Source organism: Labeo rohita, chromosome 17 (genome assembly GCF_022985175.1).
Source record: "Labeo rohita strain BAU-BD-2019 chromosome 17, IGBB_LRoh.1.0, whole genome shotgun sequence".
Lineage (NCBI taxonomy): Eukaryota > Metazoa > Chordata > Actinopteri > Cypriniformes > Cyprinidae > Labeo > Labeo rohita.
This window is the reverse complement of record NC_066885.1, coordinates 6,237,237-6,377,386: the sequence shown is the minus strand read 5'-3', so window position 1 is coordinate 6,377,386 and position 140,150 is coordinate 6,237,237. Positions and strand designations below refer to the sequence as shown.

The window sequence follows — 140,150 nt, the reverse complement described above, 5'->3', positions numbered from 1 at the left end:
TTACTAAACCATTTACTAAAATATTTACAAGATGCATTGCAGTTCTACAAAATGACACCTGGGAATATACACCATCCATCTAGATCCAGACTATGTGATCATTTATCTGCCAGATTATTTATAGACTCAGGGTTTCCAAAATAAGACGTTTCGGGTTGATAAAACCATATCATTACACTAAAAAAGTACTGTGGCGGTGATGTTAATTCTGTTATTTACCATGGAACTAAATGATTTATTTAGTCATGCATTGTGGTATTTTCATTAGTTTTCCAAATTGATGGTAATACCATGGTACTTTTCTGTTAGTGAGATGTTGTGTGATATGAAAGGCCTATTTGAAACTGGAGAAGTGGAAAGCATGGTGTCATTTTGATCTTGTCAAATAACATTCTCATAAAATACTCTGGTATTATGTGACATTATTGATGTGCATCTATTTCCAGTGATGAAAGAAGCGATTCACTGCTTCAGCAGTAAATAATGATTTGGCCGCATAGAGGAATGTATGACACCAGAATGACCCCTGAACTAAGGCCACATTTTTAATGACGTTTTTCACCGCAGGACTCTAAAAGAAACAGCCAGTGGCAACACAGAGAAAAACACTGAATCCTTTGAATGCAGAGCCGCATCTTTTGTAGTTAATGGTCAGCCAGATTGAAGTATCTGTACAGTAAATTAGAAGTCTTGGCTTCTATCCATAGCTGGGTTTTCTTTGAATATGCAAGGGCATACTGTATCAAATGACAAAACAGTCTCTTAAATGAAATGTCTTTGGAGCTGAAAGTTTCTGAGTGTATTCATGAGCATTTCCTTGGTTGACCCACAATAATGAAGGTGACATCCTTGCACAAGGTCTTGAAGCTGTGCGTAAAGCTCTGAAACTCTCTTTGAAAACGGTGAATGCATCGCCATGTTCTCCCTCCATGTCCAATTGAGTGCTTTCCTTCAGCTGATGCATTCAAAACATTCATTGCGTAATTTTTTTGTGCCATCAGGTCGGGCCTCCAATTGCGTCCAATTAAAAAGTGTGCAACTTGGCTTGACACTTTTCTGAAAGGTGTCATAACACTTTTTGTGCTATCTTTGATTTTTGAATTGTGTTAGATCAACTGCGATGGAAAAGTGTGATTGCTCCTAGTCTGAGCGAACAAAAACAAGAGGTTCTTTATGGATTTTGGCTTCTTATTAGGTGTCAGTTTACAGGTCTTTCACTTTCAAACATACTAAGTTGAATTTACTCAAAAACATCTGAGGAAACGTGATCCTCTAAACTCACCAGATTCATCTAATGTGATCATCTTAAAACATTTAAGTTATATTTTGAATTTTTTATTATTAAGTTATTAAATTTTTTATTATTAAGTTATTAAAATACTGTTGTCACTTAATCATTTCAATTGATTTAAACTTAAAATTATAGGAAGTTATAGTAATTATTTTGCCCAGTGCTTCAGTGATGCAAAACATCACTGTACAATACTAATTACAACAAAACCAATTGAACAATAGTTTTAAGAAATTAAAATCTATATAAACCTATAATAAAACCTATTTATTATACCACAATCTATTTATTACACTGAAAAAAAAAAAAATAGTACGGAAACAATTTTCACTCAGAAATTGCTAGTAAATTTCACGAACAATTACAAGGAAATGGCAAGTAACATTATATGACGTATTTTAAGATATAAAAACTAAATTATAAAACAGAATAATGTTTTTATTAATATCTTTACACTTTATTTGCTCAGTTTTATTTTGTGAAACCTTACTACGTATACGGAATAACCATTTTATAAAAGCAATAAGCCCCGTAAAGCTGCGGTTTACAGTGAATTTATAACAGCTTAGTGTTGTGCCTCACAAAGCCTCTTAGCTGTAATAAATTCATGGTAAACCATGGTTTCTTGGGGCTACTTGCTTTAGCACAGTATTTTCTTGTAAAATGTACTTCAGTAAGCTTTGTTTTATTTACAAAGTTATAAAATAATTTTTATAGTGTATAAAATCACTTAATGCTTGTTAAAACTCCCTGTTTTAACAAGCATATTTATTTATTTATTTATTTTTGTGCAAGAGCTTATTATTTACAACCTTAATTTTATAATTTCATATTTTAAATATTACAATAATTATTTATGGAATTTTAAGAAATTTAGGGGAACAGATATATTTAGGTAATTGGACTCCAAAATGTATCAAGTAATATTTTACAGCCTCAATTTTATACTTGAAGTTGTTAAATATTAATTACTTGAAAATAATTATTTATGAAATTTTAAGAAATTTAAGGAACATAGATATTGAAGTAATTTAACTGCAAAATGTATCACATAATGTTTTATTATGATCTCTTAACAGGGTTGGGAAGGATACAGATTACAAAATACATGCTTTAAAAAGTATTTTGTAACATATTTTGTTAGATTACTTAATTTTAGTAACTTCGGAATACTTAAGGTAAGGGGAATATTAACTTTGACGTTTTGTTTTTATGTTAACCACCTCTAAATAAAAAAGGGTGGCATGAATGCATTTAAAACAATTATTAATGCATAAGTAATGCTATGAGGTTAATGTTTTAAATATAACATTTTGAACATAGAAGTATAAAATAATGTGAGGGAAATATGTTTTTAAATATGAAACTAAAACTGCCAGTACTGGTGGTAAATCACTGTCTTAATAAAAATCGTTTAAAAGGATTGATTCATGCAGGAATGAAGCAAGTGATTTTATGTGTGTAAGTGAATCATTCTCTCTGCTGATTCGTTCAAAACGTGCCTTCATTCAAGAACCAAATGTTGCTCACAGACACGCAAATCTTCTGATATGAAGGCAGTTGTTATTTGGACTAAGTGCAAATAGCCATAAATATTTACACTATGTAGACAACAATAAGTGATAGTAATTAGATGCTATTAATACATAGTGCAAACAGTGGAAGATATGTGATGGGAAAAGGGAGTTGAATTTATTAATGACAACATTAGGGTTCACAGTGTTCTTTGCTTTGCTTTGAGCAAAATTTAAAATTCCATGTTCCATGGAGAACCGTTAACATCCATAGAACCTTTCCATTTTACAAAAGGTTCTTCAAAGTGGAAAAAAATTCTTTAGATTATTAAAATGTTCCTCAAACTAAGAACAAAATGTTCACTTTGATTCTTCTGGGAACCAAAAACAGTTATATGGCATGGCTGTGAATATGAGTGTAAAGTTTAAAAACTAAAGCTTTCCTCTCTAAACTTATTGTAAAAGGCAGATGAGATGTTGCAGTGTTTTCCGTCTCTCTTGTCTGTGCTGACGGTGTCAGTAAGTTAAATCAGGAGTTTACGCTGCCATGTTTGCGGAGGCTTTGTGTTTGCTTGAGATATGGGAGCTGTCTTTGTGACTGCTCAATGCTCCATTTCTGCTGATTAGAATGTTAAACACAGCCATTGTTTCGTGCAGTCGCTGCACATAACTCAGAGTATCAAAGGTGCCTTCTAACAGGCATTGCCATAGAGACGGCTGAAGCTCGTGGTAAAAGTGGAAAGGGTCTCTGTTTTGCATGTGTTTTGGTTGATGGAAGAATGGGTTTACTATGGCAACAGACGCAGAAAAGGTGGAGGTGATGTATTAGACCATGATAACAGCACACACTCGAACGATGTTGTGATCCGCCTGCGGCGTGCTCTTAAAGTACACCGCATGCATTCATCTTTTATTTCTTTCTTTTAATTTGGACTAAGAAAGGTTTTGTCAGGTAAGCTGAAAATGTGATGTGTGTGGTAACATCTAAATTAAACAGGCTTTATTCGTCAAAAATACTATTTAATAGTAATATTTTCAAATCGTGAAATAAATTTACACTGTTTTTGTTAATTTTTGTCAAGCTAATATTTTATTAGACTTATTTTCATTGTAAATTTAGTTACATTTTAAGTCATTTTATTATGTGTTTGTCATTTTTGTTTATTTATTTTTATTTACATTAGTAGGGCTGGATAAAAAATACTAATTTCATGATTTTAACCGATTCTCATTTTTACGAAACAATATTCATTCCTAAATCTCAAGAATCAATTAGTCTTGCCTGTTTTTAGTTAATGAATGAAACATTGTAGCATGCTTCCCATCCAATAAATCGCAATAAGCTTTGTGCTTCCTGCTATTTTGAAATATTGAAATATTTTTACTATTTAAAATAACTGTTATTTATTTGAATATATTTAAAAATGTATCTGATTTCAAAACATTCTATTTGAGATAAATGCTGATCTTTGGATCTTTCTATTCATCAAATAACCCTAAAAAAAAACAAAACTTTTAAATATTGATAATAATAATAATAATAATAATAAATGTTTCTTGAACAGTAAACCAGCATATATTGATTTCTGAAATATCATGAGACACTGATGACTGTAGTAATGATGCTGAAAATTTAGTTTTGATCACAGGAATACATTTTAAAATATTTGAATTACATTTTAAAATATATTCAAATAGAACAGTTATTTTAAATAGTACAAATATTTCACAATTTTACTGTTTTTGCTGTACTTTGGATCAAATGCTTGGTGAGCAGAAGAGATTTCTATAAAAAACATTACAACAACTTAATGTTAAAAAACTTTAAGGCAGGTAGTGCACAAATCTGTTAATTTTATCCTTCAATATTATGTAGTACCAGCTAATTCTCGTGTATATTTTATAGCATTAGTTGAGAGATTTTTGATCTGTCTATACAAAATTTAGCATGTATTACACTGTAAAAAAACATCCGTAAAATTTACGGTAAAAACAGCAGCTGTTGTTGCCAGAATTTTACTGTAAAAATACGGTAGCTACGTTTTACAGTTTTCACTTAAATTTACAGATAAATACTGTAATTTCATTAACTGATATAATGTTAATGTACTAACCTATTGAAGTACTGAAATCTGTTTTGTACCTTTATGATCCAAAAGCAGGTGTTGAGGAGAAAGTCACATGATGAACCAAAGCTCATCACAAATAGCTTTTAAATATTAACATATATATAGAAGGTGCACAGTGTCATTCACACAAACACTAAACACCATCATGGTAACACACATGAAACTGAAATAATGCAATAAACATTAATTCAACAACATTAGATGTAACAAACAACCCTAATGTACAAAACTGATAAGAAAAAACTAAGAAGAAAGAGTTATTTAAATTTACGGTTATTCACTGTAAATTGTACGATCTTTTACCATGTATGATTTAACAGGATTTTACTGTAGCATTTTTACAGTTTTTTATCATTAAATTCATGGTCATTTTTTACAGTGTATACCTGATATATATCCAAAATAATCAATATTGAATCGATTAGGGAATCAAATTGAATCGCAAGCTTGTGACTCCAAATTAAATAGTGAAATTTGTGTAAAAACTTGGCCCTATTAAATAGCATTTCATATTTCACAAAAAAAAATTACAGTATAGTTTAGAGATGTCATTTCAGGTTTCAGTGATAAAATTTAAGTATTTAAATATTTTTTTATCACACAATTCAGAAGACATGGAATATAGTCATACGACTACTTTTATCGTGTGTTTTTGGCAGATGACACCGTTTCACTAACATGAATGGTAACTTGTGTAGAAAAGATATGATTTAAAAATGATCTTTTAAATTTAAATTTATCTTTTAAAAGAATATTAGTGGTTACATCATTCAAATTCATGTATCATATATATATAATGTTTCATTGTGACATGAGTCACAACTCATTGTTTTTTTCATTATCAGTGATATGATCCCTATTATATAAGTTGGCAGCTGTCAAAATTCCTGTTGCTCATTTCCAACTTGGATGCGCTTAGATATTGTTCCACGCTCCCTAGAGTGCAATAGAAAGAAATAATTGCTCTTACAGAGCCAGGTTGGGGGTAAATATTCATGCCTTAAGTACAGAATGCATTGCCCTTTGGGTTTCCATGGATCAAACTTTAATTTCAACTAGCTGGATCAACAACAGCAATGGAGAAACCACCTGGGACGCCACAAAACAAATTAACTTCAACCTTTAGTGTAAACTTCATGTCATGCTCTATTCATTTCGCCTGCTTTAAGGGCAATGTCATGAATAATGTATTAGCTCTCAGCGCACAGACTCCGTAGAGCCTTTCTGCTGCCTGTTGGGAAGGATTATGGACAGATCAAACGCTGAGAATTCCAGCACTATGTGTCATTGAGTCCCAAGTGATTGATGTTCCTGCTGCAAAATGTTCCAAAATTAAAGGAAGTGACACCATTGTCCTGCCCATCTCTTATAGCAGAGACAGGAGCGAGTCTGTCATATTTGCCCAAGGAAACTTCATATTCGCCCAATCTGATTGGCACGTTATGTAAAATTCCTCTCGCAGCTCTTACAGCAAGCTGCTGCTGCCAGTTTGAAGAAGGACACATTTCTTTCTCTGGCTTGCTTCCAAGAGGAAAGAGTAAAACCTCATCGCGAGTAGCGACTGTAACACCGAGCGCTGGGAGTGCAGATTAACGCAGCGTTGATTAATTTGTGGTTTGCGGAAAGACTTCAGAGCTGTGCGAGCTTCATAGTTTCCCTCATGCTCGGGCACTACAAAAACACACCTTTCAACAGCAACATAAAAACTTCCTCTTTTATTTAACAGAGTGCAGACTGGGGCTGTTTGCTTTCACATTTTTATTTTAATCTAATGATTGTAGAGGTTATTTTTGAGAGTCAGTTTTGTACCTTGAAGCTGGACTATAAAAGAGCTGTTTTCCCCATAATAAAGACCGGTAATGTGCACTGTTATAAACTGTTCAGTTATAGTTTGACTATAGAGGCGTTTTTGTCATATTATATGGGGTAAGTTGTCAAAACATGAACAGTTTTTGAACAGGTTCTGCTCACCAAGCCTGCATTTATCTGATCCAAAGTACAGCAAAAGCAGTAATGTTGTGAAATATTTTTACTATTTAAAATAACTGCTTTCTATTTGAATATATTTTAAAATGTAATTTATTCCTGTGATCAAAGCTTAATTTTCAGCATCCTTACTCCAGTCTTCAGCATTTATTATTCAACATTTATTATTATTATTATTATTATTATTATTATAAAAGCTTACCATATACACTATACCATTCAAAAACTTGGAGAAATTATAGAAATTAATACTTTTATTTAGAAAGGACACTTTAAACTGATCAAAAGTGATAATGAAGACATTTGTAATGTTACAAAAGATTTCTATTTCAGATAAATGCAGTTCTTCTGAACTTTCTCTTCATCAAAGAAACCAGAAAAATTTCTACTCAGCTTTTTTCAACATGATAATAACAACAATACTATTACTACTACTACTACTAATAATAATAATAATTAATGTTTTTTGAGCAGCAAATCAGAGTATTAGAATGATGCTAAAAATTCAGCTTTGAAATCACAGGAATATATTACATTTGAAATATATTCAAATAGAAAACAGTTATTTTATATAGTAAAAATTTTCAAATGTTTTGCTGTACTTTTGGATCAAATAAATGCAGGCTTGGTGAGCGGAAAAGGCTCACTGTTCTAAAACTTCTGACTGGTAGTGTAATAAAAATGACAAAAACAACATAAACACACATTAACTAAAACTTTAGTAAAAAATAAAAATAAAGCTAAGGCCAAATATTAATAAACGCTAAAACAGTATACTGAAATTGCATTGGAATACAAGAAGTACTAACTCAGCAAGGTAAATTTTCAGATTTTATGTGATGTCATTTAATTTTTCAAATTAATTTATTACAATTTATGTTGGTCAAAATGTTGGTTAATGGCATTTTAAAAATGAATAAATAAATATGTAATAGCATATATTGTATTTTTAACGTAATAAACATTTAATTTGAGTTTAAGTTTTAGTCTTTTTAGTACTTCAACTAACACTTATGTCATTTATGTTAAGCTTTATTTCAGTTAATAAAAGTGATATTTAATAGTTTTAGTTCTACACTAAAAAATGCTTGGTTAAAAACAACCCAGTGCTGGGCGAAAGATGGATAAACCCAGTGATTGGGTTGTTTTGACCCAGCGGTTGGGTTTAAAATGTTTGATTATCGCTGATGCCTCTAGTAATTATGTGTCTGATTTTTAATTTCCAACCTGTTTTGGGTTTATTTTTAGCCAGCCATATAGTAATTTTTAAACAATAGTTGAGTTAAATAAAACTACCTAGAAGGTTTGGTTCAACATTCAACCAAAACAACCGAGTAGCTGGGTTTGTCCATATTTCACCCAACGCTGGGTTGTGTTTGACCCAGCATTTTTTTAGAGTGTAGTTGACAAAAACAGCACTGTTGTATTGCCATATTTAACAACTTTTCACATAAACTGCTCATATTATATTCGTATTATTCTGATAATCATATTATATGCCCTTGTGATATATTAAGATTTAAAAAAGTACTGCTCATTGGAAATCTAGAGAGACTACGTATGTGATTTTAGACTGTGCAGAGATAGTTTTAAAGTGTGTTATCTACTAGTGGATATGATAGAATGGAATGCGTAATTTAATACAAAATAATAAACATCTTGTCATTTAAAAAAATCCATTTATGATTACAGTGTCGCATTGTCCCAGGTAGTTGGAGCTAAAAATGGAAGTGAGCTAAAATGACTAGCAATCATCAACATGAAGAGGAGACATCAGTCATTTAGCTTCAGCAGAGCCGAACACATCACGCCATCATTACCCAACAGAAACCATTAAGATATTACTCCAAAAAGACCACTAATTCACCGCTATTCCACCAGCCGAGTGTAAACGCATATGCACATTATAGAAAAGTAAAGCCAAGCTCTATTTTTAGCATATGGTGTGTGTTTAAGTCAAAAAACACACAACTGTTCAGAGCTGTGCTGGGTGTTGGAGCGCACTGGCAGACTGTGAATCTATATAAAGCTGTCTAAGCGTATTCCTGTGTGGGGTGTGAAATGTGAGGCTGTTAGTCGAGCACCACATCTTGTGATTAAAATGACCTACTACTGTTAAAGGATGGTGAGAGAGCAGTGCCGCTGGACTACAGGGCACAATCACTGACAGTTCACACATCATTAACTCGACCTAATGTCAGAAAAACCTCCCGAGAGGCCTTCACATGTGCTGTCATTTAAAAACAGCCAGTGTAGGCACTTAGTATAAAGCTAACACTGCTTTTAAATGACTTTTTATATATATATAGTTCAATTTTATTATTATTTTTGTGCGTTTTTTTTTAGGAATGTTCTGGGTTCCAAACAAAGCTTGTGGAATGTCGAATACAAAACAAGATGATTCTGACTTGCATTTAACTTTGTTAAAGGGGTCATTGGATGCCCCTTTTCCACAAGTTGATACGATTCTTTAGGGTCTTAATGAAAAGTCTATAATATAATTTGGTTAAAAATTGCACTGGAAAAACATTGCACTGGAAAAACATTGCACTGGAAAAGACTGTAAAATGCACACAGTTTAAAACGTATAGTAGCTTTTTTTTTCATGCTAAAATGAGACTAATGTGATAAAATCACTTACTAACCTTCTATATCTAAAGATATATCCAGTTTTTTTAACAACAGGCATGCAGCTGAAGTTTGTCTACCTAGAACAGTAGTTCCACCAATAAAAGAATGATTTTGACTTCAAAGCTCAAATAACACATTTTTGTACAAATGAATTCATATAAGTGCTTTTACAAAAATACATGCAGTGCATTTCTGCTTTTAGACTCCGAGATGTCCTGCCCCACATACTTTAAATGTGTTCTTATATCACAACTTTTCTGTTTTGTTTTGTTTCTATTACAAATTGAAGTTTTCGTGTGGTTATCATTAGCATGCCGTTTAGTCTCTCAAATAGTTATATAGAGTCATTTATATTTCTAGGTACACTACTCTTCAGTTTGGGGTTGGCAAGACTTTTAATTATTTTGGAAGCAGTCTTTTATATGGAAGACCATTTCTCACGGTTCTGAGAAGTAAACTTGCAATTCTAAGAAATAAAGTCGCAATTCTAAGAAACAAATTACTTTTCTCAGAATTGCGAGCTCATATCTCGCAGTTGACTTTTATCTCAGAATTGCAAGTTTATATCTTGCAGTTGTGACTTTTCTCAGAATTGCATGATATAAACTCGCAATTGCTAATTATTAAGTCAGAGTTGTGAGATACAAACTTGCAATTTTGAGAACTTGCAATTCTAAGAAATAAAGTTGCAATTCTGAGAAATAAATTACTTTTTTCTCAGAATTGCCAGTTTATATCTTGCAATTCTGACTTTTTTTCTCAGAATTGTGTGATACAAACTCACGATTCTGAAATTTAAAATTGTGAGACAAACTTGCAGTTCTGAGAAATAAATTTGCAATTCTGAGAAATAAACAAATTACTTTTTTCTTAGAATTGCAAATTTGTTTCTCGCAGTTTTGTTTTTTCTCAGAATTACAAGTTTATATCTTGCAATTGCGACTGCATGATGTAAACTTGAAATTGTGAATTAAGTCAGAATTGTGAGATTTAAACTTGCAATTGTGAGTTATAAATTCAAAATTGCGAGACAAACTTGCAATTTTGAGAACTTGCAATTCTAAGAAATAAAGTCACAATTCTGAGAAATAAACAAATGACTTTTTTCTGACTTTTTTTCTCAGAATTGCATGATATAAACAAGAAATTGTGAGTTACTAAATCAGAGTTGTGAGATATAAACTCGCAATTCTGAGAACATATCAGTCTTTTTTCCCCTCAAAACTAGACTTTATATCTCATTACATCTCACAATTCTGAGAAACAGTCACATTTATATTATATATTTCACATATAAACTCACATTTGCAAGAAAAAAAAAGAATAATTGCAAGTTTTTATCTTTTATCAAAATGACATTTTTTTTTATTCAGTGGTGGAAATGGGCTTCCATACTTTTATGCTCACCAAGGCTGCATTTATTTGATCAAAAATATATTAAAAACAGTAATATTTAGGAAAATTACTACAATTTCAAATAACTGTTTTGTATTTTAATATATTTTAAAATATAATTTATTTCTTGGATGCAAAGCTGAATTTTCAGCATCATTACTTCAGTCTTTAGTGTCACATGATCCTTCAGAAATCATTCTAATATGTTCAAAAGATCAGCATTTATTTAAAATAGAAATTTTGTGTGAGATTATAAATGTCTTTACTGTCACTTCTGATCAATTTAATGTGTATAAAGTTGTTATATATTTAAAAAAAAAAAAAAAAAACCACAGACCTGACTCTAGATCAGTTTGAGTAGTAGTAGTATGTGTTGATTGGCTGTTGATCTCCAGTTCCTCTTTGACACACCCCTTTTCCTGCCTCATTCAGACTAATGTGATCATTATTAGCAGCTGTGCTGGTGGAATATAAAGCCTGTGTGATGAGTTGTGCAGAAAGAGTGAATGTTTGTGTTGTTATTTGCTGTCAGGCTGTTTGCAATACAGTTAACTCTAATTTCTCCTAATTTACTATCTTCTCCTCTCTGCAGTAATACAATTTTACCACTTTATGTATGTCTACTTCTGATTTGTTTTTATTCAGTCTCTTTCACTACTCAGTTGGTGTCATGATTCATAACATCTGAGAATTTTTTGTTTTCCTTAATCTTCTTTTGTTGTGTCCCATCTGGGTCGTAACAATCCGATTTCTACATCTCAATGAAAAAGAACTCATTAAAAAGGCATTTGATTTTTGACAGCCCAATATGCACTCAAAAAGCAAGCAATGTGGAAGATTAACTTCTTTTTTCCAATGACAAATCTTCTCTGATCGTCATACTGAAGCGCAGGCTGCCGCTGACCTTTAAAAATGTGACGGTTTCTTTATGCATTTAAAAAGCTCTCAGTGTGGAAAAGCAATTCTGACTAATCACCTGCTTTAGTGACAGCGCTTGATAGAGACTGACAGGCACATCCAGAATAAGTTGTGTGTGCATGGCATGTTTGGAAACTCTTCTATACGCTTCCTGCAGTATGCTGTGCACCGAATGGAAATGTTTTTATAGCCCCAAAACTATGCAACCTAGTTGCCTCGATCTTTGCTTTATGGGCTCTCCACATGCTTCACAGTTCAATGCCATGTGATCGATTGCTCTATATAAGAACATCTCTGAAGAGGTGAGGAAAACACAAGTGTATTTCATGTTTCGAGGCAAGACACTACTTTTGGGCTTTCTGCTTCCACAACATGTCTCTTCTTCAGTCTTGTGGAAAGAAACCACACTTTTGTGCACTCTATATTTGTATCTGTAAATTTCTCAAAATGAGTTTTTATTCTTCTGCACTGAGTTAGATCTCCACTTCAATAGCACTTACAGTAGCACTCTATCCTGAAGGTTTTACTCAGGAGTTTTTTCATATTACTAGCCTATACATTTAGTCTTAAAAACATGGTGCATTTTTTCCTGGCTGTTGACAGTATTTTCTGATTTATTGAAATCCAAAATCCAAAACTAATATTTTAGCAAAACTAAACAAGAATTTTGACCCGGACTTTATTGAATGTTCAGACTTTTGTTCCAGAAAAGCATGCAAATTTAATTAGATAATGCCTTATTTTCGTATTTAAACTCGTATTTAAACTGGGGATGTATAGTGATTTTTTTTTTTTTCTTTTTTCTCTATTCACCTTTCCTTAAAGCGCTCTCCAAAAATAACTGCAATCATCTTATATAAATACAAGGCTTGAATGACAGTGCAGAGAATAAGCCAAAAGCAGTAACAACATTCACATACTCCTGCTGAAAGATAGTAGGCAGTATATAATGTGCAGCAGGCAAACTGCTAGTATTGCATTCTGAATACAGTCCAAGGGTTTTGTTTGAAAGGGTCTTGATGAAATAGCACCTTCACATACTTGTAAATCATGGAAGGCAGCATCTTTATTGAATGTAGTTCCGTATTGTTGCAGCCCTTAAATCAATCCCCCGTAGGCGTCGTCTTTATATCAGGAGATTATTTGCTGTTCAGTCAAAGTAATCACCACCGCAGGTACAGATATAGATAAACAAGATGAAAAACACTTTTCGCTTGCAGCGCTCCATATGGCAACATAAATAATTAACAGCACACACGCGCACACACATATACTCTTGAAAAAAGCACAGCATTAGATCTGTGTTATTATTGCAGGCTGTGTGAGTGTTGATGTAGATATGACAAATTAGTCCCTGGTGGCTAATCAAAAAATATTGAACTAAATTTAGCTACATTTCAAGCTGCCATGAAAGAAAAATCAGCGCAACTCAAATAAGATGAGTTCCTAGATGAAAAACGGTTGGATTCTCTTTCATAGGTCTGCCAACAGGTATAACAGGTATTTTATGTTTTAATTATTGAAAAAGTGATTTTTATTACTTAAAAATGAACATTTTAATATTAAAATAGTTTTAATTTATCTACTGAAGTAGACAAATGAGGCAATTTGTTGACTTACAGTAACACCATAGAGCTGTATGTGGAATGTATTTCACAGTTTGAGACATTGTTGAGATCTCTTCTAAAGCTTTAAGAAGGACAAATGAAAGACGACTGGGGTCTTTTTCTCAGGAACAGAGTCCTAAGCAAAAGTATCTTTACATTGAATCCAGTTGCTACAAACAGCTGAGATATTGTGATCTCATTCATGATTTTTCTTTTTCTACAGGTTTACGAAGACAAGGGCTGCATTCGAAATCACATATTACCTTCCATTAGACCATAGGAGGATTTGTTAATAGCAGTGAAGCAACAAAGCTGACATTGGTAGGTCACATGGCAATGACTACATGATGAATCCAGATTTAATTTATACTATACAGAACCTACTTTTTTTTTTTTTACATTTGTGAAGTAATAACTTATTGAAACACTTATTAGACACAGCCAAACTTAATTCTCTTAACTGTATTTCACAGATACTTATGTATGGAAACTTGTTTCCATGGCAAATTATAAATGCAATTGCAACAATTCAGTTTTTTTCCGTGCCATTCTAAGTTTATATTTAACAGTTCTGACTTCTTTTCTCTTTTAATTAGAATAGCAAAATGTATGAACTCAGAATTGCAAGATATAAACTCTAAAAAGAAAAGTCTGAATTGTGAAATGATATTTTGCAAATGCGAGAAGAAAGACTTGGAATTGTGAGACAAAAAGCCGCAATTACCTTTTTTATTTTTCGTTCCTTGGCAGAAAATCTAAATTCTGAGAAAAAAGTCAGAATTGCGAGATGTAAACTTGGAATTTTGAAAATCGGAATTCTGAGAAAAAATCTGAAAGGTGAGATGTAAACTCAGAATTCTGAGAAAAATATCAAAATTGCGAGATGTAAACTTGGAATTCTGAGAATCTGAGTCCTGAGAAAAAAAGTTAGAATTGTGAGATGTAAACTCAAAATTCTGAGAAAAATAAAATTGTGAGATGTAAACATGGAATTCTGAGGTAAAAAAAAAAAGTCAGAATTCTAAAATGTAAACTTGTAATGCTGAGAAAAAAGTCAGAATTGTGAGATGTAAACTCAGAATTCTGAGAAAAATATCAGAATGGGGAGATGTAAACTTGGAATTCTGAGAATCGGAATCCTGAGAAAAAAAGTTAGAATTGTGAGATGTAAAATCAAAATTCTGAGAAAAATAGAATTGTGAGATGTAAACTCAGAATTCTGAGAAAAATATCAGAATTGGGAGATGTAAACTTGGAATTCTAAGAATCGGAATCCTGAGAAAAAAGTTAGAATTGTGAGATGTAAACTTGGAATTCTGAGGTAAAAAAAAAAGTCAGATTTTTGAAATGTAAACTTGCTGAGAAAAATGCTGAGGAAAAATGTAAACTATGTATGTCAGATGTAAACTATGAATTCGGAAAAAAATTAAAAGAAAAAGAAATAGAATTGTGAGATGTAAACTTATAATTGTGAGGTAAAGCAAAAAGTCAGAATTCTGGGAAAAATATTAGAATTGTGAAATGTAAACTTCACAATGCAAACTTCTGAGAATCGGAATTCTGACAGTCATAATTATGAGAAATAAGTTGCAATTATCTTTTTTTGTGCCATAAACAAGCTTCCATAGTCTGACTGAAATAGAACTGTCAATGGCACAGAAGAGTGGTCCATCAGTAACGTCCCAGCATGAGAGTTCACTGAGACCGCAGTGCTGTGTATCAGAGAAATCATGCTCATTTATTGGAACACTTGTCTCTGGACATCTGGGACTTGCCCTGAATGAGCAGATCGTCCTCTGAGATTGTGTGCTGAGATTTATGAGAATTACGGATGTGCAGTAGACTAAAGCAAATGCGGTGTACTCAAATTAATGGCCATTTAGTTACTTGGCAACACAGGACAAAGAAACAGACAGCAAATATGAAATTACATATGTGTCAGCTATTAAAGGGCAACTATAACTGTACAGCAATGGCATCTCTACATAATAATACAAATATATTTAACCCTTCATAATTCATCTTATTTAACACAGTTGCCAGCAGGAAACAGAATTAAACTTGACTAAAGATTCTCATCACAGTATTGTTCCTCATAGTTCAGTGGAGGACAACTTAATTTAGTTTATTTCTCTTACCAAAATGACCATAGTAAAAAAAAATCATGGTAACTTTAAAAAATGTGGCAAAAGCTATGAAAAGAAATGGCAAATATTTATATAACTGTGACTTTACAGCCTCATATTGCATACATTGTGATAATGTCATTTCCATAATGCTTTTTTTGCATTAATGCTTTTCTGTGAAGGTTTTATTATAATACCCTTATCATAAAGCTGTGACTGTCATGTAATTATGTGAATTCGTGGTCACGTAAAGCTGAAACTTAGCGTCAGCCCATTTTCACAGGCGAATAGGTGACTATACCAGCAATTGCTCAGCTTAATTGTGTTGAACTCTCTCTGAGAACAAACAGTATTTGAATATAAATTTAGCTTGCCGTCTCTGCTGTCCTCGAAGTGACAGTATGAAAGTAAAGTCTTGGCTGTCAATGACGGATTAAATTCTCTCGGATAATTATATGGCGAAAAAATAACCTGGGATGCAGGGTTTCCATGGTAACATTAGCCGTAATTCATTGCCATACATTCGTTGCCGAATATGGACTGCTTTTATCACATTAAATACCTGTAATTAAAAACGTTTGGATGACACATTCCAGCCCTCAAAGTTAAAATGCAGGGATGTTTTCTTCGAAAGCACACTTGGCAGATTTAAACTGTTAAAAGACTACATAAGTGTTGATAAAGGTAACCTCTGAGATGTTTGTGGTAAATTTGTAAATTTGGTTGTGCCTACTAGCATACTTACTGTAGGTTTACCCCAAGGGGGCTATTAAACTTGTCATGTTAGAATTTCAGGAGCACCTTCTAATCAAAAAACTACAAATCTGATCAAAAATTTAGCCTTCCCATTATTAGGTGATATTTGACTCTTTAAAGTGATTTACAGGGGAATTTTGTTTTTACCTTTGAAATGGCATTTTTCTAACTTTATTAAAAGTATGTAATCTTTTGTCAAATTTTAAAAATTAAAATTTCTAATTAAAACAACAGAATAAGAACAAGTAGAATAAGTTACCAATCAAGTGAAATCAGTATTAACAAAATTAATTTGTACTACAGAGGTGGCACAGAAGAACATTAAAAGTGGCTTGTAGGTGTATTTTCATGTTTAATGAGGCTCAGAGGTGGCATGAGTGCAATCAAATTCATAAATTCATGTTGAGATTAATGTTTTAAAGAAATGTTAAATGATTTAAATAACTGAAAAATACTTAAAGAGAGAACTAAAACTGCCAGTAGGTGGCAGCAAGTCACTGATTTAATTACTGAATCATTCTAATATTTGATTTGCTCGAACGGCTGGTTCACTCATTAATAAAGCAAGTGACTGTCTTTATGCATGGAAAATTGAATCATTAACTTAATAGATTTGTTTAAAAATGCACGTTCATTCATAAACAAAGCAACGCTGTATTTGAATGGAGATGCGCAGGGGCTCAGTTGTGACTTGTTTCAAAGTATTTTTGATGACGAAATAGAGCAAAATCAGGCAATAGTGTTATAATTAGACAATGTAAGTCACTTATTAACTTCTTCTTTATTTAACTGTTGTATTAAATCAGTATCTCATTTACAAACTCCCTTAAAAATTATTAAAATCTATCACTCATCTTAGTCCATCACAATCTCACAAAGTTCCATTATAATCAACAAAGCTCTCTACACTGCACAATGAATCTCTTATTTACACCCTCTCTACACTTTATGAAAGGATTCATGAGATATGTCTGTGATACATTACTCAATGTTGCAAACACACGTAACCTTTGAAGATGCCCTCAGCGCAGACACAAATATGCTGATCAGGTTAGTCGCACCGGTGCTCCTGAATATTTTTTCATAGTCGCACGCAGTCACAAATGCAGTCAAGTTTTTTTTTGTTTTTTTTTATCAAATGTAAATTCATGTCCCAGTCACATTTTCTTGGTTGAATAAACATTACGTACACTATCAGAAAAAGGAAAAAAAAAAAAAAAAAAAAAAATTAAGCAAGTTTGTGTTTTTAAGCATTTTACATATATTCCAAAATAATAACTCAAGGCAGTAACAATTTTAACAATATATTTTATTTGCAAACTTATGTTCAGCTATACTTTTAACAGTTAACTTTTAACTGTTTTTTAATTTTTTGGATCATTAGGCATCAAAGCTTGGTAAACACAGACACAAAGATTTACTTTAAATTTTACCAAGTTTATTACTCAAAACAGATCACGTTTTCATGCCATTTTTAGTCTTATTTTAATGTAACAAAGTGGTTATATCTAAGTCTGTGAGTTGTTTACTTACTTTTTTTCAATTAGTCTTCCAATTAACGCCATTTGTTTATTCAGACTGATTCGTGAATGCGGAACACTCACGAAAACAAGAGGTGAGATTTATCGCATAAACCAATCACAGCCGATCATAACCAGTCATATCCAATCATATTGCGATGGAGGCTTTGCCTCCTCTCATGTGACTCCCCTATTCATTCTCAATTACCCCCCACCAAACTCATGGCACACTTTAGGGGATCTGTTAAAACTCAGTGGGCTCAGGGGAGGCAAGAGAGATGTGGACTCCTGCTGTAACTTTACCTGCTGGTGTCGCTGTTGGACAAAAGCGAAACAGATTTTAGTAATAAAAATAAATAATTTCACTAATTCACTTGGCATATTGCAGTGATGCTCTAAATATTCAAATAATCCATCTGAAAGCATTTTATCCTTGGCAGTGTGTGGTTTGAGTGGTTCAGAATGTCCTCTGAATTCATTTGTGATGCACGGGTACTTTCTGTTACTCTCTTTTGTGACATTACTGTACTGATGGCGTCACAGATATACTATTTTCCCCTCCTCTTGTATACAGCCTATTCAATACAGACTCTACGGCAACCTGCTTAAAAGACAAACAGTTGTCGTGATTGCAAGGACAGAATAGATGCCTCTTTAAAAACTGTTTGAAAGAACTGATTGTATAAAGACAAAAAATCTGAGATGATTCACATAGGCAGGTATTTCAATCCACTGCTCGTGATAGATGTGACGTAAATGCGACTAAACAAGGCTGCGGTGAGACTGTTAATTCAGCAAACCCACTCCATCTAGGGAGAAATATTTTGAGGATTTCAATCAGCAAGGCCATACCTTCATTTGCTGTAATGAGTGAATTTCCACCCATCTGTGAGAGGCCAGCACTGTGTGGGTTAATTAGCCGGATCCATCACAGCTAATGAATTGGAAAAGTGAAACACATTGACCCAAAATCTGTAGCATTGAATTTCTTCCAATGAGCCATGCAGAAGCTTATCAAATGTAATGCATAATTAAAGTGCATATTTTGCACCAAAATGCAGATTTCACTTAATAATTAATGGAGACTTTCTGGCAAGCGATAATTCTCAACCTCTCTCGAGGATGTTACTGATGTGGTTTTGATATAGACATGTGTCTTAATTTGTCTTAACAAGCTTGAGATTTAATATGTTTCTGCCCCTTGGCAACGATCTAAGTAAAAGATTGTTTTCTAATATTAAATTATTGAAATTGATCAGAATGTTATGGAACCACAATAATACAGTTTGGGAATATTGTCTTTGACTGTGCTTTGTTGCTTGCAATCTGCAGTGCATGTAAAATGAATCATGACACTCGTGCCAACTACATTTGGGTTCTTGTTTATACAAAATAACTATTCTTCACTGGAAGTATAAGATACACTTCACAGCTCTCACATTGAGTGCCTTGCGAAAGTATTCATACCCCTTCCTTTTTTCATGTTTTATGTTGCTGCCTTATTTTAAACTGATTTAAATTACTTTTTTTCACATCAATTTACACTCTGTACGCCATAATGACAAAGCAAAAACAGAATTGTCACAACTTAGTAAATGTATTCAAAATAAAAAAACTGAAATAAGTACATTGCATAAGTATTCATACCCTCAACTCAGTACTTAGCTGTAGCAACTTTACAGTCTCAGATCTTTTTGGTATGATGCAACAAGCTTTGCACATCAGCATTTGGCAATTATCTGCCATTCTTCTCCTCACCTCTTCACCTCTCAAGCTCTGTCAGCTTTGATGGTGTCTCGCAGACATTTTCAGAGTTGTCTATAAACCACTCTTGCTGTGTGCTTAGGGTCACTGTCCTGTTGGAAGGTGAACCTTCTGCCCAGTCTGAGGTTCTGAATACTGGACTAGGTTTGTATTAAGGCTCAATATTTTGATCCTTCTACTCTGGCGAGTCCATCAGTCCCAGCTGCTGAAAAACAGCCCAACAGCATGAGGCTGCTACCAGCACACTTTACTTTTAGGTTGGTGGTCTGCAGATGAGCAGTGCCTGGTTTCCTCCAAACATGATGCTTGGAATTGAGGTTCATCAGAACACAGAATCTTGTTTCTGAGGTGCTTTTTTGCAAATTCCAAGTGGGTTTTCACATGTCTTCACTGAGGAGAGGATGGAGTCTTGCCACACTGTCCTAAAGCTCAGGTTGGTATAGTGTTGCAGTGATATTTGTTCTTCTGTAGGTTTCTCCACGTATGATCATGGAGCTCAACTAGAGTGACCATCAGGTTCTTAGTCACCAGTCTAACCAAGGCCCTTCTCCGTCAATTGCTCAGTTGGCCAGGAGGCCAGCTCTAGGAAGAGTCCTGTTTCTTCCATTAAGGGTAACGGAGACCACATGCTTCTGTGAACCTTCAATGCAGCAGATTTTTTCTGAACTCTTACCCAGATGTGTGGCTTGATGCAATCTTGTTTCTGAGTTCTACAGGCAGTTTTTTTTTTTTTTTTTACCTCAGATCTTTGACATGCACACCTTTCCAAATCATACCCATTCAAGTGAATCTGCCACAGGTTAACGTCACTCAAAGTGTAGTAACATCTACAAGCAATATGAATACTCCTGAGCTAAATTTCAGCTGCTGCAGATAAGGGTATGCAGTTAAGTTTTACTACGTTTATTATTTGTAATAAATTTGCAACGTTGTTAAAAACCTGTTTTTTGCTTTGCCATTATGGTGTATGGATTGTAGCTTGATATAGAAAATATATTATTTAAAGCAGTTTAAAATAAAGTGTGAAAAAAATGAAGGGGTATGAAAACTTTCGCAAGGCACTGTATATATTGATTTGTATGTTGCAACTGCAATAAGAGACCACTAAATCATGCTAACCAAGTACTCATCTCCAAATAAACATGTAATGCATGTTCAGTTCTTCAATTTGTAATGTGACTGAAGCAAATTTAAGAAAATAATGGATGGGATATATGAAGAAAAAAAAAAAAAAATCAATGGCTACAGGAGGAATTTACAGGTGCAGTCAGGGTTTCACAGCCTTTGAGCTGAAATCAGTGTGATATAACCAGTATGCATCATAGAAATCACAATACAGATGATAGATGGCATTGTCCTAAGGGGTGTGAACGTAATATCCTTTTCATATAGACCTAATGAAGTGTTGAATTTTTTAATTTAATAAGCATACCTATGCCTATTTGACAGGATGATCTATAAAAGTATAGATAGGGAGACAGATGAGAAATTAATCTACGAATAACATGGTACGTTCTGAAATAATGAACACTGCAGGCATGAATCTGTAATTGTCTTTCTATAAAACTTGGATGTGAAATATCTCAGTTGACTGCTGTGAGAGTTTAATCATTTACATACAGCAATGTTTGACTTTTTCAATAATCACAGTTGAACCAGTGCTCTTTTAGTTAATTGCTGCTCCCGTGTGGCCATCAGTGAAAACAACCACAGAAAAGGTGCAAAAAATTCCTGAACCTTTGTGTTGGGCTGTGCTATCATATTTCATGCAATGAATTATTTTACAAAGCAGCCCAAACTCTCACTTGCGGAACATGCAATAGTTGCGCTCTGTGAAGGAATATTTCGACCCTTGTGTCGTTCAAAGCCTGTATGGAAAAGAACATTTCAAAGATGATACAAAACCTCTGTGTCTCACAGAAGAAAGTAAGTCACTCAGTTTGGAATGACATGAGGGTGAGAAAATGATGACAGTGTTTTCAAACACAGTCAGTTTCTGTGTCCTTTGAGACTCACAGGATGCTGACTTGAAAGGCAACAGTGACAGAAAGAACGGTTTTCAGTTTCCAGAATCTGAAAACCGCAGGCCAGCTGGGATCACGAAGCCAGTTTTATTAGAAACAAAACATACAATACTGCTAGAAACGGCTCATAAATATCAGAGCTACAGACAGAAAGGCAGCTTACAAATTCCGCAAGTCTGTGTTTAGAATGGGGCATTCAAACCCGCTCTCTAACACAAGCCATCAACCGCAACGAGACGAGAAACGCACACAGGGTCTAAAAATAAGCCATTGTTCTGCGCCGTTAGCTAGAGGCGGCGTTCCAGCTCTCATGCTTAATTGGCTACATTGGCACTGCTTTCACCTTCCTCGACTAGGCAAACAAAAGTATCTGCTGCAGGTGTGCTAAAACCAGCTAGTTTCTTTTCTCCGTTCAACATGAGGTCTCATCACAGAGCATTATATGCGTAAACATCAGTTTCGAAGCAACAGTTTAGCCAAAAAATGAATGTTCAATCAGTTACTCGCCCTCATGTTGTTCCAAACCCATATGCTGGCAGTAACAGCTTTTGAAGAATTGTTGTGGTTTCTGCCACAGGAAAAAAGCACAATAAAAGAAATCGATATGACTACATTTTAGGTTTTCTGAAGCAGTACAGTAGCTTTGCACAGGGACATTTAAAATAATTAATATCTAGTGCATTCAAAAATGGTGTGTTAAAGCAATCAACAGGAAACAGTAATGGCATGTCATGGCTTATTGCTTTAAGATACAGTTCAGTAAATATTAATGAACTTTACTTTAATAGTACTTTTAATATAAACTCTCCTATAATCAAATAGACATCTTAGACTAAATCAAAAATAGTGTGTGAACGCAATGGACAAAATATGGTGTTGGTTTTGGCTAGTATAGTAAACCAATGCAACATGCATTTTTTATTTTGGAAGCTAATGTAGGCTAGACAGTGGATAATGACTAGAAAGCTAATATATGGCTTCAGAAAAACATATCGAAATAATAATTCATAAAATTATTCAAGTTTGTGTCCAGATATCCCAAAAAAAATAGTAAATCAGCATATGGGCTTGGAATAACATGAGGGCGAGTACATAATGAATGAATTGACATTTTTGTGTAAATTAAATGTTGCTACTTCACTCACAAAGCTAAATATGTTCATTCTGTTCAAAACAGTAACAAATATCTTTTCCCGATGTGTACTCAACATGTAGTGTTTACCATTTTTGTCATAATTAATCAGTGAAGAATGACCTTTTTCTTCACGAATGACTCGAAGATGTAGGCTCAATATATTCATGATATAAATGGGGGAAACTGAGGGCAGTGCCAATGTGACTCTGCTGGCTGTGTGTTGCTGAGGAAAAAGATTGACAAGCAGCAGCTCTTAGGCAGCGCTGGAGACTGCCAGCTTTTTCAGATGATCCATAAACACCTGAAGACTCACGTCGTCTGTCAGAATGGGTGCGCCAGACTCCTACACAAACACAGGAAGTGTGATTCAATCAGTGGTGGTGTGGGTAAAACAATATTAGAACAAGCCGAGACGTGTTTATGTAGTTGTATAACAATGACTCGTCACAGTAGACTAATCAATATTCCTCACACAGTGCTTGCGTTTGTGAGATATTCGGGCACTTACCTGACCCCATGCATACATGTTGTTGTGAGTCTGAGAAGGATTCACTTTGGAGAGGAGGAAACGAGCCTGGAGGGCGAGAGAAAATAAATCTCAGACCCTAAAAACAGTTCACATGGTGTATTAATATGCAGAACTGCAGCCAAGTCTCGATGACCCATTACAGTCATTTATTCACAAGCGCCGTTTAAAAATCTCCGAGGGCGAGTTGTTCAAGCGTAGAAATTGACTGAAGAGCTGTCGGAACAACTGTTTTCAAAGTAGCACCTTGCATTTAAGCCATCATTAATCAAGGCTTGAGAAAATAGAGGTGTCTTTGTGAAAGCAATTTATAAATATTTGCACTGACTAATGCAAAATGATTGATTCAAACAACTGCCGTTTGCCATTTAACAGTAGTTGTTCTTCTTTTAAACTGACCTTTTTTTTTTTTAATAAATTGGATAGGTCTGGCTATAAAAAGCTACATGGTTGTAAAACCTGTAGGCCTATATTTTAGGGCTGGATGGAACAAAAAATGTGATTGTGTATGTCAGAATATATCTGTGCATTAAATGTTGGAGCGCAACTGCAACTAATGGATCTGCCACTTGAGTGGCATTTGCTCTCAAATACTTGAAAAATGCAATTTTTCAGATATAACTTTTTTTACTACATCGGTCAGCCCTACTACTACACACACACACACACACATCTGTGACCGCACTTCAGTTGACATTCATATTCAAGAGGCAAGTGCACTTAAATGTTGGCTGCAACACACAGAATGATCTTTGATTTGTTATGCTGCTTGGCAACCACAGACCTCAGGCAGGCTAAAAAACTAATTACTTGGCAGAAGAATTGCTTTTGATTTTTATTATTGTAATTAATCAACTGAACTATTTGTTGAAAATTGGCTTCTTTTATATATTAGAAGAACTGTTGTTGCCACTCACTGTAAAAAAACAGAAATAATCGACCATGGTACTGTGATTTTTACCAGAATTAAAGGGATAGTTCACCCAAAAATAAAAATTAGCCCATTATTTACTCACCCTCCAAGCATCCTAGGTGTATATGACTCCCTTCTTTCAAATTAATCCAATCGGAAGTTATATAAAAAAAATTACCCTGGCACTTCCAAGCTTTAGAATGGCAATAGGCGGATGTTTCTCTTCATCAGTCCAAAACAAGTCCAATAAAGTGCATCCATCCATAATAAAAAAAGTGCCTCACACGGCTCCAGGGGGTGAATAAAGGCCTCCTTTAGCGAATTGATGCATTTTTGTAAGAAAAATATTCATATCTAAAACAGGAGCAAAGGAAGCAAAGTTTCCTGACTTTAGCAGAGGAAAACCAGTCTCCTCTTGTTTTATATCGAATTTTAATTTATGACTGTTGAATGGATGCCATACATCATCCGTCCGAAGCTGCTTCCATGTGCAACCAGTTAGCGCTAGATTAGATTACGTTAGATTAAAGTGATTATTACGTTTTAGATATGGATATTATTCTTACCAGAACGCATTACCAGATTCACTACAGGAGGCCTTTATTCACCCCCCGGAGCCATATGAGGCACGTTTTTATTATGGATGGTTGCACTTTATTGGACTTTTTTTTGGACTGATGAAGAGAAACACCCACCTATTGCCATTCTATAGCTTGGAAGTGCCAGGATAATTTTTAACATCATTTTGAATGGATTTGTCTGAAAGAAGGAAGTCATATACACCTTGGATGCCTGGACGGTGAGTAAATAATGGGCTAATTTTCCTTTTAATAATCCTGTAAGTAATAATCCTGTAAGATTTTAGTTTGCACAAAGAGTCCAAACAATTCCAGTGAGATTTGTCTGTCTGACAACAGCCAGTGCTCCACACAGAGATCTGATCTTATCATCATCCAGTCTGTCTGGAATGACATGGAGAAACAGAACAAACTGAGACAGACTAAATCCAGATACTTAAAGAGACCTACCTGCAAAGCTACCTGAAAAATTATGTGCAAGTGCACCTAGGGCAAAAGCTTCTTTAAACGCAAAGGACGGTCACACTAAATGGTGACATTTTAAATAGTCCTCATTTTACAGCATTTTTACACAAGGGCCTAAAACTTTTAACATTGCTGTAGCTTTGCAGGTAGGTTTCTTGAAGCATCTTGGAGATATTGCCACAGTTCTTCTGGATTTAGTCTGTCTCAGTTTGCTCCGTTTCTTCATGTCATTCCAGACAGACTGGATGATGATGAGATCAGATCTCTGTGTGGAGCACTGGCTGTTGTCAGACAGACAAATCTTACTGGAATTGTTACAATTAATGGGAAAATGAATGTTTGGAAACGTAAATTAATATTTCCTACTGACAAATTACAGCAAAACATAGAAATTACCAGTGATGGGAATAACAACGTTATTCTTTTTTTTTCAGTAACGTTACAATGCCGTTACTGTTACTGACAATAAAATGCGGCATTACTACAATTTATTATAATATTATTATTTTATTTTTCAGTTCATCTGAATGGATGCGCAGCGTACCTGTATTTGACAAATCGTAAACTCTAGTGTGAAGGCACACGACTAGCCATCGCATTGTCTCACACACACACAAAGAAAGATACAGAGCAGGAGAGTCTTATATACCATGCAGAATAGACACACTACATGTTAACGATATTCTTTGCCGTATTTTCCTGTCAAAATAATGGAGTTCCTTAAATTCTTCAGCTTTTAAGAATCGCCGGATTCTCCGGTAGTAGGCAGAACTAATGCGCAAACTGCAGTCTCATTTGTAAATTATCATAATGTCGTATGATAATGCTTGACTGACTGATGCTAAGTGTACATTCAGATATTTAAAAACCTGTGCCATTAAGCTTTATATATCTGGTGAGTAAACTAAAAATTTCATTAATTTAATTTAAATTTCATTAATTTAACATATTTTATTTTGGGGACATCCAAGGTATTTGGCATTATTTGAACATTTAAAAAAAATTAACAATAGTTACTTTCCCTGGAAATTAGTTACTTTTATAATGATGTAACTCATTTACTAACTCAGTTACTATTTGTGAGAAGTAACTAGTAACTATAACTAATTACTTTTTTAAAGTAACGTGCCCAACTCTGGAAATAACTGACATCAAACCATTATTTAGCTGGTGAAAATACTAGTGTTCTAATAATTCTGGCCACCTCTGTATAACTAAATACCTAAGTATTGACTAAAACCAAATTCCATGTAATCAAACTATCCTTCTTTTATCTAATTTACTAAAGGCTGTGCTTATAAGACTATCTCTCAGCTGGTTTTTCAGATTTTACTGGAGTCAAGTCAAGGGATTGTAGTTGATCATTTGCATGCATTTCTAAGTTTTACCCATTTAAACAAGCATTTTAAACCATTCAAGAGCACAAAGGAAAACTCGATTGAGTACTCGCACACTGTTATTTGTGCAAATGCAGAATTAATTACTCTTTCATGTCTCCTTGCGCTTGAACGAACACACACAATATTATCTCAAAATACCCGTCTTAGCAAGTATTCTCTTAAACAATCGGTTATGTCTTAAAAGTAGTAAACGTAAATGGATATAAACCGGATGTGTGTCATTATGCATTAGGTCTTAAAGGGACAGCAGCCTATAAAAACCTGCTGCTGCCTGTGTCATTAATGTAAATCAAACAACAAAACAGTAACTAAGATATCTTTTTATTCAGATTAATTAAATTAATTTTGGGCTAAATTTTGTGAGCCCTGCAATGCCAACAAAGAATCTTTATTTTTAAGAGTGTATGTGAAGGGTTTTGGGACAGAGCTTGTATTGCACAACATCTCATGGCTTATTGCTGTATTTCACTAAGATTATACAAGTCAGTGAGTATTAATGACCTTTACTCATGAATAATGAATATTGACAACCTTTAATATTACTTAAAATCTAAACTTAGAAAGTAAGTGTAACCTGTTTAGTTTAGTTTACCTGACTGCCGCCGTGCTCTGTGTCAATGTAGCGTGGCATGGGAAAACGAGTGTGCAGAAGCTCTTGGGCATCATCCACGGGGGCCTGAAGCAGGTGTCGAAAGTTTTCATACTCAGGCATGTCCTGGTACCCGGCTTTACGCCACTGAGACACCGTCTACATGAGGGAAAGCACAGTGCATCTGTCAGAAATCATCCAACAAGGTGCTAAATCTGAAAATTCATCTTGTTTGCTAGTGCTAGTAAAAGGGAACATCTCACTCCACTCGTTTGAAATTTCACTTCATTAGCATGTACTTTAGCGAGACACCTACAAGTGTTTCATCAGAAAATATCTGTCCTCTGAAACGCAGCCAAGTTTAAACTTGTTTCAGTGCAAAACCGGCTCTGATTTCATTTGCGCAGATTATCAAACAGTTCAGACTGAGACCAAGTAAGCAGAGTGCATTTTTAATTATTGAAGAGATGAAAAAGACTTTAAACCAACGTCTACCCAATCACATGGGAAAACAAACCCCAGCGCAATCGGAAGGCAGAACATGCACCGTGATTTTTACATCTTACCTCACCGTGGTAAATCACAATCTGGAAGAAGGTGTCCATGAGGAGGATGCGGTCAGGCAAGATACTGCTGCTGTCCAGCAACACGGGCTACAACAACAGGAAACAAAGCCCGTTATTAGACCGTCACTGTCAATTAGATGCTTTGATAAACACTTTCCTAGAACTTCCCCCTTCTGGTCCCAGTGTCAGGGGAAAAAAGTAAGCGACATAAAGCCCTCCATTAAAAGCAGATTAGAAATACACACGCATCGGTTTGAGTTGCGCTTTGTATCATCACCCTGATGTTGTTTAACTCAGTACTACTGAAGAACAGGCAGTACAGAGCATCAAACCATTACATAGAGTTCATACATGTGCCTGCTTGCGTTCTACCTCTCTCTCAAAAGAGTTGTGTGATAATATGTGCAACCTTCATGCTCTTGAGTACAAATAGTACAATGCCTTTGCAAAAAGGTTTCAAGACAACAATAATATGAGCTTGAACAAAAATAAGAACAAACACACTAATTAAACAGAACACTGTTTAATCTGTTGAGTCAGGGGACGTCAAGTGCACGTCATCATGACACTGCACTATTTTTTGTACGAAGTAAATACAGTTATTCTGCAAGGATGCATTTAAATGGTCAGAGTAATATATACATAAAAGGGGTGGGTGATATAACGATAGACATGATTAACTGGTTAAAAAAAAAAAAAAAAAAAAAAAGGTCAACTGCTAGAGATGTTGGAGGATCATGTGACAAGTGATTTTAAGCCACTGAAATAAAATCAGCAGCGAAAGAATTCATTTCGCTATATGTGGGCGTGATGACTAGTGATGACTTGAATGTAGTTATTTCTGGCACTTTATAGGCCTTGAAAGGTTAAATACACACTCTTGTATGTGTCAAAATGCCTGTCTTTGCACATTCTTGTAAACAGTAATTTAGGTGTTAAGTGAAAGCAAACAGCAGAGAAAGAAAAAACGTGTAAAAGTATACTGAATTCAGGCAGCTCTTAAAGTGACAGCAGTCTAATATTTCTGCTGTCATTCATGTTAATCAAACAACAGAAGAGAGACAATCTATCATTGCTTTTGACTAAATCACTTTTGTAACTTTAAGAAGAAATGTGTATTTAATTTACACAGGGAAGAATATGCAGTGTTTTATACATTTGATTATTTTATACAATATAAGCAGTGTTTCTCATTTATTTGTACTACTGCAGTTTATTTGTCCTATTGCTTTTAATTAGTTTCGCATTCTTATTTAATCACTCACTGTTTACTTGTCTTCAGTGATTGTTTTGTTAAATTAGGCAAATATAAGTTTTTGGTGATATTGACACAGGTGACAAGAATTATAATTTCTATAGTATCAAATATTTTGATATCATAACTATAACTAGCAGAAAAACTGTAATATTATTAAATGTTATTGGAATTTAAAATGAGTTTCTACTTTCATATACTTCAATATATAGTTTATTTCTGTGATGCAAAGCTGAATTTTCAGCATTATTACTCCAGTCTTCATTGTCACGATTCTTCAGAAATCATTTCAATTTGCTAATTTATTACCAATGTTGGAAACAGTTTTGATACATTTTATGTTTTTGGAATCTGTGATACTTTTTTCGGAATTCTTTGATGAATATAAAGTCAAAAATCAGCATTTATTAAAAAATAAAATGTGTGTGTGTGTGTGTGTGTGAGAGACCCTGGGCCACAAAACTAGTCAAAAGGATACATTTTTGGAAATTGAGATTTATGCAAATCTGAAATATCTGAAAGTTGTATAAATAAGCTTTCCACTGATGTCTGGTGTGTTTGAATACAACTATTCATAATAGAGATACAACTATTTGAAAATCTAGAATCTGAGGGTGCAAAAAAAAAAAAAAAAAAAAATCAACATATTGAGGAAAATTGCCTTTAAAGTTGTCCAAATAAAGTTCCTAGCAATGCATATTATTAATCAAAAATGAAGCTTTGATATATTTACGGTAGGAAATTTACAAAATATCTTAATGGAACAATATCATAAAAAATAAAATTCTTAAAAGAAAAATCGCTAATTTTAACCCATACAATATATATATGTGTGTGTGTGTGTGTGTGTGTATGTGTGTATGTATGTATATATGTATATATATATATATATATATATATATATATATACACACACATATATACACACACACACACACACACACACACATATATATATATATATATATATATATATATATATATATATATACATACACTGTTCTATTGAACCTTTTTATTGAGGTTTGTCATCACAGGAATAAGTTACATTTTTAAATATGTTAAATATAGACAGCTAAAATGGACTGATTCTAACTTTTTAGGCAGAATTAAGTCCCTCACTGGTCAAAGCTAGTCAAAGCTAGTCCCTCACTAGTCAAACCCATCAAACATTAAATGTGCAATGTGGGAAGGTTTGCATGTTTACCTCTGGCGGCCCGTTGAACGAGTACGCATACAGGATGGGCTGTACCATTATCAGAGACTGTGTCAGGTCCTGTCTCATGAACTGGTGTCTGTAATAGGTGCTTTCATCAGGACTGTTGTTGAACACTTGCAGGAACGGAGACCTCCTCAGATGAAACATGAACTGCCAAAGACAATATCAAGATCTCATTTCTACCTAGCTGTAAAGTGAGATTAAGTGTCATCTTAGACCATGAAACAAAAGGTACCTGAGGATACAATGAGAACGTCTCAGAGAAGCGGAATGAGTTGGGATCGTCTTTGTGATAATCTCCAAATTTCTGGCACTGCAGATTAAAGAAAACAAAGAAATTATTGTGCATCTGTAATACTAAGTAAGTCCCAGCTTAAAGAAGGAGACTCACCAAGCGGATGAGCTGTCGGTCCAGCCAGCGCAGGACATCCGGGCCCTCCTCCGTCTCGGCCCTATAGACGGCCAGGCGGGCCATGAGGATGGCAGCGGCCTCCTGGTCAAAAGATGCAGCTATGCTCTGGATCTGCGTCTGCGCATCAGCCCAGCTGAAGAGGAGGACGTGAAGAACGTTAAAGCACATTGACCTTCGAACACAAGCTTTAGCATCATCGGTCTGACTCACATTGATTCATCTTCACTGTCTGAATGTAGAAATCTACAAGGTATATTTAAAGCAACAGAACAGAGGCAAAGAACTGTTTTTTCAGGCACTTAAAACACTTTAAGTATGTTTGAAAGCTACAAGCAGCCCATTAGGCTTTGTCCAAGACTAAATTTACGCTCTCGAATGCGCATCGATTTTGACAAACAAATGTAATGTTCTAAAAGTGGAATCTTTTGATGTCTTCTTTCGAGTTGTCATGGAAACTGTACGTGATTGTTGAGAGTAACAAATGGATGATGTACAAAAATGATGTCCAAACTTGAATGCATTTATGACAGGAAGATGCTCACTCTGAGAACAATTTACAATCACGATGATGTGTCCAAGGTTTATCTTCCCCCTAGTTCCTCTTGCTAAGTGTACCATTACTCAGTGGTTCGTGAACAATGTGGACACTGGGGACTTCATGGGGTTTTGTGTCTGACTAAAGAAAACTTGTTATATTTAGCAAGTTCTGATGCACGATCACTTTGCACTACCATTCAAAAATTTGGGGTTAGCAAGATATTTTAATGTTTTTGTACTCTCTGGCAGCATTTATTGGATCAAAAGTACAATTCAAAATAACAAAGTAATAAAATAAGTTTTAATATATTTAAAAATGTAATTTATTCCTGTGACGTAAACCTAAGTTTTCAGCATTATTACAACAGTCCTCAATGTCACATGATCCTTCAAAAATCATTCTAATAAGCTCAAGAAATCTTTCTTTTTATTATCAATGTTGAAAACACTTGGACAGAGGACTTACTTTCTTGCAATTGTGGTCACTCTGATGCGCCTCTGCCCACTAGAATGCTGGTACTGCGTTACGTACTGTATGGCTCCGCGTCCACCCTGTGGGATAGGTGCGTTGTGCTAAGAAAAAAGAAAAGACAGAAAGCACTGCTCAATATTTTGTTCAACAATATTAAAAAAAAAACACATCAAATGTTATTGCAAAGATAAAGGGTTGTTTTCACAAAGGGTTTCCAAAACCATCCCACTACTATGGCACCAATCTGCTATAACTAATGCTCCACTAAACTACTTAGTATAGATAGTCTTACCCAAAGTTACACCATTACTTGAGCAAGAATTTGACAAATGGACATGTGTTTGAAACATTAGCCATAGTGTCCCACTCCTCAAGAAGTCGTCCAATGAATTTCTTACATATACACTATCATGAAATATTATTACAATTTAAAACAACAGTTTTACATTATAATATAGTTTAAAATATAATGTATTCCTTAGAATTGGATTTTATAACTCGCAACTGCAAGTTACATCTTACAATTCTTATTTTTTTTCTCAGAATTGCAAGATATGAACTCATAAATGTAAAATATCTGACTTTTTCCATCACCCTTACCCTCACTTTATATCAACTTCAAGTCAGAGAAGTCAGAATGGCAAGGAAATTTTTTTTTTTTAATCAATTGTGAGATAAACTCGCAATTGCGAGAAAAAAGTCAGAAGTGCAAGTTTACATCACACAATTCTGAGAAACAAAAGTCAGAAATGCAATTAGCAGAAATTGCAATTGCGAGAGAAAAAAAAAAGTCAACTGAAAGAAGTGTGGGATAAAAAGTTAAAATTAAAAAAATGGGCTTTTATAGATTTTGTTTAAAAACAAAATGGGTCCCACTTTATATTAAGTGGCCTTAACTACTATGTACTTAGACTGAAATTAATCATTTGATACAATGCACTTATTGTGTACATACATGTATTTACATTGAATTTAGATTTTAAAAAATACCCGCATGTAATTACATCTTTAATTTCTGTAATTACATTTATAATTACACTGTTAACCCATCCATTACACCTTAAACCTACCCATACCAACAAACCTCTCCCTAACCTTACCCATTTCCCACCTCAATAGCAGCAAAAGTGTTTTGCAATACAATATGACCACATTAAGTACATTGTACTTATTTTTTGATGTACATAGTAGTTAAGGCCACTTAATATAAAGTGGGACCACAAAATGTCTTTCTTTTTTCACTTGAAATGAAATTAAGGAAAGCATTCCAGGATTTTTCTCAATATAGTGGATTTAAATGGTGATCAACAGGCTGTCCAAATTGCAGTTTCAAAGGGCTCTACATGATCTCAGCCAAGAAATAAAAGTCTTATCTAGTGAAATGATTACGTAATGCATGAAGTCGTAAAAGCGTATCGCAGAGGCAGTGCAAGATGAGCATTTGTTGTTATAAAGTATATAAAAATTGTATTATTTTAACAAGAAGACTTATCGTTTCACTAGATAAGACCATTGTTCCTTGGGCTGGGACCATGTAGAGCCTTCTGATTTCTTTTTGACTGAAGAAAGAAAGACATGAACATCTTGGATGACATCGGGGGTGAATAAATTATCAGGAAATTTTAATTCAGGAGGTAACTAATACTGGAATAGAAAATTTCTCTACTCATAAAAATCTCCAATTGAACGCTAAAGTAAATTTAAGGCCCATAAATGCTTAACAAGTCAATAAACTGACCGCAACCGTGAAGTTATTAGTAAGTTTTAATATGTATATTTGACTAAACAATTAAGTCCAGGTGAGGTGATGCAAACATGGCTTATGCAATACAACCAAAAAACCTGTAATCCAAAAACTGTTTAATGCCCGTATGAAACGACACATGTAACAGGATATAACTGATATAACTGGAAGGAAGGCTTAAGCTCTGGGTAAAGGCACTGAAGCCTTAATTAATGATTACGGCTTAAACCGCATTAGGGTCATGCTTCTTGCCAATTATACTAAAAAAAAACACTTGAGCACGAAGCAGCTCATAAAGTCGGCAGCTACCCGCAACAGAGAGGATATTGAATCTCAAGCGTCGTGTTTGCAGAGCAGTGCAGCTTCAGTCTCCCAGTGCGCCCTGTGTCCACAGAAACGTGCTCTTTAAATGTTAGATGCTTTATTTACCTCGCTACATGTGATTGTAGCTGTTCACATAGTTTTGCCTCTCAAGGCAGCGTGTTTGCCATTTTCCAACCGGCTGAGGCAGGTGCTGATAGTAAAGGTGGAGGGGGGTTTGACTAACGCTCCCCAGAGAGATCAGTGCGTTGTGAAGTGTGGTTGATCCACTTCTCCTAAAGATCAGCATGAGGTACACTCCTCCCATACAGCAACACCTTCCCTGGTGGTTTGGGACAGATAACGTGACCTCCTCTTTCCACAGAATCCAGTGTGATAACTGTCGTTGAATGCACGCTTGTCTTCTTGTCTGTAAATGTTTGAACCCACATGTAAACATGCAGTGGGCGGCGGCGGTTTATGCGGCGTTGATGATCGGTTCCAGTATCTTCTCCGTGTTGGGGAACTTGGTATTGCTGTTGGTGGTGTCACTCAATCGGAGCTTGCAAACGGACACCTGGGTTCTCACTTTAAGCTTCTGCCTATGCGATCTGGCGTTGGGCATCTCCACCATTCCTTTCGGTATCCATAACAGCGTTTTTCAAGTCAAGAGCTACCCTAGTAAGAGCGCCACCTGCAACGGAAGCGCTTTTTTGTTTTTGTTGCTCCAGGTTGCCTCAATCCATTCGCTCACCTGGGCAACTGTTGACAAATTCATCGAGATCTGCTTCGCCCTCAGCTATCCGGTGATCTTTACTGCATACAGGGCCAAAATCATCCTTGCAGGGGTGTGGGTCTACAGCATCCTCAACGCAGCTCTGCCACTCTTTGGTTTTGGTAGCTATGTCTACAGCGAGACAAAGTTCCTCTGCGTTCCCAGCTTCAAACCGTCCAGCATTGCCTTCAACATGCTCTTCATGGTGGTGGGAATCATTATTCCCATTGTACTGATGTGCTCCATGTACGCATATATAGTGTACATAGCCAGAAACCAGGTGCGACGAGGGACGTTTGTTTGCAACGAAGACCACTGTTTCTACGTGCCAGCTAGTAATTACTTCAAAAGCTCCATAGTAATGGTGACTACCATAGGTAAGCATAATTAAACCAGGGAGCATAAAGCAGCTTTATTGTGTTTGATTTGCCAGTGTTTTGGATTTTCAATAAGTGATTATCTTTCTGACATCACTTGATTAGGTGCAATCATTTTTCCTTGACATATGGAGACTTGCTTCTTGCTCAATACAAATAAACATATGATATCATCGTTTGGGGTTGGTAAGATTTCTTAATGTTTTTAAAAGTCTCTAATGCTCAACAAGGCTGGATTTCTTTGATCAAATATACAGTAATACAGCAATATTGTCAAATATTATTGCAGCTTGTAACAATTGTTTTCTATTTCAATATATTTTAAGATATAATTTATTCCTGTGATGCAAAGCTGAATTTTCAGTCTTCAGTGTCACATGATCCTTCAGAAATCATTCTAATTATGCTGATGGAAACCAGTTTTAAGGTTTCTTTGATTAACAGAAATGTCAAAAGAACAGCATTCATTTGAAATATAACATTTTGTAACATGACATTTAGTCACTTTTGGTCAATCTAATGCGCCCTTGTTGAGTAAAAGTAGTGATTTCTTAAAACAAATCGTACTAACCCCAAACTTTTAAATAGTAGTTTACAGTAATACTGTAAAATGATTATGAACTGCAGAGCCTAGATAATTTGGTCTCATTTGATGAACAACTTTGAGGTCATATATGACATTTCAAACATAGACGTGCCTTCTGAAACTACAGGAAAGATTACTATAGTCTTTTTTATTACAGGGACCTCATTTGTCTTGGAAGTGTAGTGATGTACACTACCAGTCAAAAGTTTTTGAACAGTAGGTTTTTAATGTTTTTTAAAGAAGTCTCTTCTGCTCACCAAGCCTGCATTTATTTGATCCAAAATGCAGCAAAGGCAGTAATATTGTGGCATATTTTTACTATTTAAAATAACTGTTTTCTATTTGAATATATGTTTAAAATGTAATTTATTCCTGTGATCAAAGCTGAATTTTCAGCATCATTACTCCAGTCTTTAGTGTAACATGATTCTTCAGAAATCATTCTAACATGCTGATTTTGCTGTTCAAGAAACATTTTTATTATTATCAATATTTAAAACAGTTAGGTACATTTTTTTTCAGGATTCTTTGATGAATAGAAAGATCCAAAGATCAGCTTCTGTAACATTATACGCAATAGCATTCAAAAGCTTGGAGTCGGTATAAGTTTTTGGGGGGAAATTATAGAAATTAATCATTTTATTTAGCAAGGATGCTGTAAATTGGTCAAAAGTGATGATAAAGACATTTATAATGTTACAAAAGATTTCTATTTCAGATAAAGGCTGTTCTTCTGAACTTTCCATTCATCATCTTTCGAACCTGAAAAAAATCTACTCTGCAGTTTATCATAATTTATCATAATAATAATAATAGTAATTAATGTTTTTGAGCAACAAATCAGAATATTAGAATGATTTTTGAAGGATCATGTGACGAGTAATGATGCTAAAAATTCAGCTTTGAAATCACAGGAATAAATTAAAAAAAAATTTTTTTGGCTTTTTTTAATGACTTCATTTGGATAGGACAGTGTAGATGGACAGGATGCAAAGTGGGAGGGAAAGAAGGGGGTGGGAGCAGGAAAGGTCCACGAGCCGGGATTCAAACTCGGGTCGCCCACAGCGCAATGACGCTGTATGTTGACGCGCTGACCACAAGGCTATTGGCGCCAACATAAATTACATTTAAAAATATATTCAAATAGAAAACAGTTACTTTAAATAGTACAAATATTTCAAAATTTTACTGTTTTTGCTGTACTTTGGATCAATTAAATGCAGGCTTGGTGTGCAGAAAAAAAAATTAAACTTTTTTGACTGGTAGTGTAAAAAGCGCCAATGATCCCAAAGAAAATACACTACAAGTCAATAGTTTAGATACACTTTGTTACTATATGTAACTCAATTTACGTTTCTCATGATCTTAAAAACTTTTAAAAAGGCTTCAGCTTAAATGCTTCCAATTAGTTTTGTAGACAAACATAATCTATCTGTGTATGAATTAAATTTAAAACTAAAAGTTTAATTTATTTAATGGAAGAGTTGGACTGGAGATGAAGGAAAAGCAGCCAACAAGTATTCAGCGCACTACTTCAGTGCTGTTTACAAGCAACCCACATTGCACCTCTGGAAGTTGGTGTGCAGAGCTGCAATCTACAAAATGAAAAAGCTCAAAAATAAAAACATAACATAATTCCCATATTTTAAATACGCCATTTTAAAGTTTCAGCTTTTTCAACATTATAGAAATAATAAGGAATGAGTAGTTGGGTCCAAACTTTTGACTGGTTATGCAAATCTAAGAATGTATAAAATTTGAGTTATTGAGATTATAGTGTGCAAAGACAAAGACATCAATCTGTGTGCATGTGTAGACCCACAACTAGCCAACAACAATAAATTTGACTGCAAAATGAATTGATTTAACTCAATGTAATTAATTCAATTTAAAATTTGAATCAATTGACAACCTAATTATTTTAAATGTATGATGTTTACTCCATCTTCGGTGTGAGAAAAACAACAGCAAGGGTCTTGGTAGATTATGGAGAAACTAATTAGCAAAATACATCACATACGCAACACAACCTCCAGACAGTGTGAGTCGATACTCCTTTTGAGCTAATGAAATAAGCTTGTCCAAAAAATCTTTAACCACGTCATGTGATTTGTGCGTGTTGTTGACAGTGTGCCTGCTCGTTTGCTGGCTGCCATACATCGTTATCTGCTTCTATGAGACACTGACGGGAAAAGACAGCCCGCAGCCTGCCTCGGCTGTTGCCACGTGGCTTGTACTCTTCACTTCAGCTCTTAACCCATGGATCAACTCCATGACTCAAACGTAAGCAACTAAGTGCATCATTTTGATTCTTATAAATTATGTGTAATTAGGTTAAAAAGGCAGGCATGTTTCTTGCAACACAAGGCTGGGCTGTATGATGCTATATATTCAGTGTGACAACAGAAACATGTGTCAACCAGTAGAAAATCTCCTATACCATTTATATACCTATACCATTTTATACACACTACCAATCAAAAGATTTGAACAGTAAGATTTTTTTTTTAGATGTTTTTTTTAAATAAGTCTCTTCTGCTCACCAAGCCTGCATTATTGGATGCAAAGTACAGTAAAAACAGTAACATTTTGAAATATTTCTTTGGCTTTAGTTTTCTATTTGAATACATTTCAAAATGTAATTTATTCCTGTAATTACAAAGCTGAATTTTTTTAAAATCTTACCGTTTAAAACCTTTTGACTGGTATTGTATACTATACTGCTATATCATCACACTCTGGTGGTAAAGCAACGTTGGAAAACAGAAAGAATTAATACAGATTTAAAATAATTTGGAATAATCTTTAAATCTATATTTCACAGGGACTAGTTAAATAAAGTTCACAATTACTCAAACGTGTGGGGTCAAAAATGTATTAAAAATTGACTTCTATTCAAGTTGCATTAATTGTTCAAAAGAGAGTATATAAAAAAAACACATTAAAATAATTTATGATAAGAAATATTTCAAATTTTAATATAAATTTAAATAGAAAACAACTTTTTAAAATTGTAAGAATATTTAACAATATTACTCTTTTCTGTCTTTTTGATCAAGTAAATGCAGTTTCTTCATAAGAACATAAGACATCTCTTACTCGCTTTCAAAAACATTTATAAAAATCTTACAGACTTCACTATGGATTTATATATTAATTAGGGCTGTCAGTTGATTAAAATTTTTAATCTAATTAATTACATGATGTGTCGATTAATCGATTTATTCGCAAAATAAATTTGACTGTGAAAATACCCACAAAAGATTATTTAAATCTATTTTTGTGTTTAATGAAAAAGTACCAAGTAGACATTAAAAATTGTAGCTTTAGAAAGAAATATTTTATTTGATTCAAAATAAAATTGATTACACAAACATTTAGGCTGCAACGGGGGTGAACTTTTTTTTTTTTTAATGAAATGATACTCTAAGTAAGAAACTAAATCTGCCAGCAGGTGGCGGTAAATGTCTCTGAATCATTCACTCATTCGATTCGTTCAAATGGAATGAAGTAAATGGCTCTCTTTATGAATGGGCCTTTGAATCATTGATTCACACAATTCGTTCAAAGTGCAGATTCATTCAGAAACTAAACACCAGTGTGTTGGTTGGAGACACGCAACAATTCTTCTATGGCTTCAAAGGTAATATGTTCTCAGCAAAATTGAGCAAAAACACACAATGTAGTGTTGTGTTCTTATTTAATACTTAATACTTCTTATTTACTGAACTGTTGCATAAAAATCACATTTAAACTTGTGATAGATCAGGACAAAATCACACCCGTGTCATTTTGCTCTTGCTGCCCGTGTTACATCGTGTGAGAAATAATATATATATAAATATGAGACAAAACACATACAGGGGGATTTTTTGCACCAATATCTTGAATTCTAGGGCGTAACTGCATTTATGTTGTTGCCCTGCATCATATTTGTCAACAGTCAACTGTTTGAAATATAAGATGCGTTAAAATTTTTGAATCACGTTAATTTTTCATACCTAATTAATTAAGCTAACGCGTTAAAGTGACAGCCCTAATATTATGAAACTAGATTGTGGTATGTATATATATATATATATATATATATATATTTATATGGTGTTGGTCATACAGCCCATTCCTAATGTCATGATAAATAGAAGACAGACAGGAGGATCTATAACACATTCTCCCAGAAAAGCAGCACTCTATTTTGGGAAATGTAATCATGGATAGACATTACCTTTTTTATTGTTGATTAAGACTTTACTGGCCTTTTAACTATTAGATGTGGCAGCCCATATTAATACCCGTCACATCCACTGATGTTTCGTAAATAAAATTTGGCAGGAATTGAATGTGGAGCAGGATTGGAAAAGGAAGGTGGAGGTAAAAACTCAATGGCCAATTCGGGCCACATCTAGAACGAGAACATGTAGTGGCAGTAAATCGCAGTATTGATGTGTGGTTGTTGTTTAGATTCTTAGAGCTTGCAAGTATGTGGGAGGTTTACCATGACCTTGTTTGTATCTCTCAGGAGGTACAGAGCAGCACTGCGCAAAAGCCTGAATAAAATCCGGCAGATGTTTGAGTATCCTCGTAAAGACTCCCTCTCCCAGTGCACGACCATACAGCTACGCCGTGAGAGCAACAGCTTCTCCTTGCCAGCTCCCACTGTACCTCCGGCACTACAAACAAACAACGAAGCCCAACAGGACCTCACGCTGGTTTGAACGTGACCCTCACTGACCTTTGGTGATTTGAATAGCGTAGAAGTAATCACGACTTAAGGAAGCATCTGCGGCATCACTTCACCCCAGCACAAAGAGGACACTGGGTTGGCGGAGCTAACCAGAAGCAATTTCACTGCTTATGATGTAGAAAGACATCATGCAGAAAGAAGAGACTTTGTGTGATATTCTACAATAAACAAATTTTGAAAAGAAGAAGAAAAAGGGGACTTGTGTGTCAGAAGAGATGTTTTGTTTTCTTTTGTGGCTTGAACACAACCAATGATTCAGTTTTTTTTTCTAAATGAATGCTCAAAGGACAATGCAATGTGATTGTGAAATAAAACCTGTCTCTAAAATGTTCAGCATCTGAAACTGCCAATCACAGTTCAATTGCTTTGAGGAACTGCATCCATGACTGACTTAAAATTGCAATTTGTATTATTTTGATGGCGCGATCTGAACTGACGCATTTCACTGGCTACGTAAATATGGTTGTCATAAAGGCTCACACCAACCTCATATTTGAATATTTACTGTACAGTAGCTGTGACATTTAAACCGGCAAGCATTATAGGAATATTTCACCCCAAAAAATTATATTTTGCAAGAATGTTAATCACTCTCAGGCTGTTCAATAAGAAGAGGAGTTTGTTCCTCCATCAGAACAGATTTGGAGAAATTAAGCATTGCATCTGTTGCTCACCAATGGATCCTCTGCAGTAAATGGGTGCCGTCAGACAGAGTTTAAACAGCTGATAAAAACATCATAATCCACAAGTCAACTTTTTCCCTGGAGGAAGCATTATTATGGCCTACTGACTTATATTTCAGCAAGAAACAATGATTTAAAGTTAAAACGTCTTAATGATATGTGTATTTCTTACAAACATGCAGCTTTTCAATTCACCAGATGTTCATTGATGGAGTAGAGTCATGGAGACTATCTCCAAAATATTCTCTGTAAATATTTCATGTCATGTTTCTCAATATATTGTGCAGTATTTATAATACATTTATTTACAATTTGATCTTTTGAGATATATATAAGATATAAAAGGTTAGAAACTACTGCAGTGAAGTAATGTTTTAAATTGAAATGCAGTTTAAAAAAAAGCCTATGTATGAAGAAAGTTTGCCCTCTAGTGGACCACCTGTATTTAAGATGGAAATCTACATGCAATCTAACACCAGATTCAACAGAAACAATTTTTGTAATACTGTGAAGGCAATTTCTGCTTCACAGTATTACACAAAAATGTTTAAAATGTAATGTTTTTGCAAAATGAGGCACGTGTCAAAATTATTTTCCCTCCAATGCTAGCTTGTAAACATCTGTGTCAAGGCTTATTGTAAGAAAAATCCCAACAAACTGTACTCTTATGTACCTGATTGACGACCTCAAAGTAAAACGCAAGAGTGGTGTTTGGATCCAGCCCACAGATTTTCCACTGACTTGTTCCACCAGTTCCTATTTCCTACAAGCAGAAGTCAAAATCAATGTCAGTATGTTTTCTGCTTTGCCTGGGAAAACCCTGAACCTACCGGAATTAAAACAGATGAGCCACTTACATTTTCTGACACACAGGGACCTTTGGCGTTCAGGGAGACACATGGGCCGATTGCTCCAGAAATCTTTATCTCTCTTGAAGTCTGAAATAACAATTTAATAAGATTATATAAGGTAACCCACATACAGCACAATTAAATAATAAAGTAGAATTAAAACAGTCAAGACAACAGGACGATTATATAAAAAGAAATGCAAGCCACCTTAATCTCCAGAGTCCCTGCTAATGCCATCTTAAAAGAGCCCTGCACGTCCTTAGTGAAAACTCTCTGGAAAGTTTGCTTGAACAGGGATGTGTTGAAAGAGTCCGCCATGACCATATAACCCCTGCCATTTACACAAAAGCAGAAAGATATACTGTTGAAGACAATCTAAATACATTGCAAGATTGCAACTCTGAGCATGTTTTAAGATGCATCAAAGCCACTGCAAATCTCTAAGCATATGCCATCAGCTGAAACACAATTTTAGAAAGTAAACTGAAAACCTTTTTTTTGTATCACTTACCCTGTATGGTTGGTGCAGCACTTCATTTCCAGTAATCCTGTCTGATCCAGAGCGCATGCATAAATATCAATGATGTGTCCATTGGCAGCAGAACGGTTGGCCAAGGCTTCATAGTGCTACAAGGGAATGAAGTACTATTTTAAATGTGTACAGAAACAACAACAACTTCAAACAGAATAAGAATCCCTTCAAGCAGCACAGACAGTACAGCATGGCATCATCAATGCCAAGGTCTTCGGATTTGATTCCCAGGAAAAAGCAAGAACTCAAATGTCTACTACATAAGTGTTGCCAAATGCATAAATGTAGATGTAATCTCAAATGTGGTAAGAATTAGAATAAGCAGCTTTTGCCTACACACATAATGCTGTATGAATAAAAAATATGCAATTGTTTTCCCAGGAAATAACACTCAAATATTACTGTGTTCTGCTCTGAAATTTCAAACGCATGAAAATGCAGAGGTCAGTTCAATTGTGAACTTTCCAATGCACCACCAGTTTAGCCACTTCAAGATACTCCACCTTTATGAAATCATTGGTATCACCAGTATGTGGTACTTCTATCATACAGAGTCAATCATACAGACAACAAATACCGGAAGTCTTACTTTAGTGGCTTTCTTCATGAACTTAGCGTTGTCTTTTTCGATGTCATGCCAGGATCTAATAGGCGTTTTCAGTTCATCTCCTACCACCATGCCCGGACCCTGAGTGGCGGGCCCACCGATGAAAGCCATGATGCGAGCGCCAGTGTTAGGGAAGGTGCACTACAAAAGAGAGGGAAATGTAGGGAAACATTTAGCAGGCACAAAGCTTTAGACACACTTTAATAAATTCATGCATCTTTAAAACATTTTGAGCTAAGGGCTTCAGCTTAAACGCTTGAAATTAATATGCCTGCATATGAGGGTCATTCCATGATCAGTGCCTTTTCCACTTGGAAAAAATTAAAAAAATAATTTGAAGCAATATGTTTTTTTAAATATCCATGAAATGAATACACCATAAAATGACAAGAAATTGTATTATGCAATCTCAGGCAATATAATTTATTATTTTATGACTATTTTCCTATCTCATGTTTTGGTATTTCTGTCAACCCTGATACCAACACAAGCATTTGAATTTTACACAGACAATCTTTTACAGGACATGAAACAGGACATGAAAATCCTGGGATGAACATGAAATCATGGGGACACCAATTAAATGATTCAAATTTTATAGAAATAAAGGCCAAATTTATGGCAAAAACATTTCTTAATTATGAAACTATATGTGAGCCTGGACCACAAAACCAGTCTTAAGTAGCACAGGTATATTTGTAACAATAGCCAAAATTATTGATTTTTCTTTTATGCCAAAAATCAATAGGATATTAAGTACAGATCATGTTCCATAAAGATATTTTGTAAATTTCCTTGCTTAAATAGATCTAAACTTTATTTTTGATTAGTAATATGCATTGCTAATCAGATTATTTATTATTATTTACCCTCAGCATATTTATTCAATTTTCAGAGTGTATAAATCTCATTATTTATACATTATAAATATTGACCCTTATGACTGGTTTTGTGGTCCAGAGTCACATATTTAGAATAATATGCAAATGTAATGTTTATATCATTTGTGATTATTTCTTAAGCACGCAAAAGGCAACAATTTCATGGAATGACCCACAAACATTTTTAGAAAACTACATTTGATTTTTCATTACAAAATATGAAAATGAACGAAAAATGAAAACACTTCATGATGTTGAGTTTTTGAGCACATCTAGAGTGTGCAAAACTACTTTAATTAATTCCCATACTTCTATTCATGTTACTTCGTAGATTTATTGACTTTATGATTAGTCCAAGTGTGGATAGTAGTAATAATAAAGAACGAGAAGGCATGTCCAAACTGGTAGTCCAACTTATAATTTAGTAATGGCAGCTGGTAGTAAAGCTGCCATCACAGCAGACCATTAAACATAATAACACAAATCATGACAGTCACCTCTAACAGACCAACAGCAATGGAAAGAGCCACTCCGAGTGATCTCAGTGGTCGTTTTCCTTGAGTGACGGGCCAGGGGTCTCTCTGCAGCTCTCCCAGCAAATCTGTCAGATTCATATCTATCTTCTGTACTGGCTGGAGAAACCTGAGAACAAATATGATCAGTGACCATCATATTCCAACACAACTAATCACACCGTCTTTGTTCATATAGGTTTGTTCAACTGGTTCCCTGACTAAGGCTGTTTTTTCCAAGGTTTTTTTCTCCACTACTGTCATAGTTGGGGTTTAAAAAGACTTAAAGACTTAATGTTCAGTAATATAGTCAATTTGACTGCACTGACACAAAGGAGAACAAAACTTGTACTGACTTGAGCTAAATGATGTCACTATTGTCTTCTGTGGAAATGCTTTATAGCAAATTTTAATTGCTTTCATAATGAATAGATTTTGCAACTTTGGGACTGTTATTAGACCGAATTGAATCAACATTGAACTTGAACGTTGAACTGAATAACGACACTATTGTCTTCTTCAGAGCTGATACTCTGAATTGTACATAGTTATTAAACTGAACTGAAACATGCTGAACTGACTAGAGCTAGGGCCCTATGAAATCCGTTTTAATTTTTCCTAAATTTTGTGCTATTTTTTCCAAATTCTGTTTTTCAATTTTAAATTCTCCTGGATTCCGTTAAAATTTTTCTGGACACCTTTTTAATGGTTAAATTAAATTTTATCAATCAAAAGGCATGTCTAATTAATTAAAATCCTGAAACTTTAACAATTTAACATCAGTTTATTAAAAGTTTAACGAAAATGACATATTTAGGGTCCTTTGAAATGTTTTATTTTTGCCCACCTTCTGTGTTCTCTAGTTTCATTTATTCTTACAATAGCCTGTGAAATTTTCTCAAAAATTCAGTTTTCAAAATGATGGTTATCAAATGAAGGCATAAAGCATTCAATTCATTTATCTTTTATTTAATGAAAATTAAATTAATTAAATGTTTTGGCAAATAAAGGGGATCTACTATTAAAATGAAAGTAGCAGTTGTAGTAGTATGTATGTACATTTTGCTGAACTACTTCAGCCGCAATGTCTTCACGTTAAACCAAACTTTTATTTTGACGGATTGCCGTGAATACCTTTAAATTTCTGTGTGTATATGATATGATGATAGTTTTACTCAAATGAAACAGTAAGTGCTCAAGAAGTGATTCTCAGAGCAGTTCTGGAGATGTTGTTTGTGTATTTATGTCCTCATTTAGTGAGACGGCAGACGCTGATATCACCACAAGTGTCACACGCGCTTCAGTACGAGTAAGTTAGTAAACAGAAATGCGAGTCTGTGCCATTCATTAGCACAGAGATATGCAGAATTCATATTTAAACAGTCATTTTGCAGCTTAATGTTTACAAATATTAGTCCATATCGCGATTTGATTAATTCATCCAAGCGTCATTCCGCGTTAAACTATAAATTAAGTTTTTATGACTGGATTCCGTCTGTGTTTTCCGCATCGTCCCTACTAGAGCTGAATAATGACACTAGAGAATTTGAATTTTGCATCATCAAGTTTGCATCACTGATTCTGTAACCATTGTTTATCACTCTGAAGCTGCTTTGATACAATCTATAATCTGCCTTGACTAGACATCTCCAGAGAAGCTGAACAGCTGTCAAGACTCTTAAAAGCATCAATTTGATTATGCAAATTACTTGAAGATTTAAATTTGCAAAGTAGCTAAAAAAACATATTTAGCTCACCTGTTTGAAGGAGGAGCCTGAGGCTGTTGTGGCCCTCGGCCTGCCTGTGCTGCAGTTGGTTTAGTTAACCCAAGCATCTCCTGTACACAAGATTTATCAATTTAATATGTTACATTATGAGACATTTGTGCCGACTACTTTAGTCCAACACTTGTATGTTAAATTATCTTAAATCACCTGAAGCTGTTTAGCACTGAGGTCTTTGGTCCCTCTGAAGACGTAGCTCTTAGAGATGCCCTCACAGCCCAGCTCATGAACCTGGACCATGCGTCCAAACGTAATGAGGCCTACTAGAGCAGTGGGAGGCAGCAGGCTGAGAGACATCTGAAGTGACTCCTTCAGTGCCTGCAGATCATCGTCTTCCATGCATGTGTCCACCACATACAGGAAGTTCAGGGGCATCTGCGGACCACGCTACAGAAAAGAAACAGAATCAATGAATGGAAGTTACTATTAATAAATTTAAGATGGTCTTTATTTCGATCCATATGGCAAGTCAGTTACAAAGTAACTATTTTATTGCACAAATTTTCATTTTGCACATTAGATCCATATTTAGAACCTTGCATTTCTTATGTATCCTGTTCTAGTGTTTAGTATTTATATGGCAATGAAATGTGGATAGTTAAAAGCTTTACCTGGACAACATACTCAATAGTAGAGAACTGTGGAAGTAGCTCAGCTGGTTGGTTGACCTCCGATATTCCAGCGTAAGTTGGTGGGAACTGTGACAAGATCATGGGTTAATTAATTAGCACTTTTAAAAATGCAATGCACTTTTCTTGGGCTGCAAACACTAACCAATAAAATCAGTAAGAAAAAAATCATCAACAAATACACTTATCAATTAATGGCATCTGTGCACTCTGCATATACACTACCAGTCGAAAGTTTATGGACAGTAAGATTTTTTATATTTTTAAAGAAGTCTCTTCTGCTCACCAAGCCTACATTTATTTGATCCAAAATACAGCAAAAACAGTAATATTGTGGAATATTTTTACTATTTTAAAAATCTGCTTTCTATTTGAATATATTTTAAAATGTAATTTATTCCTGTGATCAAAGCTAAATTTTCTGCATCATTACTCCAGTCTTCAGTGTCACATAATTCTTCAGAAATTATTCTAATATGCTGATTTGTTGTTTTGCTGTTCAAAAAACATTTTTAATAATTATTACCAGTATTTAAAACAGTTGAGTCATTTTTTCAGGATTCTTTGATAAATATAAAGATCTGAAATAAAAAGGTTTTGTAAAATTATACACTATACCATTCAAAAGCTTGGAGTTAGTATATTTTTTTGAACACAGGAATAAATCTGCACTCATAAATGCGAAGAGCAGCATTTATCTATTTCAGATAAATGCTGTTCTTCTGAACTTTTTATTCAAAGAAACCTGAAAAAATTCTAAATAAATTACATTTTAAAATACTATTAAAAAAGAAACCGTCATGAACATGAGAATGCATCATATTAAGTATTTTAAACAAAAGCATATATTTTAAATTTGCTTACCCTGTCAGGCACTCTGGCAGATGTGTGTGCTGTTTAATGCATTCGGAATGTGTTTTCCTCTGCTAATATCTTGCATTTTACAGTTTTATCCTTATCTGTCATACAAGTATTTCAGTTTTCGCATAAACGCTTATCCTGACTGCAAGCGAGTCTCCATTAAACTTCACACACTTCAGTGAATAAGCATCAACACATATGCACATCAAACAGACAGAGTGCCATTTTTATAAAATATACATTTTACTAAAAACATTTATTGATAGACATTAAATGTAAGTTTAAAATTTTAGATGTATTATTGTATTATTATAAGTTCACATGAGTGAATGTGCGTTCCTCCTGCCTTGCACAAGTCAACATTTAGTCTGTGCTTTTGTTTTTCTCCATTATCGTTTTTAATTTATTGATTTTAACTTCTAATTTCAAATGGTAAAAATCTGTTTAAATGTACCCCATTTTTGCACATAATGTTTGATTTTGAGCCTACATGCAAACATTCACTATATTTATTTGAACTGCCTTAAATTGCACATTGTTTTGAGGATGTGGAATAACAAATAATTGATCAGAATGACTTTAGCTTTATGTAAAATGATTTTTTAAAATTCGATTAATGAAGGAAACAATAGAGAGATGAATACATTATCAAGATAATCGTTAGTTGCAGCTCTGCACTTTTCAAAACTGCGATGACTTTACCTGATTTCTCTGATAACAGAAGTTGCAAGCCCAGAGTTTTGCTCTGTAATCCACTTGACTGATTGTGTAAACAGCGAAAAAAGAAAAAAAACAGAAGCATAATAATATTAGGGCATGGCAAATAATGTATCCAGCTTTCATAATAAATGTGTTTATTTGGAAATTACTGCAATGGATAAGAAGTAGATCCTCCATCTGTGAACTCATTATGCTGTCTGCTCTGACTTAACAGACTTACCACAGAGGATTGAGCACAGCCCGACACGTGGCCCGGCTGCACAGCACCGGCTCGTACTGAATCGGGGGAAGATCTGGACGCTCCTTCAGCGGGGTGAACAGAGAGGCCACGGGAACCACCATGCGCGTGGCTTCCAGGCGGCTGGACGGCCAGACGTTCCAACTGAAACGGACGCCATCGCGGTCCTCGTTCTGCTGGATGAACTCCTGGAAGGTCGCCATAGCACCCTCTGGAATCTACCAGTTATACAAGGTTTATGAATGAGAGAGAAAAATATATGCGATGATGTATTCAAATAAGACATGCAATCTGATCTACGTCTATATTACAGTCTGGTCTGTTACCCTTTGGACACAGGACAAACTATAATGTCACATCACACATGATTAAAAGCTTGAATGAGATAAGAGACACAAGTTCAGAAAACATCTATGATGCCAAATGCTATCTAGGTCGGATTTATTTCATTAAGGCAGCTATACACTTTCCTTTATAAAGACAGAATAACAGTATACTGAAAAATTCAGATAAACATATGCATCAGTGGCATTATTGTTCTTTGCTTTCTTATTTATTAGTATTTTTTGCTTATTTGATCTACATTTATTTTTCCCCCTCTGCAAAGTATGCAGTGTGTTCAATTATGTCATGCCAAAAACGCTTTCATACTGACAAAGTGGATTATTTTATATGCTAAATTTAAAATACAACATCTACATCTTTTGTTGTTGTTATTAGTACTATTAAAATTATTATGCAATGTATTTCTGAACTTTCTCAATGGCCCCAGACCCCAGTTTCAAAACTGCTCCAGATGAGCAGCCAAAATGCCACATGTGCAGATGAGAAGAAGACAAACCAATGAAGTAAGCGACATATTAAAAACGATGTGTCAACTGCAAGGCTTTTAGAGAAATAGTACGATACAAAATAAGTAAACAATGCAACAATCTGCTCAAGTTGCATTAAAAAATGACTATTCCAACATTATAAAGACTCATAACAGTGTTAGGGTCATTTATTTATTTATTTCTTGCAAAGAAAAACTAAAACTACGCCTATGCAGTCAGGTATACAGACAAATAGCACAAACTTTGGTTAATAAGTTTAGTTTAGTTTGTTTTAGTTTACTTTAACTTACATGGATCCACTGGGGGCGTCAGCCCACCCTCCCAAATTAGCCACAGAAAGCTAGGTCGATAGCTAAGAAAATATCAATCAGCTTAATCAGCTTGAATCAGCTTGAGAGCACAGCTACTTTATAAAGATCTGGTCCGATCAAACATTTCAGTAAACAGCCCCTGCGATGACCTGTTTGTTGATGTAGACATGATGCTTCCAGTCAACACTGACTTCAAGCTAACGTTAAATGTCCTTTAAACCCGCGATTCCTCGCACTAGAGTGCGTTTAACGCTTTACATTAATCACCAACAATCATCGAATCGTCAGCTAAATATATAAGATCATCTATGTGCAAAGAGTAAGTGTTTCAACATACCTGAAGCGTTGATTTAGTGTCTCCTCGGAGACTCTCAGTCAGTGACAGCGCGCTCACGAGATCGAGCGAGTTCTCGAGCTGATGACGTAGCAGCTCAACATGGAGTCGGTGCCACGTCAAGAGCCCGACATTCATTTTATGATGCAATTAAAGTGTATTTTTGTTGTTATAATCTGTTTTGTGCTGTAAATGTGTATTGATTGTTATGCATGTTCAGTTAAAAAATTAATCCATTGATAAAATTTTTTAAAAATGGATTTGAAAAGTTTATACACTTTTAAGACCTTATTTTATTATTTGAATAAATTATATATTAAATATATTAGGCGAAATTAAGTTAACCTACCCTAATATTATTATTATATACTTTTTAAAATATTTAGATCTTTGTTTTATTAATTTTAAATGTTAAATATTGAAATGTTTATATAAATTGTAAATGTTATTAATACAATTTAATCTTATTTTTATCATTCTGTTATACAAAACTTAATGTGAACAATTCTATTTTCACTTATTGTTTGCTAAGATGAAAGGTAATAATTTACAATTTAAAAGAACAGATTTTTTTTAGCTATTCAATCAAGATACCTACCTAATCTCTGTGCAAATTTGTCAAGCTGTTGCTTTGCAAAGTCTGGATTACAAATGTACATAATAAACATTACAAGTACTGTGGTCAATCTGTGCATAAAGAGCACAAATATTTGCTCTTCGTATTTGAATTTCATCATAAATCAAAAAAGACAAGACACTTGCTGTTAAAATGTTGCCATATAAACTTTATTATAACATTATGACAAAATATTGTCACATACTCTTTTGCAACTACTGTGATACAAAGCCAACGCTTTTCTATGGCAAGTCAAGAAATTATATTTAATTATACAATAAACCATAATTTCTACTTATTCATCTGATGCTATGATGATGGTCATAGCAATTACTGTAAATGTAAAATCATATAACCTTTACCCCTTTACCCTTAATCCAGTTTAGAGATAGTGAAAGTAGTCAGTTGTCAGTAAGTCTGACAACATTGTGAAGCACGCAGATGTCTGTGTGTATATTTGCCAAACCGATGACTTCTGACATCACGAGACATTTTAAACAATCGCTGGACTTGATCTCAGGAAGCAAAATTTCTTCTAACAGTCCCCATTATCAATCCTTCTCCAGAAACACTGGGCTTTACATGTAAATGAGCCTTTGTTTATTGTTTTACACCATTTAAAGAATTAAATTACTTGAGGCAAGACAAAATCATCTTCATCCGCGCAGGTTTTGTTTGCTAAAACCATCAGGTTCTCTTGTATCCTCTGTTTGTTGGATCACATGTTGTTAAATCCCATCATGCCTTTCATGTTGCCAGCAGCTCCCTGCTGAAACTGCCTCATCATGGACTGCAGTCCAGCCATGCCACCTTAAAGAAACAAAGATAAATGTCTTCAAGTAAGGCTTTTACAACCACACGGAAACGTAACATTAAAAAGTGCAAATTTTGGTCATTTTAAATAGGTTCTTGCATGCAATGCAACTGCCCCATGTTTATTAAACATAACTCAAACACTGCCGCTCATGGTCTACTAAAATTAAAGCATGTTAGGGTGAAAAGGGAGCTCATACCCATGTGGTGAAGGACTCTGGGATCCATCATTTTAGCCATCTGCTGGTTCAGTTTTGCCATCTGTGATGGGTTGACGTTCTTGGACATGTCTCCTCCTTTAAAACAATGATAGCATGAGTCACTGATTTTAAATACATCATGAAACTAACACAGTTTGAATGCATCAAATCACTCAACCTTTAAATAAGCCTTTAATGCCGCCCATCTTCTTGACCATCTGGGCGAACTTTGTGTACTGTGTGAGTAACTCTTGTACATCCCTGGTAGCCACTCCAGATCCCCGGGCCACTCGCTGGATGCGGTTAGGCTGTTTACTGAAGAGCTTGGCACCATCTTTGTTGTCAAGTTCTGAGATGAAAAACCACATAAACCAGTGTAGTTCAGAACTATGCCTAAAACTTTCTAACTTCTAACAGTGCATTATTCTCTTTTAAGACAGTATTAATAAGTACATACCCTGGTCATTCATACTATCCATTATTGTCATGAGTTTTTTTAGTCTGGCCATAGACTCCTGCTCATTTCCTTTGCTCATGAAATCTGTTCCAAAGCCTGGGATCATGCCCTAAAGACATTAAAGAAAAACAGAAATTGTGAGAAAATAACTTAGTTTATTGTTATTTCATTTGGATACTTTTCCTTTGTATTTTTTTTTTTTAATAGTTAAAAATAAATCATTAGATTGTTAGTTATTACCATGATCTGACCAAACGGTCCCATCTTCATGATGTTTTGAAATTGTTCATACATATCCCTGAGTGTAAACTGACCTACGAGAGAGAGAAAAATGTTATATCTGTTGGTAAAAAAAAAGCATTGGAAAATATCTTAATGTCGTGTAAAAATACTGAATACACAAAAATATGCATTCTTATAAAAATAATGTTCTAGTTACCATGTTTGAGCTTATCAATTAGCTCCTCGTTGTCATCAAGCTTTAGTTCATTCACTTTGTCAATGAGTCCCTCAATATCTCCCATACCTAGAGAAAATAAAATGGAATTTTAACATAAATAACAGTTTCAACATTCACTGAACAATCATGAAATAAGTTGAAAATGTACTCACCCTCGGGCCATCAAAGATGTAGAATATGTTTCTTAATTAGAACAAAATTTGGAGAAATTTAGCTTTAGGTTACTTGATCACCAATGGATCCTCTGCAGTGAATCTCAATAATGTACAAGTAACTCACGACTCCAGTACATCAATTAATGACTTGTGAAGTGATGGTTTAAAGCTGAAATGCCTCAATGGTGCATTTATGTCTTATAAACATGCATCTTTTTGCTTCACAAGATGTAAGATGATGAACTAAAGTTGTGTGGATTATTGTGATGTTTTAATCAGCTGTTTGGACACTTATTCTGACGGCACCTATTCACTGCAGAGGATCCATTTGTAAGCAAGTGATGTAATGCTACATTTCTCCAAATCTCTTCAAACGAAGAAACAATCTTATCTACATCTTTAATAGCCTGAAGACAAGCTATTTTTTATTTTTGGATGAACTATTCCTTTAACTAAACAGCAGTTCAGCAGTATATTCAAACCTTACCGAGCAGTTTGCTTATGAAGGGTTGAGTCTTGAAAGGCTCAAAGTCGTCAATGTGCTCGCCTGTGCCGATAAAAATGATGGGACTCTTTGTGGCCGCCACACTGTAAACATAAATTGTGTCAACTCCTGCTTTCATTGACTTAAGTTCTGAAAGTGAATCGCAAAAAGCGTGTACTTACGCACTAAGTGCGCCACCACCCTTGGCATGGCCGTCCAGTTTGGTGACAATAACAGAAGCCACATCTACCTTGTCTTTGAAGGCCTTAGCCTGAGCCTCGCAAGCCTGACCGATGGAGGCGTCCATCACGTACACTATGTTGTCTGGTTGCTGTGGGACAGACAATAACGGCCATGAAGCATCATGTTTTGCATCAATTATATCTGTCTTTATTGCTCCTAGATTTTTTTTTTTTTTTATAACAGAGGAAGTCTTTTACTTACCACAGCATTTGACACCTGAAGCATTTCTTCAAAAAGTGAGTCTTCCTGTTTATGTCTACCACTAGTATCCACAATGATTATTTCAAAGTTTTCTGTCTTGAATTTTTCCACACCTTCTGAAGCTATAATCACTGGATCCATTTCTGTGTAACTGATTCACACCAACATGAATCAATGATTAGGTTTGCAAAGCAGATGAAATACAATAGTAACAGTGTGGTATGTAAAATAACACTTACCTCCCGTAAAAGGGTATTCTGGCTTTTGTTGCATTTTGCTTGAGTTGGTCAAAGGCACCTTTAAAAACAAACAAAATAAACTGAAGTTTTTTTCTAGAAGCAAACAAAGTATTAGTTTTCTGTGTAAAGATAGAATCGACGATACCTGCTCTGAATGTGTCAGCGCAAATCAAACATGTTTTCCATCCTTTTCTTTGGTAGTAGTATGCCAACTAATAAAAAGAGAGAAGAAAAAAAAAAAATCTAAGTCAACTTTTTCTAGTGCATCACATGGCAATAGACAAAACATTTTAACTTTGTCTTTTTGCTTTTATGATTGGCTGTATAATAATAGGTCTATAATCTAAAATCTCAAGGCAAATACCCAAGAACTGCTCACCTTAGAACATGTTGTGGTTTTTCCACTGCCCTGTAGACCCACAAACATGATGACATTGTTCTTTCCCTTCGTGGGAGTCCAGGCTTTCACTCCAGGATCCACCAGCTGCAATAAAAACACTTTGTATTTATATTCTAGAATAGGTTTTAATCATCAGCCAATCACTTCCATTTGGTTTAATGTATTTCTCTACTCTGCTAGGAGGTGTAAACAAGTACAGGGCTCCCTAAGGAACAATGTGAAAACCAATACTTATCAGACAAAAACTGCAAAGCATCATTTACCTTGACAAGTTCCTTGAAAACAGCATGCTGAATCATTCTTCTCTTGTTTAGGCCAGAGGCCATCTCTTCCAGATCAATGGCTGCCCTACAATTACAGAGCAAATAGATATTTGATAATAGGGAATTTACCATAAAATGTCCGAAAAACAAAAAACAAAACACTCATTACTTACTTGACATTTTCTCTAAGCTGCTTTACCAACTTGATATTTACATCAGCCTCCAGCAGGGCAGCGCAGACTTCCTTGAGCATAGCATTTAATACCTACGGAAGATTATAAACAAGTTAACGATTTATGATGGGCCACTATGCTTTACAAGCTTGATTTTAAGATTGCATCATATTCACCGTACCTCCTCATTGATGATGGTGGCATTGCTGAGAGACCTCAAAGCTGAGGTAATTTTTCTCCCCAGATCAGCTAAAACCATTTTTGCGGTTAAAAGGATGCCAACCTGCAACAGGGGATGATGATTACATCAGGTAGCCATGATTTTTAAAAAAGACAGAGATTTTATATAAGACCAGCTTTCAGCCGCAAATGCATTGAGGTGAACCTGAATGACGACACTAAAAATATGATTTATCTCCTTACTTCTTAGGAGAATGAGACTTTCCAATGTGGTGGGGTTTCCCCCCAAACAATCCCCCTGTCACTGCTCACTCTGAACCTCGAGACTTCAGTAGAACCAGGGCAATGATGCTTTCAACCTTATTAAACAAACACAAATCAAAAATGTTAAACAAAATATCACGGATGAGCTGCTCTGTTTTTAACAACCATGTAACATAGTATACAAAACCGGATAAATCAGGATCATTTTAAGACATGGATCGTTACTACAAAAAACAAACGTGGGCACACTCATGAGTAATGAATACTATTACACAAAGATCATAGTTTTATAATGTATATTGGCATGTTTTGTAAGACTGACTACGTTATAGCTCTATGCTGAAAATAAGGCCAGACAGCCGTTGTATACCGCATTAACATGGTCGAATTAATTAAAGACAAGATTTAAATCATTTTAAGTCAAAACAACATCAAATTAAGACGTTCAGCATCCAAATTAGTGATATAAAGAGATATGTTTCGATTAAATATTACTTACCTAAACTCGCAGCAGCTGTTTTTCGGCGAGTGTAACAGCAACTACAAACGTCATCTAACCCCCAACTTCCCGTGACGTTGCGCGTCTACTTCCGTGTAAAATAAGAGTTACTTTTTTTGTTATGAAAAAAATATTTGTACTTTAGTTTCGTTTTCAGTCAGTGTTCATTTAACTTGTGTAAAATTAATATTTACGTGTATAAAAAATCAAATATACTTTAATACTGTCACTGTTTTTTTTTTTAAATATTCTTAATTAAGGATGTTGATGTTGGTCGTTGGGCAAAATCTTAAGGTGGCATTGAGGTAGATATAACTGATTTCAACTTAAAACAAACTAGTTGCATTTTTACCTTTAAAAGTAACTATAATCTAAATAATGCGAGTGAAATCACACATATGAATGTTTGTTTTTGCCACCTGGAATAATGAATCAGAATTACAACAATTTCAGTTCTACCTTAACGTATAACACACGTTTATCACTACTGCGTACAGCAAACCCATGTGTTGCTCAGTAGTATGTTTGCAATCTACATTGTGTTAGACGTGAGATAAGTATCAAGGTTGAATCAATGAATTTTAACGATGCAAAGAATGAAATTCTGCAGGTGTTGTCCAAGACGGAGAGACAACATCTTCCAAAGCTATTAGAATGGTTGAAAACATCCGGTAAATGCACAGTCGAAAACTTTTGATATTGTTTTGTCAGCTAAAGGTTAGATTATATGCAAAATTAGATGCAAGCATTAGTTCTGTTTTCTCCTATTTATTTATATCTTATTTAAACAATATTAAGCACTTTGACTTGGTCATGGACATAATAAATTACAATTTTATATCTGCATTTTAGATGATCTGGATGATTTCCTGGTGGACAACCAAAGTGTTATTCTTCAAAGTATTGCAGAAGACCTAAGGGTTTGCCTTCCACTGGAGGCTATGGCTCCCTCAGAGACTATGGCTATTCAGAAGGTTTGTGCTTTACAGTTAGTATTTTGCTCTGGCATTCACAGCTGCGTTCTTGGATCCTAAAGCATGCTTTTTCATATTTAGACTCAACAGAAACCTCATCCCACTGTGCATGTGGATGCATTTTTATATGATGAGGAAGCTGTGGATTCATTATGTGAGGAGGGAAAAATGAGTCGCAACTACTGCCTCAACTGTGGATCGCACAGAACAGCACCGCTAGGTGAGTGTTTGCCTGGATATTGGGCTATGTATGTATTACACAAATTCATCCAGTAGTAAAGCAACATCATAATATGCGATTCATAATTTTTTAGAGTTCATCTCACATTCGTTCTCAATCCCGGAACTCCAGTTCCTATTCCACAACGTTCTTCCCGACCTCACAGGAAAACTGGTGGTGGATGTTGGATCTAGACTTGGAGCTGTGCTATTTGGGGTAATTGCCAGTGATGGTTTGTTTAACTAAACACACTTGAACTCATTATCGATTGTAAATTAATTACCTGATGTTATCAGGAACATTTGCCCCGAGGAAACCAGGGGTTAAAGGAATAGTTTACCCAAAAATGAAAATTTGCTGAAAATGTACTCACTCTCAGGCCATCCACGATGTATCTTATCTCTTTAGATAAAGGAACAAATACAGATTAGCATTCCATCAGTTGCTCACCAGTGGATCCTCTGCAGTTAATGGGTGCCCGTCAGCATGAGAGTCCAAACTGTTGATTAAAAACATCACAATAATTCACAAGTAATCCACACCACTACAGTGCATCAGTTAACATCTTGTGAAGTGAAAAGCTGCATGATTGTAATAAACAAAGTCAACAAATAAATAAAATATGAGTCCTTTATCCACAGTGTTGCTTTCTCAAGTGAAAAAAAATCATCTCATCGGAATCAGAACAGAAATCAAACACTGTTTACAAGTGAGGACAGTTATAAACTAATATGTCAGTGGATTTTGATGTTTCGAAGACAAGAGGGGATGGACTTTTTCACAGGAGAAAGCGTTATTATGGATTATGGTCCTACTTTTGTGGACCTTTACTAACCTGTTATTATGGACTTTGGCAAGAAGTGACAGTTTAAAGGAAAAACATCTTAACAATGAAGTTGTTTTTTTCAAACATGCAGCTTTTCAATTCACGAGACACTAATTGATGAACTGGAGTAGTGTGGATTACAGTGACGGCTTTATCAGCAACTCTCATTCTGACGGCACCCATTCACTGCAGAGGATCTGTTGGTGGCAAGTGACGTAATGCTAAATTTACATGCAAATCTGTTCTGATGAAGAAGTAAATTTAAATGCACACATTCAGATTTAAACCTGCAAACTTTTACATACCAGTCCAGATCTGTAGCCACTAGGCGTCTCCATATTTCTTATTAAAGCATGTTCTGATGATAAATCTATATTATTGCCTCAGATAGATCATTTTATCTCTCCTCAGGGCTACCTGTACAGTGCAGCATCTCAGCTGGTGGGAGTTGAAATAAGTTCAGAGTTTGTCAAGCTTCAGACAATGGCTGTAGAGAAATATGGCTTCAGTGACAGAATTCAGGTAATTAACCAAACTGTTTATTTGTTTTATGGTAATTGTTTTGTCTAGATAGTATGTTTACAAAGATGTTCAATGTGCCCTACATAGGTGGTTCATGCAGATATCCGCTCTCAGGCTGCCTTAGTGCAAAATTCAGATGTTTTGATCATGAACAACGTGTTTGAATACTTCATGGAACCAAGTGAACAAATGCAGTAAGTGCCAAACTGTAACTGCACTCAAGAACATGTAGAACTGTGACAAAGCATTTATAAATGTTTTCTTTTTAACAAACAAGTAGTATTTGTGTATTAGGTTTAAACCAAAATCGCCCTTTCTGTCTTGTCTTTTCTTCCAGAGCTTGGCTATTTATTAGTCACAATTTCAGAAAGAAAGGTGCACTGTTAGTAACTGTACCCAGCATTCAAGAGGCACTTACTTTACTTCAGGACGCTGTTGTAAGACACTTCTCTCTGTCTTTGAGATTACTGAATTTGCCTCAGTGAAATTCAATACATTTTATCAACAGTTCGTGAAACAAATCTAATGTTTACATTTTTTTTTCTTTCCCAGTTCCTAGAGACATTAGCGCTTGGCCAATGGATAGAGGAAGTACCACTTGATTACAGTGTTTATCTAAAAAATGACACAGATCCAGATTCTCTCAAGCAAATCCATCTTTATAGAGTACTTTAACCCTGATACAGTGGAACCAATGAATACGATTAGCCTCAGTGAGGCCTTTAACAGGACAAACGATGCAAATAGATTTGATTAAACACACTGCATCCTCTTCCGATGAACATTCACTTGTCAATTTTTAAAATGGCGTTTGATTGTAAACACATTTGTACTTAAAATTGTCCACTTATATTTCATATAATTTCTTTATGTCATGTAATATTTGCATTGCTGTATTAAGCAGTTATCATTTAGAGAAAATTTGTTTTCCAGTAAGTGCCCTCTTCCCTGGTTTTGTAATTTGTTGAAATGCATTTCTATCTCCAACTCTTTCTGTTGAAACAGGAAGTAGGGGAGGGATCGCTGCATGTGTTTTTTTTTCTTTTACAGGCAGAGGTAGTGCACTGGAGACAATTTACGTCATCCTTGATGTTATTATTTGTCTTGTGTCACCGACTGATGACTTTAGTTGAGAAGTTGAGTTCTTTGCCATAATAGCTATTAAAATCTTTATCTGTAGCTATTAAAAGCATTTATCTGAAATAGAAATCTTTTGTAACATTATTAATGACTTTTGCATCACTTTTGATCAATTAAAAAACATCCTTGCTAAATAAAATATTAATTTATTTAACCAGTCATAATTTTCATAATAATCAGTTTTGATTATTATAAAAAATAAAATTTAAGTTTCTTTTTATGAGTGTACTTTTGAGTGCATTTGAACACAAAAATACTTCTAATCATCTGAGAAACTAGGCTTTGTGGTTGGGAAATTTATAGCAGTGATGGCGCTACAATTATCTGTCGTCTTTTCCAACCACAGAATAGCTGTCATCAAGTCGTATGAACGCCTATTCAAATATATATTAACCTTCAGTAGTGTCATTCAAAATACATGAAGCTTCTGTGGAAAAACTAAAACCAATTTCCCGTTTCGCCTCCCACTATTGGTTACGGAGGCGTGATTGGCGTTCCAACCGTCCAATGGAATGATAGAATTGTCGTGTTAGCTCCACCCCCAGCGCTACCCGGTGGGTAAGTGAACTAGAGCGGATCAAAACTTGTCGTAATATCCCCGCTCGGAGAAGTGGGACATACGCTGATACTCTTTGTGTTTTTCTTTCTCTTCCGGAGCCGATTATCTTTTTTACATCATAGATTTGGTAAATATCTTCATTTCTAGATTATGTATCGGACTCATTTATCATTTATAAGCCAAGCGTGTGCTTTATATTCGGTTTGAATAAAAAGGCGAAACATGTGGGCTGGATTTTGAACGTCACCCGGGAAGCGCGTGTCATTAACAAAGACTGAAGAATATCGTTATTTTTTTTTTACATTTGAAATCCTAACGGTTTTACTTCAACCGGTTTCGACGAGTTTTCAGGCTGGCTTTTAGTGGATCCTTATTAATTTATCATTTCTCACTTTCTAATGGTCTTTTTGTGTTTGTTTTCGAAAGTCTCCGAGAAAGATAAAGAGAAAGGAAAGATGCCGCTTCTCCACAAAAAGCCGTTCGTGAGGCAGAAACCGCCCGCTGATCTCAGACCCGATGAAGAAGTCTTCCTCTGTAAAATCACACATGAAATCTTCAGGACCTATGAGTAAGGCTTTTTCGTTTTATTTCTATTTGTTCGTTTCAACTTCCCCTTTGATGCCAGTCAACAACAGAAGCACCAGAAACTAACAACAGAAGTGACAGCCCGCTTAAAAGTTTTATTTTTCATAATTAATACAACTGCAAACCTACATATATCTTGGTTTTCTGTTTTAAACAGCTTTACTTATAACCCAAAACGCCTGGTGCTAAACACCCTTGTATTTATAAAGACTTAGAGTTTTACCCCCTTCATGCACCCGGCAGGTGTCAGTTGGAGGCCTTTGCTAACAGAGTTGGCTGCTAGTTAGTTAGCTCAGTTTAGCCAAGTAAACCACGATACAGAGAGCAGACTGAGTGAAATATTTAATAAAACTATCTGTCGATGTGTTATAAGGGCTTATATAATGGCATATCGCTGGTGGGATGTCCACGGGAAACCCCTACTCGGGTGTTTTTGGGGGGTGTTAGCGGAGAAGATGGGACAGATCTCATCCACATACAGGATGTTGTAGCTTAAAACGTGGTCGCTGCTATTGTTAGTGTGTTTGCCCGTAAGAGGCAAGAGTTTCACTGCTCTTTTCGTTATAATGTTGATGTCATTTCTCATTAGGCTTTGGGAAACTGACTTACTGTTTATTTGGGGGGAATGGGAAAGATTATGATGCCCATGTAGTACTTAGTTGCAACTATTTGGACTGGTCAAGGTGCTCATCTGTCATCAGCTCTTGGAAGTTGTCATTTGTGTTTGTAAGTGGTTCATGTAGGAAGTAATGAAAATGATCATTTTAGTATGAACTATCATTAGGTCTGTTTACTGAGTTACGACTACTAATTGCTTGGAGATGTTTTATTTCAATTTATTTATGCAGTAAGTAAATGACAACAAAACTTAATGTGCTTTATGATTCTTATTTTTATTAATTATGTTAATTTATTCATTTTAAAATCTAAATTGTCAACTTTAAATTCATTTTTATTTTGGGCGTCTGCCTGTTTGTTATGCTTGAATGTGAGTGGCATACCAGTTGTGTGTACAAGCTTTCATTAATAACTGTCATTGAGGTGTGAATTCTAACTGTTTAGAAATAAAAACCAAAGACTTGCAGTGTGAACATTTCAAGCAAATAAAACATTTATGCATATTGTAGGAGTAATTAAGTAATTTTGCATCTTTACAGTGTCCAAAAGCTTGGGTTTGCCATTGACTTTGATCTTACCGGTCATAAGACTGATATGGGAAGTTGTTTAAGTTGTAACTACCAACCACTTGGGCATGAAAACTGAAACTAGTCTAACTGGTGTCTGTGTAACTGTGTGTTAATGGAGCTTAAAACATTGTCTCCTTTTGATGACAAACAGTCTATTTGCTAAGTTATTACTAATAGCAGGTTTAATCTTGATTCATGAATAACTTGGAGTTCTTAAAATTGGGAAAAAAATGTGGTTGTAAATAAATAGATGTATTTTGGGTAAAATCTCCACTTATTTGTTTTGCCCAAAACAAACTTTTTGACAAGGTTCATTAGTCACCTGAGAGTAGCACGTAGCATGTAACTGTAAAGGTGTCCAGATGGTTAATAACATTACACGTTGTGTTTTTGTTTTAACAGTGAATTCTTTGAGAGGACCATCCTGTGTAACAGTCTTGTATGGAGCTGTGCCGTGACAGGGAAGCCTGGTCTGACCTACCAGGAGGCTTTGGACAGCGAGAAGAAAGCCAGACATAGTCTTCAGAACTTTCCCAATGCACTGCTCATCCCCCTTCTGCACCTGACAGCACTTACACACCGCTCACGTCTCCATGAGATATGCGATGACGTGTACGCTTATGTCAAAGAGCGCTTCTTTCCTGGAGAAATTGTGGATATTGTCAGTCACTCTGGGGCCAGGTGAGATGTTGTAACTCATAACTCATCAACATGAATCACAGTATGCTTTGTATTGTTTCTGTTAAGGGGAATTCACCCGAGCTGTGACATCTTTGTTGATGTTCACAGAATCAGCTGTGAGACCTTTTATGAATAAAGCAATGAGCTTTTGTGTTTAACATTAAAAAATATAAATTTATTGCAAAAACTCTGTGGCAAATGTACAATTGAGGTCAAAAAGTTTATATACACCTTGCAGAATCTGCAAAATGTTAATTATTTTACCAAAATAAGAGGAATCATACAAAATGCATGTTATTTTTTTTTTAGTACTGACCTGAATAAGCTATTTCACATAAAAGATGTTTACATATAGTCCACAAGAGAAAATAGTAGTTGAATTTATAAAAATGATCCTGTTCAAAAGTTTACGTACACTTGATTCTTAATACTGTGTTATTACTTGAAGGATCCACAGCTTTTTTTTTTTTTTTTTTTTTTTTTTTAAAGTGAGTTGTTCTTGAGTCCCTTGTTTGTCTTGAACAGTTAAACTGCCCGCTGCTCCTTCAGGTCCCACAAATTCTTTGGTTTTTCAGCATTTTTGTGTATTTGAACTCTTTCCAACAATGACTGTATGGTTTTGAGATCCATCTTTTCACACTGAGGACAACTGAGGGACTTAAATGAAACTATTACAGACGGTTCAAATGCTCACTGATGCTCCAAGAAGAAATGTAACTCATTAAGAGCCTTTGCAAACACAATGCATTATTTATTTATTTATTTTTTTAAGTTTCAAGATCATTTTAGATTTAACTTATTTTGTATTCTGGGAAACATGTAACTAACTAAGGGCAGTACTAAACTGAAAAAATATGATATTTAGGCAGAATAAAAAAGTACACATCATCATTCTGTTTAAAAGTTTACACCCCTGGCTTTCAATGCATCGTGTTTCCTTCTGGCGCATCAGTGAGCGTTTGAACCTTCTGTAATAGTTGCATATGAGTCCCTCAGTTGTCCTCAGTATGAAAAGATGGATCTCTAAATCATACAGTCATTGGACTGCATTGGTTGTGATGCATGTTTATTTTTGTGTGACACTGAAAATTCAGTCACTGAATCCATTTTATAAACCAAATCTATTATGAATCTATTTTTGGTAATGGTTAAATCTTTTTTGAATATAAATAACTTTAGGACAACAGTTTACTTTCATTTTTTTTCTACTGTTGAAAAAAAGCATTTTGTAGATGATTCCACAACTGAACTAAAGAGAAAGTGAATAGTGATGAACAATAGCACTGTTTTGAAAAGACCATGGCTTAACAGAAGAGAAACACCCAGATGTTCATCGACGTGTCTCCACCCTCGCCTGCCTCCTCTAGACAAAGCTTATTTGGAGCTCTGAAAGTCCTTGGCAGCTCTGTGTGCAGTGCATTATCAAGATTTGGAAATGAAGTATGCCAACCTAGCCCAGAGAAATAACGTAAACCTGATCTTGATCAGAATCTTGCCTGTTGAAGGGAAATGTGTCACAGCTTAGTTCTGTAAGAAAGGAGCAGAGTCAGCCATCACAAGCTTACCTTGCTATTTGGAGATAAAGTGATAGGGTGGAGCTTAGAGAATCCACCTGATTGGCTGTACTGGTGCAAGGAGTTGCCCTAGACATCATCAGAGCTCACAGAGACAACCAGACGTGAGGCGGCATGGAGCCCCACTGGTAGACAGGGGGTGGAGGGGTTTTTTTTTTTTTTTTTTCCCTTCTGTTTTGGAAGACAAGTAGGTAGGCTGCTGTCTGTGTCTGGCTGAGTCTTGCTGTCTTATTCAGTCAGTTAAATAGATCACACCCAAACCACCTGCTTGATTTTGTATGTTTAGAGTGTTTTGCAAGTTAGTATTTTACATTTTGAATAAATGTATTATTGAGAAAGAAGTAAATATAAAAAAAAAAAAAGTTTTTGTACAGTAATATTTTTAATGTTTATTAAAGAAATCTCTTCTTCTCAACAAGCCTGCATTTATTTAATCCAAAATACAACAAAAGCGGTAATATCGTGAGTTATTTTTACAATTTAAAACAGCTGCTTTCTGTTTGAATATATTTTAAAATGTAATTTATTCCTGTGATCAAAGCAAACTTTTCATCATCATTTCTCCAGACTCACGTCACTTGATCTGACAGGAGTTTTTTTTTTTTTTTTTTTTTTTTTTTTTTTCAGGATTCTTTGAAGAATAGAAAGATCTAAGATCAGCATTTATCTGAAATAAAAAGCTTTTGTAACATTATACACTATACCATTCAAAAGCTTGGAGTCAGTATAAGTTTATATATTATATAAAATAAATTACATTTCAAAATATATTCAAATAGAAAACAGTTTTTAAACGGTAAAAATAATAATACAGCTGTTTTTGCTGTACTTGGTATAAAATAAATGCAGCCTTGGTGAGCAGAAAAGACTTCTTAAAAACATTAAAAGTCTTACTGTTCAAAAACGTTAGACTGGTAGTGTAAATGGCTGTTCAGGGAGACAAAGAAATACACTACATTTTCCCAATTTCTTTTATTAAGTGCTCTTTAAAGTAGATTAACCTAAACATACTATTTATAGTAGCATTTGAGGAAAAAAATCTGCTTCCCAGGCTGTCTGATTATGTCTACTTTTCATTGGTACATCATGCAATATACAAAAATGTTTTTCATATCAATTGGTTAATAGTTCACACTTGCTTCCATTTGGAAATAAACATATGCACAAAGATTTGTTTAGTTTGTTTTAATATTTCCATGCTCAACAGGCAACCCTGCAAAATACTGGATGTTACACCTCCCCATTCAAATGGCACAGTCAACGGCCATGTCAAACATCACATAGAGGGCGATTCAATCGTCATCAGTGACAGTGATGAGGAGCCCACTTCTCCCAAAACACCAACTAATGGGTCAGTGCCCAGAACTTTTCTATAATTTCTATTTCTATATTTTCTGTTTCATATGTGATTTTCATCTAAATTGCTTGTTTTATGCTTTGCTTTCTAAAGCAAGAAGAAAACTACCAGTCCATCTTCATTCAAATACAGAGTTCAGCCTATCAGCCCACAGGGTCGTGAACCTTTAGTAGTAAAGGCTGCTCAGATTAGGTGAGTTACTTGTAATCAAATTTCATAGTTATCTGTTTGTTTTTTTTTGTTACTCATTGTAAAATCTTTTTTTCTACTTTTTTTATTTTTCTATCCTATAGTCGTAAGAAGAACATTTTTAGTCGGGACAGATTGAAGCTGCTTCTTAAACAGCACTGTGAACCAATAAACGGAACCATCAGACTCAAGGTAAATACAAAATTAAACTCATTTATCCAGGTTGACCATTATAATAATTTGAATATGAATGATTTTTTTTTTCTTTTCTGGTTACTCTTATTTCCAGCCATCAACAGTTGTAAAATATAAGCTAGCCGAAGAAAATTTCTCCCACTTCTTCCCGGACGAACCCCCAGTGTTTGCCTTTAGTCCACCAGGGAAGGGCAGAGGTCGTCGTCCTAATGATGCCTCACCAACAGAGGTCTGTGTTATTTTGTACTTACATGTGTGTTTGAATGTAACGTTTGCAACTTGACTGTCTTCATTCAAGCAATTACAAGCATGGCATGACATTTGTTAAGAAAAATTTTAAAGAAATTCTCTGATGAGGCTTTGCTTCCAAACTTTAGATGAATTATGTGGAAGAGAAGTTAAAATTGATGCAGCAGAAAGAACAGATGATGGCCATGGGTAAGTTTAAAATGCAAAATACAACTTGACTACACACTGACTAGACAATGTCTTAGGGTGAGTCATGCAATGCATCTGCATAAATGTGCTGTTTCTTTACATGGCTTGCATTATGAAGAAAAATTCAAGAAAGAAAGAGAAGATCTAATAGAGGCCAAAAGGAAAGAAAAGGAGGACAAGGAGAAAAAGAGAGAGGAGATGAAGAGGATATTAGAAGAGGAGAAACAGAGGCGGAAGGAGGAGAAGGAACGAATGAAGGTTGAGAAAGAGAGGGTGAGTTGGAAGTGTTTTTTTTTTTTTTCAGTGCATATGTAATTTCAAGTCTTTCACAAATATTTGGACCTATGTTTGTCAAAGTAAATAATGCTCATATTTTGTTTAATTTTATTATTTTTGTTTGTTTCAGGAACGAGAGAAGCTAAAGGAGGAAAAGAAAAAATATGCAGAACGACTGAAATTATGGAGCAAACCACGAGAGGATATGGAGTGTGACGATCTAAAGGTGAACATGCCCCCTCAGATTATAAAACGCATCTTTGCATGGATACATACATAAGCAGCAGACTAAATGCTGTTTTCCTGTCTTCAGGAGCTGCCGAAGCCACTTCCAGTGAAAACTCGTCTTCCTCCAGAGCTGTTTGGAGATGCTCTGATGGTGCTTGAGTTCCTGAATGCATTTGGAGAGCTGTTTGATCTAAAGGATGAGTTCCCTGATGGCATAACACTGGGTAAGATACACTTACTGCTCATAAAAACATTACATAATGGGACATTATGTCATTCACGCTTACTAACTCACTAATCAAATGTAGCATGAGTGTCCTAACAACATTCTAGCTTTTTAAATTGGCATTTTTTTTTTTTTTTACAGTTTATTTTTTCTTTTGAGTCAGATTTTTCTTTTTAATGTTGCTGATGAGGGTTGTTGCTGTTAACAGAGGTTCTGGAGGAGGCCTTGGTGGGCTCTGATCCTGAGGGGCCACTCTGTGAACTGCTATTCTTCTTCCTTTCGGCCATATTCCAGGCTCTGGCAGAGGAACAGGAGGAAGTGGCCAAAGACCAGGTGGCGGAAGCGGACACTAAAGGTCAGAGTTGCAGAGGTTACCACTTATTTGTAATAAAGAGACTGTATGGATGCTTCAAATTGGAAAAAAATCTAATTTGTTATATAAAATCTTAACAGGTAAAAAGTATGCAGATTTTAGAGCAGTGTTGTTTTTGTATAATTGAGATAACATTATAGTTTTATGTCTTTTTTTTTATTATTATTTTTTTATGCATGACTATATAATTTTCATTAAGTTTTATTTTAGTTTGTCATTTTAGTACTGCAACTTCAACTGAAGTACTGCCTCTGCAAATAACCAAAATATGATATTTTATTTAAGTTAACATTTTTTAAATTCAAGTAACAAAGTCTTTTTATGATTTTAGTCAGCTATAGTGCCAAACTGCAGCCCACTAGTTCAAATTAGCTGATATTGTTTACCACTACTCAAGAGTCCAGGTGTTATGTTATTTACCTTCAGTATCTTGGAGGGTCAGGGTGTATTTGACTGTGGTTTTTATTCTTAGATCTTAGTGAAGCTTTGGAGGATGACGCTGACCCCACACAGTCTGCCATCAGTGCTGTGGCATCTCTTGCTGCTGCCTGGCCACAACTGCACCAAGGTCAGATAATGTGCCATAAATATGTCTGTACTGTCTTTATGACCACTGTTGTCTTTGAGTTATTTTTAATGGAAAATATAGATGGTTATATATTATACTTTCAGTAATTCCAAACATCCAGTGTAAATGTGTCTCTTCCTTTTTTTTTTTTTTTTTTTTTTTTTTTTTTTTTTTTTTTTTTTCCCCTGTGTAGGCTGTAGTCTAAAGCAGTTGGATCTGGACAGCTGTACTCTCACTGAGATTCTGAGGCTGCACATCCTGGCCTCGGGGGCAGATTGCATGTCCAACAATGCAAAGTTTCGCTACCAGAAACAGGGTGGCTTTGGCTCCACAGATGACCCTTGTGTGGAACTGCGTCTGTCAAACCAGTGCCTGCTCAAAAAGCTCTCTTGCACTGCTGTCTATGACCTGTTGCCTGGTTGGTGTTTTTTTTTTTTTTTTTTCTTTGTGCTACATACATTAGAGTGGTAATAATACAAAAGTAAATAAAATAAAAAATAAAAAAATGATATAAAATGCATTAAAAATCTTTTTTTTTGATTTTTGAATGGTCTACATTTGTTGCATATGCGTTCAGGAGAGAAGCTAAAGATCCTCCATTCTCTGTGTGGAAAACTACTGACTTTGGTTTCTACAAGAGACTTTATAGAAGACAATGCAGATGAGCAGAGATCTGCCAAGCAGGAACTGCGAGAGCTTAAAGCTGAACAGCATCGCAGAGAACGAGAGGAAGCTGCAGAAAGGTACAGCATAGATCATAGCGACCATAGAGTTGTTGACACAAATGAAATCAAGGCTGTAAGGGATGCAAGTACAGTACGTTTAATGTATCTACTGTTTAACAACATAGTGTTGAAACTTCTAGCTAAAAAAACTTTTAGTAGACAAAAGCACCATAAAACAGTTCTGAAAGTTGTAAGTTGTGAAATAATCTATGCCATTGTAAAGACTAAGTCTATCCTTCACAGCCTTGATTTCATCTGCGTTAAATTCAATATACCGCCTTACCTGATTAAGCTCTATTACATGGACCTATACCTACCTGTCAGTACAAAGATTTGTGTCCTTAGAAACTAATAGTTGCCTCTTCATGGTTCAGGGTTCGAAAAAGAAAGGAGGAGAAGCTGAGGGAACAGGAGCAGAAATTAAAGGAAAAACATGAAAAACTCAAAGAGGAGGCAAGAAATGGAGACCATGTGGTAGGGTAAGATGAACCAATAATCCATTCTCCATACTTAGTCTCTGGGTTTTGGGACACATCTTATATTTCAGTCTATATATTTGATTAAACTTGTCTCTGTCTGTTTGTTGTAGAGAGGAGATGGACACCAGCACAGAAAGTCAGGAAGGCCATACTGAGCAAAACACAGAGGATGAGGAGGAGCAACCAGCCAAATCTAAAAAAGGTATCGGCTTTTAAAATGATCAGCAGAAGTGTCACATCAGATTACTTTAAGATACATTCTTGGTCTTATTATGATCAATTAATAAGTGTATACTGTTTGAAAGGGAAAAAATAGCTAAAAGATGCAAGAGGTATAAGAAATGTTGAACTTAATGATTAATGGTTGCATTTATGCATTTGGCAGACATTTTAATTCAAAGCAACTTGTTACATTTTAAGAAAAAACATTTTATCAGTTCTTGCTTGCCCTAAGAATTGGTTTAAATTCTATAGCAGATATCTATAGAATTCCTTCATTTTTGTTTTCCAGTAAAGAAAACGAATGACATCCCAAAAGATAAACAGGTTGGCGAGGTTGAAACGAAAGACACTCTGAGCCCAGAGGAGTTACAACAACAGCAGCTCAAAGAGAGAGAACTCCTGGAGCGCATTCAGAAAGCTATGGCCTGCACCTACATCCTGCCTCTCGGCCGAGACCGCCTTTATCGTCGCTACTGGATTTTCCCTTCTGCCGGGGCACTGTTTGTCGAGGAAGACTTCTTTGGCCTCACAGAGGACATGCTAGAGCCTCGTCCTACTCCGGAACCCAAATTCGAAGAGCTTCCCTCAGCCGAGAGCCCTGTTAAGACAGATGCCGCCACAGAGGAGCCGATACTGGTTCACAACACCTCACCACCAGTCAACAGGCCCAATCAGTGGTTCTTCTACAGCACACCTGAGGAGGTGGAGCAGCTCATAGAGGCTCTGAACACTCGTGGACACAGAGAGAGCAGCCTTAAAGAGACTCTGCTGCAGGAGAAGGAGCGCATTGTTCAACTGATGGATAGCAAAGCTGCTCAGCGATACCATCACTCAGGTACAGTGGTTTGTAAGTAATGTTACATTTTATATCATTTTATACATTAATGTTATATTTTTATTTTTTTGGTGCCTGTGACTTTTTTTTTTTTTTTTTTTTTTTATTGTTCGTCACAGATGAGCATTGAATGTTTTAATGATTGAACCATTAATAATAATTAATCATCGGTAATTATTGAAATCAGCATATTAGAATGATTTCTGACAGATCACTGAAGACTGAAAGTAATAGCTGCTGAAAATTCAGCTGTCTCATCACAGGAATAAATAGTATTTTAAAATATATTTTAAAAATATTTCACAATATTACTGTTTTTACTGTATTTCTTATCAGATACACTACCAGTTAAAAGTTTTTGAATGGTAAGATTTTTTTTTTTTTTTTTTTTTTTTTTTTTTAAAGAAGTCTCTTCTCTTTTGCTCACAAAGTTTCCGTTCATTTGATCCAAAGTAAAGCAAAAACAGTAACATTTTGAAATAAAATAAATTTAAAAATTTAAAATAACATTTTCTATTTTAATATATTTTATAATGTAATTTATTCCTGTGATTTCAAACTAAATTTTTAGCATCATTACTTTGCTGCTCAAAAATTATTTTTATTATTATTATTATTATTATTAAAGCATTATTGCTAAATAAAGTATTCATTTCTACAATTTCCTTTAAAAAAAAATCTCTAAGCTTTTGAACGGTGTAGTGTATAATGTTACAAAAGCTTTTTATTTAAGATACATGCTAATCTTTGGATCTTTCTATTCATCAAAGAATCCTGAAAACAGTTTTTTTTTTTTTATATTTAAAAACTGTTTTAAATATTGATAATAATAATAATAATAATAATAATAATAATAATAATAACAATAATATCTTGAACAGCAAATCAACATATTAGAATGATTTTTGAGGGATCATGTGACACTGAAGACTGGAGTAATGATGCTGAAAATTTAGCTTTGATCACAGGAATAAATTACATTTCCAAATACATTCAAAGAGAAATCAGTTATTTTAAATGGTAAAAATATTTTACAATATTACTGATTTTGTTGTATTTTGGATCGAATAAATGTAGTCTTGGTGAGCAGAAAAGACTTAAAAAACATTAAAAATCTTACTATCTGAAAACTTTGGACTGGTACTGTAGGTGCAGTTTAAATTAAGATTGTCCAGAAAAAAAATAACCCTGGCTTTGTCTGTTTGGATCAAATAAATGTGACGTGGTGAGCAGAAGAGAATTAAAAAAATAAAAAATCTTTGACTGGTAGTGTAAATGCACTCCTGGTAATCACAAGATAAAAGAAATGAATTATTAATTATTTTAAACTGTACTATATTTCATTAATTGTGCAGATGAATCTCTGCCGGAGGCCAAAGGCAGTACTTTAAAGCCAAAAACTGGCTCGTCTTACCCACAAAGCACTGTACCTGCTGAGCGCTTCATGGAGAACCGTCTCAGAGATCTACTACTGGATATTGAGGACCGCATCTATCAGGGAACTCTGGGGGCAATTAAAGTATGTTGATTGTGTCGACCACTTCCATAGCTGTAAATATCGTATTTATAATGTGATGTGGCTTGATCTGGATCTTTGTTAACAGTAAACTGCTGTTTTTTTTCCCCCCTCCTTTTTTTTTCCTTTTATTCCTGAAAAGGTGATGGACAGAAACTCATGGAGAGCCGCGCTGGAAAACGGAAACTATGAACTGCTAAATCCTGAGTCCAAAGAGAACAGGCTGATCAATGAGGAGCCGATGGAAATTGATGAGAATCACATCAGAGTCAAAGACAGGTTACTTCACTTTAATAACTGTTAGCTGCGTGTACTTATTTTTGTGTTTAAACGGAGTCTTGTGCTCCTGCAAGCTAACGGAATTTGCATCAGTGTCTGCGATTATGCGAATTGATGGTATTTTTCTCATGTTTAGGCTGCAAGAACTAAAGGCAGAGAGTCAGAGTGCCACATCCACTACTGTGAGCACACCACAGCCTGTTAATAACATTGTCCACTGTTTGGCACAGGCTCTTGCACAGATAGAGCAGGGCATAGAGCGCAAGTTCCTGAAAGCTCCGCTAGGTAAGATTTGTTATTTCTGTAGCTTCTACTGAAACTTTAAGGGTATGTTCCTGAAAACTATATGGATGATTGTTTTGTTTGTAGGAACATGTTTTTGTTTCCTGTTTGAATTCCTTAATCCACAGTCTCTTATTTCGGAATGTTTTGTTTTTAATCAGGTGACGATGATGCCAAGAAAGACCAGAAGTTGAAGAAAAAGGACAAAAAGAAAGATGACGACCAGTCCAGCGAGAAAGATGGTAAGATTTCTTGTTTGCCAAAAAAGCTGAAAGTGTTTTAGCACATGTTGGTTTACATTTATCAATACTAAACCTATTTTCCTCAACAGATGGCAGTGAAAGTGGGCGGCAGGTGAAGACCGTGCAAGAACGCTGGCGTGAGTCTCTGTTGGCCTGCTCCAGCTTGTCGCAGGTCTTCCTGCATCTCTCCACACTTGAGCGCAGTGTAGCCTGGGCTAAATCCATCCTCAACGCCCGCTGTAAGGTGTGCCGTAGGAAAGGAGACGCAGAAAACATGCTTCTATGTGATGCCTGTGATAGAGGCTATCACATCTTCTGTGTTCGGCCAAAACTGAAGGTGAGAACCATAGGTTTTTTGAAAGGTTGTTTGTTTGTTTTTTTTTTTTTTTATTATTATTATTATTATTATTATTTTTTTTTTTTTTATATATAAACCTTGACTTTCCATGTAGACTTAAGGTTTGTATAAACAAACACATGCAGCCAAGGACAAAATAGACATGCATATCAGCAATCTGTTAATAAATTATTATTTCTTTATTTGTAAACAGAAACTCTTTCTGAGCTCTGATGAAAGTTTTGATATTCCTTTATTTGTTTTACAGGCTGTTCCTTCTGAAGACTGGTTCTGCCCTGAGTGCCGCCCCAAACAGCGCTCCCATAGAATCAACTCCCGTCAGCGTTCCTCTATTGACTCTGAAGAAGAAATGGAGGACGAGGAGGAGTCTGAAGAAGAGGAAGATGAATCAGAAGAGGAAGAAGATGAGTCAGAGGAAGAACAGTCAGAGGAGGAAGAGTTAGTGGACTTGGCTTTTGTTTAAAATGCTTTACTAATGGTTTACTAATTTCATGCAGAAAGATATCATGAACATTGTTTTTTTTTTCTAATTTATTTTACAGTGTGTCCAAGAAGGCTGCCGTCAAACTTCCTCTCCAGGGCAATAAAGGAGGTCGTTTGAACACCAGATCAAAACAGGCTGAATCAAGTCATTCCACGCCTCGCTCGCAGCAGAGCACACCCAAACAGAGCCAGTCTGCTAACAAAGGAGGCTCCAAAAACTCAGGAAAGAAGTCCACCCCCGTGTCCAATGGCAAGCCCCCTCCCAGGGCAGGAAGCCGCTCCAGTGCTCGTCTTAGTCTAGAGGTCCCCGCTGCTAATGGCACAACAGCCAAATCCAACCAGTCCAGTCCTGCAGCAGAGAATACAGACTCTAGGAAGAGACCCGCAACTGGTAAGGAGTGTCGGTGAATTCACACACACGCACAAACACTAAATAAATAAATAAATAAAATTAGCTTAATGTAAAGGAAATTTGATTTACTGTGCATCACATAACATTAAGAAACTATAGCTAAAACATAAATAAAAAAAGGTAATTATGACTTTGACGGTGCTAGTCAAAAGTTTTTGAACAGGAAGATTTTTTTTGTTTTTTAAAAAAAAAGTCTCTTCTGCTCACCAAGCCTGCATTTATTTGATCCAGAGTGCAGCAAAAACAGGACAATTTTGAAATATTTTTACTATTTAAAACTGCTTTCTATTTTAATAAATTTTACAATGTTATTTATTTCTGTGGTTTCAAAGCTGCAATTTTTTGCATCATTATTCCAGTTACGTAATCCTTCAGAAATTATTCTAATATTCTGATTTGCTGCTCAAAAAATGTATTTATTTATTCATTTTTTTCCCCTTTTTTTTTTTTTGCCATGGAATAAAAGTAAAGCTAATCTCACAATTCTTGTTGTGAAATTGTACGTTTATCAGGCACAATTGAGTTTTTTTTGTTGTTTTCTCTCTCTTTTCTCTCTCTCTCTCTCTCTCTCTCTCTCTCTCTCTCTCTCTCTCTCTCTCTCTCTCTCTCTGTCTCTCTGAATTGTGTCTGTATATTGCAAATACTTTTTTTTTTTTATTATTAAAAAGAAAGAGACTTTGTCTCAATTCTGACTTCATTTTCTCAGATTTGCAACAAATAAATAAATAGAATTGTGAGATATAAACTAAGTTTGAATTGGAGAAAATGACATTGAAAAAAAAAATGACACAATTGATCTTTAACTGATTACAGACTCTTGCTCTATGCAGACAGACATTTTACTCTCAAGACTTCTTGTTCACATGTATTAATGTCACTTTTCTCCAGCAGAGGTCTCCCCAAAAGCCAAGATCGTCTTGGCTCCAACCACCACTTCGTCCAGCCGTCGAAGCTCAGGGAGAAACTTAGGCGTACACGAGCTGTCAGCCTGTGAACTGCTCACTGTGGACCTGGTCAGACACGAGGACAGCTGGCCCTTCAAGAAACTGGTGTCCAGAACTCAGGTAGTGCATTTAGAAGCTAAGAGCTGCTCGCACTTATACCCAAGGTCATAGAGCTCCCATTCTTGGTTGGTTTACGACCAGCTGTACTCTTAAATAATCTATGCAGTTGCTTTGTGACATCCCAGTTTCACACAGAGGCATTATTTTCATGGTTTTAATGACTACTTTTATTGCACATATTTTTCCAGGTGCCTGATTACTATGACATAATCAAAAAACCCATTGCCTTGAGCACAATCAGGGAAAAGGTCAATAACTGTGAATACCAAACTGCTGGTAAGTCAGTTATTTTGTTTTGTGCATGGAAGAATTAAATCAGGCTGTATTTAACTATAAGGTTTTGAAAATCTTCTTAAATCAGAACACTTTTTAATGAAAATTAAATATCCATTAGCTTTCTATAGCCAAGAATTGAAGGTTTTCTCTACACAAATTGACTTTCAAAAACTCAGTATATTGAGCATATCAATATAATTTAGAATAAACCATATCTAACCCACTTTAACAGCTTGATAAAGTCGCACAACATAAATCATTGCTAAATGTAGCTTCTTTTGTTTTGTTAATCTCACAGCGGAGTATATCGAAGATGTGGAGCTTATGTTTTCTAACTGTCTGGAATACAACCAGCGCAACACCAACGAAGCCAAGGCCGGTCTACGGCTCCAGGCCTTCTTCCATTCTGAGCTTCAGAGACTCGGCCTGGCTGAACGCATGACCCCTCCACAGAAACGGGCACGGATGTAAACAAAAGCCCCCGTCTTCCACTCAAACACACCAACTGGCCAAGGCTGAAGGCCAGTTCATAATCCACTGTCTAATTATGTTGTTCCGTGGCATTTGTGGAATGTTCATGAACATTCCAGTGTGGTGCGACTCATTAAAAATTCTACCTAGCTCTTGTTCACAAGAAATTTTATTTGCAATGTGTAGCGTGCAAGCAAAACGGCACTTGAACACGGATACCAAACGGCATTTATCTTCACAGCTAGTGACAGGAATATAAGTCGTTCTCAATCCTATGGAGCAAAGTCCTTTACTAGCAGAAGAAACAAACTGTGCTGTGAAGAAAAAAATTGCACTGTTTTCTATAAAGTTTTTTTGTGTTTGCATATTAACTCAGGACAAAAAACGTGTTTTTGTCATCAGTTGCAAAATGGTGCATTTTCGTTTTTGTTGTTTTGTTTTTGTACCTCATCTGCTTTTCTAGACTACTATTTTGTATAGATTTTTACAGACCTGAGTCTCCATTTTGAGGATAAATTAAGTCTCACAGCTCAAAGGAACAAATAGAATTTCTGTTTTCTAGTTGTGAATAGTTGTAAGATAAACTCAGTTCTTTCATTCAGGTCCCTATAGCTTGCATAAACACTACGTAGGAACCAAACCATCCCATTGTGTTGCTTCCCTTTTCAGTTTTTGGTTATTTATTTAGATTTGGGTATAATTTGCTTCCTTTATTTATGAAATTGTCTTTATAGGTTGTGTTCCCCCCCCCCTTATCCATCAGACGTTTTCCTCTCATGGGTCTTAAGATTCATTTTACCTGCTGTGTAAATCTTTTTTTCTGTATGTAAAATAAATTTTGTTAATATTTGGCTTGACCACTTGTTGTCATCACTTTTTCAGGTATGCATAAATTGTATGTTTCGTAGGTCCACTACCCGTCAAAAGTTTTTGGATGCTAAGATTTTTAATGTTTTTTTTTTTTTAAAGAAGTCTTCTGCTGAACAAGCCTGCATTTATTTGATCCAAAGTACAGCAAAAACAGTCAAATTGTGAAATATTTTTACTATTTAAAATAACTGACTTCTATTTGAATATTTTTTTAAAATGTAATTTAATTCTGTGATTTCAAAGCTGAATTGTTAGCATTATTTTTTTCAGGTTTCTTGGATGAATAGAAAGTTGAGAAGAACAGCATTTATCTGAAATGGAAATCTTTAAAAATTAAAGTACTCAACTGTTTTACATTTTGATAATAATAAATGTTTCTTAAACGGCAAATCAGCATATTAGAATGATTTCTGAAGGATCATGTGGCACTGAAGACTGGAGTAATGATACTGAAAAGGTAGCTTTGATCACAGGAATAAATTACATTTTAAAAAATATTCAAATAGAAAGCAGTTATTTTAAATGGTAAAAATATTAAACAATATTACTGATTTTGCTGTATTTTGGATCGAATAAATGCAGGCTTGGTGAGCAGAAGAGACTTCTTTAAAAACATTAAAAATCTAAAGGTGCACTTTAAATGAAGATTGTCCAGGAAAAAATAACCCTGGCTTTGTCTGTTTTAATTGTGTACCCTGTGTAACATTTAATTAGGTTATTTTAAAGTTTATAACAACATTAGCTTATGTTTTGTAATGTTCATGACTTACAAGTTTGTTAAACATGCTCACATTTTCATTAAAGTTAAGCGATTGTTGTTTCAAACAGTATTATGCTAAGCTGTCATTCAAACGCTTGGTTTCTCTGGTGGCATATATTGTCCATTTCATTGCCAAGTGTCCCAATGACAGTGCATATGCTCGAGTAGCCCTTCACTGCGGCTGTGCAGTGATGTCCCTCTCTCTCTTTCTCGCTCTGTCTCTCTCTCACACACACTCGCACTGTCTCGGCTGTTCACATTCCCAGATAGAAGTACCAAGAAAATAATCGTTCATTGATTCACCGCATCGGACAGCATGGTAAGCACAGGTCTTCTCTCACACCTCGTTCATTCTTAATTCATAATACACGTTATAACATCATTTTGAAACTCTTTCTGTCAAACTTTTGATCGGTGACTGTCACGTTTTCAGCTCCGGCAGGATATGTAATGCGGCGCTGTGGCGCGCTAGCGAGGTCCGTGATTGTACGCGCTCCGCTTGAGAAATATCAAGCTGTATTCGGGTTTAAGTTTATTTTGTGGTTAACCAAGTCGCTTTTAGTTTGATATAAATCTATATCTCAGGCCTGTACCCCGAGGCGGCCATTTTAAGCTAATTTTAGCCGGTGCTTTAATCACTCTGAGCGCACTCCTCTCCAACTTTTACTCACGCGCACTGGAGAAGCAAATGGTCGGGGGTGAATTGATGGACTCGTACGAGCATAATCAGATCTGAACGAGCTGTTCATTGCCGTCAGATGCCTATTGTGGGTCCTGGGGAGTGAATTAGGCTACTTGTTCATGATTCAGTAGGATTTAGTGGCCATAGTGTGAGTGAGAGAGAGACTCGGAGCTCTACACCAGCTGCTCGGAGCGCGTCTGTGCGCCTGCGCCATGACTGCCTGTTAACTTACTGTTAAATACTTTACACTTGCTAGTGCTTTCGATACTAGTAACTATTACAGTAGTCGACACTACTTGTTTAATAAATATTATATTTTATATATATATATTAATAAATATTTTATAAATATATATATAAAAATAACTAAATACCAATTCAGTACATTTTCTAACTACTAACCTAATGTTTAGCACGTATTTCAGTACTTTAGTATCGACTAGTAGTCATTATTTTGTTACTAGTATACATACCCACCTTTTTCTTTAACGCGGAATTAAGGTTATGGGGGCGACTTCCGGTTCATTAGCCGCTATAGGGAAATAACAATATAAATAACACCATACAGTAAACGTTAAAACTCCACTACAAAACAGTGTGTTCATAATTAAGATAACACATTAAAATAATATGGTAAGACATCCATTTGCAATATCAAGCAGCAAAACAAGCTTAAAAAAAGCTGGACGCAAAAGAGACAGGAAAACATAACATTTACAAATGGCTGTGCCCACTCTTACCTTAGGTTGGATGGTAATTATAATTTATAATAGTTTTATAATAGTTGTTTGTAACAAACAAACAAACATATTTATAAGTTCTGACGAGAATTTATTTAGGTTGATATTAATGTTTTAGTTTGACTAGTATTTGTTTTTAAATTTAACTATTTCTTAGACATTATAAAAAAGAAGCAGGTAAGTAGTGGGAACTAGGTTGATATTGTTTTGTTTATTATTTATATGTTTTATATATTATTATTTTACTGCTGTTTAAACGGTTAATCGTGATTAATTGTATCCGAAATAAAAGTTTTTGTTCACACACAGCATATATTTTGAAAATATTTGTGTATGTACAGGTATATATTTATATTCATATAATTTGTATTATAAATAAATAAATATATATATATATATACATATATATGTGTGTGTGTGTGTGTGTATATATATATATGTGTGTGTGTGTGTGTGTGTGTGTGTGTGTATATATCTATATATATATATATATATATATATAAACATAGCATATTTTCTTAAATATATACATGCATGTGTGTGTATTTATATATGCATAATAAATATACACAGTACACACACATATATAAACAAAAACTTCATTTTGGATGCGATTAATCGTGATTAATTGTTGCCCAGCGCTATAAATTATTAGTACTTTAAAGGTTTAGTTTAAAAAACAAGCGTATATAATCTAAATATAAACAAATATTTTAAGTAATTTTACTTTTCAAGTAAATTTATCTTAATTTAAGAATACTTAAAAAAGAAAACAAGACAAATACTAAAATTGATTAATTGGTTTCAGTGCAACTGGAGTAGTAAAGTAGTACCAGTATCTAATTAAGTTCTTATCTCAATCTATAGTAATTACCTTTGGTTACTAATATCCAATTTTAATCCTCTAATAGTTCATTTTAGTCTTCTAATAACATGTAATAAAAAAATCATTAAAACTAGTGCTGGGCAACGATTAATCGTGATTAATCACATCCAGAAAGTTTTTTTTGTATATAATATATGTGTGTGTACTGTGTATTTAAATACACAAACATGCATGTATATATTTAAGAAAAATATTTTATGTTTATATATATATATAATATAAATTATATGAATATAAATATATGCATGTATTATATAAACAAAAGCTTTTATTTTGGATGCGATTAATCATTGCCCAGCACTAAGCCAGTGTAAGAATAGTTTCTAGGGAACATATAAAAATAAGTTTTGAGGAATACATTTTAAAATGGCGTGCGAGTAGTGTAGAGAGGTTCATTTAGCTGTTTACACTGTTTTGTTTCAGTGGATTAACGCTCAGTTCAACCTTCCAAGGGCCTCATTTGTTTTGAGGGTGAAGTGTCATTGATCATGAATCCAAATGTCTTTAAAAAGTCCCAGGAGGGGCTCCCATAGTTGTATTATGTCCCAGGCACCCCACTATGACTTGGCCTTGTGGTCCATTTTGGACCGGGAGTGAGAGATTTGAACTGTAGTGACAGACCAGCTGGCTATGCGCAGCACGTACGTGAGTCAGGGTTTGTGAGCAGCACCGGATCACTCAACGCCAGCGAGGTGATCCAAATATCACGCCTCGATACCTCTAATATTGTCTGGTGGATTCATACAGTAGTTATTTTTTACTGTGGATGTGCATTATGATGCTGGTAACTGTCTGTATTCATCTCAAACTCATTCTCATTCTCATCGCAGGCCTCTGGTGTCACAGTCAGTGATGAAGTCATCAAAGTCTTCAATGACATGAAAGTGCGGAAGTCCTCGACCTCAGACGAGGTGAAAAAGCGCAAAAAGGCAGTACTGTTCTGCCTCAGCGACGACAAGAAGAAGATCGTTGTAGAGGAGGGCAATCAGATCTTAGTTGGAGACATTGGAGACACTGTTGATGACCCCTACGCCTGCTTCGTCAAGCTCTTACCACTCAACGACTGCAGATACGGCTTATATGATGCCACTTATGAAACTAAAGAATCCAAGAAAGAAGACTTGGTATTTATATTTTGGTATGTAGTCTGACTGCCATGGTAGTTATTTGGATTGCAAAGGGGTGCAAAATTTATGGTTAATTTTTGGAATCTTATATAATGTTTTTATAATTACAGATAAATGTTGTTTTATATTTTATTTTTTAAACTTATTTATGCATTTATTAATTTTTTTTTAATTGGTATTTTGATTTTAATTTAGTTTGAGTTCTTCATTAGTTTTTATTAAATTTGCATGTTTGGAAAAGCACTTTTAATTTAGTTTTTTTTATTTTATTTTAAGTTCCATGTTTTAGTTCTGTTTTTTTATTCTTATGACTTGTTTGATCTGCCTATGGCAATGGATACAACAAGTGAACTTGTCTAACTTTTATTATAGAATACACTGATAGTTTAACATCAGGCTTGGGAAATTAATTATGTCAGACCATCCAACACTGGCTAATCATGAGTCGTTTTATATTTTAAATTATTTATTTTTATTTAAATCAGGGTAAATATTGTTTTGATCTATAAAATAGCTTCAGATAATAGCAATAACCATGCAGTTTGTTGCTTTTTAATTCAGTTTGTTAGCATGTGTACTGAGTGTTGGTGTTTTTGATGTTTTGGTGTTTTTAGGGCCCCTGAAGGTGCGCCATTAAAAAGCAAGATGATTTATGCTAGCTCAAAAGATGCCATTAAGAAGAAGTTTACAGGTGAGTATAGTCATATTCAATACCCATAATGCATATATAGATAGATAGATAGATAGATAGATAGATAGATAGATAGATAGATAGATAGATAGATTTAAAAAATTAAATATTGTATTTAATATATTTATTAGATTATTTTATTATTAAATATTAAATTAATAGTTAATATACAAAATATATAATATATAAAATATATAAAGATCCTAAAGTATTAAAGAATATTAAAGTTACAATTTAAAGTTAATATAGATTAACTATATATATATATATATATATATATATATATAGTATTTTATAATATTATATTACATATATATTTATATAATATATTATATAATACATAATTATAATTATATATATATATTATATGTAAATCATAGTAAATTATATATATATTTTTAAAAATATTATATATAAATTATAATTATAATAATAAATTATAATTAAATAAATACATTATTATAATAATTAATTATGAAATTACTAGTTAATACACAAAATATATAATTATAAAATATATAAAATACAGATCCTAAAATATTAAAGAATATTAAAGTTAAAAATTAAAGTTAATATAGATTAACTATATATGTAATATTGTATAAAATTATGTATATTATATTAAATTACATATATATTTATATAATAATATATATTATATTATATATATATAAATTATAGTACATTATACATATATTTTTAAAATATTTTTTATATGAATTTATACATATATAAATTGTCAAACATCCCTAATATATTACTTTGACATATTTTAACATCCTTTAGCCATGCCGTTTTGTCCTTTACTTTTTTTGTGCCAAATAATCGATCAGGATAAGACAATGAACAAAGAAAGCATGCTTAAGTTCATATTCCCATTGGAAAAAAACACTCCAGTAGTACATTATTTTTTATTTAAAGTCCTTATTTTGAAATGTAATACAATTATGCATCCTTTTTCAGGTATTAAACACGAATGGCAGGTTAATGGTTTAGACGACATTCAGGACCGCTCAACCCTGGCAGAGAAGTTGGGAGGAAGCGTGGTCGTATCGCTGGAGGGGAGACCATTGTAAACTCAACAGCCATGTGCCATCTGGATTCCACACGCTTTATTTTAGCAGCTTTCTCTATCATTTGATCCTGAAGGAATAATCCTAGTTTGTCTTTATTTCCTTTTTCTTTTCTTTTTTTTTTCACATTAAGGAGATCTCATTAACATATGCAAAAAAAAAAAAAAATCTACCAGCTGAATGCTAGCTTTTGCAGTTAGCTTTTATACGTCCCCAAAGAACTTTCTGTCTCCCTCTTTGTGTTTTGCCAAACAACAGTAGAAAGCTCAGATGATATATTCGCAGAGATATTTTATTATGCTGTAAGTGAACTATATGAGAATGCTGTACGTTAATGCCTCACAGCCATGCGTTAACCGGTGACAAGCACTTTACACGTTTGAAACTATTTATTTGAACTCTTTTAGCTAATCTGGCTCATTTGGCGAACACATAAAGTCTATGCAGATAAAACAAAGCACTTTTCGTTTTTTACACTACCAGTTGAAGGAGGACTTTGGAATTTCTGTGTCTGTCAGCCCGGAATAGAAGTTACCACAGTTTTCATTCCTGTTACGCATATGGACATAAACAGATGGGTTCTGAGCTCTTCCACTGCAGCCTTTGATTGAAACGCACCTTTGAACGTTAAGGCCGAGCTGCTTGGAATGATTTTTCTTTTTTTTTTTTTAACACTACATGAAAACACAATATTATCTGTAAAGATGGCAATATTTGCAGCCTGAAGTGAAACATTGTTTTTGAGATTGAGGAAGGTGCCACTTTGAAATAAAATCTTGTGGCGGAATTCTTGGATGGATTTCTTGGCTCAATTAAATAGTCGCTCATTTCAGCAGAGTGTGAGATCATGTGACCTCAGTGAGACGTGATGATGTGTGAGATGTGTTTGCTTAGACATCAGAACCACCTTCACTGAAGAAATATGATAATCATTCTTATTTATTAACATTATTTTTTAAAGTTCTGAATCAAGAATCTATCGTTCTATGTGTCGTTCTAACTATCTGTCGTTCTATCTGTCACGCAATGTACGATGTTCTGTCTGTTGTGTTCTATCGTTCTGTCAATTGTTCTATCTGTCACTCTATCGCTGTGACATTTTATCTATCATACTGTCTGTTGCTCTATCATTCTATCTGGCGTTCTATCTATAGTTGCCATTTTATCTATCTATATATCTATCTATCTATCTATCTATCTAACTATCTATCTATCATCTATCTGTCTATCTATTGTTCTATCTGTCACTCTATCTATCTGTCTATCTGTCTATCTATCGTTCTATCATTCTGTTGTTCTATCTTTTGTTCTATCTGTCGGTCTATCATTCTATCTAACTGAACTGAACTGTTCTATCTATTGTTCTCTGTCACTATCTATCTAATGTTCTATCATTCTGTCGTTCTCTATTTCTATCTTGTTCTTTCTGTTGGTCTATCATTCTGTCTAACTGAACTGAACTGTTCTATCTATTGTTCTCTGTCGCTATCTATTGTTATCTATCTATCTGTCTATCTATCTATCGTTCTATCGTTCTATCATTCTGCTGTTCTAACTATTGTTCTCTGTCGCTCTTGTTCTATCTATCATTCTGTCACTATCATTCTATCTATCTATTCTTCTATCTGTTGCTCTATCGTTCTGTCTTCTATCGTTCTGCTGCTCTATCATTCTATCTATTGTTCTCTGTCACTCTATCGTTCTGTCTATCATTCTATCTATCTATCTATCTATGTCTGTTGTTCTATCGTTCTAACTATTGTTCTCTGTCGCTCTATTGTTCTATCATCTATTATTCTATCTGTCACTCTATTGTTTAATATAGTTCTGTCGCTCTGTCGATCTGTCTATCGTTCTGTCTGTCGCTCTGTCGTTCTATTGTTCTCTGTTGCTCTGTCGTTCTATGTGTCTATCTATTGTTCTATCTGTCACTCTACCATTCTCTCTAAGTGTCTATCATTCTGTCTGTTGCTCTATCATTCTGTCTGTCGTTCTATCTAGTGTTCTATCGTTCTGTCTCTTTGTCATTCTGTCAATGTCTGTCTATCTATCTATCTAGCTATCTGTCTAGCTATCTAGTGTTCTGTCGTTCTGTTGTTCTATGCCTTAATGCCGTATAGATATACAAGTACATAAGGTCAATATAAACTTAAAGACTTTTTAAAATCTGCCTTAGCCAATATTCAGTTTCTCTTGACAATCTGTGAATTTCTAGTTATTGAATGGTTTGTTAGTGTTTGGTTGAGATTTTTTGGGGCATTCTGATTCTTGCATAACAACTGAGTAAAGAATTAAACTCACTAATATAAAATCAGATACATACATCTTCAGACTGAGGGCAGCTGCTGTCTTAAAGCACTTAATAAAGTTTAAATGAGCAGCCCAGCCTCCTTCACTACTTCTTACAAGCCAGCCAATTTCTATGAGCATGGTCTTGCAGTAGATCTGGGCTTGAGGCCAGTGGCTGCTTTTCCCTTTGGAGAATTTGATCCGCAGGCAGGGAGCAATCCTCTGCTGCTCGGCGCTATTTATGGCCAGCATGCTTTTGTGTCTTGTCATCGTTGTCCACAAATGGCAAAACTGAACATGCTTCCAAAGAGCTACAAAAGGGACGCTGGGCAGCGGTTATAAAGAGCAGTTTTCACTCTTCACTGCAGTAGCACGAATGAAAGGAAGGTCTCTGTTTCAGTGAAAAACACAGGGGGCTGCTCTCAAATATCACAGACCATTTTTAAAATACAATGTGTAGATTGTTACAAATCTAATCCCTAGAAACCCCTCGCATAAAAGGAGAGAGGAGAGTACTGGCCTTCATCTGTGTTGTTAATAGTTCAGTGGTGAACACATTGCTTTCTCCTCTGGGAAATTTCTAGTAGTGGTTATGAAACTAGTTCTCTGTGTATGTAGGGGGTGCAGACCTGGATATGATATGATATAGACTGATATTCATCTAACATAAGAGTTTACAATGGCAAATAGCAAATAGTATCTAGAGAGCAGGGTGACTGATGGCTGATATAATGCCAGTATATACATAACATAACATTCATTGATAGCAAATGAGATTTAAATACAATTACTAATAACAGATGAATAATAAATAACAAAAAAATATAAATGATACACTAAACATATAACATATTAAATAATAATAATAAAAAAAAACATTTCTTATGCTACACTGCTGTTCAAAAGTTAGGGATCAGTAAGCTTTTTAAATGTTTTTTAAATAAGTCTCTTGTGCTCACCATGGCTACATTTATTTATTGAAAAAATACAGTAAAAACTAATTTTGTGAAATATTATTACCATTTAAAACAACAGTTTTGTTTTTGAATATATTTTAAAATGTAATTTATTTCTGTGATGCAATGCTGAATTTTCAGCAGCATTACTCTAGTCTTCAGTATCACACAATTCTTTAAAAATCACTCTAATACTTATTAAAACTGCTTAATATTTGCTTTGCTAAACATTTAAATCATTAAAACCAAAAGTCCCGTGCACGTCAAGGATGCTTAATCATGCATCAATCCAGACAAACAACAAAGCAATCTATACTCAAAAGACACAAATTTATTTACTTGCAATCTTAAAAGTTGCATCTATTTTGGGCTCACGTAGCCAACTTGTTAGTCAGAGCTTTTATGTTCTGCTACACAAAACAAAGTGCCTTTCATGTAAGCCCTGAATCTCTGTGTCTGGACAAGTGTGCTGAAAATAAACAAATGACCTCTCCTTGCTCTCCAGTAGATTCTGTGCGGTGAAAGGGTGTGTGCACTGCGCTTGGAGTATTGATAGCTTGCTGCAGCAAAGCATGTGAGAATGTGCGACATGCTGTTAAAAACATTTCAGCAAGCCGTTCCTTCACATTTAAAATGAAGATCTGTGCATTTAAAGGAGTAGGTCAGCCAAAAATTAACATTTTCTAACATTTTTTCACCTTTAGGACATATGATGAGTTTGTTTCTTTATTTGAAATAAAATAAAAATTAAGAAATGTTGCATGACATCACTTGCTCACCAATGGATCCTCTGCAGTGAATGGGTGCCATCAGAATGAGAGTCCAAACAGCTGATTAACACATCACAATAATCCACAAATAATCTACACAACTCCAGTCCATCAATTAACAACTTGTGAAGCAAAAAAGCTGTGTGTTTGTAAGAATAAATTTTTAAGACTATAAACGCTGCTGAATCAGGAGAGAAATATGCACAGATCAAGCCCTGTTTACAAGTGAATACAGTCCAAAACAGTTCTAAACAAATATGTGGGTGGATTTTGATGTGAGAGGACAAAAGAGAATGGACTATTTGACTGGATGAAGATTTATCATGAATTATTGACTCTTATTTTGCCCAGAGGTTTAAATCTAAAACACAGTGATGCTGCATATTTGCAAGAAAAAGCATACAAACATCTTTTCACTTCACAAAATGGTAATTGAGGGATTGGACTTGCATGGATTACTTTATCAGCTGTTTAGACTCTCATTCTGACGGCACCCATTCACTGCAGAGGATCTATTAGTGAGCAAGTGATAAATTTCTCCGAATCTGTCCTATGAAGAAACTCATCTACATTTTGGATGGCCTGGGGGTGAGTACATATTCAGCAAATTTTCATTTTAAGGTGAATTATTCCTTTAAAGGATGAAGGAATGTGAGGAAAAAGGAGGCACAATCTTGAGTTACTTAGAATGTAGTAACTACATTCCAAGTAAAAAAGAAATTGACCTTCAGGTTTACAATGTCTGTATTTTTTGCATATGGAAGCAGCATCTTAAATGTATTTTATGGGTATTTTAGTTAACTAAACCGTTTGAACGGTTGTTTTGCAGTGGATTTGCTGTCTATTGCAGTGCAACATGACCTGTTGAGGGCATATCAATGTGTTACTGCATATTGCAGGGTCACAAGATTTCTCTTGAGGACAGAGTTACTCAATATGTTATTATGAATGCTCACGTCCGTGATGTTGATGCCTGCATATCATTTCTCAATCTGTTTTTTCATCCTTAACTGGTGTTTTGTTGTTTTAACATCCATTTATTGAGTTGACACTAATATCATGCAGCAACATATGCAACGGCATGTCTATGCAGTGGCAAAACAGGTTAAAAATAAAAACTATTATGTACTGTATATAGCCAGACACAATGATATAAGCATAAAGTTGCAATTAATACAACGTTATATTAGATTTTATACATGTAAATATGCTCTTTAACTTTATAATGGCAAGTAATTGGTGTATAGAGATCACTACTGTGTGCCGTTTTATGATGTTGAGTTTTCAGAAGGTTCAAGATTGACACTTGACCATTGGCTGATCATTACCTAAAGCCTGTCAGTAACCACAGACTATAACACGGGCCAAAGTGCTGAGCTGCAATGCGGTACAGCATAGATTATTATTCTGTTCTCGATTCTTGTCATAAAAAATTCCAATAGTGCTGGATTCTTTCAAACTCATCTATCTTATTAATTCATTAATTGGGGGTTGAGTACTAACAGCATCATACTCCACCAGCAGGTGAAGATAAGCAGCTGTTTTCTCCATGACTAGAGTGAGTTTGTCACCCTCTAGTGGTGAGTAATCATATCAATACACAATCATGTAAACACGTCAGTGAGATTTGTTGCAGTGACCCTATTCTGTGCAGACTTTGTTAGTATTTTATTCATAAGACTGTAATGAAGTTTGTTATATAAACTATTTATAACTTGCTTCTTATGCACTAAAATAATAATAATAACAACAATAATAGTGTATTTTATTTATTCACATAGTAAGGAATATGTATAGCCTAAATTAATATGTAGATACAAATACACATAACATATCTGAATAATAAGAAAATTAACAAAAAACCTAAACGAGTAAAGCCAAATATATAATATAATATAATATAATATAATATAATATAATATATGTAATTGCAATCGAATAATAAATAAACAATCATAATTAAACGTTATTTATTTTATTAATATAGTAAAATTATAAAAAGATAACAAGGAAAAAAACATAATATAATATAATGTTAATATATAATAATAATATAAACTATTAATATTATATAATATTCATATAGTAAAAACATGTATGTGTGGAGACAAATATACATAAAATATCTGAATAATAAAATAACAAGAAAATAAAAGAGCAAAGCCAAACCTGTAATATAATAATATAATATAATATAATATAATATAATATAATATAATATAATATAATATAATATAATAATTGCAATCAATATATATAAATGAATATATATATAAATAAATAATCATAGTTAAACTTTATTTATTGTATTAATATGGTAAAAATGATAAAAAGATAACATGAAAAAACCTAATGTAATATAATATAATACAATATAATATAATATTAATATATAATAATAATATAAATGTTATTTATTTATTTAGTTTGTTCATATAGTAAAACATGTATGTGTGGAGACAAATATGCATAAAATATCTGAATAATAAAATAACAAGAAAAAATAAGAGTAAAGCCAAACCTATAATATAATATAATATAATATAATATAATATAATATATAAATTGCAATCAAATAATACATAAATAATCCTAATTAAACTTTATTTATTTTATTAATATAGTAAAAAACGATAAAAAGATAACAAGAAAAACACACAATATAATATAATATAATATAATTTTAAAATGAATATATAATAATAATATAAACTTTATGTATTGTGTTAATATGGTAAAAACGTGTAGAGAAAAATATACAAAGAAAAAAAGGGAATAATAAAATAATGAAAAAATAAAAGAGTAAAGGCAAACCTATAATATAATACAACATAATAGAATAGAATAGAACAGAATAGAATAGAATGTATCAATCTTATAGTAATAATAATAAAACAACGATAATAACAAACGTTATTTGTTTTATTAATGTAGTAAAAAATAAATACAAATCTACACACACAGATAAGATAAGATACAAACAAATAATAATAATAATATCTCAAATGTAAATGTAAAATCTTTAAAAACATTGAGCAGTTTGTCGGTTTGTGCTTGAACACTTGAAGGCTCCACCTCTCCGATCTCCTGCCCCAGTGACGTCACGCACACTCCGCCACATTCATACTCCACCCGCAGCAGCCATGATGGTGGGTGCTTTTCTCTCTCACTCCCTCCACCCTTGTTATTTACACCTAGAATCCTCCGATGCGTCGAGTAATAACGAGCATCTGTCGTGTTTACATTCCGATCGTTCGTTCTGATCTTTCTGTGTGTCTCTCCACAGCAAGAAGGGCTGGACGATGGTCCCGATTTCCTCTCGGAAGAGGACAGAGGAGTAAGTTTTTTTTCTTTCCTCATTTCGATTCTCCCTCTGTCCTCCTGCTGTGTGCTGTGCATGTTTGTTGTGTGTGTTTGCAGTCAGAGGACGTGTGTAATACTGCTGGTGTCACTGTGGCCCAGTGTGTGTGTGTGTGTCCTATTTGAGTCCGTCCGTTCACTTCCTCCTGACAAACCTCACACACACAAACCCATGTATACACAATGATTCGCCTTAGACTCTCTAGTCTGATGACAATGCCAGAAAACTAGGGCAAGAACCCACAAACCACATCATGCCATTAACTATAAACTCACCTAGCTGGTTAAATAACCCTGCTGAAGTTAAAGAATAAGCGAGCAGTGTGTCTGTCAGGTAGCAGCTAGTCTCTATCATCGAGCTGAAGGTTTATGTTTGCATATGTGCAAATTTCTTAGTGCGAAAAACCTGTTACTTTACATAATTAAATGGCTAATTCTTATACGTATAAAGTTGATACAATGTTACATTGTAATGTAGCATCAAATGGAACAATGTTGTTCTATATTGATACAATGTAACCTAAATGTATTGCCATTGATTATTTTTATTTACAGATATACCTTTCAAAAATATTGTACTGTAGCAGTACCATGGTACTTTAATGCTGCCCTACTTAGTCCTTAAGGTATTTTTTAAGAATACCCTATTACTTTCATGGTATATTATCAGTTTTAAGACTGTCAAATGATTAATTGCGATTAATCACATCCAAAATAAAAGTTTGTGTTTGCATACTATATGGGTGTGTACTGTGCGTATTTATTATGTATATATAAATACGCACACGCATGTGTATATATTTATATTTATATTTATATATAATATAAATATATACAGTACCAGTCAAACGTTTTTCTTTTTGTTCTTTCTGCTCACCAAGCCTGCATTTATTTGATCCAAAGTACAGAAAAAACAGTAAAAGTTTAAAATATTTTTACTATTTAAAATAACTGTTTTCTATGTGAATATATTTTATTCCTCTTATTTTATTCATGAATATAATGAATAAATGAATATATTTTATTCATGAATTTGTAGCATCATTACCCCAGTCACATGATCCTTCAGAAATCATTCTAATATTCTTATAATATTGCTGATTAAAAAAAAGATTATTATTATATTGAAAACAGCTGAGTAGAATTTTCTCAGGTTTCTTTAATGAATAAAAAGTTCAAAGGAACGATATTTACCTGAAAGAGAATTTTTTTTTGTAAAATTATAAAAGTCTTTGTCATCACTTTTGGTCAATTTAAAGAATTTAAAGTTAATTTAAAGTATCATTGCTAAATAAAAGTATTCATTTCTATAATTTCTGTTAAATAAATGCTGATCTTTGGATCTTTCTGTTCATCAAAGAATCCTGTAAAAAATGTATTCAACTGTTTGTAATATTGATAATAATAATAATAATAATTCTAGAATGATTTGTAAAGGATCATGTGACACTGAAGACTGGAATAATGATACTGAAAATTCAGCTTTGATCACAGGAATAAATTACATTTTAAAATATATTCGAATAGAAAACAGTTATTTTAAATAGTAAAAGCATTTCAAAATATTACTGTTTTTGCTGTACTTTGGATCAAATAAATGCAGGCTTCTTTAAAAAACATTAAAAATTAAAAACATCAAAAACTTTTGACTGGTAGTGTATATTGTCAGTTTTGTAAGAAATATGGCCCGTATAGAAACATTGTGGATTTTAAATAATGTTTAGAATTAAAGTAATGTTGCATTGTAAGTTACATAATTATTGTTTCTGCCAAAATATAACATTTAATACAGATTTTGTTACTGCAAAAACTCTTATTAAATATTTTAAAAATCTCAGTAATTAATTCTGTAATATAATATTATATCATATTACAATATTATAATAATTTTACTGCCTAACGCTGTTTTGTATGTAACATTTATTATATGTATATTGTAGTTGCTGAATAACTTGGACATGAACTTTTTTTGAGGATTTTATACATGCATTTATAGTTAAATGCATATGTATTTGTATAAAACTCTCTTCAATGTTTTTCATCGTTAACTCAAATTAATATTTGGAAGTACAAATGTTCCATGTTTCTTGAGAAAAATGTTGTTTGAAATTGTTTTAGGTTGAATGGCTCTGCAGTCATTGCTTGACAAGTCATGTCTTTTACTTAAATGCAACAATATGCATTATAAATGTTTTGCAGTTACATAAAACTTCATGATTTTTGTGTGATACTCAAAAATGGATGCGTGATTGCAACAGTCTCCATCTGCTGTGATCCTCACTGTTTGAGCTGTTACTGATTATTAAGTGACACTGTATTTATTTCATTATTTTAATAGCCAAGGGCAGTGAATGTGGATCTGCAAACCGACGCTACACTACAGGTGGACATTTCAGACGCTCTGAGCGAGAGAGACAAGGTCAAGTTCACCGTCCATACAAAGGTACACAACATCGGCCCTGCCTCCAAAGTGTACTTTATGCGCTCATCGTTTACCGCATTCATTCACCAAGTGATGATTTATGTTTTTTCCAGAGCACTCTACCTAATTTCAAGCAGAATGAATTTTCAGTGGTCAGACAGCATGAAGAATTTATCTGGCTCCACGACTCGTTTGTGGAAAATGAAGAATACGCAGGTTACATTGTAAGTACCGTTAAGTGTTTTGCATATAATAGTATAAGTTTGATTAGTGATGTAACAGCTTGCTTGTTAATCGCAATCACAAGCCAGTTGTTTGCAATTATGCTAGTAATGTAATTCTTTAATTTGCTTTACACTGGACGCTTGTTTGAACTGTACGCTCGTACTCTCATTTAAACACTACTCTATTATGTGTGTTTGAGAGCAGACGTTCCAGCCGCTCTTGCCAAGGCTGAAATCATTGCTTAATGTCCTTTTATAGGCCTGCTGTACATAACAGGCTCTGTTGTCACATGATGAGTGTCATTTTGTTGTAGTTCAGGTGCATGAAAAAAAGGAAGTGATCTTTGGTGCCGTTTCCATTGTGGATACATTGGGTAAAACTATTATTAAACTAGAAGAGCAAACTGACAAAATTGATGTGTGATATGCTTTGTTAGTGCACATATTCATGGTGTTTAAAGTTTGTGCTCAGTAAGATTTAGTTTTTTTTTTTTTTAAGAAATGAATGTTTTAATTCAGCAAGAACACTTCAAATTGATCGTAAGTGACAGTAAAGCCATTTATAATGTTACATTTCTGTTCTTTAGAGTCTTGGAAAAAATGTATCACAGATTCTGCTAAAATATTAAGCTGCACAACTGTTTTCAACATTTATAATAATACAAAAGCAGCAAATATTAGCATAATAGAATGATTTCTGAAGGATCATGTGACTTTGAAGACTGGAGTAATGATGCTTTGCATTGCATAAATAAATTGCATTTTAAAATATATTCAAATAGAAAATTGTTATTTCAAATTGTAAAAATATTTCACAATATTACTGCATTTTTGGCCTGCCGTCCTTTCATTGGCTTATTTTCTGCATTATTTTAAGTGTCAAAGAAGTCTTTTTCTATCTGTTTAATATAGTTTCTTCTGGGATACTCAGATTAATACTCAACAAAAAAAGAGTCCCGGCACTGACTGCCATTTACAATATCATCAAAGCAGGCCTGAATTATTTATAGCACTTTGCATTAGGCACAGCAGTGTGAGCGATTGCTTTTTTCATTCAGTAAATGATGATATTACGAATCCCAGAGTTTCATTACCAGCACCGTCTAAAGGCAAATCGAGTCATAATGCCACTTGAATAGCTAACATAAAGACTTTCCCTGTAGATTCCTCCTGCTCCGCCGAGACCGGATTTCGATGCATCTCGGGAGAAACTTCAGAAGCTGGGTGAAGGTGAAGGATCTATGACCAAGGAGGAGTTCACTAAGATGAAACAGGAACTGGAGGCGTGAGTTGATCGACTTCATTTATGATTGTTAGTGCATTGCTAGTTGCATGACTTCATTATGAATCATATAAAAATGTGTTGCAGTGAATATCTGGCCATCTTCAAGAAGACCGTGGCAATGCACGAGGTCTTTCTGTGCCGTGTTGCTGCCCATCCCGTCCTGCGCAAAGACTTGAACTTTCATGTTTTCTTAGAGTACAACCAAGACGTAAGTGTGCCTCTTTTTAAACTCTGACATTAGTGTTCTAAAATATTTGGAAATGTAAAAATACAATATTGTAAGTATAAAGACAATATGTGCTATTGTTACTTTTATGTATTGTTATGCATGTTATTTACTATATTGTAACCATTGAATCTTGTATGTATTAAAATAAATATTTGATAATGAGTTTAATTGTTCATTTTTCCCCCAGTGCACTAAAATATTAAATGTTACTTAAAATCTGCTTCAGTTATTTTTTTCTCTTTGTATCTGAAACTTGGACATGAATCAAATGATCAGATTATTCATAACAAATGAACAAGTCTGACATCAGTGCAAACAGCAGATGAGATTGTGCAAAGCAAACTAGATAAATATTTAATTAAAAATCCAAAACAAATATAGAAATGCAAGTGTCATTCTCAGTAGGTATTAAAAATATTTCTGAGCATCCAATTGTTCATTTATCCTTGGATTTTCACTTGTAATTACAGTTGAGTGTACGAGGGAAAAACAAGAAGGAGAAGCTGGAGGATTTCTTCAAGAACGTGGTGAAGTCTGCAGACGGGGTTCTTGTGGCTGGAGTGAAGGTCAGTTCAGTCTGTGGCCTTCTTCTCAGGTCATGTGACTGTTTTATGTGACTCTGCTTTAGAAATTAGGGGGTGGAGAGAGGGAGGCCACGACGACAGCCACCTTTCTGAGAAATTATTTACTTTGGCTTGAGCTGCTTTGTGTTTAGCTGCGCGTTGAATGATGGTTTATGACTCCCTGGTGAATGCTTTACTAGTAGTGGAATGCACAATAGCCAAAACTAAAAATATAGTCAAAAATACACTGTGGTATAAATGTTTAGGGTCATAAGAAGTGCTCATGCAGGTTGCGTTTTTTCCCCCAAACTTTTAAACAGCAGTGTATATATGAAGAGTTCAGATGCAAAAGCCTCTAAATCCATCTGACGTATTTCTTTAAAATTAGCATTTCTTTCTGGCTACTTTGTATAGGTTTCTATGTAAGTACTAGTACTTCTGATTGGGCTGAGGCTGGAATTTAGCGAGTTTGAAGCAAAAGTATTTGATGGATGCATAATATGTGTCCGGAGCATTCACTCAGTATCATTATCTCGTTTATGACCGAGATGGCTTTTAGCTGGTTTTGCATCTGAACTCTTCATATGTTATTCATATAATACAATTCAGAATTTTCAGCAGATGATTATTTTAATAAAGAGTTTAAAAAGCAGCATTAATGTTATTACTATCACTTTTGATCAATTTAATGCATCCTTACTGAATATACATTTCTTAAAAAAAATATTACTGGCCACAAACTATTGAACAGCAGTTTTCATTTAAGACTGCCAAAAAAACTTGTCAAAACATGTCCATATCATTGTGTTTAATCCCAAAACATATTATTTCTTCATGAGATTCACCTCTTAGATTTTACTGAACGGTCTATTTGTTTATATCACAGGACGTTGATGATTTCTTTGAACATGAGAAGACATTCCTTTTAGAGTACCACAACCGTGTCAAAGACTCATCTGCCAAATCTGATCGAATGATCAGGTCTCACAAAAGTAAGTCCAATTTTATTTTTACGGGTGAACCCATCACACATTAATAGCTGCTTGTGGCTCACATGACCATGTGGCGTCGAGGATAAGGCAAGGTCAAAGTTCTCCAGTCACAGGAAGTGTGTGTTATAAAGCTAAGTGACACAACCAGTACTTATTCAAATAGCATTTCAGTTATACCACCAAAACAAAAGAGTTTTAGCATTGTGCTGTTGAGCTCTTCCAAGGTTAAAGGGTTACTCCACCTCAAAATGAAAATTTTGTCATAAATCCTTTACACCCATGTCGTTCCAAACCCATAAACGCTTTGTTCATCTTCGGAACACAATTTAAGATATTTTGCATGAAAACTGGGAGGTTTGTGACTGTCCCATTGTCTGCCAAGTAAATACCACTGTCAAGGACCAGAAAAGTATGAAAGACGTCATCAAAATAGTCCATCTGCCATCAGTGGTTCAACCATAATTTTACGAAGCTACGAGAATACTTTTTGTACGGAAAGAAAATAACGACTGTTTTTTTAACATATCGTCTCCTCCGCGTCTCCGTTTTGGAGAGTATCCGCTGGACGGTGATGCGGAGGATTCGAATTGTTGAATAAAGTCGTTATTTTTGTTTTCTTTGCGTACAAACCGTATTCTCGTAGCTTCGTAAAATAATGGTTGAACCGCTGATGGCCTATTTTGACGATGTCTTTCATACTTTTCTGGGTCTTGACCGTAACAAAACTCCCGGTTTTCATCCAGAATATCTTAAATTGTGTTCCGAAGACGAACGAAACTTTTGCGGGTTTGGAACGACATGAGGGTAAAGGATTTATGACAAAAAAATTCATTTTGAGGTGGAGTAACCCTTTAACCTTGGAAGAGCTCAAAAGCACAATGCTAAAACTCTTTTGTTTTGGTGGTATAATTTTCATTTTGGGGTGGGGTAACCCTTTAATTTAATATAACTTTATTCAGTGTCAAAGCTGTGAACTATAAATACGCCCATATCGTGTTTCAGCATTTGTGGATGAGCATGTTTCCTCATTTTGCAGTGTTTGGTTCTCTTTATGTTCATCATGAATTTGCCTGGAAAGGTTGGTTTTCTCTGTTAGGAGTGATAACAGGAAATTTAGAGGCGGTACATAATAGTGCTTAGTAGGAAAACGTGTCATTTATCAGTAAGCCAGTGTATGTCAGGTGACTCATTTGACTTTTTAAAACTCATTTATTCTCCCTGAAAAGGATCTGATGACATGCAATGTATTATGTAATATGATCTGAATAATGCTTTAGAGATTTTAATGCAGCACTTTCTGTTAATGCAGATGAATATGTTTTTGGCATTGACATTATTTTCTTCCATCAAGTGACTGTCCAATTTCGAGCCAAATGTTTTGTCTTTTCCTTGTGTGCCGTGAGTCTTATTGGCACAACACTGAAACATGATCTGGAAAAGCAGAATGCTGTGAAACAGTGTTAAGTGCTGCACCACTGACTCAATGAATGTGTGAAACCCTGACGGCATTGCCTCGTCTAGAGATCTAACAGGACGTGTGTTTCAGGTGCGGCGGATGATATCAACAGAATCGCCTCCACGCTGTACACCTTAGGAACCCAAGACTCCACAGATCTGTGCAAGTACGACAATGATTTCCCATGTAGTTCCATATAGGCTGTTCACACTGAAGTAGTTTTTCCATTCTGCTCCGGTACTTTTCTAAGTGAAGTTAAGCCATTCTGATAACGCAGCACTCAAGTTACAAAACATTCAACAATTAAAATGCATTTAAAATTAAACTTAAAAAAAAAAGGCATCTCGAGGCCTTCAGTTTTTCCCCATTCCACTACCCACATCTCACTTTTTTTCAAAGCAAAAACGCTTTCTGTGTGAATGGCCTCCTAATCTTTTTAAATTGGTTAATGGAGTTAAATGTTTGACTTGCTTGTTGTTTTGTTCCTCCCTAAACAGATTTTTCCTGAAAGTATCAGAGCTTTTTGAAAAAACACGGGTAAGTGGTTTTGGTTTCATAACATAATTGTAATATAGGTGCAAGTTTATGCCCTAATTTAAACCTAGTGATTTTTTTTTATATTAAAACCTTTAAAACAAAGAAACAATATGGTATAAAATTAATAAAAATATTAGTAACATTTTTATAATAAAGTATATTGTTAAACTAACAATGAGCAACATTGAACATTTTTGTGGTATATTATATATTTATTTTTTTTCATTTAGTTTTGTGTTGTTATTATTTTTAAATACTTAAATATTTAATTTACATACTTGAAATTCTTTTAATTTCAGTTTTACTAATTTTTTCTTTATCCTGAGCAACATTTCTCCTTTTATTTCTTTCTAAGCTTTGTTTTAATTACAAAAAAAGAGGAAAAAAAAGTTGTAAAAAAAAGTTTTTAATGGTTTTACTTTTAGTAAACAACACTAAAATAAAGCTGAAATATTTTGTTAACAATAGTTAACTACAGTGTTGTTCACTAAAACCATTAAGTTTTTTTTTTGTACAACTAAAACCATTAAAAGTCTTCTTTTTTTGGTAATTAAAGCTGAAGTGTAATGTTTATCTGATAAGAAGCAAATAAAAAACAAATAAAGCTGAAATGTTTTATTAACATTAGTTAACTACAATTACAAAAAAAAAAAAAAAAATTGTAATGGTTTTAGTTAATTTAAGTTATTTAATTATTTTAGTTAGATGCCAAAGCAACTTTGAACATGTTTATGTTTTTCATTAATTTATTTCAGCTTTATTTCGATTACAAAAAAAATTAATGGTTTAATGGTCATTAAAAATCTTTTTTTTTTTTTTTTTGGTAAAACTAAAACCACTAAAAATCCCTTTTTTTGTAATTGAAATAAAGCTGAAATATTTTATTAACATTACTTAACTACAATTACAAAAAAAAAGAGTTTTAATGTTTTTAGCTAATTTAAGTTGCTTATTTATTTCAGTTAGATGCCAAAGCAACTTTTACTATTTTAATGTTTTTCATGTATTAGTTAAAAAGGTTTTTAATGGTTTTAGTTAATAAAGTTTAACTAAAACCATTAAAAATCCTTTTTTTTTTTTGTAATTGAAATAAATCTGAAATATTTTATTAACAATAGTGAACTGCAAATACAAAAAGCAAAAAAAATATTTTTAATGGTTTTAGTTTTAGTCAACAACACTGTAGTTAACTAATGTTAATAAATGGGATTCTGCACTATTACTAGGTCACTGAATAAATAATAGTACATTTATGACATTGGGTTCAGTCTTTTCACTTTACTATTCAAAATAAAGTTTGTTTAAAAAATATTTTGTCCTGACTGCCTTACTCTCTAAGGTGAAGAAAAGTTCATTTGCTGTGTGTCTAACCTCAGCAGTTTTTATTAAAAGAGGAGGCAGAATTTGATGAATCAGAGAGTTAGGGGTTGTAAAGTCACTCACCTCTTCCTCTCAGTTGTTTTCAAACTCTGTTTCCTGTGCAGAAAATCGAAGCTCGCGTGGCGGCCGATGAGGATTTGAAACTTGCCGACTTGTTGAAGTACTACCTCAGAGAGTCGCAAGCCGCTAAGGTAGAGACGTGTGGTCAGCATGTTGAACTGGCAGCTGGTCATTACAGGGCTTTCCTACATTAGCGAGTGATTTGTTGCTGTAGCCCTGGGATACACTGTAATTGAGCTACAGATTCTGGCCTGTCTATCCAAAGCAAAGCAGTGGAACAGTGAACTCTTGGACCATAAGATTCAGTTTAATACAGTATTGATTGTTTGTTGCAGAGAATATTGATCGTTTGCTATTCATAGTTGCTTCCTGACTCAGTTTAAAATGCTTTTAGATTATGTGCGTTTTCTTTGTTTGTAAATTGCATTATGTCTTCAACAGGACCTCCTGTACAGACGAGGAAGAGCATTAGTTGATTATGAGAATGCTAATAAAGCTCTGGACAAAGCCAGAGCTAAAAACAAGGACGTCCTCCAAGCAGAAACCACACAGCAAGTGTGCTGTCAGAAGTTTGAGAAAATCTCTGAATCTGCAAAACAAGGTACTTCATATATATTATAAAAACAATGACATCAGTACAAGAATACTAACCAGATGCAATTTAATAAAAGTTGCTATTCCTTTCAAATTGCCATTTGTTGATTGCTTGGTTTTAATAGGTGTCACTGTAGTTGGCTCCACCCACTGTTATGTCATCGATTCTAAATCGACTTGAAAGACCTCATTGGTTCTGATTGTGTCGGATCACACTAGGTCTGCATAAACAATCATATTAAAACAGAAACAAACTTACATTGTGACATTGCTTAATGCTATTATCAAATCATTACTATCAAAAGCTACTGTTGCTGTTATCAAAAGGCTGTGATTTAATTAAATAAATATATGCAAAAAGCATATTTTAGAGTGAAGCGTGTGAGTTTCCAGGAGTGGGTTTTTTCCGGACTAAATGATTGGAGAAGTCCAGTATACGTCACCAGAGAAAAGTCTGTCATTTTCACTGGAATATCCAGTTATAACATTTGGATTAAACATTACGAGATCACAATTAAAAAAAAAAAGAAATGTATGCTATTTTTAACTAATAGATCTATAACATGCATTTAGAAATAGAAGGTGAATTTTCATACTGACTTTAACCTGCTCTTTGAGGTTTTCTGCCAAAATAAAACCTTGATGGTTTGAAAATTAAGATGGCCAAAAATATGAGCATTGTCATTTTAGTTCTACTGTATAATAAATTTCTTCTTCTTCTTATGATTATTCAAATTTTTTTTTTATTTTACAGTGATATTTAGTAATTATAATAATTTTAATTTAGTAATAACCATCATTGTAATAATGAATAACAGTCATTGTTAAGAAAAAAACAAAAACAAAATTATTTTATTTATTTATTTTTTTAGTCATGTTGATCATTTAATTATGAAATTTTGTGCAGCTCTGTGAGTAAGGACTTTTTTATTTATTTATTTATTTTACACATTTTTTACAATATGAATGATTGTTATCATGATTATTATAATTAATAATAATAATAATAAAAACAGTGTTTTTATTTTACAGTTATATATTATAACTAATATTTCTTTGTTTAATGTTTTAATTTAGTAATAATAATTATAATAATTATCATAATAATAAATAGCAGTCATTGTTAAGGAGAAATAATTTCATTAATTTATTCATTTATTTGCTCATGTTGATTAATTAATTGCAGTTTTTTTTTCACAATATAAATTATTATTGTTGTTATTAGTATTATTAAGAATTTTACGGTGATATATTACAACTGTAATATTCCTTTGTTTAATGTTTTTATATAGTAATTATAATCATTAATAATCATAAAAATTATCGTAATAATAAATAAAAGTCATTGTTAAGGAGAAATACTATTTATTTACTTGCTTGCTTGTGTTGAGTATTTAATCGCAAAATTTTAGGCCAAATTGTGCAAATTTGGCCAAAATTATTTTTTTTGTTTTTGTTTACATTTTTTTCCCAATATGTATTATTATTATTATTAATATATGCAATGTTTTACAGTGATGTATTACAACAGTAGTATTTCTTTAATGTTTTTATTTAGTAATAATAATCATTAATAATTATACAAAATATCATCATAATAAAAAAGTCATATAGCAATATTTATTTATTTGCTCATGTTGATTATTTAATTGCAATATTTTGGGCGAAGTTGTGTAGCCCTGCAAGCAAGTACTTTTTTTTTTTTTTTTTTTTTTGGAGCAATTTTCACAATCTGATTTTTTTCATGATTCAGTCTGAATCAAGTTTTATTCCCCAAATCGTGCAGCCCTATTTTTGCCTTCAATTTGCACAGAGAATTTGTTTTTACAAGGTGTTACATTGAAATGTGTTTTTGAAAATGACCTTGATGTTAAATTGTTACGTGGCATAACCTCGGATCACTCCGGGGAGTTTGTCTGTCTGTTTATTAAGATTACTAGGAGTCACTTTAGATGAAAGCATCTGCTAAACGCCTGTTCGCTCACTAAATATTAATGCTTGTTTTCCCATTTAGAACTGATAGATTTCAAGACACGGCGAGTAGCAGCGTTCAGAAAGAACTTGGTGGAACTGGCCGAGCTGGAACTCAAACATGCCAAGGTTTCCGTTCACTTCATACTGTGACTCTCCGGTGATGTCAGATGCACGTCTGGTTTATTCACGATACGTTCTGATCTCTCTCTGCCTCTCCAGGGGAATCTACAATTGCTGCAGAGCTGTCTGGGGGTCCTGAAAGGGGACACTTAGGTCCTCGACACCAGGTTCTCCATATAGGGCTTTCCCTGCTTTGGTCTCGTCTTCATTCGGAAGATGGAGGAGAGAACATACCTGGGGTCAGTTTGTCTAAAGAGACGTCTGTACTTACCACTACCAGAGACACCATACTCCCTCCACAACCCCCCCTAAAGTGAGGCAGTCCACTGTGGAAGATCACCCGATCCACACAGCACAAGATATACGACTTCATTTAATCACACCTTTTTAACTTTTAATTGTTAATTGTTTTCCATGGGATTCGCTACATCGTTTTCGACAACTTTTGTCCCGTTTCTCTGTTTCGTTTCGCTTGTTTTCGTTTTCCCTGTTGTAATCTTACAAGTTAGTTTTGGTGATCTGTGTGTGGATGCTGCTCAGATATCTTGTTCAAGTTGAGCTGATTGTTATTACAATTAAAGTGTATGGTCACTCAAAGCCTTGTACATGTGTTAGTTTTCATCGTATAGCTATGGATCATCGTAATCAGACTAATTTCCTGCAGTTTATTCCTCTTAATTTTATTCCTAACAAATAATGCTTCAGTCTGTTTGCCTTAAAATGTAGATTAATATGACATTGTTAAAAAAAAATATATCATACATGGATGCATTTTTCTCCAGACTTTTTTTAAGTGCACTGTATATGAATGTTGTTTTCTTTTTCACAATATGTGACCAAAGCTTCCATTTATTCAGATGGAGGAATGCTGACATAAACGCTGATAACAATGATAAAATGACCATGAAAATAACAAAAAATAAATGATGCTGTTTACTTTAAGTGAGGTTTTTTTAATGTCAACAGAAAAGCTGATGGTTTGAATTAACGGGCAAAATAAATAAAGGCAGTGTTCGCTTACTCGCAAAATATTTTTTATCATGTACAATGAGATTTCTCTAATCAAACTTTAAATGGCCTTTGAGTATTTATTAAATGTGAAAATGACATGAAAATTCATAACCGTAATCATCATGATTTGATATACACTACCAGTCAAACGTTTTTGAACAGTAAGATTTTAATGTTTTTTTTTCTAAAATAACTGCTTTCTATTTTAATGTTTTTTACAATTTAATTTATTTTTGTGTCTTCAGTATCACATGATCCTTCAGAAATCATTCTAATATGCTGATTTGCTGTTCAAGAAACATACTTATCATCATTATTATCAATGTTTAAAAACAGTGGAGATTTTTTCAGGATTCTTTGATGAATAGAAAGATCCAAAGACCAGCATTTATCTGAAATAAAAAGCGAAAGAAATAATAGAAATAAATACTTCTATTTACCAATGATGCTTTACATTGATCAAAAATGATGATAAAGACATTTATAATGTTACAAAAAAAATCCATTTAAGACAAATGCTTTTCTTCTGAACTTTCTATTCATCAAAGAAACCTGAAAAAATTCTACTCAGCTGTTTTCAACACATTACAAGTAACGCAAGTTACGTAATATTATTACTTTAGTAACTAGTAAAGTAACGCATTACTTTTTAATTGACAAGAAAATATCTGAGTTATGTGTTTCAAATAAGTAACGCCAGTTACTTTTCCCCCCATTTATTGATTAAAACCTCTCCTTTTTCCTTGTTGAGAGAAATCAGGAGTAAGATGTTAGTTCTAGAATAAATGTGAACATGCATTAAATCATCTCACTCACAAAAAACAGATTCATTATTCCTCAAAATGAATAAAAACTGAAATTCAACTCAGAATATGACGCAAACCTGCAATAATTAAATACGTTAAATAATACAAATATCATTATGCTTTTAATATCATTTTATTAACCAATGTTTTTGCTGCCGACCTTTGATGATGCAATTCAACCATACTAATAAGCAAGATTTACTCAAGATTTATTGCTGAAGAGTTGATATTTTTCGTCTGCGGTCTACTGTACAGACGTGAATTTACTTTTCTCAAAGCCTGGTGTGAAAAGGCTTTTACATTTGCCAAAAATAGAACTTTTTATATTAAAAACAAACAAGCAAGCCCTGCCGAGATTTAAAAAGGAACGCAAAAGTAAAGTAACACACTACTTTCCATAAAAAGTAACTAAGTAACGTAATTAGTTACTTTTTTAGGGAGTAACTCAATATCGTAATGCATTACTTTTAAAAGTAACTTTCCCCAACACTGATAGTGAGTGTTTTTTGAGCAACAAATCAGAATATTAGAATGATTTCTGAAGTATCACGTGACTGGAGTAATGACGAAAAAAATTCAGCTTTGAAATCACAGGAATAAATTACATTTTAAAATATATTCAAATAGAAAACTGTTATTTTAAATAGTAAAGATGATTCTGCCATACTTTGGATCAAATAAATGCAGGCTTGGTGAGCAGAAGAGACTTCTTTAAAATAAAAAATAAAAAACATTAAAAATCTGTTCAAAAACTGGTAGTGTAGACACTAACGATTGTCTTTTTTATTTGGCTTTTATTTTGACAGCTTTATTTTGAAATCAAAAAGCGTGACTCGGAAATATTCCCTAACCTGTGTTCCGGTTCTAAAGTGTTCATAAAGCAGTAACACGTTTAAATTTCATCGTGTTTTACTCGAAGTAAAAAAAATGAACCGAAAGGATGATTATGATTCATATGAGATTGAAGAGCCGAGTGATGAGGAAGGAGCCGCAAGCAGGTAAATAACAGACGACATTCTTTCACGTGTAAACATGTAAACAAACAAATGTGAACATTAGCAACTGGATTATGTATCATGCGCTTTATATACCGAATGTATGTTAGTAATACTAGTATGTATTAGCATACGTGGCTCTTTAATCGTGTTATGTGAACATGAACGAGATCAGATTGAGACACACTGTTTTCTACTTGGTCAGTTCTGAGGATGAGCTGGATATTCTTCTCAACGGGACCCCGGATCAGAAGAAGAAGCTGATCAGAGAGTATCTGACTGGGGAGAGCGAGTCCTCCAGTGGAGATGAGTTTGAGAAGGAGATGGAGGCAGAGCTCAGCAGCACCATGAAGAGCCTGGAGTGCAGCTGGACCGCATCTTCAGCTCAAGGTTTCACAAACGCACATGCAGTTAGCAGTGTTTCATTCTGAAGATTGACCTATAACAGTAAATGAACTTCATTTACAGGCCAAACGTCAGGGACCAGTGACAGCACTTCCACAGCAAACAAACAGACTCAGGAGTATGACAGCATTTACTTTGACTCCGACTCGGATGAAGATGGCACAGCTGGTAATTATTCAAAAATGTACTATTTTCTGCCTATTATACAACACATGTAACAGTTAATATAAATATGTTTTGAGATAACTAATTACAAAATAACACTTTTCTATTCCTCTTAATATATTTTTCCCCCAAAGGTTTTCAGAAATGTACACAATCAAAATTAGAATTACGTAAAGAAAGTTCAATTAAAAAAATAGTGATATTTAGTCAAAAAAGAAAATAGATCCAACGTTTTCTACAACTGTATTCTTGTTAAGCATTTTTGGCACAGAATGTGTAAATGGATAGTTCAATAAAACATCATATTGTTAATTTTGGTATTTTTACTTAAAGATTTTTTGGTAAAAGTATTTTTTTAATTATAGGTATAGTTTTATTTAGACAAAATTAAATTTTGATCCTTAAAATCGCCTAAAAAAAATTACTTAACTTCTAAATAACTTGCAAAATAAATTAACACTTTAGCTTTAATTTATGTTAGAATTTGCTTTTATTTATTTTGGTGGTGGTTTTTAATATATACTTTATATACTTTGTTTTAAATTATTTTTAAAAAATAATTTTTATAGTTATATAAAACTGCCATTCAAAAAGGTTGGAATCAGTAAGACTGTAAGCCACTTATGGTCATCAAGGCTGCTTTTTTTTTATTAAAAATACAGAAAAAAAGTAATATTGTGAAATGTTATTACAATATAAAATAATAATTTTCAATATTTCTATATATTTCTATATTTTATTATAAATAATATTCTGTTATTTCTATTCTATTTATTCCTGTGATGCAAAGCTGAATTTTCAGTGTCACATGATCCTTCAAAAATCATTTTAATATGCTGATTTATCATCAGTGTTGGAAACAGTTGTGCTGCTAAATATTTTTTTGGAAATAAAATAATAGTTTTCTTTTTTTAATATACTTTAACATATAATTTATTTCTGTGATGCAAAGCCGAATAATATTTTTTGGAACCTGTGATACTTTTTTCAGGATTTATTCAGCATTTATATAAAATATAAATCTTTTCTAATAATGTAAGTCTTTGCTGTCACTTTTCAAAATCAATTTAACACATCCCTGCTAAATAATAATTAAAATTTACTGACCCCAGACTTTTAAGTCCTAGTGTATAATGTTACAAAAGATTTCTAATTAAAATAAATGCTGTTCTTTAACTTTTATATAAATCAAATAATCCTGAAAAAAATATTACAGGTTTTAAAAAAAAAAAGCAGCACAACAGTTTTCGACACTGATAATAAATCAGCATATTAAAATGATTTCTGAAGGATCATGTGACACTGAAGACTGGGGTAATGATGCTAAAAATTCAGCTTTTATCACAGGAATAAATTAGATTTTAATGTATTTTAAATAGAAAAATGTTATTTTAGATCGTAATAATATTTCACAATATTACTGTTTTTTTTTCTGTATTTTTGATCAAATAAATGCAGCCTTGATGAGCATAAGAAACCTTACTGATCCCAAACTTTTTACATTTATATTGTGTGTGATAGTCTGTTATTATATTTTTGGAGACTAGGTGTGCTGACTTTTGTTTTCATTCTCAATATTTTTTGTTGAGCACCAGTGTGAGAGATTTTTCCAGTGATGAGCGTGTTTTTGTTTTGATTTTTTTTTGTGTGTGTTTAACAATGTGTAATGAGGTGAAGAGGAGTAATAAAGGATAAATAAGTTATGTTAAGTTAATATGGTTTTCTGTGCTGAATCAGGCAGCTCTCAGGGTCTAAGGAGGAAGCAGCGCTGCGTTCTCACAAATGACGAGCTGTTATATGACCCAGACGAGGATGATCGAGACCAAGCTTGGGTGGATGCAAAAAGAAAAGAGTGAGGTTATGTCACTAAATAATATAAGTTATAACAAATATTTGTGACATTCAAAACTTCTCTCCATTTTTTTCCACCCCATATAGATACAGAAATCAGAAGCGGCTGCCACCATCAGCAAACAGAAGAAACAAATCCCACGCTCTTCCAAGCAGTGACGCCGTCCTCAACTGTCCAGCCTGTATGACCACCCTGTGCCTGGACTGTCAGAGGTACAGTCACATTCAGTTCATATTTCACTGTAAAGATTATTTCATAAATCTATTTGTTCAATAAACGTCTTCTCAACCCGCAGGCATGAGAAATATCGGACGCAGTACAGAGCAATGTTCGTGATGAATTGCACAGTCAACAAAGAGGAAGTGCTGCGCTATAAAACTGCCAATAAGAGAAAGCAGAACCGGCAAAGGAAGAAGGCCCGTCAGGAGTCTACGTCCACGTCCGCATCAACAGAGGCCGAAATGGAGTCGAGCGCAGGTCTGACTGATGCACGCTTGGCAGGAATGGACGAAGAAGAGATCTATCACCCAGTCAAGTGCACAGAATGCTCGACTGAAGTGGCTGTATATGATAAAGATGAGGTGTATCATTTCTTCAACATTCTAGCAAGTTACTGCTAAGGACATTTACTGGACTTCTAAATCCAAACCACACATTTTGGTTGGTTTGATGATGAGTATCATTACTGTAAAGTACGTATAGAGAGAAATCTACAAATTTCTGGGGGAAAGGAATGTTGCTAGACGTGATTTTATTTATAGGGTTTTTATTTGATTTATATTCTGTTAAAATGTAAACACGTGATTCACTTCATGTACATTACATTTCATATTTGCATAAAAGTTGTTACTTTGCTTCTCATATGCTCTTTCCTTTTATTAAATTGTATTTTATACACCGTAGAGGGCACGGAAATGATTCAAATTAAACAAAAGTCACATATATGAACATGTTTTAAGCTTAAAGGAGAAGTCCACTTCCAAAACAAAGATTCACATGTAATATACTCACCCCATTGTCATCCAAGATGTTCATGTCTGTCTTTCTTCAGTTGTAAAGACATTATGTCTTTTGAGGAAAACATTTCAGCATTGCTGCCCCGATTTTGAACTTCCAAAATGCAGTTTAAATGCGGCTTCCAACAATCCCAAATGCGGTTGTAAACGATCCCAGCTGAGAAAGAAGGATCTTATCTTGCGTAACAATTGGTTATTTTAATAAAAATAATACAATTTATATACTTTTTATTGTCAAACGCTTGTCTTGTCTCACTCTGCCTAAACTGTTTGTGTTCTGGTTCATGACAGTTAGGGTATGTCGAAAAACTCCAATCTTATGTTCTTCCTCAAATTCAAAATTGTATATCACTATATCACTGTTTTACCTTTTTTGTTAAGGGTGTTTGATAATCTTCGCATGTTCACTTTACAAAGATTGGGTCGGTACTTCTGCAGCGACGTAGCATGATTTTAAAATTATTTTTGAAGTTGAGGGAGACAATACGATTGGAGTTTTTCAACATACCCTGTCTTGAGTCAGAATACACCGAGTTCAAGGAGAGCAAGGCAAGATGAGCATTTGACAATAAAAAGTATTTAAATTGTATTTTGTTTATGAAAATAACCAATGGTTTCACTAGATAAGACCCTTCTTCCTCGGCAGGGAGCATTTACCATGGCATTGGGATCGGTTGAAGCCGCATTTAAACTGCATTTTGGGAGTTCAAAATCAGGGCACCATAGCAGTCCATTATATGGAGAAAAATGCTGAAATATTTTCCTCAAAAAAAAAAAAAAAAATTTATTTGTTTTGAAAGTGGACTTCTCCTTGAAGTGCTCTCAACGTGAACAGTGTCGTTTAAATAAATTCTTATTAAAAAAAATAATTTGTATCAAATATGACGGCACCTTTGTGATATTAAAGCAGGGCTGCCAACTTTTGAGTTCAGCCTAGAGTGAGATTTTGGGGGCGGGGCTTGTTATGGGGGAGGGGCTTATGGAGGGGCGTGGCTTGGTGTGGAAAAAATACAAACACAAAATCATTGCATTAGCAGAAGTGTATTAGGTATATATTGATTGTCAAAGTATTTGGTATCTGTACAGAATTTCTTGGGAGATTTACATTACATTTAATTTTCACAAACATTTTACAGAAATAGCATTAACATGTGATTAACATGTTCACAGATTAACATGTGCTCTATTGTAAATGCTGGTGGCTGATTTTGCAGCCTTAATCATTGATTTGGATGGCTTTTAAGTTATTTTACATAACTTTATTAAAGTTATGTAAAATAACTGCTCAGTGCTGCAAAACAAACAACTCTGCTAATGCTAACTTAATTCTATATAAACTATAACAGCATATTAGCTACTAGCCTAAACTGGACGGAGACACGGGGCGCCCTGTAACTCACTGACCTGCCTGCGTTCACAATTCACACGGTGCAGATGGGAGGGAGAACGGCTGACTACACAGTTTATGGGAATAAATTGTGTATTTCCCTCACAATTGTCACAAAAAACTCACTACACTGTCTGTCTGGTCTCTCTGCGCGTTGCTTTGCGAGATCATGCGGCGCGATTTTTTTTTTTCTCACTGCTGCACGAGTCTGCGTGAGAAAAGGGGGGGTGTGGCGTGAGAGCGTGAGAATTGCGTCAATTGCGTGAGTCTCACGCTGAATGCGTGAGAGTTGGCAGCCCTGTTAAAGTTATCGACATTAAAGTTTTACCTGTTTACAGGTGCGTGTTATTGCTATTTTTTTGTTTGGGACTTTTATTTTGTTACTCCGCAAGTTCCCTCCATTACTTTTCCAACACCTGACTTTTATTTTGTTATGATCTGGACCGGAAAGGGAGCGGTGGGACCAACACGAGCCGACTGAAAATATGGCGTTAGGAGATGCCTGGAAACAATTATCTTGGTTTTATTACCAATATTTGCTTGTAACAGCTCTTTATATGTTGGAGCCGTGGGAAAGAACTATCTTCAGTATCCTTTTGTTGTCAAATACAACGCTTTATTTGTTTAAGAAACAACATTTGGGATGAGTTCGTACCTCCACGTAAGGTATCAGGTGGTTTCCTTACTATTCAAGTGTGTCGTATCGTATGATTAACTAAATATTATTATTATATACTAAAATTATGCTTTAACCGAATTTACGTATTTTCGACTGACGTAGACTGTGAAAGGCCGGTGTGCCGATCGTAAATCTGTTAACGTTAAGTTACATCTGATTATGCAACAGCTGATTCGTATTAGTTGCTCTCTAAAGTTATATTTGTATTAGTAACTCTGTTAATTCTGACGAATTTAATTATAATCTCAAAATGATGTTTTGAACTGAATGAGTCATGTAACTTGTTTCTGGTGGGTGTGACGTTTACCATTTGAATAATTGACATAACATGACCTGATTTTCAGGTCTCTTCTTGGAAGACGATTGTGGGAACATGATATTAAATTTCAGTTTCACTTGCTTTATCCACCTTTTCTGTGAGGAGAAATATGTTTTACTGTCTGGTCACCTGAGTAATGTCAGCTGACCTGTTTTAGTGCTGTTTGTACATTGGTAATCTTTATAACATCTGTGTTTCTTATATATTCTTCTGAAAAAAAAAATCTAAAATTCAATTAAATGTGAATTTTTTTTTTTTTTTTTTTTTTTTTGTTATATTGAAGCCGGTAACTATTTCATTTTTAACATACAGTGTTTGTATCAATAATATATCAATTTTCAGTAGTAGTCTCCTAATGAAATACGAAATTCTTTTAAATGTTTTTTTAAAGCTGGCAAATAAAGCATGTTTAACATAGGGTTTATCACAATAATATACATGTCCATTTGTAGTCTGCTGATAATGTAAAATTTTACTGTGTTTTTTTTTAATTTAAAGCCGGCAACTAATTCATGTTTATCACATACGGTATTTACAGCAATAATATCTATTTTTATTAGTAATCTTTAGGATATATATGCACTGCTGATTAAAAGTTTGGGATCAGCAAGATTTTTAATGTTTTTTAAAGTCTCTTATGCTTTAAAATATAATTTATTTTTGTGATGCAAAGCTGAATTTTCAGCTCCAGTCTTCAGTGTCACATGAGTAGTCTAAAGAAATCTAAAGAAAACAAAAGAAAATAAATCTTTTCTAGTCTTTACTACCACTCTTTCTCAATTTAACACAAAGAAACAGAAAGAAAGAAAATACTTACTGACCCCAAAATTTGAACAGTAGTGTGTATTGTTACAAAATATTTATATTTTACATAAATGTTTTTTTTAAATGTTTTATTCATCAAAGAATCCTGAAAAATTATCACATTTTCAAAAAATAAATAAAAATAAAATAAAAATAGAAAAAATTATCAGAAGAACATCGATTATAAATCAGCATATTAAAATGATTTCTGAAGGATCATGTGACACTGAAGACTGCAGTAATGATGCTAAAAATTCAGCTTTGCATCACAGAAATAAATTCTATTTTAAAGTATATTAAAATAGAAAACCACCATTTTAAATTGCAATAATATTTTACAATATTAAAATTTTTAATCAAATAAACACAGCCTTGATTAACAGAAAATACTTCTTTTAAAAAACATTAAAAATCTTACTGATCCCAAACTTTTGAGCAGCAGTGTATATTTATACAATTTTGTATTTTTTTATTTGGAGCTGGCAAAAATTAATGTTTAACACATACGGTATTTATAACAGTACATCTATGTTTATTAGTAGTCTGCTGATAAAAATACATATAATGTAATGTAATGTTATAATACATATAAAATGCCATTCATTTTATAGGAATTCTACTGTATTTTTATTTTTATTACACACGGTATTGGTGAAATGGTAAATGCTTTATGTTTTGTAGACAAATATAAATTGTATTATTTTATTATAGAAAGGCCAAAAGGTCACATATTAAAATTATTTATAAACTCATTGCACCATTTTAAAGCAATACTCCACCTTTAAGAAAAAATAACTTTGTTATTCAGTTTCAGTGTGAGTTTTTTTAGTGATTAAATCAAGCTAAATAAAAGTTTGATTTATTTTACACTTTAAAAAAAAAAAAAAGTTTTCTGCAAATTAATTTCCTTAACAAGACTCTCAGATTCTCTCCTGATCACAGTGGCAGCTATGGCCGTCTACACCGGTTATGTGTTCATGCCTCAGCACATAATGGCCATACTACACTATTTTGAAGTGGTCCAGTGACGTCACCATCGTGATCATCATGATGCTCTCGACCTCCATCTGGTGGCCGGAAACATGAACTGCTCTTAAACTGTTCACCATGATGTCTGTGATTTACTTCAAACAAGGACACTTGTGTATGTTGAAAGAGACCAACGTTGAGGAGTGTGCTTAAGGCCTGTCGAATTGTGTAATTATGTGTAAAGAGAGCACAGCCTGCAACTGCAAAAGCACACACTGCCCTTGCTAGAAATGTATCCTTTTATATAGTATGACTTTTTTTGTTTTTGTTTTTTAAATAACGCTTTTGTTTCGTTTCATTCAGATGATAAATATTTTTTGATATAAATGTGTATATTTAATTGTATACATATTTGTATAGTTTTATAGAGGTTTATTTTGGCTGACCTGAAATGATTTGGTTTGCCATATAGCGGACGGATGAATTATTGATACTGTTTTTGTCACCACCGGAAATCTATTTTTATCAGACCCTTGTGAGTTATGCGGTAAATAATTACCTGATGTGTGATGTCATTGTTGATACTTCAGAACTGGTTTCTCAGGTCATAACCCGGAAAAAAATGCTTAAATAAACTTGAATTGACTTGACCTTTGGTGTTTGGTATGACTTTGAGGCATTTATTCAGCACGTGCGCAGTAAAATTCTGTTTCTGCCTCAGAAAACGTGTCTTTTATTTTGTGAGAAATTTTAACTAAAACATATTTTGATCTATAAAAGAGAGAGATTTTTTTTATTTTTTTTTTAATTTGGATGTTTTTTTTCTTCTGTTATCTAACGTTTTGATGCAGTTGGCTGTAAATTTGTATGTATATTATCAGGATGTAAACATTAACATGTATAACAGATGTTATTATCTTGCCACTGGTTATGAGATACTACACTAGTTATGAAATAGAAATTGTATGCCTGAATTAAAAGATTAAATCTTGATATTTAATTTATATTTATTTTAGTCTGTTGCTACATTATTAGCTGATCAGCATGGTTTTGTAATAAAGATTTAATCAATTTCAAATTATAATTTATGTCCCCTTTCTGATTTAAATATAATCCTGAACTAAATATTTTAATAAATAACTTACTGAATACATTGATCTTTGCCAAAGGTCCTTTTGCTAAGTATTAAAAGATGTATTTTTTTTTTTGACCAACATAACACATATTCTGATATTCTTATTAAACATATATATATGTATATATATATGACTATGCATATAAAGTTTGTATGTACTTTATATATACAAACATAAGTATATATATATATATATATACATATAAATAAAAGTATACATATAAAGTACATATATACTTTATATATAAAGTTTTTGTAATTTTTTTTGTCAAAAGATATATATATACACACATGTACACATATGTATAAAAGTATACAAAAGTATTATATATAAAGTAAATATATAAGGTTTTGGTTTATAAATAAAGTTTTTGTAATTTTGTTGTGTTTGTCTAAATTAAAAAATTATATATACATATAAAAAAATAATAAATATAATTTCATATAATAATTTAAAATTTATATAATTATAAATGTAAATATATATTTTTAAATGTAAAGTTTTTGTCATTTTGTTGTGTTTTTGTCTTTTTCCTTACTAAATATAATCACATTATTTTAAAACTAGTTTTTTATGGCCTGGTAAACTATATAATAACCCTGTTATTTTGCAGGTTTTTAAAGTGGTTTAAATCACAAAAACAACAAAATTACTATAACTTCAAAATGAAAAAACAAACAACCAACCAAAAAAAAAAAAAAAAGAAAAAACAATCTAAAATACTAATAAAAATGAAAATAGTATGCCATTGATACTACAATGAATACTACAACACTGAAAGCAAACCATGGATGATAGCTACTGAAATGTTACAAGGGCAATTTTAATATTATTAATTAAATCTATATATATAATGTATTATGTATTGTAATGTAATATATATATATATATATATATATATATATACATACACATATATATGGCTATTAGATTTGTAATTTAAAACAAATTATCTTGTTTTCTTCCACTTGACACATTTTTGCAATACATGTGTGCTATAAATATTCAAAACATATTTGTTATGAGTTAGGATAACATGAGCAGATATGATTACAGATTACTTGCCCATGACTACATGTCTCAGCACGTATACAAACCACATTTCAATAGAAGGATAATATTTATCAGCTGTTTACAATGGTTATCTGAGTTAACAAAACATTTAGTTAACCTACAATACACATTACATTTTTCTCTGAAACATTTTGTTTTCTTCACCAAGATCAATATAAATATTGATCTTTGCCAAACAGGTGGAAGCGAAGATATGGATGAATCCGTTCAGTTTACAGTCAGCTTTGACACGGCAACCAATCATATCATGTCCAGCTCTCAGATTCATATCATTGGCATGAGCTCAAAATGAAAATAGCAGCTGGTTACACTTTAAACTACAGGATGAGGGTGTTCTCACGTACGCCATTGCGGGTCGTCTGGAGTTTGCACTCTAGATGTACAGCAATGTCCTGCCAGAGTTGCATTTCCAAGAAGGAGCGCTGTTGGGCAAGGCAGTGTTTCAGCTGTTTAGCTGTTGGTACAAGCACATCCAGTTCAACTTTCAACTCTTAAAGGAAAGCTTCTGGGAAGAATCAGAATTTTTTTTAAATAGCTTTAAAAGCAAAAGATACGGTAAAAAAACAAATAAAGAATAAATATTTAAGAATGAAATTTACTTACCCTCAAGCCAATCAAGATTTGAGAAGCTTAGTATTATATCACTTGCTTACCAGTGGGTCCTCTGCAGTGAATGGGTGCCGTCAGAATGAGTCCAAACAGCTGATAAAAATATAACTATAATCCACAAGTAATCCACACCACTCCAGTCCATCAACTGATGGCATGTGAAGTGAAAAGCAGTGTGTTTATAAGAAACAAACCATTGAAAATAGTCAATCTTGTCTGAATCAGGACAGAAATATGCACAGATCAAGCACTGTTTACTAGCAAAACACACACACACACACATACACACATATATATATATATATATATATATATATATATGTTTGATGTAGGAGTGCAGTTTACAGCTTTTCACTTCACAGGATGTTAATTGATGGACTGGAGTGGTGTGGATTACTTGTGGATTATTGTGCTGTTTGGACTCTCATTCTGATGGCACCCATTCACTGTAGTGGATCCACTGGTGATATAATGCTATATTTCTCCAAATCTGTTCTGATGAAGAAACTCATCTACATCTAAGATGGCCTGAGAGTACAAGTTCAGCATATTTTCTTTTTTTTTTTATTTTATTTGGTTAACCCTTCCTTTAAAGATGCGCGTTGTTAATCGAACCCAAACAACTATCAGGTCACATGCATTATCTTAAATACAGTTATTTAATCATTTCATGCACATATCGTATTTTACCTAACTTACCCATGGAAAATCTGAGGTGAACATGTTGTATCATCAGAAATGGTCATTTACATCACAACATCATATCATATTCCATTGTGCAACATGTGGGTTCTCTCTGACCTTTCTGTCTGCAGAAACCAAAGCCAACAGATATCTGTCATTCGGGTCAGTACAAACGTCACATCTGTGATATGGCTTTAATTATTTCCGTGCTATTTTTAGCAAATCAACGTGCATTCTCTGGTGTTTCAAGCCATTTCAGAGCCACATCAGATTTAACCCCTTGTGCACTGCACAGTGAGATCAAGAGAAAAAGAATGATTAACATTATCGTAATAGGAAGTGCAAAAAGACTTCCAGATAACATACAAAAATGATTAAACAGTTGCAGTTTGATGATAAACTAACTAACTGATTAACTGGTATGTGGTATGTGTGTTTGAAGAAAAAAGCTTCTGGGAAGAATCAGAATTTTTCCAAATTTAACTCTGGATTTAATCCAATAAGCAAAAGATATGATAAAAAAATTAACTGATGAACTGATGTCACTGATGAAACGAACTTTGTAAAGATGGTCAGATTTTAGCTAACAGTACATTCTATGGGTCAGAATTATTGATTTTTCTTTTATGCCAAGAATCATTGGGATATTAACTAGAGATCATGTTCCATGAAGATGTTTTGTAAATTTCCTATCATAAATATATCAAAACTTCATTTTGAATTAGTAATATGCATCGCTAAAACAACTTTAAAGGTGATTTTCTCAATATTTTGATTTTTTTTGCACCCTCAGATTCCAGATTTTCAAATAGTCGTAACCTGGCCAAATATTGTTCTGTCCTGACAAACCATACATCAGTGGAAAGTTTATTTATTCAGCTTTTCTTTTCTGGTCCAGTGACACATATGTACAGATTACAAGTGAAAACAGTTCAAAACTTTTTTGGATTTTGATGTGAGAGGAACAGGATTAAAGTTAAAATGACTTGATAAATTTAATAATTTAAGATTAAGATTACAAGATTAATAAATACTTCTAGCATTTATTAATCTTGTAATGTTAATTTCAGCATTTACTAATGCATTATTAAAATCACAAGATGTGTTTGATAAGTTAATGCACTGTGAACAAACAAACAACTGTATTTTTATTAACTAACATTAACACAAATTGATAAATAGTGTAATAAAAGTATTGTTCATTGTTCGTTCATGTTAGTTAATGCATTAAGTAATGTTAAATGACACACTGTAAAGTGTTACTGAATTTGTTAATAATAGAATTATCATTATTATTACAACAGTATTTTAACGGTTCACTGACTACTATTGCAATAGTAGTTAGAATGAACAAAAAAGAACTTTTTTAGTTTAAATTTGAAAATGTATTTTTGTTTGTTTGGTTAGAACTTAAAACTTAAGTTATATAATATTTAGGATTCTGCACTATTTCAGTCACTATTTCACTATTTAAGTTTTAAAAATGTGTCACATAAACATGAAATTTGTGAAGCAGATTTTCATAATAATGGAATATGTATTATTATCATTAACAATAACATCAACATAAATAAATTATTATTGCTACTGTGATGTGACGCATGAGCGTTATTGTTACTGACATTCTAAATTATGCTTTTCCCTCCAGGGCATTCAAGATGTAATTATTTTTCATCAATGAATCTCTTTTCAGGAAAGCTAGAAGTGTTAATATTTAAAATACAGCTAAGTCAAGATTAAAATACTAAAAAAACAGAAATATTTAAGATTCTACACTATTTCTAGGTCAAACAAATAAAAAAAGACAAATTTGTTTCACTGATCATGCCCATATGGTCAGATATTTCTAATAATAATAATAATAATAATAATATAAATTAATAATGAATTATTATTATTATTATTAATAAATTAGTATTTTTTTTTATTATATAAAGCATTTTTAACGGGTCAGTGACACATACTGACACTTATGCATCAAATACACGACTAATGTATCCTGACAAGGACTTATGACTGTTATTGACATTGACATTTATGCTTTTCTCTGCAGGACATATAAGAAGTAATTATCCTTCATCCTTTAAAATCTTTTCTGTCCAGGCTTGTGTAAGCTCTAAATTAGGCTTTGACACATGTGATGGTGTTCACGTACTCAGACTCTCCCCTTTCATCTGACATCAAGTGCGCGGGCGGCACTTCTGCTACACTAGACTCGATGGCAGAATATCAGGGAAATCAGGCTGCCGAACAGCCCTCCGAAGACCAAACTAACAGAAATGCTCAGCACAGGTGTCCAGATGAGACTAGTGGACGCATGGAGCTGCCCAAAGAGCTCAGGAATCCCCGCAGTAACCGGGCAAAATCTAAAGAGCGCAAACGACTAAACACTCACAAACTAGTCTTGCAATACGTAGTCCCGTGCATGAACTCCTACGGTTTGTGTATAGTTGATAATTTTCTAGGGGACAGGATCGGAGAGCGCGTTGTGCAGGAGGTGAAGCGCATTCACCACAGTGGCAACATGCAGGATGGGCAGCTGGTGAGCCAAAAACTAAACAAAAGCAAAGCTATTCGAGGGGACAAGATTGCATGGGTCGATGGCACCGAAAGCAACTGCCAAAACATTGGCTATCTGTTGACCCGAATGGACAAGATCATCACGTGTGCAGACGGCAAACTGGACAAGTTCAAAATCAGGGGAAGACATAAGGTGAGTGTTGCTCATGCACTTAAAGTTTCCTCAGCATCCAAAACGTGACAGTGCTTTGGAAACACATGCATGCAGTTGCACGCTTTAATTCGCAACCCAAGCGATTCGTCCTAATAAGACAAGTATAAAAGTGCTGCAATGCAAAGTTTTGAAGTTGATGCACCGTGTATTCGTTTTTTATTTGAAAGTCTATAAAAATGCATTGAAAGCACATAGAGGAGCAGTGTGTTTACACTTCTTGAAAACGCCCCTTCTTCACTAGCAAGAGATTTGTGCGCGTCGTACATGCGGCTCTTCGGCTCCTCAATGGCGGTCGGGCATGATCATAAAATGAGCTCATAAACGTTACAATGCCACGTACTTTAATTAAAAGAAACGCTCACTGGGTAAAAGCATCGCTGCTCTCATTTACACTGTCTTAATATTTTTCCTTTATCATTAATTGTTTGGCATTCAAAGCATGCGTGAGATCTCGTGTCTCTTGGCGTGGTCTGACCCTGCTGGGCATGACTGACTGTAAATCGGCACAGTTGGGTTAAACTCGTAGAAATATAACACGACAGTAGAATGGCATTAACGTAGGAATTAGAGATCTTAAATGGGCGGGGCTTATCAACCTGTAGGATGTCACGTACGACACAGAGGAGCAAAAATGAAAATAAAAAGAGAAAAAAAAAAAAGTAAATACATTAATAAATTAGTAATTAAATGCGTCATATATATTTTAATTTTCAGTTTTAAATTTTAAAATCTTATTTACTGATTTGTTTCCTGCAATCATGTATTAAATAGCCTTTAAATACAAATATTTTAGTTAATATGTAATTTAGTTAATGCATATATATATATATATATATATATATATATATATATAATAGTTTAGACATTTTAAAAAGCGACTTACAACAGACGAACACTAGCAATTCGTCACAGATCCAAACAATATTTGCTTCGATGTGTTTTTTTATATTCCTGTATTGTTTCTATTTTATTTTTAATTATTATTTTCATTTATTTACATTTACATTTTTAAAAAGTGACTTGACGAACATTAGTAATTCGTCACAGAGCCAAACAATATTTGTTTCTATATGTTTGTATTTGTATCTATATTGTTTTTATTTTATTTTATAATTCATATAATTTATTTTATTTACATTTAGATTTTAAAAAGTGACTTATAATAGACGAACATTAGTAATTCGTCACAAAACCAAGCAATATTTGTTTCTATATGTTTGTGTTTTTTTCTTTATTGGTTCTGTTTTGTTTTTTATTGAAAATATTATGTATTTACATTTACATCTAAAAAGTGACTTACTTATAAGAAACGAACATTAGTAATTCGTCAGAAAGCCAAACAATAATTGTTTCTATATGTTTTTAATTGTTTCTATATTGTTTTGATTTTATTTTTAATTCAAATATTTTATTAATTTACATTTACATTTTTAAAACAGTGACTTAGACGAACATTAGTAATTCGTCACTAATGTGACACACGATGTTTGTTTCTATATGTTTGTATTTGTTTCTATATTATTTGATTTTTTTATTTATATTATTTTTTAATTTATATTTTTATTTTTTACATTTACATGCTTAAAACAGCGACTTACAACAGACGAATATTGGCAGTTCTTCACAGAGTCAAACTATGTTTGCTTCTATGTTTCTATAATTACAGTTTATGTTTTATTTACATTGTTTGCTCAAAAAAGCGACTTAGAACAGACAAACAAGCAATTCGTCACAGAGCAAACATTTGCTCATGCATCTCCATTATAATAATGAGGGCTGTCAGTTTACCCTTACTGGTTTATCATCAAAGAATGCATCATTTTAACACCTTACCATGTATTTCCATTTCAATGGATAAAGTATCTCAGTGTCACTATTCATATGTAAATGATTTTTTAGACAACTGCTGAAGTAGCACGTAGGCGCACATATCACGTGGTACCCGTTCCTTTTCTCAGCGTTTTTCTAGATGGCTCAATCAGGGTCGTTTGTGATTATTAAGTTACGATTTTAAAATTTCAAAGCGACTTCAGAGGGCAATTTCCATTGGTATATAAGGTACAAATCTACAAAATGTTCATTTTAAAAAATAACATACTTTAAAGTAAACAAGTGTCTCCTGTAAGACAAAAAACATCGTGAAATTTAAATGCGGTTGAATGGAGGATTCGGCTTTTGGAGCCGCCAAGCGCCCCCTATAGAAAGACGAAATTTGAGTCACAGGAAACATAGATTGTCCAGCCCTTCATTGTTGAAGTTAAACGCACTGAATGAGGTTTTCGTATGAATATCCGCCCACTGAAGCGCGACACACATTCTGCACGTTCCACATGCGCCGCAGGTGCGCTGGGCTCTGATCCTCTCGCGCTCATGGACCCTCACACAGAGCGATTATAAAGCCCACCTACAGCCCCTGCCTGCCGCATGTGCCATTCTTTATCTGTCTCTTGAGGGACGAGTCCGTAGCATTAGGTATTACTTTGAAAAACTTTGGTTAATTTGAATGCAAGGAGCGCAAGACAAAATGCCATTTCTTCAACACGCACTGGACTCGCAGCTGGAGAGTTTGGCTTTAGAGCAAGTGGTTCCGGCTCTGTTGGACCAAGGATTCTTTTACGTGGATCATTTTCTGGGGGACATCGCGGGCCACATGGTTCTGGGTCAGGTCAAACGAATGCATTACTGTGGGCTACTCAACGACGGCCAGCTGGCCAGGCGAAGCAATGGAGTTTGTAGGAGTAGCATCAGAGGAGACAAAATAACATGGGTTAACGGGACCGAGGGGGGCACGGAGGCTGTCAATTTCTTATTAACTCTTATAGACAAACTCATTTCTCTCTGTGTGAGTCGACTGGGCAAAAGTATTCGCGCAAGATCAAAGGTAAGCATTACTGCACTTCGAAGTGCTTGAAAACTAAGAATGTATCAGCTGGAAAAGTGTATTTGCGTAATCGACTTAACTTTTTTTTTTATAGTAACTCATTAATAACGCGAAGATTCTAATCAGATCTTCAGTCCGAAGTGTTATGATACAGATTTTTGCTCTTCATGGCATTTCTAACGAAATGTGCGTCATTAAAGCTGAAAACAGGGTACGTGTACACACACGCCCTCAGCGCACTTCCAAAAGTTAATGATTGGGAATCCTTTTCTTAATAACATTCTTAAATGGTGGGAAATCAGACGTGATATAACTTTGATTAATGCATTTTCTTGCTTATTAATAAATTTGATATGTGTATGAAGTTTATACAACTCGCAGAAGGCGCAGATCAGTACAGATCAAGTTAATAGGTTCAAGTAGTAAAAAATGGTCCTTAAACTTAGTTGTGCATATTCATAAACAAATAGCTATTTATATATGAAAATATAGGCTATGTGAACCTTAATCTTTAGTAATGTCATATATATTCTGTCAGATTAATTGCATTCAAAATAAGTTTGTTTACATAATTTGTGTGTTCTCTGTACATGTATGCACTGTGTATGCATGTTTGTATATATTTGAGAAATATATGAAACAAAAAATAATATATATATACACATACATATACATGCATACACTATAAACATAAAGCAAATATGAATATATATATACGTAAAAATTTATATCTATATCTATTTATACATACAGTAGTATCCTAAAACCAAAGCAATACCAGTTCTTGTCAACAACTTTGATGAATTTTTTAAACTACTTCAAATGTTGACTACTGTGTATATATATATATATATATATATATATATATATATAATGTATAGAGAGAGAGAGAGAGAGAGATAGATATATATACACACATACATACATACAGTAGTATCAAAACCTTTCAACCTTAGATGAATTGTTTTTGATCTACTTCAAGTGTTGACTACTAATATATATATATATATATATATATATATATATATATATATATATATATATATATATACACACACACACACACACACACACACACAAAAACAAATATGTATACAATTTAACAATTTAAATGCACTGATTTCAATTTTAATAGATTTTACAATATCTATTTCTGTGATGCAAAGATCATCATTATTCCACTCTTCAGTGTCACATGATCCTACAGAAACATGCTGATTTGCTGATCAAGGAACATTATGATCAATGTTAAAAAGTTGTGCTTATAATAATAATTTTTTTTTCAAGATTCTTTTAAAAGTCTTAAAGAACAGCATTTACTTGAAATAAAAATATTTTGTAACTGTCATTTTAAATCATTATAAAGCATCCTTGCTAAATAAAATTACAAAGTTTTTTCCAAAACAAACAAACAAACAAAAACTTACTGCTCCAAACGTTTTGAAACAGTAGTGTATACACAAGTATAAATGATGTACATTACATTAAAACTTGTTCACTATTTATGTTTTTAATTGATTCAGAGTACTTTGCTTGTTCATCTGGGTGAAAACAGGTTCTCACTCCATTAAGCATTAGTTTCTGTCTTTGTTTGGCTCTTTGTTTTGAGCAGTTACAGTAGAGTGCTTTGGCACACACTGTCTATACTGTGCCTGGTGATGAATGGCAGAGATAGGCTTTCGTTTTCTGCTGTTGTGAACAGTACGTGACTCCTCTCACTGCGCTGATGACTCTGGGTTATAGGAGGCCCTGAGTGAAGCAACAGGATGTTCAAGAGCCACTTTTACCAAAGTCAGTTACGGACACAAGAGTTTATCATTTGCACGTATATATTTAACAGTCACTTTTATCTAAAGTGGCTTGCAAGTGAGGAACACAAGCGAATAATGAAAAAGAGGCAATAACACAAGTGGTGCTAGCAATAAAAAGTTTCAAACTTTGTCTAGAAGATAGGAATAAGAGAAAAAGTGAAAAATAAGTGTTTTTTAATTATTTAGCGAGGGATGCAGTTAAGTTTTTATGAAAGAGCTGAGTTTAAACATTGTCAGGGATTCGAACAGCCGAAAAAAAGCAAATATATTGAATTTTCTTTAATTTAAGCTAAAATATTCTTTGCTGCTCTAAAACACTTTTTTGTCTGTCATCTGTTCCAAAATCCCTTACAGATGTCATAACATAATTCCTAATAACAAAATGACAGCTTTTGAATGCAAAAAAAAAGCATAATAAAATAACTGTTGTAGTGCACTTATTTTTCTTTTGTAAGCGGATAAAGAGTATTAACATTTCCTAACTGATTGTTTTGAAATGGTTTCATACTGACTGCAGAAGTGGGCGTAAATGGTTAAGTGTGCTGAATCAGAGCTCTGGATTGTGTATGCTAGTTGGCCGTCGCAGCTGAAGTCTGTGTGGTGCTGTAGACTCACGCTCAACACGTAGCACTGTCATTAAACCCTCAGAGCGCTGGCTGCTGGCCAAGCTCGCTCTCTTTAGCCACGCATGTACACACACACTCACACACGCACACACTTCCTCCTGCTCTCTGTGCAGAGACATGTTTACATTGCCCTATGACGACAAACTTGCGTATGCACTCTTATTGTGGGAACGTGATCATGATAAAGACTTGTCTGCAGAAATGTAAACATGGGCACCAGTGACCGTAACCCCCATTGTATGTGTATGTGAGGGCTGGGAGGGGTTAAACGGAATCTGCTGAGAGGAGAAATAAAATGCTTTGTTTTGAACATTATTAGACAGTTTGCATTAATAAGCATTCCAAGATGGAGCCGATGCTTTACTTGAAAGGAATAGTTCATGCAAAAATGAAAACTTGCTTAAAATGTACTCACCCTCAGGCTATCCAAGATGTAGATGAGCTTGTTTCTGCATCAGATTTGGAGAAATTAAAACTGCATTACTTGCTCATCAAAGGATCCTCTGCAGTGAATGGGTGCCGTCAGAATGAGAGTCTAAACTGCTGATTAAAACATTAAAATAATTCATAAATAATCCACACAACTCCAGTCCATCAGTTAACATCTTGAGAAGTGAAAAGGTGCATGTTTGTAAGAAACAAAACCATCTTTAAGGCGTTTTAACTTTAAACCATTGCTTCTGGCCAAAATATGAATTCACAATACATAATAATGCTTCCTCCATGGAAGTGAACTATTTCTTTAATTTTTAATTATATTTTACAAATAATATGCATTAGCTGGTTAATTTCTCAATTCTCAAATCATAGTTAAACAAAAATGTGTATCATGTATGGATGCAACACAAAAACTGATCAGTTAATTTTTTTTTTTCTTTTAAACTAAACAGTTTTATTGTGGTTTAGAGTTTTATAATAACCAAATACCAAATCATTTCATTGATCGATCAGTTTCATTTGACTTTTTCAAATCATATTTTTATTTGGTATATTATGTTTACATGATATATTTTGTTTACAACTGAAACAAATCTTTAGAAACCATTTCAGGTGTAAATAATATTTAGACCTAAACATCTGAATTTTGAGAAAGTTTTCATTCTGTGTAGAATGTTTTGGCACTGTAACAAACCCATGAAATAGATTAGACAATTATCAATTTTATGATACTAAAGCATGCAAAGTGTAAAAATTATGTTCATATAGAAAACTAAATTTGTCATCAAATTATTATTATTTTTTTTTTTTGGGAAAGAAATTATAAACATTTATACTTTTATTTAGCAAGGATAGTTTAAATTGGTCTAAAGGGATGATAAAGACTTCTGTCTCAGAGACTGAAAAGATTTCTGTCTCACATAAATGCTGTTCTTCTGAACTTTCTATTCATCAAAGAAACCTGAAAAAATTCTACTCGGCTGTTTTCAACATAATAATAATAATAAATGTTTTTTGAGCAGGAAATTAGAATATTAAAATGATTTCTGAAGGATCATGTGATTGGAGTAATGATGCTAAAAATTCAGCTTAGAAATCACAGGAATAAGCAATAAGTCAGTCATTTGTAGCAAGTATATATAAACTAATATGTTTTAGACAAATGTTTATCAGTGATATAATTAATCATTAGCATGTTTCCCTGGAAATAGGCTTTTCTGGGATGAATTGTAATGTAAAATACCTATCAAGCTTAGTTTCACGTGTCGTCTTTTTCAGGCAATGGTGGCTTGTTATCCAGGAAATGGAGCAGGATATGTGAAACATGTAGATAACCCTAACGCAGATGGCCGCTGCGTCACCTGTATTTACTATCTGAATAAAAACTGGAGTGCAAAGGTAAACTTTTCACTAGTTCATTTCCATGTCATTTCCAAAATATTTACCGTACAATGTTAATTAATCAAATGTCACTGTATGTTTTAGGAGCATGGTGGATTGCTAAGGATCTTTCCTGAAGGAAAACCTTACGTAGCCGACATCGAGCCTTTGTTTGATCGACTTCTGCTTTTCTGGTCAGATCGCAGGAACCCTCATGAAGTTCAACCATCGTATGCTACAAGGTTAGTATTAGCGTTTAATGTTATCGTACTACGTGTAAATATGATTCTGTGGCTTTATGCTAAAGTGCCTGTTTTGTTTCACAGGTATGCAATCACTGTGTGGTACTTTGATTCAGAAGAAAGAGCTGAAGCAAAAAGAAAATTCAGAGATTTGACAGGTTGGTTGAGCCAAAATCATCAGTATCGGTGTATTTTCTTTTAAGTTTAATTCTAAATATCTAATTGTTTAAACCTTTATATTTCAGCCAACTCACAGGAAGGTTCAACTTCTTAACAGAAATACACTGGCCTGTCTCCTCCAAGGGGATTTCTTTTGTCTACTGTCTTATTTCTTTGCTTTTTTTTTTTTTTTGTTAATTTTTAATTTTTACATTGCTTGTTGCACTAATGGTACCTATCCCCCCACTTTGTATTTGTGATTTACCACGTCCGAAGCCGGTCCTTAAAATAAGTGAAGAGTTGTTTGAATAAGCCGCTGCTAATGTAAAGACAATTTTGAGAAAAATGTGAGAATCATAAGACTGATTAATGCATTATTAGATGTTTATTGTAATTCTTCTTTTAAAAAAAATCTTCCAGAGCTATATTGTCTAAATGTGTAAAGAGAAAAACAAAAAGGAATAGAAAAGAGAGAGATATATATATATATGTATATATATAACACTAGTTGTTTGTTTCAGAACTATATCACCAAGCGTTATAAATATGTTCTTTTCATGCTTGTCCCTTTTTGTTATGCTATTATTTTCTGTTTTGGCACATATTTTATCATTCTATGCGCAGTTTAAGAACACTTCAGTAGAAAGGAAATCTGAAACTTGTCAGTTGACTTGAAGTTGTGTATATATAGATGCTTTGTTATTTTTGAACGACAGTTTGATGTTGAATGAGACTCTTTTGAATAGAGATGTTTATAAAAGTCCTTCTGTACTGTGTTCACAAACGTTTAAAAAGCACTTAGTCAGATGATATTGTTTATTTGTTCAATCCCAGTGTGTGTTAGTGTTTAATGAGAGAATTGAATCAGCTTGCATGCAGGTCAGCAACGCTGCTCAACCACACCCTTGGATCAATATCATTTGACAGTTGTTTCATAACATTTTGAGCTTTATAAAATGTTTCTTTCACAAAAGTTGTTCTGGACAAAGAAATCTCAGAATGTATGACCAGGTTGGTTCATGTACTGTACACAAATTGAGATTTACATCTATTTGAAAATGGCCAAATTAAACAATGTGTTGAATTGTTTTTAACTGTTTATATTGAATTGTTTTGTTTCAGTAATAAAGTTTTTCCTTTGGCCATAATTTACCACTAGGTGTCACTGTGTCCTTATTGTGCAGTTTTATTTAGCGCAGATGCCTACTATTGGACTTTCTAGGAAGATATAGAGGGTTTGTACTTACGTCACGACGTAAACAACCGCCATGGACTGCACAATTAATGTACAACGTACATTTCTGCTAATTTATGCTGTCTAAATCACCGAAAAAACGTGTGGCAGCTGCTAAATCATATAGAAGCAGGAAGCAGGAAAGGGCATTTGGACAAAAAAAAAAGTTAATAGGTGGTAAAGATATGTACCAGCAGTATTAATTAAGATATTAGCCTAATATTCCACTTACCTGACCAGAAATGATAAGAACAAACACGAATGTTGTCAAGATTCTTACTCTGGAAATCCTGATTCAGTCACGCCTTTTGTTCCTCAGACAGTTTTTTGCACTTTTCTCCTATAATTTGTTATAAATTTTGCCAGTCTATAGTACTCCAAATGTTTTTCCTGGTCCAACCAATTAGTACAACCCGAAACATGACAATAACTGACTGTTTTCAGCAGGAATATTCAGCTAAATATGCACGTTTCGTTTGGTTAAGAAGCACTGTTTACGTCCAGTGTCGCCAATATGGCCGACTGATGACGTGTCGTGAAAACACTCTTATTTACCAGCAATTTTATCCAATTTTTATTTATCACGTAAACACATACAGATAAAAAAACTAAACGAACATTGTGTATTTTTATGTATAAATGTTTATAGTTTTTATTTCTATCTTTATCTGGCGAACATGCGGTGACGTAATGCGCTACGTATAGCTCCGCCCACGTATTTCCACAATTGGCGCTTCATAATTAGCAAAAAGTCACTCACGTAAGTGATTTAGCGAGTAAAACTGTCCTCCATTAGTGTAAAATTTGATGAAACACGAAGAAACATCTCACTAAGAGAAGGTAGGAGCAATAATCGTTCATATCTCCATCGTAGTTCTGGTGTAATAACCGTAGTTTTACTGTGGGATAGTTAATTACCACAGGAAACTAAACCATTCACCTCATTAACGATGGTTATGTCATTGCAAACTAGATTCCTATCAAAATCAAGTTATCTTTATGAAACCAGTATCCCAAACACATTTCTAAACTGTAACTACAACAGCAGCTAGATTTCCCAGTAGAAAACTGCGTAAAACAGTGCCTAAACACCCTATAAGTGATAAAGTAATATAAAATATGAAAAATATAGTTTTAATAAAGTGAACATTAATCATCGCATTTAGTTGTTAAAAGGGATAAAAAAGTGATTACGCCTATGAAAATGCGACTTACGAGAGATTTCAGCTCCTCATCTTAGAAGTACAGGTGCTGGTCATATAATTGGAATATCTTCAAAAAGTTGATTTATTTCACTAATTCCATTCAAGAAGTGAAACTTGTATAATGTATACATTCATTCCACACAGACTGATATATTTCAAGTGTTTATTTCTTTTAATTTTGATTATAACTGACAACTAATGAAAACCCCAAATTCAGTATCTCAGAAAATTAGAATATTACTTAAGACCAATACAAAGAAAGGATTTTTAGAAATCTTGGCCAACTGAAAAGTATGAGCATGTACAGCACTCAATACTTAGTTGGGGCTCCTTTTGCCTGAATTACTGCAGCAATGCGGCGTGGCATGGAGTCAATCAGTCTGTGGCACTGCTCGGGTGTTATGAGAGCCCAGGTTGCTCTGATAGTGGCCTTCAGCTCTTCTGCATTGTTGGATCTGGCATATCGCATCTTCCTCTTCACAATACACCATAGATTTTCTATGGGGTTAAGGTCAGGCGAGTTTGCTGGCCAATTAAGAACAGGGATACCATGGTCCTTAAACCAGGTACTGGTAGCTTTGGCACTGTGTGCAGGTGCCAAGTCCTGTTGGAAAATGAAATCTGCATCTTCATAAAGTTGGTCAGCAGCAGCAAGCATGAAGTGCTCTAAAACGTCCTGGTATACAGCTGCGTTGACCTTGGACCTCAAAAAACAGTGGACCAACACCAGCAGATGACATGGCACCCCAAACCATCACTGACTGTGGAAACTTTACACTGGACCTCAAGCAACGTGGATTCTGTGCCTCTCCTCTCTTTCTCCAGACTCTAGGACCCTGATTTCCAAAGGAAATGCAAAATTTACTTTCATCAGAGAACATAACTTTGGACCACTCAACAGCAGTCCAATGCTTTTTGTCTTTAGCCCAGGCGAGACGCTTCTGACGCTGTCTGTTCAAAAGTGGCTTGACACAAGGAATGCGACAGCTGAAACCCATGTCTTGCATACGTCTGTGCGTAGTGGTTCTTGAAGCACTGACTCCAGCTGCAGTCCACTCTTTGTGAATCTCCCCCACATTTTTGAATGGGTTTTGTTTCACAGTTCTCTCCAGGGTGCGGTTATCCCTATTGCTTGTACACTTTTTTTCTACCACATCTTTTCCTTCCCTTCGCCTCTCTATTAATGTGCTTGTTTTGAGTTAATTAGCTGATTAGAGTGTGGCACCAGGTGTCTTCAATACTGAACCTTTTCACAATATTCTAATTTTCTGAGATATTGAATTTGGGGTTTTCATTAGTTGTCAGTTATAATCATCAAAATTAAAAGAAATAAACACTTGAAATATACCAGTCTGTGTGGAATGAATGTATACATTATACAAGTTTCACTTCTTGAATGGAATTAGTGAAATAAATCAACTTTTTGAAGATATTCTAATTATATGACCAGCACCTGTATACAGAAGATCCCTATTGAAACAAAAGAGCTCTACAAACGTTAATACTGACTGTAACCACTAGATGACACTCTTGGCACACTGGATTTCACAGCTCAGGTGAAAAGCTTCTGCGGTTGTAAGATCTCACAGAATTAAAAATCAATAATCAAATGCCTCCTCAAATACATAAATCTTGTATACAAGTACTCTCATATCTAATATCTAATATGTAAAGTAATCTTATGAAAACATGTGCCTTTATCTATCTATCTATCTATCTTACTTGTGCCTCTCGTTTTTCTATACGTATATAAAACATGCATGCCTCTGATCAAGTGCAGGTGTTAAATTGTTTTGAACAATATGTGAATAGACTTCAACAGCTGTAAAACCGTTCATCTCTCATATTCATATAGGTGTTTTTACGGTTCTATGTACCTTTAGCTGCCCTAACGAGAGGCTCTTTGCTATATAAACACACTCTGATTTCCAATAAGGACTGTATAGGGGAGATGGACAGCTCCTAATCATTAGGGAGGATTCAGGTTTGGGCTTTTTCACCTCCTCCTCCCCTCTATTTCTCTCTCTCTCTCTCTCTCTTGTGATCTATCATTCATGGGCTTCATTTAAAATTGCGTAAAATATTTAAAGTTGGTTGGATTTCTTCAGTGGGCTTCAGCGGTGACCTCCCCCTCAGTGCCTGAAGTCAGTGGAGAAAGATATGCAGCAGGGAGAAGGGAGAGAACAAGAGAGAAAAACAGGGCAAAGAGGAAAGGTGTAAGGGAGACAGTGAAGGAAGAAATGAAGAACAAGTTACAGTGTTACTTAGAATTGAACAAAAGCTGTGTTCGGAGTGGAATACTCGCTTACTACACTGAACACTGCGAGGTATACACTATATACTGTCTACACTTCTTTATATTAAACAGTGTTATTGCACTGTTATTCCAGTTATCTTTGAAATTCAACAGTTCACTTTTTGTATAAGTGTCATATCTATTGGCCATCTGATCAAGTATATTAAAAATAATTCCAGCACAATGCACATTACTGTGCACAGCATACATGCTATGTGATGGAAGAATAGTATAAATGTGGCTGTGCATTATTCTGAAAAATAGCAATAGCAATCTTATGTGCTCTCTGAGACACCCATTACATGAAGTCAACATGAAATCACCACTATTGACTTCTTTAGTGTGTTTTTCTGGACTTATCGTGTAGAATTCATTGGAGCATGTTAGTCCAAACATATAGATGTCTCATAATTTTTAATAAAAATGCCACTGAAACAACTTGTTGTTTTTACCCTTCCTGGCAAACCCTGACCACTTTGCAATTTTTAATGGATTCAGACATTTTTCTGCATCACAGAGCAAGACCTAACATTGTCAGAAAAAACATCTAAAGTAAAACACTTTTAAAAGGAAGCATTTTTCCCCTTTTATTTAGCTTTGCCGTAGGAAGTTACAGTGAGATCAGTATAATAGAAGACACAGATTGAAATATTCCTGCTAATTGAAAACCTGGTGAGGATACCATGAGGTGAAAAAACATGTCAGAAATACCCGTGAGATTCTGTCCAACGTAAAGGAGATTCACTCAGCCATTGCTAAAACAAGTCGAAAACAAAGGCCCTGGTACAAGTGCACTGGATTGCCATTCATTGTATGTGGAAGCAAAAGTCAGCAGGGCTACGTGGGAATATTTTGCTATTCCCATACCTGAAACCTGTAGGTAACTAAAAAAAAAAAAGAGAGAGAGGCTATGTTAACCAAAACGAAAGACCGGGAGAAAAACATAATAGGAGGGAAAGAAGAAACATAAAGAAGCAGGAAAGTAGGAACGCAAAGAATAATCACTGATGTTCGGCATTCACTTATGATGAGGAGAATGTAAAAGAAATGATGCCAGATAGTAACAAATCCAAGAAAAGTTTATTATGAATATGGCACCTGTAAGATGGTAAAAAAACTGTGTTACAGAAAGACAACCATGTATGACATGTCGCTTTAACTGATGAAAACCTACAAAAGTATAAAATAACCCTGTTGTAAAATGAAGTATGTACATTTTTGAATTGCAGCATTATTCATGGTAAATGAACCAAAAATGTGTTTCCAAAAAAATAAGCCAGGCACTCAAAGTTAGCTTCAGTTAGTTGTTTTTTGTCTTTTTTTTTCTCCTCTGAAAACAAAAAACAAAATCGAAAAATGTACCATAGTTTTCTCTTTTTAATATTTTAATTTGTTTGTACTTAGAATTTATAACACTGTTAACACTGATACTAAGAGAATCCCCTTTCTCCCATATTCTTCTACTTGGCACCAAGTTCCTCATAAAAGAATCTGTATAATTGTACAAGAAATAGTTAAAAACACAGACACAGTCTTCACAGGTAATGAAGTGATTTCTCATATTGTAATTTTAAACACTATTTATCTGACAGCAGCTGAGATTAGTTTAAGATTAAATCACCAGCAATCATTTTGACACAACACAGATACATTGAGACAGCTCGCCCGGCTGTTCTGTTAGTAACATATGGGTGTATTTCCTGGTCCACAGTGTCTGTTTTTGGAGCTGCCCCCAAACCCCGTCCCGAGCCGCTTCCGCTCCTACGTACAAAATGCTAAAATCTAGGATCCCGTTATAACCTGCAGCGGTGACGCCAAGCTCTCCTGCAACCGTTCCGACAGCGAGTCCCGTTATTGTCGTTTTTCAAAAAACATTAACATCATGACCTGGGTTTGAGTAACAACACGTCTTCACAGAAACCACAGACACAAGTTTCCTGATGTCGGGGGGGAAGCCTGATTCAGGTAAAAAGACAAAGGCCGCCCCCCCTTTCCCTTTGCTGGACAGACTAAAAAACACTAAACATCGACAAAGCCGCTGGACCGAACAAAATCAAGTAAACCAAACAATCAACTTAGTAAACATGCATTTCCAAAACACCTATAAAAATAGATTTTATAGTGCGAAATATTTTTTTCATCTCTTTAGAAATCTTTAAAATTGTTTATTGTCCTGAAATACTACCGTCGTCTTTTTTTTTTTTTCATTATTATTTCCTGTGAGTTGCAGGGTCCTTGAAGTCAACAGGTTTGGTGGAAACCAATGAAATACACCCAATGCACAAGAGAAGCACAAGGGACTCTGGGAATGTTTCACATCTGAGGCGTTTAAGGTTCCAGTCTGCTAAATGCTACTTCAGTTTTTTTTTTTTTTTTTTTTTTTTTTTTTTTTATTATTCCTCGTCACGTTTGAGCTGGAAACTGCAATCCCAGAATTCCTCAGTGGCAAAAAAATGGCTCCTTAAACCTTTGAGCTAGTTTAGAGTCTTTTATCTCTGAGAAGAGAGAGAGGTCTGTAGACTACACGACAGCAAAGCAATAGCAGAAACAGAAAAAAGTAATACATACAAAAAGGAAGCAGCAAAAAAGGTGACACTACATTGGAAGGCCACCACACAAAATCCACTAACCTCCACTGGTTCACTAAGACTGCAAGGGGGCTGGACGGAGAAGCAACGTTTCCCCGTCCAAGCCCGGACTAGCACAGAGAGGACAAAGGACAAAACAGCTACATTAGCTCAGTATATACTGCATATAGTAACACACACTTAAGTTGCTATGGAGACTGACAGCCAATGACACTTACACATTGTACAAGTTTACGGTTATCACGCTGCGTAATAGATGACTTGATGGACGGCTGCCAAAGGATGAAGTGACAGTTTTCTTCCGTTTTATTACTTTAGGTTTTTTTTTTCTTCAAACATCAAATCACAGTGTTTTAACACCAAACTGTGAGAGTAAAGTTTTTTTTGGCAACAGTGGATTAAAAATTAGGAATGTGGATATTCAAAACACATTTTTTGATTGAAAATGCATGTCCTTATTACAATCTCCGTTTGATATGTGATTTTCAGAGAGAGTTAAGGGGTAAGGGATGAAGGGGAACTGTTTTCGGAAAGGACACCAGGCTTGTAAGCTAAAGAGGGAGTGTAAACAATTAAGCCAAAAATTAGATTTAAAAAAAACAAAAAAAAGCTTTGACCAAAGCCTGTTGGAGTTTAACATTCATCTTCAAGTTTATGATGCAAAATTAGCCTCAGTTGCACTGAGCGATCATGTAAAAAACAAAACAAAAAAAAAAAAAAAAAACAAGAAGGAAAAAGAAAAACTTTTCTGCATCCCTTTCCAGACTCAATCACATTGAGTTAAAATACTCTCCCGTGCTCACGGGTAAGTGATGAACATAATAAACAACAACAGAAAAAGTCAGTTAGAGGTTTGACTTTTCTGTGGAAAAGCTCTGAAGCCGCCATTTGTCTGGAATTCCCGAACAGTACCTACATCAGCCAGCTGAGTGAGGGTAACTCAATGATAGCACCATGGATCTGCAAACAGAAGATGGAACTGGAAAAATCTCACACTGACCTGTTCCATGTCCTGGGATTTTATAGTAACATTCTATTCACAGGTCAATACCCGGCTAAAATTGCTTTTTTAAAATGCATGATTTGCAAGTTAAGTTGAGCTATAAAAAACGAAGAAAAAGCATTATTTCTAAAATACTATTCCCCCTTTAGAAAGAACCGCAAAACCCTTTGAAGTACATCAAATAGGGTAACATCCTTTTGTCAGCATCGATCTCGATTACATCAAGATACCTTTAGAAACACGAACAGTTTCTTTTCTTGTCAATTTTCTTTTTCTAATACCTTTAAGACATCCTAATGAGGACGTTACATACTCTGGACAAATATCTCACCACAGAGAAAACGTACGCTACAGTGCTTTGAATTCCCTGTGGCTCGAAAGGAACTCTTTACAATAGAGATGAGTCTGTTTAGTCTGTTTAGAGAAACCGTCATCGAGAACTTGTGTAAGGAGGCGAGAAAGAAGAAAGTCGAAGAGATAGAAAGACAGAAAGACACAGGAAGAGAAACCATTCATTTCAGTTACACAAGCTCAATTGCTCAAAATTCAAAGTGCTAGAACATCTCACTTTTCTCCAACTTTGATACACAGTCTTTTGCCTCAGAAGAGTCTTTTTAACACAGTTGAACACAGTAATATGGTCTCGGATGTTTTGCTTCAATCCTCCTTGCGCTCCAGAGTCTGTGTGTTGTGGATGCCGTTGCTGTAGACGGGAAACGGAAGCGTGGAGAAAAGTCCCTCTGCCGTGGTGAAGACGTTAGCAGCGGGCATCTGCGTGAGCCCGGCTCCGCTGACCGCACCCCCGAAGGGGGTGGACATGTTGAGCCGGTGCACGTGATGATACAGCATCTCCATGGGCGTCTTGGGGTCTATGCCGAAGCCGGGTCCGTCCACAAAGTTCACAGCCGTGTGGGCATTAGGCAGGAGGTTGCCCTGCATGGCCAGGCTGACGTCTGCTGGGGCGTATCGGATCGTTCCAGTGGTGTAGACTCGCGGGGAAGCCGTGCTGGTGGCAGCGAGCGTGCCTGTGACTCGGTGCACCAATGGAAGTACCACGTTCCCCGCTTGTAACCTCTGCAGGGCTTCCAGATCACTGGTGTAGAGCAGGGAACCGGAGGAGGTGGGCGTACCCTGCTGCTTGTCCCGTGGCGAGGCCGAGAGAGGTGGGGAGAGCGGGTCAGCGGTGGCTGAACTGGAAGGAGGAACCAAGCTGCCCGGAGTTGCGCCGGACACAGAAGTGGGGGCGCTGTTATTGTTGCCGCTGCTACTGTTGCCATTGAAGTTGGGCTTTCTGCTGCCTCCTCCACCCTCGGCACCGGGCGGAGTGAGGACAGAGTCGGGAATGGACACCTGCAGGCCGGCAGGCGGGGGAGAAGGGAAAGTGTCGTGGGGTTTTGTCATGCTGTAGGGGGACTCGTTGCGGGAAATCTCTCGGTTGGGTGGGTAGTTCCAGATGCTGCTGTCGTTGTCGAAGTTTATAGGTTCTGACATCTCAGTCTTGATCTTCAGCACAGAGGAACTGGTTGGGGAGGGTGGAAGCAGGAGGGGAGGCTGGTCCCCAAGGGTGGGGTCCAGGCTGCCAGGACTGGGGGTAGCAGCGGCCGAGGGAGACAGACGGAGGCGCTGCCGACTACCATCCCATTTCTGCTTTTTTCTCCTCTTCTTTCTCTTCTGGTGTTTACTCATTGCTGGTCCGCTCAGCTCTCCTCCACTGTTGCAGTCCTTCACGATATCTTCCACCTCGTCCTCTTCTTCTTCTGAGGAGCAAGAGGAGGGCGAGTCCTGTAGTTCCTCCACCTCACCGTCGCCGTAACGCTCCACCTTTATGTGTAAACCACCCAGGCGACCCTCCTTGTGGTCAGTTTCACAGTCAGAAGGTTCCAGGCTATCATCACTGTCTTGACTTTCTGGATTGCTAGAACTGTCTCCTTCTTCTTGTCTTCTCATCTCTTGCTCTGGCGGCCGGCCTGTCTGTTTCTTACTGTCCGACTCTGGATCTTCGCTGTTCTCGGAAGACTGATTCCCCTTTCCATCTGACTTGGAGTTTTCATTGTCTTCTGGGAGAAAGGAAAAAGGTTTAGAGGACAAGTTTCCTTACACATCACAATGTCACAGCTTATTAGACAAAGTAAGGTGTTTCTGACAAGAAACGTAGTTCACTAAACATTATCAGGGGTTTTATGTTAAGGCTATTCATTTAAAGTTTGGAAGCCTTCCAGTTGGAGATATATTACGGTTCTTAAGTACAGGACACAATTACACTGGGGACATAAACTGTTCTTTGATGTTGTATTTTTGGCAACAACATTAGCCACCGGTAACTTATTCATGATGTGATGTATCGTTGATCATTAGTTTTATCATGAACGACTCAGAACAAGTGTCTTTGGTAGCGGGAACGAGATGAGCTCAATCTATGCATCAACGTCCTTTCTTTTTAAAGCATATGAATTTAGTACTGGGGGAGGGGGGGCTGTGAGGCAAATACATCTCACAGGGATTTGGAAATTCTGGCCTTAGGAAAAACATGTCTGCATTGGAAAAGAAACACAGGGAGAGAGAGATAAAGAGACAGAGAAAGACAGAAGGGGAAGGCGGGGTGCAGAGATAGGTAGGGAGTGTGAGAGGAGAAGAGGGCATGGTTTGGTCCAGCTGCAGCTGGCACAGTCTGTAACCTTTGTGATGAAGGCTGGCAAAAGGCTCGGCAGGCAGAGATGCCCAGGGGCCAATATGTTGGCACTTTCCCCAGACTGTCAACCGGCCTTGTTCACTCACAGCCTCCACCATCTCTGGAATCTCACTTCATCTTCTTTTGGAATGTATAATTAATATCTCCAACTGGCTGTGGAGTTTTAATTGACTATTTACACCAGTTTTAGGGACATATCGAAAGCACCACATTTCCTTGTCCTACATAATTTCCAGTAATTATTGAAATTAAGATATTTTACACAGCAGGAGACCTCCGATGAGAGTTCTGCATTTGGTTAAAAGAAAACTTTCAAGAGTATTGCATATAATGTTACTTTACAATACTACTAGCTGTAAATAAAAAAACAAAAATGGTTCCATAACCTTGTAGTAAGACCCTGGCTTTAAGTGTCCTTAAACTAATGTTAAGTTTTGGGAGCAACCTAACAACCTTCCACTTATTCCATACTGTTCTATAGCATATTGCAGTAAAATGCACAGAGAAATGATACTCTACCAGAGTTCTCCTTGGAGTCGGATTCAGAATCAGACGTTTCTGAGGACTCTGACGCTTTCTCTGGCAGGTTAGGCAGCTGTGCGATATCCATTGGTGTGTCTTTGTACTCTGGATTACTGCCCATTAAAAAAGAAACCACAAAAAAGACACGTTTAGAAGATACAAGTCGTTCGCTTTGCCAGCTGAGAATCATTCTCAGCCGTGTGAAACATCCTTCACTTTCTTCTCTAGAATGTTCCAGACATTCTGATTGATTCACTGCGGCCCAAACCACAGTGCTTCTAATGATCTCTAAGCCTGAATACAAACCCAAAAGAAGCAAGAAATCACACCGCAGTTTGAGAAGATCAGTATGTTTGGCCTTCACCATCTTACAGACTAACTCTCTCAAATACTTTCATACGGGAAGAAACAAAATCTTAAGATGGCAATTTCATCAAAGTAAAAGGCTTGTATACCTGAGTACATAGTTGACCCAGATGATGTTTTTTTCATTGGCGTTCTTGGCGTTGATTGCAATAGTGGCACTGGACTGGATCCAGATGTAACCTCCATTCTTCTGAATCCAGCGGTAATACTTTGTCACACACTGACCTTTATTCATTACTGTGAACAGAGGATAGAAGATGATAAAGTGAACAACAACAAATAATAATAAAAACTGTAGTATTTTCATTCAGTAAAGCACAAGCCTATCCATTATTTCATTTGAAAGAAATACTGTATTAACATCTCCTGATCACAAAGGCCCAGCAGAGGGCGCTGTGACTGTTTGCTAAGAGCTCTGTAATCGTGTCCTTGTCTGAGGCTACTCATGTGAAGACACTGTGGCAGTTGCCATAATTTTGGCTAAATTAAGCGCTAAATGGCGATCTCAAATAATACGAATTTGCATTAATCATTGTTCTGCAAAACAGAAACAGTCGGAATCCAAGCACGGTAGTAAATTCAGATTCTGAGTTTAATTACAGCTACAAATAGCCCTTTCCATAAAAAAGAGTCCATTGAGAAGGATGATTTATATAAGAATAAGTCTAGTAATTAAAATCATTACAGACTAATAGCATTGTTTAAGAAGCCGTCCCAAAGGCTCCGATAATTGACTTTAGTTCACCGACTGCTTTCTGTACCAATAAATGTAAAACTAAGCTCTAACTCCAGAAAATTGAGACAAAACGCCAAGAGTTGTTTATCTGACTTGTTCGCTGTGGCCAGTGGGCATACCCTTGACTCACCTTCACTCTCTTTAACAAACTTTACATGCTACTGAGAGTCTATGGAGAGGTACATGGAATGCATCTAAGCAAAAAAAACATGCGTCTTCTTTTGAAATGGTTTTAAAGGGTGGCAAATGCCATTGTTGTGCCAATAAAACACAAGCAGTTGAAACCGAATCAAAGTATCGTACAGCTTTAGCATATTAAATCTTGTCATCCCCCCCCATCTGTGAACATGCGAGTCCGACCGGTCCCTTTAAACCCTCATTACTTTCTAAAAGTTCTAGGACATTTTCCCCTCTGCCTTTAAACCTGATGAGCTGATCTCATCTGCATTGCATTTGATGTGCTGGCCCCCTCGGCTCCGCCCGGCACCACGTCTGTACAGGTGAGGCTTATTTTTTAACCTCCTTTCAGTTACGCTGCCATTAAATCAATCAGGGGCTGCTTGAGTTATTGATTTAGTGGTAATGAAGCCACCCCTTTCTCTACCCCCCTTCTCTCTCTCTCTCTCTTTCTGTATCCTTCTTTTTATTTTCCGGTGCAGGAGTCGTTGGCTGCTTTTGGAGGCTTTAAAAGGAATACGACCTCTTTAATCTGCCTGCCTTCTCCTGGAGCCTCGGGCAAGCCTGCAGGACGGTCTCTCACTCTCTCTGTCTCTCTCCCTCTCTACTTCCGCTCTTTCTCATTCTATCTCTCTCGCTCTCTCTGCGCCAGGGCCTCTGTCCTTCAGTTCTGTTAAATCACTTGGATCCCTTCCATAATAGCAGCTACCTTTCAGATACCCTTTACCCAGCGTGGCCTCACTTCCAGCAGGAGGGGTGGAGGGTGTCACTGTCATATAAAAGTAAGTAATTTACACCCGTGAAATTGCTTTATGGAAAAGTCCTTGCAGTCCACTGGGGTATTATTGTAAAGACAAGCCTTTCATGAATGAGAGAGCAGACATGCAGATCTGCGGCACCCGGGCAAGAGTTTGGCCGGACAAGCGAATTGGAGGTTTTTAACTTGAAACCTCACCAGCGGTGAGAAGTGAAAGTACACCTATAGTCGTTGTTTTCAAAGCATCATCATCAGTTTTAAAGATAGCTTTGTGTTGTAAATTCCAGATAAAACCAGTTTCTAGCTGGTCAAAGCATGTTTATGGCCATGTGCTTATCCAAACCAGTTAACACCTGGAATAAACAACAACAACACATTCAAATGAATCACTGCTGACGTAAATACAGCATATCCGTGGATGCAGACTAACAGAAACATCTATTTTATATTTACTCTGAATCCATTATGGAAGAAACCTGAAGAAACATTGTCAACGGTACATGCGATGGGTGTTAGAGCAGGTGTATTTTTCCGCAGCTGTGGAGTCTATCTTCAAGCACAATAAGGAGTGAAGGGAGTTTTTCATTAAAGTCAGTTTGAACTACTCTTCAGAGACCGGCTCTTGTAGTCTGCCTTCAGGCACAGAGCTTCAGTCTCCTGGGGTTTCTCCACACTTCTGTGAGCCATCGTTTCCCACCTCTGTCTCTCTCTCGCTCTCTTTCTCAGCTGGTAAAAGCATACACACACACACCCGCGGAGCATTTATGCGGCGAGTATTATACGTAGTCGTGTAGCACGGTGTCTTTTATTAATTTAAGCCGTGTTGGTCCTGTTCGGAAGCTGACACAGGTGAGGTCAGAGCTGTCACAATGCATTTCTGCCCATATAAAACACCTGCTCTCAAATGCTTCATGAG

The 140,150-nt window shown here is 34.6% G+C and overlaps 11 protein-coding genes across 18 annotated transcripts in view; 8 read left to right on the top strand and 3 right to left on the bottom strand.

Moving 5' to 3' along the window:
* Positions 1 to 21,729: 21,729 nt before the first annotated feature.
* On the bottom strand, positions 21,730 to 50,130 carry sec23a (Sec23 homolog A, coat complex II component). The gene is made up of 20 exons (XM_051133574.1): positions 50,034 to 50,130; positions 48,535 to 48,770; positions 48,297 to 48,354; positions 46,716 to 46,802; positions 46,255 to 46,491; positions 46,078 to 46,157; positions 44,306 to 44,450; positions 42,910 to 43,068; positions 42,300 to 42,415; positions 41,996 to 42,119; positions 41,795 to 41,875; positions 41,611 to 41,700; positions 31,723 to 31,829; positions 30,699 to 30,852; positions 30,543 to 30,620; positions 30,296 to 30,457; positions 27,834 to 27,920; positions 27,271 to 27,426; positions 23,305 to 23,370; positions 21,730 to 23,139 (listed from the first exon to the last, which is right to left on the bottom strand). The coding sequence occupies exons 2-20, from the start codon at positions 48,753 to 48,755 to the stop codon at positions 23,050 to 23,052; spliced, it is 2,298 nt and encodes a 765-aa protein (XP_050989531.1). The 5' UTR covers positions 48,756 to 48,770; positions 50,034 to 50,130; the 3' UTR covers positions 21,730 to 23,049.
* On the top strand, positions 34,183 to 40,885 carry LOC127179826 (adenosine receptor A3). The gene is made up of 3 exons (XM_051133575.1): positions 34,183 to 34,924; positions 37,640 to 37,793; positions 40,030 to 40,885. Exons 1-3 carry the CDS (start codon positions 34,183 to 34,185, stop codon positions 40,223 to 40,225), a joined length of 1,092 nt encoding a protein of 363 aa, XP_050989532.1. The 3' UTR covers positions 40,226 to 40,885.
* Positions 50,131 to 50,794: 664 nt separating the features above from the next.
* srp54 (signal recognition particle 54) lies at positions 50,795 to 55,790 on the bottom strand. The gene is made up of 17 exons (XM_051134098.1): positions 55,678 to 55,790; positions 55,158 to 55,273; positions 54,916 to 55,017; positions 54,735 to 54,826; positions 54,562 to 54,646; positions 54,278 to 54,382; positions 54,044 to 54,110; positions 53,899 to 53,956; positions 53,660 to 53,810; positions 53,398 to 53,546; positions 53,219 to 53,319; positions 52,556 to 52,642; positions 52,357 to 52,430; positions 52,117 to 52,225; positions 51,838 to 52,008; positions 51,660 to 51,755; positions 50,795 to 51,456 (listed from the first exon to the last, which is right to left on the bottom strand). Exons 3-17 carry the CDS (start codon positions 54,991 to 54,993, stop codon positions 51,365 to 51,367), a joined length of 1,515 nt encoding a protein of 504 aa, XP_050990055.1. The 5' UTR covers positions 54,994 to 55,017; positions 55,158 to 55,273; positions 55,678 to 55,790; the 3' UTR covers positions 50,795 to 51,364.
* Positions 55,791 to 56,175: 385 nt separating this feature from the next.
* zgc:109986 (uncharacterized protein LOC553566 homolog) lies at positions 56,176 to 59,482 on the top strand. The gene is made up of 8 exons (XM_051133859.1): positions 56,176 to 56,348; positions 56,530 to 56,651; positions 56,733 to 56,871; positions 56,966 to 57,087; positions 58,109 to 58,219; positions 58,307 to 58,413; positions 58,557 to 58,656; positions 58,772 to 59,482. Exons 1-8 carry the CDS (start codon positions 56,252 to 56,254, stop codon positions 58,892 to 58,894), a joined length of 921 nt encoding a protein of 306 aa, XP_050989816.1. The 5' UTR covers positions 56,176 to 56,251; the 3' UTR covers positions 58,895 to 59,482.
* Positions 59,483 to 59,921: 439 nt separating this feature from the next.
* baz1a (bromodomain adjacent to zinc finger domain, 1A) lies at positions 59,922 to 76,296 on the top strand. 4 transcript variants are annotated; one of them, XM_051133841.1, is made up of 28 exons: positions 59,922 to 60,045; positions 60,345 to 60,486; positions 62,093 to 62,371; positions 65,153 to 65,296; positions 65,396 to 65,494; positions 65,596 to 65,683; positions 65,781 to 65,915; positions 66,064 to 66,124; positions 66,243 to 66,397; positions 66,531 to 66,626; positions 66,714 to 66,852; positions 67,063 to 67,209; positions 67,700 to 67,795; positions 67,989 to 68,213; positions 68,373 to 68,538; positions 68,895 to 68,999; positions 69,110 to 69,201; positions 69,511 to 70,056; positions 71,412 to 71,575; positions 71,715 to 71,851; positions 71,988 to 72,136; positions 72,295 to 72,375; positions 72,465 to 72,712; positions 72,981 to 73,171; positions 73,276 to 73,607; positions 74,520 to 74,692; positions 74,881 to 74,968; positions 75,267 to 76,296. In XM_051133841.1, exons 2-28 carry the CDS (start codon positions 60,374 to 60,376, stop codon positions 75,437 to 75,439), a joined length of 4,422 nt encoding a protein of 1,473 aa, XP_050989798.1. In that variant the 5' UTR covers positions 59,922 to 60,045; positions 60,345 to 60,373; the 3' UTR covers positions 75,440 to 76,296. The 4 variants fall into 4 exon arrangements, with proteins under 4 accessions (XP_050989798.1, XP_050989797.1, XP_050989795.1 ...); XM_051133840.1 differs by having other exon boundaries at positions 74,517 to 74,692; XM_051133838.1 differs by having other exon boundaries at positions 69,511 to 70,068.
* Positions 76,297 to 77,224: 928 nt separating this feature from the next.
* On the top strand, positions 77,225 to 83,055 carry cfl2 (cofilin 2 (muscle)). Its single transcript, XM_051134207.1, has 4 exons — positions 77,225 to 77,388; positions 80,208 to 80,515; positions 81,119 to 81,195; positions 82,159 to 83,055. The coding sequence occupies exons 1-4, from the start codon at positions 77,386 to 77,388 to the stop codon at positions 82,269 to 82,271; spliced, it is 501 nt and encodes a 166-aa protein (XP_050990164.1). The 5' UTR covers positions 77,225 to 77,385; the 3' UTR covers positions 82,272 to 83,055.
* Positions 83,056 to 89,350: 6,295 nt separating this feature from the next.
* snx6 (sorting nexin 6) lies at positions 89,351 to 102,421 on the top strand. The gene is made up of 14 exons (XM_051133959.1): positions 89,351 to 89,432; positions 89,570 to 89,620; positions 91,982 to 92,086; positions 92,179 to 92,289; positions 93,453 to 93,574; positions 93,659 to 93,782; positions 94,274 to 94,369; positions 95,253 to 95,358; positions 96,905 to 96,980; positions 97,312 to 97,351; positions 98,836 to 98,922; positions 99,233 to 99,392; positions 101,400 to 101,485; positions 101,579 to 102,421. The coding sequence occupies exons 1-14, from the start codon at positions 89,427 to 89,429 to the stop codon at positions 101,630 to 101,632; spliced, it is 1,224 nt and encodes a 407-aa protein (XP_050989916.1). The 5' UTR covers positions 89,351 to 89,426; the 3' UTR covers positions 101,633 to 102,421.
* A 1,713-nt stretch (positions 102,422 to 104,134) lies between these two features.
* eapp (e2f-associated phosphoprotein) lies at positions 104,135 to 107,934 on the top strand. Its single transcript, XM_051132608.1, has 6 exons — positions 104,135 to 104,294; positions 104,497 to 104,681; positions 104,760 to 104,864; positions 106,599 to 106,713; positions 106,800 to 106,925; positions 107,009 to 107,934. Exons 1-6 carry the CDS (start codon positions 104,224 to 104,226, stop codon positions 107,331 to 107,333), a joined length of 927 nt encoding a protein of 308 aa, XP_050988565.1. The 5' UTR covers positions 104,135 to 104,223; the 3' UTR covers positions 107,334 to 107,934.
* A 1,587-nt stretch (positions 107,935 to 109,521) lies between these two features.
* sptssa (serine palmitoyltransferase, small subunit A) lies at positions 109,522 to 112,695 on the top strand. Its single transcript, XM_051134225.1, has 2 exons — positions 109,522 to 109,704; positions 111,843 to 112,695. The coding sequence occupies exons 1-2, from the start codon at positions 109,602 to 109,604 to the stop codon at positions 111,944 to 111,946; spliced, it is 207 nt and encodes a 68-aa protein (XP_050990182.1). The 5' UTR covers positions 109,522 to 109,601; the 3' UTR covers positions 111,947 to 112,695.
* A 4,820-nt stretch (positions 112,696 to 117,515) lies between these two features.
* On the top strand, positions 117,516 to 126,813 carry egln3 (egl-9 family hypoxia-inducible factor 3). Of its 2 annotated transcripts, none has more exons than XM_051132793.1 (5): positions 117,516 to 118,103; positions 125,159 to 125,278; positions 125,366 to 125,502; positions 125,587 to 125,660; positions 125,748 to 126,813. In XM_051132793.1, exons 1-5 carry the CDS (start codon positions 117,531 to 117,533, stop codon positions 125,774 to 125,776), a joined length of 933 nt encoding a protein of 310 aa, XP_050988750.1. In that variant the 5' UTR covers positions 117,516 to 117,530; the 3' UTR covers positions 125,777 to 126,813. The 2 variants fall into 2 exon arrangements, with proteins under 2 accessions (XP_050988750.1, XP_050988751.1); XM_051132794.1 differs by lacking the exon at positions 117,516 to 118,103 and adding an exon at positions 120,421 to 121,005.
* A 4,641-nt stretch (positions 126,814 to 131,454) lies between these two features.
* Positions 131,455 to 140,150, bottom strand: part of LOC127179401 (neuronal PAS domain-containing protein 3) — a 390,014-nt gene continuing 381,318 nt past the window's right edge. For 3 of the 4 annotated variants that reach the window (XM_051132788.1, XM_051132790.1, XM_051132791.1), the window contains 3 exons: positions 137,654 to 137,801; positions 137,196 to 137,311; positions 131,455 to 136,044 (listed from right to left, as the gene is read on the bottom strand). In XM_051132788.1, the coding sequence (XP_050988745.1) occupies positions 134,645 to 136,044; positions 137,196 to 137,311; positions 137,654 to 137,801 (1,664 nt within the window). In that variant the 3' untranslated portion in view covers positions 131,455 to 134,644. The remainder of the gene's footprint in view (positions 136,045 to 137,195; positions 137,312 to 137,653; positions 137,802 to 140,150) is intronic. The other variant, XM_051132789.1, reaches the window with a different exon arrangement.

Excerpts from the sequence above, each read along its gene's own strand:
- srp54 (XM_051134098.1), bottom strand. The coding sequence starts at position 54,993 with ATGGTTTTAGCTGATCTGGGGAGAAAAATTACCTCAGCTTTGAGGTCT. Across the intron at positions 53,957-54,043 it reads CGCTGACACATTCAGAGCAG|GTGCCTTTGACCAACTCAAG; the intron begins GTATCGTCGATT and ends TTGTTTTTAAAG. Across the intron at positions 51,756-51,837 it reads CATTAAAGGCTTATTTAAAG|GAGGAGACATGTCCAAGAAC; the intron begins GTTGAGTGATTT and ends ATTGTTTTAAAG.
- eapp (XM_051132608.1), top strand. The coding sequence starts at position 104,224 with ATGAACCGAAAGGATGATTATGATTCATATGAGATTGAAGAGCCGAGT. Across the intron at positions 104,865-106,598 it reads GGATGAAGATGGCACAGCTG|GCAGCTCTCAGGGTCTAAGG; the intron begins GTAATTATTCAA and ends GTGCTGAATCAG. Across the intron at positions 106,926-107,008 it reads CTGTGCCTGGACTGTCAGAG|GCATGAGAAATATCGGACGC; the intron begins GTACAGTCACAT and ends CTCAACCCGCAG.
- cfl2 (XM_051134207.1), top strand. Across the intron at positions 80,516-81,118 it reads GACTTGGTATTTATATTTTG|GGCCCCTGAAGGTGCGCCAT; the intron begins GTATGTAGTCTG and ends TGGTGTTTTTAG. Across the intron at positions 81,196-82,158 it reads CATTAAGAAGAAGTTTACAG|GTATTAAACACGAATGGCAG; the intron begins GTGAGTATAGTC and ends ATCCTTTTTCAG.
- baz1a (XM_051133837.1), top strand. The coding sequence starts at position 60,374 with ATGCCGCTTCTCCACAAAAAGCCGTTCGTGAGGCAGAAACCGCCCGCT. Across the intron at positions 66,125-66,242 it reads AGAACAGATGATGGCCATGG|AAAAATTCAAGAAAGAAAGA; the intron begins GTAAGTTTAAAA and ends TGCATTATGAAG. Across the intron at positions 72,137-72,294 it reads GTTCCTGAAAGCTCCGCTAG|GTGACGATGATGCCAAGAAA; the intron begins GTAAGATTTGTT and ends GTTTTTAATCAG.
- LOC127179826 (XM_051133575.1), top strand. The coding sequence starts at position 34,183 with ATGCACGCTTGTCTTCTTGTCTGTAAATGTTTGAACCCACATGTAAAC. Across the intron at positions 34,925-37,639 it reads AGTAATGGTGACTACCATAG|TGTGCCTGCTCGTTTGCTGG; the intron begins GTAAGCATAATT and ends TGTTGTTGACAG. Across the intron at positions 37,794-40,029 it reads ATCAACTCCATGACTCAAAC|GAGGTACAGAGCAGCACTGC; the intron begins GTAAGCAACTAA and ends TGTATCTCTCAG.
- sptssa (XM_051134225.1), top strand. The coding sequence starts at position 109,602 with ATGGCGTTAGGAGATGCCTGGAAACAATTATCTTGGTTTTATTACCAA. Across the intron at positions 109,705-111,842 it reads GTGGGAAAGAACTATCTTCA|ATTCTCTCCTGATCACAGTG; the intron begins GTATCCTTTTGT and ends CAAGACTCTCAG.
- sec23a (XM_051133574.1), bottom strand. The coding sequence starts at position 48,755 with ATGGCGACCTTCCAGGAGTTCATCCAGCAGAACGAGGACCGCGATGGC. Across the intron at positions 46,803-48,296 it reads TCTGTTATCAGAGAAATCAG|TTCCCACCAACTTACGCTGG; the intron begins GTAAAGTCATCG and ends ATCTTGTCACAG. Across the intron at positions 46,492-46,715 it reads CTATTGAGTATGTTGTCCAG|CGTGGTCCGCAGATGCCCCT; the intron begins GTAAAGCTTTTA and ends TCTTTTCTGTAG.
- zgc:109986 (XM_051133859.1), top strand. The coding sequence starts at position 56,252 with ATGAATTTTAACGATGCAAAGAATGAAATTCTGCAGGTGTTGTCCAAG. Across the intron at positions 56,349-56,529 it reads AGAATGGTTGAAAACATCCG|ATGATCTGGATGATTTCCTG; the intron begins GTAAATGCACAG and ends TCTGCATTTTAG. Across the intron at positions 56,652-56,732 it reads AGACTATGGCTATTCAGAAG|ACTCAACAGAAACCTCATCC; the intron begins GTTTGTGCTTTA and ends TTTCATATTTAG.
- snx6 (XM_051133959.1), top strand. Across the intron at positions 89,621-91,981 it reads TCTCGGAAGAGGACAGAGGA|CCAAGGGCAGTGAATGTGGA; the intron begins GTAAGTTTTTTT and ends TTATTTTAATAG. Across the intron at positions 99,393-101,399 it reads CTCTGAATCTGCAAAACAAG|AACTGATAGATTTCAAGACA; the intron begins GTACTTCATATA and ends TTTCCCATTTAG.
- egln3 (XM_051132793.1), top strand. The coding sequence starts at position 117,531 with ATGGTGTTCACGTACTCAGACTCTCCCCTTTCATCTGACATCAAGTGC. Across the intron at positions 125,279-125,365 it reads ATAAAAACTGGAGTGCAAAG|GAGCATGGTGGATTGCTAAG; the intron begins GTAAACTTTTCA and ends TGTATGTTTTAG. Across the intron at positions 125,503-125,586 it reads CAACCATCGTATGCTACAAG|GTATGCAATCACTGTGTGGT; the intron begins GTTAGTATTAGC and ends TTTGTTTCACAG.